The 144,179-nt window shown below is 32.5% G+C and overlaps 2 protein-coding genes and 2 long non-coding RNA genes across 9 annotated transcripts; 1 reads left to right on the forward strand and 3 right to left on the reverse strand.

Moving 5' to 3' along the window:
• Positions 1–4,157: 4,157 nt before the first annotated feature.
• On the reverse strand, positions 4,158–7,578 carry LOC143058054 (uncharacterized). Its single transcript, XR_012972926.1, has 2 exons — positions 7,079–7,578; positions 4,158–4,427 (listed from the first exon to the last, which is right to left on the reverse strand). It is a non-coding gene; the product is annotated as an uncharacterized LOC143058054 (long non-coding RNA).
• A 295-nt stretch (positions 7,579–7,873) lies between these two features.
• LOC143058055 (uncharacterized) lies at positions 7,874–15,753 on the reverse strand. Of its 2 annotated transcripts, none has more exons than XR_012972927.1 (3): positions 15,617–15,753; positions 11,108–11,188; positions 7,874–7,977 (listed from the first exon to the last, which is right to left on the reverse strand). It is a non-coding gene; the product is annotated as an uncharacterized LOC143058055 (long non-coding RNA). The 2 variants fall into 2 exon arrangements; XR_012972928.1 differs by lacking the exon at positions 15,617–15,753 and adding an exon at positions 13,852–13,934.
• Positions 15,754–28,661: 12,908 nt separating this feature from the next.
• LOC143059026 (N(6)-adenine-specific methyltransferase METTL4-like) lies at positions 28,662–32,189 on the reverse strand. Its single transcript, XM_076232493.1, has 2 exons — positions 32,108–32,189; positions 28,662–30,219 (listed from the first exon to the last, which is right to left on the reverse strand). The coding sequence occupies exon 2, from the start codon at positions 30,083–30,085 to the stop codon at positions 28,709–28,711; it is 1,377 nt and encodes a 458-aa protein (XP_076088608.1). The 5' UTR covers positions 30,086–30,219; positions 32,108–32,189; the 3' UTR covers positions 28,662–28,708.
• On the forward strand, positions 32,169–93,406 carry LOC143059025 (uncharacterized). 5 transcript variants are annotated; one of them, XM_076232488.1, is made up of 17 exons: positions 32,169–32,312; positions 37,858–38,009; positions 57,744–57,845; positions 61,137–61,245; positions 65,614–65,729; positions 67,641–67,652; positions 72,245–72,265; positions 75,340–75,433; positions 76,102–76,163; positions 77,827–77,924; positions 79,013–79,165; positions 80,025–80,128; positions 80,887–80,958; positions 82,487–82,576; positions 84,160–84,269; positions 90,388–90,487; positions 92,145–93,406. In XM_076232488.1, exons 2-17 carry the CDS (start codon positions 37,888–37,890, stop codon positions 92,451–92,453), a joined length of 1,674 nt encoding a protein of 557 aa, XP_076088603.1. In that variant the 5' UTR covers positions 32,169–32,312; positions 37,858–37,887; the 3' UTR covers positions 92,454–93,406. The 5 variants fall into 5 exon arrangements, with proteins under 5 accessions (XP_076088603.1, XP_076088605.1, XP_076088606.1 ...); XM_076232490.1 differs by lacking the exon at positions 67,641–67,652; XM_076232491.1 differs by lacking the exons at positions 32,169–32,312; positions 37,858–38,009 and adding an exon at positions 45,479–45,634.
• The last annotated feature ends 50,773 nt before the right edge of the window (positions 93,407–144,179 follow it).

A 144,179-nucleotide genomic window follows, 5' to 3' on the forward strand; every position in this document is an offset into this window, starting at 1 on the left:
TATTTACAAAAAATGTTTTTATATTAGCAATAAAACATTGGGATGAAATATTATTGTTAAAATATCTTTCATGTATAATTTCTGATGTAAAAAAAATGTCTATAAAATATTTTTTGGTAAATACTTTTGACAAACATACATATAACCAGTCAATAATATCATGAAAATTTTATGTGTTAGCTGGGTAGATGTGAACTGGTCCCATACTATTGACGATATGATATCCCATTATTGACCTGACTATTAAAATATATGCGGTTTTCTCGCATTCCGGTTGACAATATCTCAAATTTTAGGGCCTCGATTAGTTTTCTGGTTCCTTTAGATTTTATTACAAAATAGTGCATATTCAACACAGTTTTGATATATAGTATACATTAACTAAGTGACTCATTTAAAATAATTGTTCATTCAGATTGTTTTGCAAAGTACTTTTTAATAGATATAGGAAGATGTGGTATGAGCGCCAATGAGACAACTATCCATCCAAATAACAATTTATAAAAGTTACCCATTATAGGTCAAGATACGGCCTTCAACACGGAGCCTTGGCTCACACCGAGCAACAAGCTATAAAGGGCCCCAAAATTACTAGTGTAAAACCATTCAAACGGGAAAACCAACAGTCTAATCTATAATTAAAAAAACAAGAAACACGTATAAATTACATAAACAAACGACAACTACTGTACATCAGATTCCTGATTTATGTTCATTTATACTCAGGAGCCAAATAAATAAATGCCATTTGTTTCTTGTATTTAAACATATCATTAGATAATTACATTCTTTTCTGAAATTTTAATGTTGAGATTATAATATTAATGAATGATGGTTGTCAAACCATTTCTGCCATTATACATTGAGTCCAAAATTTGCGGGCCTAGGACAATATTAGTATTTTTCCAGCACCGTCTTATATTTCATGTTTTTAGTCTTGTTTTGACCCGGTTAAATATTAAGTAGGAATTTCTTTCCAAGTGACAGTAATATATTTGCGAAGTTGATAAGGAAGCCCGTTACAGCGACACATCTATATACCTTAATAAAGGAAATGACACACCTCATTGCAGGTTTGGTGGCCAGTACAGTAAACAAACATGTTTATATGAGGTTACATCAATATAAAACCGAGTCCCTTTTATACATACCCGTCATATAAAACAAACAATTTATTTATCAATTTGTCATCTTTTATATGTATGCGCTGTACATAATTGATTTAAACTCCTTTGGAATAAATTCCATATGGCGGTGATCCTACTTACAGGAGGTTTATACACAGAAGAAGAAGCCGAGCGCCATCTGTCGTCATAATGATCGTTAGCATAATACAACGATGACATGTAACACTTCGACATTTCACACATCGACAATTCACGAATCGACAAGTCACATGTTACAAGTTACAAAACATCAATATACAAAAAGACAATTAACCATTAAAAAAATTTGAAATCTAAAAGTTACAAATTAACACTTAACAAATGAAGAATGTTGAATTTTGATACAAAGTTACAAGTTACAAATCGACAATTTACGAATGAAGCATTATGAAATTGCACAGTTACAAGTAACAAACTGACAATTTACCGATTAAGAATGTTGAAACTACAAAGGTGCAAATTACAAATTGACAATTTACGATTTAAGCATTATGAATTTCACAGTAACAAGTTACAAATTAACAATTTACGAATTAACAATTTAGAAATTACACAGTTACAAGTTACGAATTAACAAGTTACGAATTAAGAATTTTGACCCCGTTGGCTTTCCATACATAGGTTCCCTTCGGCTGTTGTCTGCGTTATGGTCGGGTTGTTTTCACTTGAACACATTCCCCATTTCCATTCTCAATTTTATTATAATCATAAAAGTAATTCCTCAAAAATTTTGGCAAAAGACAAATACACACATATACAGTAGTTGTTTACCCAGGAGGATAGACTTTCACAGAAGTACATTTAATAAGTCTTCAGAGTTTCTCAATTTCAACACAATTTCGGGTTGAATATACTTGTTCGAATTTTATAACATTTTTATCAGATTTACAATATTGTGGTAAATATTTGTTTCTATCATCTTTGAAATATTTACAAGGTATAATATAATTGTATTCGTCACCGATGTCAACTGAGTCGCAAAGGTGAAACATTTTATCAGATCCTTGTATAATGTGCAACCTTCCAGTCTGGTGTTCTCGGTCAATTGTTTTACAACTGTCATTTCGGATCTCTTTAATGCAGTACTGATTTGTCAATTAATGTACGCTAAATCATGTATAGCGAAACTTAGTTTCGCAATAGGCAGTCAAAAAGAAAAAAACAAAATATATGAGAGGAATTCAAACTGACAAGTCAAAAACAAACTGACAACCCAATGGTTAGAAAGAGAAAGACAAACAGACAAACAATAGTTCACAAAACACAACAAAGAAAACTAAACACTGAGCAGCACAAACCCCATAAAAACAGAGCGATCTCAGATGCTTATCAGATCTTGCTCCAACTGTGGCACCCGTCGTGTTAACATAGATGATGCTAAAACCGCGAGTTGTTTTATTGCTGTGTTTTCAATATTATTAATATTATGTTCTAATTACAACTATTATTATTGTTATCATCAACTATATATATCATAATTCCTTCTACTGTCTTTTATATTTGACAAATAGCTCAGAAAATATTTTATGTAGGACTGTTTTTGTTTGCTTTCCACCGTAACAAAATAACAATGATACTCGGCATATATGTCATTGGTATTAATAGAAATCTAAGTTATGTTAATGGTTTGCCTCTATTCAACATTACTTCTTTTTCCACTGGCATTTTAAATGTGCTGTACTCTATTCCAGTTTGTTTTTAATTAGAGTCGTGGTGTAATGGTTAGCGCATCGGACTACTAACACAATGGTTCCAGGTTCGATCCTAGTTCCGCTAAGAAAATTTCAGGGACCATAATACAGACCACTTAGTGAAGTTGTGCAATGGAAAGGAATGGTTAAAAATGGCTTCTGTTACCATGGAAACTGAGAAAATATATAAACAAATAAAATTCTAAATCTTTTATTATAAGAGCCAACCTAATGAAAGTTTTTACAAATGTTGGAAGTAGTGCCCTGAGGTACTAACATTACTTAGCAATTGAAATATGGCTGCCATTGCCATGGACACTGAAGAAAATATAAACATTGGGAAAAAACATCAAAGCAGCATTGTTTTAAGGAATATAAGATAAAACTCAAAGAAAATTCATGAATATGTGACATGGCATAACTCAATGTTGAAACTGTTGTTGGAATTTTCGAAATTGACACAGTTACCATGGAAACAGCAAAAATATCAAAAATTTTAAAATGCTTAAAACTTATTGAAATTTGATTTAAATTTAAACAGGCAAGTAACGATTGGACTTTTGAACTTGGAATTTCCAAAATGGCCGCCGTTGCCATGAAACTTCAAAAATGTGAAACATTGAAAAATACCCCAAACTTCAGGAAATTTACAGGCAGATGGGTTGAGATGTTTTTTTTGTGTTTTGACTGGTTAAAAATTCTCAAAATAGTTGAAATTTAGTGACAATGTGGTTAGGGTGCCATCTGCTTCTGCTTGCAATGGCAAATCTAGTCATCTTTCTTATTGTTTCACAGTTTTTTGTCCAGAATATTTCTCGGAATTGTATGAACCAATGATGATTGAACTTCACCGTAATGTTAACACCCAAATATAAATGTGTAATCGGGGGTTTGCATTTCCAAGATGGCTGCCATTGTCATTGAAACAGATAGAATGTGAAAAATCGAAAAGTCCTTCAAATTGAGTGAAACTTTGTGTAAATGTTACTTGATATGTGAAGACATGACATCCATCTTTGGAATTTTCAAAATGGCCACAGTTGCCACAGAAGCACTTCAAATTAGAATTTTTTTAAATGATTTAAATTTGTTTTGATGCATATCATATTATTTTCATTCAATATAAACAGATTTCAAAATGGCTGCCGTTAAGTGGCAATTGGCAGACCAGGTGACGTCCGCTATTGCTCACAATGGCAATTCTAATTAAATTTGCTCTCCCCCTAAATATATGTGCAATATTTGCCACTTGACAGTAAACAAAAACAAGATCAACTCATATATGAAATAATTCATTAAACTAAATAAATTATGTTTAATTGATAAAATCTCCCTCAAAACATCTTTACTGAACCGCTTACATCAACACACTACGTTTTATACATTTATCAACTGGCTTTGTTCTGTAATAGTTTTCTTACAATCTTGTCCAGTCCAACATAACTAAGATTATTTATATCCCTACTACTAACACGTGGTTGTAACACGTAAAACAACACGGCTAATACACCTCCCATGAATATTATAAACTCCATCCGGGTGAACATCTCATGACTCGTGGACGATATATCTGAAATTAGAACATTAAATATGTATATTAAAGTTTCTCTTATTCTGCATCAGTTTATCCCTTTCTGAACCCATTGTATATTAAAACAAATATCAAGGTGTTGTTCGTTTGATCTCAGTTCTTCATTGGTCAACATCCGACTATGACGTCGAGTTTTCTTGCTTTCCTCTGAATTTCCTATTGTGACGGCATGAAAAAAGGCGACCATGCCTATTGACGTCACATAACAAGAACAGATCTATCGAAAAGAGGGAATAAGTTTGCTTGCATATTGTTAGAAAATCATTAGAGAAACAGATTCCACCACAAAACCTCGTGGAATCCGATATTTATCCAATCTCGACAGTTAAATTTTAAATATGTAAAACGCTCGGCGAGATTCGTGTTTTAAATTTACAAATATAACTGTCTCGAATGGATAAATATCGTTCACATTCGATGCAGTGGTAGAATCTATGAGTGCATTTCTTTCTAACACTAACGATGCAACTCTTTTTCTTTTAAGCCATGGCGTTGTCAGTTTATTTTGTTCTATGATAAAATTGATTATGGAAATTGGGAATATATATGTCAAAGAAACAACAACCCGACCAAAGAGCACACAAAACTTTGCCAATAAAAACAAAATAATATGACTGCATGTGCTCTCCAAGGACCATGGCAACATTATAAAAGCCAAAGAAAAACAAAATAATATGACTGCATGTGCTCTCCAATGACCATGGCAACATTATAAAAGCCAAAGAAAAACAAAATAATATGACTGCATGTGCTCTCCAAGGACCATGGCAACATTATAAAAGCCAAAGAAAAACAAAATAATATGACTGCATGTGCTCTCCAAGTACCATGGCAACATTATAAAAGCCAAAGAAAAACAAAATAATTTGACTGCATGTGCTCTCCAAGGACCATGGCAACATTATAAAAGCCAAAGAAAAACAAAATAATATGACTGCATGTGCTCTCCAAGGACCATGGCAACATTATTTATAAAAGCCAAAGAAAAACAAAATAATATGACTGCATGTGCTCTCCAAGGACCATGGCAACATTATAAAAGGCAAAGAAAAACAAAATAATATGACTGCATGTGCTCTCCAAGGACCATGGCACCATTATAAAAGCCAAAGAAAAACAAAATAATATGACTGCATGTGCTCTCCAAGGACCATGGCAACATTATAAAAGCCAAAGAAAAACAAAATAATATGACTGCATGTGCTCTCCAAGGACCATGGCAACATTATAAAAGCCAAAGAAAAACAAAATAATATGACTGCATGTGCTCTCCAAGGACCATGACAACATTATAAAAGCCAAAGAAAAACAAAATAATATGACTGCATGTGCTCTCCAAGGACCATGGCAACATTATTTATAAAAGCCAAAGAAAAACAAAATAATATGACTGCATGTGCTCTCCAAGGACCATGGCAACATTATAAAAGCCAAAGAAAAACAAAATAATATGACTGCATGTGCTCTCCAAGGACCATGGCAACATTATAAAAGCCAAAGAAAAACAAAATAATATGACTGCATGTGCTCTCCAAGAACCATGGCAACATTATAAAAGACAAAAAAAAACAAAAATACACAATGTTTGATTTTAGTCACAATTTATTTGGCAACACTCCTAGGATTTTTGGGTTCTCAATGCTCTTCGATTTCGTACTGTATTTAGGCTTTTTCAACTTTTTTTATTCAAGCGTCACTGGTGAGTATTTTGTAAACAAAACGCGCGTCTGGTGCAAATACAGAATTTCAATCCTGGTATCTATAATGAGTTTATTTTCAATGATATAACATAACTTTAATAATAAGAATTGCAAGCTTAATTTTTTTTATGTAATTGTCAATGTAAAAAGTAAAATCACAAAAATACTGAACTCCGAGGAAAATTGAAAACGGAAAGTCCCTAATCAAATGACACAATCAAAAACTCAAACACATCAAACGAATGGATAACAACTGTCATATTCCTGACTTGATATAGATGTAGAAAATGGTGGATTGAACTTGGTTTTATAGCTTCCTAAACCTCTCACTTGTATGACAGTCGTTATTATATATTCACTGATAATATTCTCTAGGGCCGAATGGCGATAATAAGAATGACAAATTAAAAAGCAGCCTGTTCATTTGTATTCCATAAGAATAATGATACAAATGATATATGGGGTTTTTATAAATCATATCAGACTGATATTAAAGGGAAGTAACTCAAAGAAAGTAAATCAAAGTACGGAAAGTACTACATAAGAATAATGTTTCAGTCAAGGAAATGTGTTGATCGTGTTTTCCTATTAACGGTGACAAACCTGAATTGTAGTTCTCTAAATGTTGCGTACTGTGCTTTATAAAGATTTTTTAGTTTTTTTGGGTTGTAGCTGAAAATTAAAAAACCAAAAAATTCAATAAACAAGCATACAAAAACTAGCAAGAATACAACATTTGAATAGTTTTGTTTCTAAATTCTGCAGCATCAATAATTTGTGGGGTTTTTTTTTTGTATATTATAGACGTTAGCAAACGATTTCTTGGAATTTTAATTTACATCGAAATATTTTCGATTTCTTTATCTTGGCAGGACAATCAATTTGAAATTAAAAGTTTTTTATTGTGGCAGGACAAGTGCCGTTTCTTACCTATAAATGGTGCTTTGGAATCGTCGTGTTGCTTCTGCACGTGCCAGATATATGTAGCAATCAAAACACAAGTACCAAATAAAACAGGAAGAATGTTTATAGATTCACTTTCTAGTATTTGATGCAATAGGTATCCCATCATAAGATACGCGGATGTCTCTAAAACTGTTTCTGTACACATCACGTGATTATATAATAAGTATAACACTGTCACAGAAGCTAAACCAGACATAGATGACACTAGCATAAACGTCCCTAAGTTAGATGTGTTCGTAAATTCTAAAACGGGTACAATCACAACAATAGTTCCGGCAAAGAATATACCTATAGCTCTCAGACGTAGTGTGACCTTGATGTTTTGATCTTTAAAATGTTTAAGGCATATCAGCTTCAACACAGTTGCAAAAACAGAGGAAAACGATAAGTAATCTATTCTATTCATGGTGAAATCTTTATTGACACCAAGCGATACAAACAATGCGCCTAAAGACAGCAGACCAGTGGTAACCATGTTGATATGTTGTATTCGAGCTCCTTTACAAATAACAAGACAGATCAGTACAATGATTGGTATAAGAGGTGGATATATGTCCGTCCCTCTGTCTACAAGAGGTACATTGTCGTAATATTTCAACAGACCACTTGATAGTACATGGAGGAAAAAGAAAATTGTAATCGCTTCGGAATTATCAACAATCATTCGGAACTCCTCTGTTTTGAACGCTACTAGAATGAATACCAGTTCAATGGCTGCTGAAGCCAGGAGACTTTTTACGGTCCATTTTTCCTCAAACAGATCCTCTCCTTCTATCAAACATTTAGTACCGTTCCATTGTAAAAATAAACTCCCAAATATTAGTCCGACTATTGCAAGTTGTTTCAATTTCGGTTCCAACTTCCTGAAAAACAATTGTAAAGAATATAGATTCATTAATTTGGAAACTAACCCTTGTAATGCATCGCCAAAACATGTGTTCGAAAAGAAGACTAAAAAACAAACAAGTCACCTAAACCCTATATACATAAGAAACTTAAGAATGTGTAACTACACGAGCCCCACCTCATCCTGACAAGCGGGTTTGGACAATTTATGCACAGGATTAATTAGTGTAGTAAGTTTAACTTAAAATTGACCATGACTTTCAATGTATATAAACATATACCCTGCCTCTAACACATGTAACAGTGACGAATATTCATACCAACATACATCTACTCTTTTGTCGGGTTGTTGTCTCTTCGACAAATTCACTATTTCCATTCTTCATTAATAATTATCAAGTTTCATATTCGAACTCCAAGGTGTTTTAAAGGTAGAAAACACATGTTTTGATGGATTGACTGACAGATGGACGGACGGATTCCTTAACGGAGACATGGGCGGATGAATAGACACGCTGATTAATGTAAACACTGACAGACGGACGGACGGATTCCTTAACGGAGACATGGACGGATGGATAGACACGCTGATTAATGTAAACACTGACAGACGGACGGACGGATTCCTTAACGGACACATGGACGAATGGACAGACACGCTGATTAATGTAAACACTGACAAAGTGACGGACGGATTCCTTAACAGACACATGGACGGATGGATAGAAACGCTGATTAATGTAAACACTGACAGACAGACGGACGGATTCCTTAACAGACACATGGACGGATGGATAGACACTGATTAATGTAAACACTGACAGACGGACGGACGGATTCCTTAACAGACACATGGACGGATACCTTAACAGACACATAGACGGATGGATAGACACGCTGATTAATGTAAACACTGACAGACGGACGGACGGATTCCTTAACAGACACATCGACGGATGGATAGACACTGATTAATGTAAACACTGACAGACGGTCGAGCGGATTCATTAAAAGACACATGGACGGATGGATAGACACGCTGATTAATGTAAACACTGACAGACGGACGGACGGATTCCTTAACGGAGACATGGACGGATGGATAGACACGCTGATTAATGTAAACACTGACAGACGGACGGACGGATTCCTTAACGGACATATGGACGGATGGATACACACGCTGATTTATGTAAGCACTGACAGACGGACGGACGGATTCCTTAACGGACACATGGACGGATGGATAGACACGCTGATTAATGTAAACACTGACAAAGTGACGGACGGATTCCTTAACAGACACATGGACGGATGGATAGACACGCTGATTAATGTAAACACTGACAGACAGACGGACGGATTCCTTAACAGACACATGGACGGATGGATAGACACTGATTAATGTAAACACTGACAGACGGACGGACGGATTCCTTAACAGACACATGGACGGATGGATAGACACGCTGATTAATGTAAACACTGACAGACGGACGGACGGATTCCTTAACAGACACATCGACGGATGGATAGACACTGATTAATGTAAACACTGACAGACGGTCGGGCGGATTCATTAAAAGACACATGGACGGATGGATAGACACGCTGATTAATGTAAACACTGACAGACGGACGGACGGATTTCTTAACGGACACATGGACGGATGGATAGACACGCTGATTAATGTAAACTCTGACATGCGACTACCAAACAAAACCAGATGTACATAAAGTAAAGGACATGTAGTAGTGGGGTTTTGTTTAACATGCAATTTAAGTACAAACATTTCGGGAATTATTAAACGATAAACATTCAATTTTTAAATTTGATAAAATCAGAAAGTATCTCCATTATATACTAGAACATTAATTCTGCCATGTCTAAAACCGGTAATTGGTTTTTTTTTCAAATTCAATTACATGTTTGTTAATTTTAAAAGCATGCTTTATTTCTATTTTTCGAGAAGTAAAAAAATCATCTAAGAAATATATCGCAAATCTAAGTAAAATAAGCCTATTATTGTAAGACGAAGATACAAACAGAACACAGCTCTATCATTAGTGAAACATTGTATACTAAAGAATTTTTTTTTTGAAGATCCTACTTACCATCAAAGTGGATTGTTGTACAGTGAATCTTAGTAATTTCGTACCAAAACCATTTCGTACCGTATGGAAGAATTAAAATGTATACTATTTCGTACCATATGGAAGAATTAAAATGTATACCATTTCGTACCATATGGAAGAATTAAAATGTGAACCATTTCGTACCATATAAAAGAATTAAAATGTATACCATTTCGTACCATATAGAAGAATCAAAATGTATACCATTTCGTACCATATGGAAGAATTAAAATGTAAACCATTTCGTACCATTAAAAGAATTAAAATGTAAACCATTGCGTACCATATAAAAGAATTAAAATGTAAACCATTTCGTACCATATAAAAGAATTCAAATGTAAACCATTTCGTACCATATCAAAGAATTAAAATGTAAACCATTGCGTACTATGCATATGAACATTATACCATTTCGTGCCAAATGGAAGAATTATAATGTTTACCCTTTCGTATCATTTTTGAGAATGTAAGGTATATCATTTCGTTGCATATGTAAGATGATAATGTTGAACATTTCATACCAAATGCATTGTAAGCTATTTTTGAAATTAGTTATACTTGTTGGTACGAAATGCTACAGCCATTTTTTCCATACGGTATGAAATTGGTCATTATGGTACGAAATAGTTTCTTACGCTACGAAATAATCTTTGGTCATGGAAGGAAATGACAAGTTCCTGGTGCGAAATTGTTATTTTCAGGTACGAAATGGCAGTGGTACGAAATGGTTATGGTACCAAATGAATTATTCTCATATCACGAATTTGTAAAAGTGTGCAAAATAGTCAACCTTCAAATCCACTATAATCAATCAATACTTGCACCACTATCATATTGCTGACCAATATCAGCTCTCTGTATACAAATTTAATTCTCGAATGTATACGCTATCGTTTATAGTTTGATACTTGCATAACTCCGGGCATCAAATATAGTTAACTTATAACAGTCCTCCATACATTTATCAAAAGCTGCGAATGAATACGATATCGTTTATAATTTAATACTTACATGATAAACGTTGGTTCTTGTTTCATACCGTTCCCTTATTTTCCACAAAAATGAATGCTTAAACCCATTGATCTCATATATCTACAATAAATAAAATACATACATTGACGTATATATAGCTACATGTATCAACAAAATCGTGGATATTATAATAAAGATCAATGCCTTTGGTAAAACACGGCTTTAAATATTTTATTTTATTTTATTTAAACATTACAACAGATTTACATGTAATGTATTTAATGGATTCACTTTGTAAAATGTTCAAGGATTTAAACTTGATTTATACATAACATCTTTTTATACCATACATTAACCAAATAAAACTCTTATGGTATTTTACAAGTATCAACAAAATTACGGATACAAATCTTTAAAAGTTTCGCTCATTCCCATATTTTGTATCATTCATAGCTTCTGGAGTTTTCTGTATTCTAACATAGTTCGTGATTCCCCATTTCCAAATATTTTGAAGCTTGTCCCCACTATCCCATTACAATTTTATGATACTAGTATGTAGCTGTTTACATAAGAACTATTAATCATATATCATATGCACAAAAAGAAATGTTATAAGATGTTAAAACGTTTCCGTGATTAATTCATCACCATATTTTCAACATATGCTATTACATATATAAGATAGACAGTGTTCAGTGTAAATATCAATCAACCACTCTCGCAGTTACGATTATTATCTTCTCAGTTTCTACTACCGAAATTACGATAATCACTTTTTGGAATTACGATTATCATCCCGAATTTTTCGACGGGAATATTTAGGTGCTTAGACAATTATAGTGCACCGTTACGATTCAAATATGATGTAATGGTATAGAAAAACCTTGCAACTGAGTAACTATTGACCAAAAACATGCTACATTTGAGAAAAATGACTGAAATATAATATCTATTTCTGCTGTCGCCATATTGGGATCGTCGTAATTCCAGTTACGGTTATCAGTTCAACACCAGTGATTATCATGTTGTTCAACTTGTCGTAAAATATTGTTGAACAACAGAAAATGAACGACTCGTTATGTCATTAAATGAAATCAATCGTTTAAATAATGACAAGATGAACAACAGAGCCCAGGTAGAACGTTTAAAAGATTTATTGAACGTTTGTTGCACAACGTCCAGTAGCAAATATTACATTATAATATATATAGTATAGGACAAGAACACATTAACTTAACATCCATTGCATAAGTAAGGTTGCACAGGGACAGAGATAAAGGAAGGTTAGGAAATGTGGACTGCTACTGAAAAATAAAGGTGCATGCATGTTATGGGGGAGGGGGGGGGGGGTGGAATTTGCCTTGACACATGGTATTTAGGAATATCAAATTTGTTGCAAAGGAATCATGTATTTTCAGGTGCATGAAGAGTAGCTTCATGTGACACCGTTTTATTGTGAAAAAAAACATGGATAGTACGGTCCAGACCAAATCCTCGGTCTGAAAGCAGCGCTCTTACAAAAAAAAAGCAAATGAAGAACTTTCGTGTTTCAACAAGTTAGACGATCTCGTCTGAAGCCTCGTACTAAATACAGTATTCTTACGGGATAAGCCAGGGGTTCAACTCGTTTTTAACGTCGATCTCATTCGTCCAGACGCTTAAGATGCACCGACCATTCATTTGTTGTGGGATGGGGAGGGGGAGACGCTTAAGATGCGCCGACCATTCATTTGTTTTGGGATGGGGGGAGACGCTAAAGATGTACCGACCATTCATTTGTTGTGGGATGGGAGACGCTTACGATGCACCGACCATTCATTTGTTGTGGGATGGGGGGGGAGACGCTAAAGATGCACCGACCATTCATTTGTTGTGGGATTGGCAGGGGGAGACGCTTACGATGCACCGACCATTCATTTGTTGTGGGATGGGAGGGGGAGACGCTTAAGATGCGCCGACCATTCATTTGTTTTGGGATGGGGGGAGACGCTAAAGATGTACCGACCATTCATTTGTTGTGGGATGGGGGGGAGACGCTAAAGATGCACCGACCATTCATTTGTTGTGGGATGGGGGGGGGAGACGCTTACGATGCACCGACCATTCATTTGTTGTGGGATTGGCAGGGGGAGACGCTTACGATGCACCGACCATTCATTTGTTGTGGGATTGGCAGTGGGAGACGCTTAAGATGCACCGATCATTCATTTTGTTGTGGGATGGTCAGGGGGAGACGCTTAAGATGCACCGACCGTTCATTTGTTGTGGGATGGGAGGAGGAGACGCTTAAGATGCACCGACCATTCATTTGTTGTGGGATTGGCAGGGGGAGACGCTTAAGATGCACCGACCGTTCATTTGTTGTGGGATGGGAGGAGGAGACGCTTAAGATGCACCGACCATTCATTTGTTGTGGGATGGGAGGAGGAGACGCTTAAGATGCACCGACCATTCATTTGTTGTGGGATGGGAGGGGGAGACGCTTAAGATGCACCGACCATTCATTTGTTGTGGGATTGGCAGGGGGAGACGCTTAAGATGCACCGACCATTCATTTGTTGTGGGATGGGAGGAGGAGACGCTTAAGATGCACCGACCATTCATTTGTTTTGGGATGCAGAGGGGGAAGCATGAAGAATTTTCTCGGAACAAAACAAAAATTTTATCTTTAATAAAAATAATAAAACAAAAAATTTCAATAAAGGACAAGACCAATAAAAAAAAAGATAAATAGCTGGACGGTGCCTAATTACTTAGGAAAATAGTAATTTAAAATTACTCACATGTTATAATCGAATCTTACACGTATTTATCCATGACAAACACAAATGATTGTGAAACATTATTTGATGTCACTGTAACAGATGATGAAGACGTCAATCTATGTCACGTGATTGTCGTGATGATTTATTTATAAAAGATTTGACGATCATCTTTAAAGAAAAAATCAATCGATCGAAAAAACGGAAATCTGTTGTTTAAATCTTTTTTTTTTTATTTATTTTAAATATCTAATATGATATCTATATAAGGGGCAGATCCTATTAATCGAAGTCTGTTCGTTTTTTAGACTCTAAATAAAATATGTTGAGTTGTCTATACGTGTGTGCTGTTACATTTTAAAACCATTGGAATGATAAAACTGTCACTGTAAAAACTAGTATATGATAGGGACAGAAATTAGCCTTGTAAAAGTTCATCTACAAACCCATGAGAGGTGTTACCTGGCCATAGTAGTGTGTATCCGAAATTAAAATAGACTCTCGGTTAATCTAACATGCTTATGAAACAACAAAAAGCATGTCATGTGAATTGACAAAATGTTATATACAGATATTTGTCAATGAAAGAGACAGGAAGGGATGGAAAGACATCAAAAAGGGGGATCGATGACAACAACTTGCAATATTCACGACTTATAGATTTAAACACGGCCTGAAAACACTGACTGGCAAGATTTCGAACAGACTGTAGTAAGTATACGGTCTGAAAATAATGACCAGATTTTGAACAGACTAATACAGACCATATTTCGAACATACTGTGAATACATACGGTTAAAGACTTGTATTAGTACGGTATTAGAATAAAATACTGGTAAGATTTCTAATAGACAGCAAAGGTACGGTTTAAGAGTATTGGTCCGATTATGAACAGACTGGTGAATAACCGTAACGGTACGGTCTGAGAATACGGACAAGATCTTTAACACACTGTTGTATAAGTACGGTCTGAGAATACTGACAAGATCTTTTACAGACTGGTGTATAAGTACGGTTTGAGAATACTGACAAGATCTTTTACAGACTGGTGTATAAGTACGGTTTGAGAATACTGACAAGATCTTTTACAGACTGGTGTATAAGTACGGTTTGAGAATACTGGTCAGATTTCTAACAGAGTGTTTACAAGATCTTAAAAGTACGGTTTAATGATACTGGCCGGATTTCTAAAGTGGTGGGTCCAGGTTTTTTTTTTTTTTTTTTTTTTTTTTTTGGGGGGGGGGGGGTCGGGTACGGTAGTTGGAAACCCCTCTTTCTCCTGGGTTTGGACCCCCTCTTAAGAATGGCTGGATCCGTCCCTGCAGACAGCGTATAAGTACGGGCTAAGAGTAAGAAATTGAATGACTGGATCCGTCCCTGCAGACAGCGTATAAGTACGGTCTAAGAGTAAGAATGACTGGATCCGTCCCTGCAGATAGCGTATAAGTACAGTCTCAGAGTAAGAATGGCTGGATCTGTCCCTACAGATAGCGTATAAGTACGGTCTAAGAGTAAGACTGGCTTGATCCGTCCCTACAGACAGCGTATAAGTACGGTCTAAGAGTATTGACCAGATTATGCTAAGTACGGTCTAAAAAGACTGACGAATATGTCTTAAAATATACTCTGTAAAAGTACGACCTGAAGATGGTGGCCATGCCTATACGCGACACTCGTTTTATTGTAGAGGGAAAGTCATTGTAAAAGTACGACCTGAGAATGGTGGCCATGTCTAGACACGAAACTCGATCTATTGTCAAATCCAAACAAAATAAATCTTACTTACCTTCTTTAGTACGTCACTATTGATCTGTTACGTATGTATTATCTCGATATTTAATGTTATTGAATAGAAGATATCTATGTATTGATTTTAACTATTAGTTTGTAAAGTTACTTGAGCGCAGTCAGTTGTAAAATGATTTAAAATATTACAAAACAAGGATATAAACACAATTATTGATGTTTCCGATATTTATAAAATATCTTATATACTTAGCTTCACATCCTATTTTAAGGTTTTATCTCTCTTCCGATATTTTTTTTTAAGTTGCGACATATTTTTGAGAGTGAATTTTGAGGCTGCATGTGTTAGTAGGTTCAATGTTGTATTAAAATCCATAAATTTACTCTTTAACAAAAATATTTGAGTTCCGCGAAGTCCTGTGTCTCGCTGCGACAACTCGTTGTTAGTGTAAACGTGTAGATTAAGGCCTCATTAAGGTCTAGTGCACACTGTCCGTCGGTCTAAATTACAGAAAAAAAAAATTAAAAAATATGTGTTTCCATTTTTTAACTGCAGCCAAGAAACTAAATCGTCACGGTAAGAATATCGAAAACAAACTAAATGAATATTGCTGCAGTACTACAAGTGGCAGATTCAGTTAGTGTAGAAGGCTTATAGTATCTTACATTTACCAATGAATACGTTCAAGGACAGATGAATCCTGCCAGACACCAAGAAAACATGTGCAATCATTCCACACATCTAACCAGTATTGTATCATATGTCTCTGATCAATTATTATAGATGACATCATAGTTTAAACATATTTATTTATAATAGTGGATTGGGAAACAAGTTTTGCAACTTATATTAATCCCTTTCCACTTTGTGGGTGCGAGTGCTGCCTTGTAGCGGCATTAGCCTGCTCTTTTTCGAAATCTACAAGGGTGTCTTTAACGTGCAAGAGATATGGCTCTCTCTTAACACGGGTCAGCCATTTATCGTCCCCTTCCGATGGACTATCACCGTTTACTCAAGACCATACTCGCAAATGGTGTCAAGGGAGAGCCGAAAATTCAGTTCCTGAAATTTTCATCCCAGACGGGAATCGAACCAGGAACATTTATGTTAGTAGTCCGATGCACTAACCACTACACCACGGGTCTATTGCTGAGAGTATCTGAGAAACATATAAAGTCAAGGACAGATGAATCCTGCCAGACACCATGAACACATGTGCAATCATTCCACACATCTAACCAGTATTGTATCATATGTCTCGGATCAAATATAGATGGCCTATTGCTTATAGTATCTGATAAATAATATAAAGTTACATTCACCAATGAAAAGGGTCAAGGTCAGATGAATCCTGTCGGACACCACCAAAACATGTGCAATCATTTCACACATCTAAACAGAATGGTATCATATGCCTCGGAACAAAAATAGATGACCTATTGCTTATAGTATCTTACATTTACCCATGAATAAGTTCAAGAACAGATGAATCCTGCCAGACACCATGAACATATGTGCAATCATTCCACACATCTAACCAGTATTGTATCATGTCTCGGATCAAATATAGATGGCCTATTGCTTATAGTGTCTATGAAACATATAAAGTTACATTTACTAATGAAAAAGGTCAAGGTCAAATGAATTCTGCCAGACATCATGGAAACATGTGCAATCATTTCACACATCTAACCAGAATGGTATCATATGCCTCGGAACAAAAATAGATGACCTATTGCTTATAGTATCTATAAAACATATAAAGTTACAAATGAAAAAGTGACTAATGAAAAAGGTCCAGGTCCAATGAATTCTGCCAGACATCATGGAAACATGTGCAATCATTACACACATCTAACCAGTATTGTATCATATGCCTCGGATCAAATATAGATGACCTATTGCTTATAGTATCTTACATTTACCAATGAATAAGTTCAAGGACAGATGAATCCTGCCAGACACCACGAAAACCTGTGCAATCATTCCACACATCTAACCAGTATTTTATCATATGTCTCTGGTCAGTTATAGATGACCTATTGCTTATAGTATCTGAGAAACATATAAAGTCAAGGTCAGGTGAATCCTGCCAGACACCACGTGGGCAATCTTTCCGATTACACACATTGAACCAGTGGGTATCATATGTCTCTGATCAAATATTTGACCTATTGCTTATAGCATCTGAGAAACATATAAAGTTACATTTACCAATGAAAAGGGTCAATGTCAGATGAAACCTATCTTACGGACATGTAGACCTTGCAAATGCTCTCATATACAAAATATAGCTATCACTCGTAAAAAGTGAGTATATCAGAAGACAAAGAAAACTAATTTTTTAAAGCAATTCCGAAACATTTCAATGAGGTCAAGGGTAATGGAAATATGACAGACAAGAAAATATATTTGTAAAATTAGGTATATGCATATAAGGTATAAACCAGCCAGGTCTTCTTCAATCTGAAATATTAAGCTTTACACAAACTAGAGGCTCTAAAGAGCCTGTGTCGCTCACCTTGGTCTATGTGCATTTTTATGCGTGACTGAGTTGTGGCTTTTTGAGCCGAAAGTAATAACTTTGTGTATAAATAGATTATATCTCTTTGTTTGATTAGTAAATTGTCAAAAAAATAATTTTATAAATATAACAAGATGTGGTATGAGTGCCAATGAGACAATACTCCGACAATCCAAGTCATAATTTGTAAAAGTAAACCATTATTGGTCAAAGTATTGTTATAACTGGGTTTTTTTAAAGTCATTTGCATTTTGATGATGGTGTCATAGCTGTTATTTTGTAATGTATTTATATTGTGTGTGTTGACATTCATTTTTACTTGATCCTGTTTGTTGGTTCAGATTTGCAAATATCATTTTCATAAGATAATAATCTTGTTTTCCATTTTTATTAAAGGATATATATTTCATAACATTACATTGTGTAGATAAAGTTGTTTACATTGATAGATAAGTTGCAGATCTAAATTAGTTTGTGATAATTGAAAGAAAAATATTGTGAACTGTTAATTTTATTTGATTATAATTTGTAAATATCATAATTATCTAATTTTTAGAGAAGTGGTTTCATCATAACTGGTTCAGGTAAATAAGTTTGAGTTATTTCCCTTTGAACAGAAATAGTTTAATTTAGAAGAAAAAAATTGAGGGTTCTTTGACATGCTGATTCTAACAATGTACTTTTAAGATTTTGAATATTAGACCATAATAGGTAAATGTAAAATTTCAATGTTTTCTGTCCTTTGACCACATTCATTTTGGGTCACAAATCTATGCTGCAAATATTCAATCACAAATCAAATTAAGAGCAAGAGCTGTTTTAGGCTAAAATGTTGTGTCCATCTTTGCTCAACTGTTCAAAGAGTTCGAACAAAAAAATCAATTTTGCTGTCATTTAACAGCCTCTTATCACTTCACATATAATATAGAATATTATTTACAATAAAGTTATTCCTTAATATTTCTTCTGTCAAGTAGGGGTTTAAAAAGCATCAGGACAAAATGTACCTATAGGTAAGTAAGTAAGTAAGTAATGACTTTATTAAAAGAGGGTGACTCAATTAGCTTTCACTAATCTACCTTGAGGCCCTCACAAAGAACAAACAGGACAAATATTACAAAGCTTACAGTTTCTAACATATTATGTAAATGCACTATTCATGCTATAAATTGTCTGTAGAACAAGAGAAAATGAATTCATATATATATATATATATATATATATCAGTCTAAAGATTTGCACAACGGTACTGATATAAGGTGTTATTAAACGAAAATGTTGTTATAAAATCGTGTTGACAAATATTTCGGCTCAACAAATGGCCTTCTTCTTGTGTCACAAGTTTTAACAATACTGATACATGAAACAATGTATTGTTAAAACTTGTGACACAAGAAGAAGGCCATTTGTTGAGCCGAAATATTTGTCAACACGATTTTATAACAACATTTTCGTTTAATAACACCTTATATCAGTACCGTTGTGCAAATCTTTAGACTGATATAATTTTTTCCTTATCTGCATAGTATCGCCTATTCTAGACGATCCGGTACATAGTAAATTTGCTGGTTGGTCCTTTTTATAGACTTTTATATATATATATATATATATTATATAAAGTACAGGTTCCAGCCCCGGCGCCGGGGGAGGAAGTTACGAATCAAATCTACTCTAACATCGTTAGGTTGATTTTCTAGGCACTTTATACATATTCTAACGCCTGGTATTTCTTAATCATAAGAAACCCGATGGACAAGGTATAATTTGCAGTTGTCACTACACATAGACAGAGATTACATATATGAATTTACAGTGATTGTATGCTTCTAAAAATAGATTAGCATCCTGTAATTATACTGAAGAGATGAGTAGATGATCATTTCTGTACACTTAAAAGAATACTTCGTGTATTGTATCAGAGATCCTTGTTTAATTCCTACGACAAGGTAACACCTCCCGAAACGAAAGCTTATTTTCATAAGCTAGAGTTAGAGGAGGGGATAAGGTCTCTGCGCAATGCTAGGCGGTGTTGTCGTAGAAGTTAGAAATAAAAAGTACAGGTTCCAGCCCCGGCACCGGGGAGGAAGTTACGAATCAAATCTACTCTAACATCGTTAGTTTGATTTTCTAGGCACTTTATATATTACTCGTCTAAACATCAACCCAACAATGTTAGATCTGTAAATTTGCTTTCGCAAATTTTTGGTTCTTCCCTCGCCGGGATTCGAACCCATGCTACTGTAATATCGTGACACCAAATCGCCTGCACTGCAGCCGTCCCGCTAGACCACACGACCACCTGGGCTCTCAAAAAAAGAGCTTTCGCTGGCCGTGTGTTACCTTTCCACGTCAGTTTTAATCTAGCGGCGTACTACAGTACATGATATATAAGGCATGAAGATGTTATTGTTACAGATCAGCTAAATTATCTATAGCAAAAGGATCCTACAAATTAATGTAATATACAGTCACAGAAAATAATTATATTTATAAGTACGTCTGAGTCAGTGACAACTCTACAACAGATGTGTCCATCGGATCGCCATCAATGATGGTGATACATGGCTGTGTACATAATGTATATACAACTCGTCTAAACATCAACCCAACAATGTTAGATCTGTAAATTTGCTTTCGCAAATTTTTGGTTCTTCCCTCGCCGGGATTCGAACCCATGCTACTGTAATATCGTGACACCAAATCGCCTGCACTGCAGCCGTCCCGCTAGACCACACGACCACCTGGGCTCTCAAAAAGAGCTTTCGCTGGCCGTGTGTTACCTTTCCACGTCAGTTTTAATCTAGCGGCGTACTACAGTACATGATATATAAGGCATGAAGATGTTATTGTTACAGATCAGCTAAATTATCTATAGTAAAGGATCCTACAAATTAATGTAATATACAGTCACAGAAAATAATTATATTTATAAGTACGTCTGAGTCAGTGACAACTCTACAACAGATGTGTCCATCGGATCGCCATCAATGATGGTGATACATGGCTGTGTACATAATGTATATACAACTCGTCTAAACATCAACCCAACAATGTTAGATCTGTAAATTTGCTTTCGCAAATTTTTGGTTCTTCCCTCGCCGGGATTCGAACCCATGCTACTGTAATATCGTGACACCAAATCGCCTGCACTGCAGCCGTCCCGCTAGACCACACGACCACCTGGGCTATATATATATATATAGATTTGATTTGTAACTTCCTCCCTGGTGCCGGGGCTGGAACCTGTACTTTTTATCGCCTAGCATTGCGCAGAGACCTTATCCCCTCCTCTAACTATACCTTATAAAAATAAGCTTTCGTTTCAGGAGGTGTTACCTTGCCGTAGGAATTAAACAACTTTTTTACAAGGATCTCTGATACAATACACGAAGTATTCTTTTTAGTGTACAGAAATGATCATCTGCTCATCTCTATATATATACATAAAATACAACTGAACTCACAATTTATAGATATAAGAAGATATGATATGAGTGCGAATGAGACAACACTCCATCCAAGTCACAATTTGTAAAAGTAAACCATTATAGGTCAAACTGCAGCCTTTAACACAGAGCCTTAGCTCACAACAGTAAGCTATAAAGAACCCTAACAAGAGGCTCTCAAGAGCCTGAATTGCTCACCTTAAATTTTTTGCTTAAATCTTCCATCAATGATTATTTTGGGTTTTCAATTTATATAAATGGTTCTTTGATTCTGTCATATCTTCTTCAAAAGCAACCAGATGCTCCGCAGGGCGCAGCTTTATACAACCGCAGAGGTTGAACCCTGAACGGTTGGGGCAAGTATGGACACAACATTCAAGCTAGATTCAGCTCTAAATTTGGATTGTGATTAAATAGTTGACACAGCATAGGTTTCTGACACAGAATGAATGTGGTCTAATGAACTTAAAATATTTTTATTGCCTTTGAGCAATTCACTATGCTGTTGAATATTAATCCTCTCAAAAAAATGTTTGAAGAAATTTTCTTTTTATTTATGAAATCTGAAATGAGAAAAATTTAACCCCCCACCCCCATTTGTTTTCACATCCCCCTTTCCCTTTTTCCAAAACTGATCTCAATTCAATTTCTAATGGAGTTTGCAACAATAACTACTCATTTAAATACATCATAAAAAATTAAAATGTAAAATAAAGTGCCTGTTATCACTGAATGGTAAAGATTATTTTAATTTGTCAGTTGGTAGAAAAAGTGAATATACATTTTATATTGTATATAACAATGATTCAACTACTATTCTGGACAAAGACTTTTAGATAACTCCAATTGAAATTGCAATTAGATATTTCTTGCTATTGCACAATACTGTGCAATTGAAGATTTCTTGCTATTGCGCAATACTGTGCAATTGAAAATTTCTTGCTATTGCACAATACTGTGCAATTGAAGATTTCTTGCTATTGGTGAATACTGTGCAATTGAAAATTTCTTGATATTGCACAAAACTTAATATAATAATTTTGGATCCTGATTTGAACCAACTTGAAAACTGGGCCCATAATCAAAAATCTAAGTACATGTTTAGATTCAGCATATTAAAAAAGCCCAAGAATTCAATTTTTGTTAAAATCAAACTTAGTTTAATTTTGGACCCTTTGGACTTTAATGTAGACCAATTTGATAACGGGACCAAAAATTAAGAATCTACATACACAGTTAGATTTGGCATATCAAAGAACCCGAATTATTCAATTTTTGATGAAATCAAACAAAGTTTAATTTTGGCCTCGATTTGGACCAACTTGAAAACTGGGCCAATAATAAAAAATCTGAGTACATTTTTAGATTCAGCATATCAAAGAACCCCAAGGATTCAATTTTTGTTAAAATTAAACTAAGTTTAATTTTGGATCCTTTGGACCTTAATGTAGACCAATTTGAAAACGGGACCAAAAATTAAGAATCTACATACACAGTTAGATTCGGCATATCAAAGAACCCCAATTATTCAATTTTTGATGAAATCAAACAAAGTTCAATTTTGGACCCTTTGGGCCCCTTATTCCTAAACTGTTGGGACCAAAACTGCCAAAATCAAACCCAACCTTCCCTTTATGGTCATAAACATTGTGTTTAAATTTCATAGATTTCTATTAACTTCTACTAAAGTTATTGTGCGAAAACCAAGAATAATGCTTATTTGGGCCCTTTTTTGGCCCCTAATTCTCAAACTGTAGGAACCAAAACTCCCAAAATCAATGCCAACCTTTCTTTTGTGGTCATAAACCTTGTGTCAAAATTTCATAGATTTCTATTCACTTAAACTAAAGTTATAGTGCGAAAACCAAGAAAATGCTTATTTGGGCCCTTTTTGGCCCCTAATTCCTAAAATGTTGGGACCAAAACTCCCAAAATCAAACCCAACCTTCCTTTTGTGTTGAAATTTCATTGATTTAATTCTATTCACTTTTACTAAAGTTAGAGTGCGAAAACTAAAAGTATTCGGACGACGACGACGACGACGACGATGCAAGACGACGCAGGGAGACGACGACGACGCCAACGTGATAGCAATATACGACGAAAAATTAACATTTTTGCGGTCGTATAAAAATAAGAGTGGACACACTGAAATGTCTCGTTTGTCTCGTGGTCATAATATAATTTATGATGAAAGTATAAAAAAACATTGTATACCCCAAGCATTACATTATTGCTGTTTACAGTTTGTCTACATCTATAATAATATTCAAGATAATAACCAAAAACAGCAAAATTTCCTTAAAATTACCAATTCAGGGGCGGCAACCCAACAACAGGTTGTCCGATTCATCTGAAAATTTCAGGGCAGATAGATCTTGACCTGATAAACAATTTTACCCCGGTCAGATTTGCTCTAAATGCTTTGGTTTTTGCGTTATAAGCTAAAAACTGCATTTTACCCCTATGTTCTATTTTTAGCCATGGCGGCCATCTTGGTTGGTAAGCCGGGTCACCAGACACAATTTTTAAACTAAATACCCTAATAGTGATTTTGGCCATGTTTGGTTAAATTTGGCCCAGTAGTTTCAGAGGAGAAGATTTTTGTAAAAGATAACTAAAATTTACAGAAAATGGTTAAAAATTGACTATAAAGGGCCATAACTCCTAAAGGGGTCAACTGACCATTTTGGTCATGTTGACTTATTTGTAAATCTTACTTTGCTGAACATTTTTGCTGTTTACAGCTTATCTCTATCTATAATAATATATATTCATGATAACCAAAAACAGCAAAATTTCCTTAAAATAACCAGTTCAGAGGCAGCAACCTAACAATCGGTTGTCTGATTCATCTGAAAATTTAAGGGCAGATAGATTTTGACCTGATTAACCATTTAACCCCATGTCAGATTTGCTCTAAATGCTTTAAAAAATTGGTTTTTGAGTTATAAGCCAAAAAAACTGATTTTACTCCTATGTTCTATTTTTAGCCATGGTGGCCATCTTGGTTGGTTGACCGGGTCACCTGACACAATTTTTTAACTACTTACCCCAATGATGCTTGTTGCCAAGTTTGGTTCAATTTGGCCCAGTAGTTTCAGAGGAGAAGATTTTTGTAAAAATTAAGATAACTAAGATTTACGGAAAATGGTTTAAAATTGACTATAAAGGGCCATAACTCCTAAAGGGGTCAACTGACCATTTCGGTCATGTTGACTTATTTGTAAATCTTACTTTGCTGAACATTTTTGCTGTTTACAGTTTATCTCTATCTATAATAATATTCATGATAATAACCAAAAACAGCAAAATTTCCTTAAAATTACCAATTCAGGGGCAGCAACCTATAAAACAACAAAGGGTTGTCCGATTCATCTGAAAATTTCAGGGCAGATAGATCTTGACCTGATAAACAATTTTACCCCCATGTCAGATTTGCTCTAAATGCTTTGGTTTTTGAGTTATAAGCTAACCAGATGCTCCGCAGGGCGTAGCTTTATACGACCGCAGAGGTTGAACCCTGAACGGTTGGGGCAAGTATGGACACAACATTCAAGCTGGATTCAGCTCTAAATTTGGATTGTGATTAAATAGTTGACACAGCATAGGTTTCTGACACAGAATGAATGTGTTCTAATGAACTTAAAATTTTTGTTTTCTCTTAGAGCAATTCACTATGCTGTTGAATATTAATCCTCTCAAAACAAGTATGTGTCCTCAGTACACGAATGCCCCACTCGCACTATCATTTTCCATGTTCAGTGGACCGTGAAATTGGGGTAAAAACTCTAATTTGGCATTAAAATTAGAAAGATCATATCATAGGGGACATGTGTACTAAGTTTGAAGTCGATTGGACTTAAACTTCATCAAAAACTACCTTGACCAAAAACTTTAACCTGAAGCGGGACAGACGGACGGACGAACGAACGGACAGATGGACGGACGGACAGACCAGAAAACATAATGCCCCTCTACTATCGTAGGTGGGGCATAAAAATGTTTGAAGAAATTTTCTTTTTTATTTATGAAATTTCAAATGAGAAAAATTGAACCCAATTTTTTTAATCACATCCCCCTTTCCCTTATTCCAAAACTAATCTCAATTAAAATTTCTAATGGAGTTTGCAACAATAACTACTCATTTAAATACATCATAAAATATTAAGATGTAAAAAAAAACTGCTTATTATCACTGAATGTTATTTATTATAATTTATCAGTTGGTAGTAAAAAGTGAATATACATTGTATATTGTATATAACAAAGATTTAAGTTGATTCTGGACAAAGAAAGATAACTCCAATTAAAAAAAAAATCTTGCTATTGCACAATATTTTGCAATTAGATATTTCTTGCTTACTATTCTGGACAAAGAAAGATAACTCTAATTAAAAAAAAATTTGCTATTTCACAATATTGTGCAATTAGATATTTCTTGCCATTGCGCAATACTGTGCAATTGAAAAGACTTGCTATTGCACAACACTTAATATAATAATTTTAGATCCTGATTTGGACCAACTTGAAAACTGGGCCCATAATAAAAAAATCTAAGTACATTTTTGGATTCAGCATATCAAAGAACCCCAAGATTTCAATTTTTGTTGAAATCAGACTAAGTTTAATTTTGGACCCTTTGGACTTTAGTGTAGACCAATTTGAAAACAGGACCAAAAATGAAGAATCTACATACACAGTTAGATTTGATATATCAAAGAACCCCATTTATTCAATTTTTGATGAAATCAAACAAAGTTTAATTTTGGACCCCGATTTGGACCAACTTGAAAACTGGGCCAATAATCAAGAATCTAAGTACATTTTTAGATTCAGCATATCAAAAAACCTAACTGATTCATTTTTTGTCAAAATCAAACTAAGTTTAATTTTGGACCCTTTGGATCTTAATGTAGACCAATTTGAAAACGGGACCAAAAGTTAAGAATCTACATACACAGTCATGACAGTTAGATTCGGCATATCAAAGAACCCCAATTATTCAATTTTGATGAAATCAAACAAAGTTTAATTTTGGACCCTTTGGGCCCCTTATTCTGTTGGGACCAAAACTCCCAAAATCAATACCAACCTTCCTTTTATGGTCATAAACCTTGTGTTTAAATTTCATAGATTTCTATTAACTTATACTAACGTTATGGTGCGAAAACCAAGAAAAATGCTTATTTGGGTCCCTTTTTGGTCCCTAATTCCTAAACTGTTGGGACCTAAACTCCCAAAATCAATATCAACCTTCCTTTTGTAGTCATTAACATTGTGTTTAAATTTCATTGATTTCTATTTACTTAAACTAAAGTTATTGTGCGAAAACCAAGAATAATGCTTATTTGGGCCCTTTTTTGGCCCCTAATTCCTAAACTGTTGAAACCTAAACTCCCAAAATCAATCCCAACCGTTCTTTTGTGGTCATAAACCTTGTGTCAAAATTTCATAGATTTCTATTAACTTAAACTAAAGTTATAGTGCGAAAACCAAGAAAATGCTTATTTGGGCCCTTTTTGGCCCCTAATTCCTAAAATGTTGGGACCAAAACTCCCAAAATCAATACCAACCTTCCTTTTGTGGTCATAAACCTTGTGTTAAAATTTCATAGATTTCCATTCACTTTTACTAAAGTTAGAGTGCGAAAACTAAAAGTATTCGGACGCCGGACGACGACGACGACGACGACGACGACGCCAACGTGATAGCAATATACGACGAAAAATTTTTCAAATTTTGCGGTCGTATAAAAACTGCATTTTACCCCATGTTCTATTTTTAGCCATGGCGGCCATGTTTTTTGATGAAATGGGAATTAAAACACAAACTTTATTCTAGATATCCTAGGAATCAATCAGATGAAGTTTGGTTTGAATTGGTTCAGTAGTTTCAGAGGAAAAGATCTTTGAAATAGTTTACGACGGACGGATGATGACAACGGACGGACGACGACGGACGCCAAGTGATGGCAAAAGCTCACATTTCCTTTTGGAAAGGTGAGCTAAAAATTACTGTTGTTAATCAATTCAAATGAAAAAAAAACTCTATCTATATATTAACACGAAACGAGAAACACTTTTGAACCACATCAACAAACGACAACTACTAAACATTAGATTCCTGAAAAACTACTGAACATCATATATCAAAGTTTCAACTGGTTTCAATGACAGACAAATATTATCAATATTTATCATATATTTAGTACAAAATACAGCTATTTTGTATATGTAATAAAGGTTCGTTTTTCCAGTCTGTATCACCTACCCTGTATCGCATGCCCCGTATCGCATAGCTAAACCCGTATCGCATACCCCGTATCGCATGGTAAAACCCGTATCGCATACCTTTTTTTTTTTTTTTTTTACATGAAGTCAGTTTTTTTGTTGTTTTTTTTTGGCTTAAGAAAAAATTTCCTCAAAATTTTTTTTTTTAATGACGTCATTGTTTTGTATGTAACGTCACGAACGTCAAGTTTTCATATTGTATGTGACGTCATGAACGTCAAGTTTTCATATTGTATGTGACGTCACGAACGTCAAGTTTTCATATTGTATGTGACGTCACGAACATCAAGTTTTCACAACATATTTTTGGGTACACTAAGTGCAACTATAAAAAATACAAAACACTCAAATAAATACAATAATAAACAAAATATTTTTAAAACAACAGATTGTTAGGTAACCCAGGTGCTTCGTATAATATTAACTGAGCAGTTATTTTAAGGCTTTGAAACAAGACAAAAGCAGGACTGATGGTAACCCAGTGCTATGGATCAGAAAACAGTTCATAAAATATAATACTCTTCTGTTGAAATATATGATAAAGCGTATAATACATGGCAAAATCCGTATCACATGCCGTATCACCCTCGACCAATATCATCCCTCGGGCCTAAAGGTCCTTGGGCTGATATTGATGTCTCGGGATGATACGATATATGATACAGATTTTGCCATGTATTATTCTCTATATATTTCTAGTAGTAGTAATATAATATAACAACAATGATGGTTACATAATGTTTAAAAATATTTTTGGAATTGGTACTAAAATGTGTGCACAAACGCATGAACAATGCACATAAAATATTTAAACGAGTCTGGTGCATGCTTAACATTTATTTATTTCACATCACAGTCTAATGGAATTCTAAGTATCTTTGGTAAAAACTTCAAAATAATCCATATGCTGATGTTTAAACACCTCATTACCATAGCAACACCAACCTGGCGTCAAGTTCCTGGCAAATATTTCTAAACAATTGGGAGTTTCTGGAAGATAAGGTTTCATGATATCTTGTAATGGAATTTTCATTGAATGAATACTACTAGGCACGCTCATCATTGTCATCTCTAACGGTAGGTTGTCATTGTTTAACGAAGCAGGTAAGATAGTTCTCTCGTTATAAATGCCATCTAAAGATTTAGAACTTATCTTTTCACTGAAGTTTTCTTTGCATTTCATATTTTTACAAATGTCATTTTTCGTATGTTCTTCTTCTGTGTTAGAGTCTATCTTTTCATCAGATACGTCCTTCATTTCTGTGTGTTTACATTTTCCTAATATAAGAATTTCATATGTTTTTTTATGTTCGGACATTATATCTAACACTGTACTGCCAGTCTTTGTGACTTTAATCCAATACCATGTTGTTATAAAATCTACATTCCAAAAGGGGAATAACTCTTGTATAACAAAATCCTTATGTTTCATTTTGTTTGTAACCCACATACCAATAACACAACCAGGGGCAGATAACTCAGGAACTGGGATTTTAAATAATTCTTCATTATCCAATGTCCAATATTGTTTCTTTCTTTTAACAGACTTATTCTCCCATGGTGGATCAAGTAAAATAAAGTCAAATTCATGTCTGCCTAAAATTGTAGAAAAATATTTTAAATTAACAGTGTCACCCATAATGAAGGAACATTCAGCAGGTAAAAGGTAAAAGTCATCCTTAATTTTAACTTTTATGGAAGAGTTGCTACAATTTTTCACAAGTTTATTACACAAATTATCATAAACACCATGAGATTTTAAAGTCACAGTTTCAATGTCAAGGTCATTGATATCAGAATAACACAATTCCCTAAGTTTGTCTCCTGGTCCAGAGTTGGTAGCAATCTTCCTTGCAGTAACATTATTATCTAATGATTTACCAAGATCTCTAAAAAGCTTCATATCTTTAGAACCATCGAGTAAAGTTTTATAGGCATGTAAAATAACTTCTATAATTTTATCATGATATGTTTTAGCTTTAATTTCACCGTCATTTAAAACAGATTTTCTTTTTCTCTTTCTCTTTTTACGATTGACAATTGTATCTTCAACCCTTTCTTGTACACAGATTTTACTTTCAAACTGGCTATCCATGATAAATTGGCTATTTATTTCAAACATGTCCTTTTTGTATGAGAAATCTGTTGTAGTACTGTCTTCAGAATCAACATCTTTAAAAGAGTCTGCAGTCAGTTGCCAATGATCAAGTATCCAGCCATACATATTCTGGTACATAATGGCCATCTTTTGAACTATTACAACTTGTGAGTCCTAAATTACATTGATTTCTGAAACTTCACTTCCATATCAGGTTTCTTTATCAAATTGTGCACATGAAAGTCATTTCATGTGTTTTAACATCAGAATGACAACCATATCTGGAAATAAATAAAACAAAATAATAAGAGTTAAAATCCAATTAGTTAGCAGCTCTGTCATACATGGGAATTTCTCGCTGCATTGAAGACCTGTTGGTGACCTTCTGATGTTGTCTGTTCTATGGGCGGGTTGTTGTCTCTTTGACACATTCCCCATTTCCATTCTCAATTTTATGTCACAGTGTCTGTCTGATAACATTAGATATAAAGATTATTGTAAATTCAGAATAAAAAAATTAGTGCATTATTTTCTTATTTATGTTTTAATATCTATGTTTGAAAATTATAATTGTAATTATTCTTCTCATTTTGGTTGATTTGATAGACAAATAAAGTACTTGGTTGTAAACATGATAAACACATATTAAGCAAGGGTCCAAAACAGTCACAATCATTTGCCAGTGAAGTCCTAAACTGAAAGCTATTTGTCCTAAACAAAAAATTGGGATTTAGAACAATCCTGAGGGCCCTGCTAATAAGAATACGCTGCCAAGGGCTAATGGTCGCTGATCACTTCACATGTTCATAGTACAAGCTAATTGAAAGAATGTCTATCTATACATTTATTCAAAACTCAGAATATGTATTGTTGGGTTCTCATTGGAAGTTATTTGCCTTTTTCTAGTCTTAAATGAGAAGTAAAATCTGTTTACTAATTAGATATAAGATGAAGTGGTATGCAGAGGCGGATTTAGAGGGGAGCCCCTCTTTTCTGTGAAAAATTTGGTTGCTTATATAGGGAATCACTGAAGCATGACCAGATCGGGCCCTCTCTTAGGCAGTCAGTGGGCCCCCACTTATGAAAAATTCTGATTCCACCACTGGTATGAGTGCCAATTAGACAACTCTCCAGCCAAGACAATTTGTACAAATAAACCATTATAGGTCAAAGTAAGGCCTTCAACACGGAGCCTTGGCTCACACCAAACAGCAAGCTATAATGAACCCCAAAAATGACTAGCTTAAAATTAAACCATTTAAACAGGAAAACCAAGGCTATAATTTATAAAAAAAACAACACAATAAACACTTACGAACCACATCAACAAACGACAACCACTGAATATCAATTAGATAGTCCAAATTGTCTTTTAACATTAACATGTTTAAGACGGTCTGAGTTTTCTTTGGGGTGATTTGTCTAGGAATCCACGTCTGTTTGCAAAAAAACATGTTTGTTGGAATTCTGAAAACATTTTTGTTTGAATCAATAAATCTTTCATGTTTTTCATTTACAGTCTTTACTGTCTTCACCATGTTTACTCACAGCACATGTACATGTACCAAGCCAACTACATGCATGATATACATGATCATCAAACAGGGGCGGATCCAGCCATTTTAAAAAGGGGAGGTCCCAACCCAGCTAAAGAGGGGGTTCCAACTATATGTCCCATTCCAATGCATTGATCGGCCAAAAAAACGGGGGGGGGGGTTCCAACCCCTGGAACCCCCACCTCTGGATCCGGCACTGATCAAATTAGTTATAACATCAATTATGATTTTCAAACACATGCCAATTTATATCATTTAATAGCTAATCATTAAAAATAAAAAAAATAAATCATATAATACTGATTTTTAATCGCCAAATTTTTATTCAGGAATACATAATATATATATATATATCTATACACATAAAAAATATCTATAAATTAATATAAATTGAATTTGGATTAAAATAGGGGCGAACGGACCAATGGGGTGAACGTTCAAGTGCAAAAGTGTTTAAAGGGCGAACGTGTAGCGTGCGAAAGTTTAAGGTGTCTCGCCCCCCAACTCTGAATGACGTACATTTTAGACTTCAGGGAGTTAACTCATTGACAAGAGTCGACAACTTAGAGTAAGACAGTGGTTCTATAAATTATGAGAACTATACGAAACATACAAGCATTTTGAAATTATGAGGGTCAGTATGCCGTGGACAGCTGGTGGAGCTCGTACCTCGTAGGGCACCTGTTAGTCTGAGTCTTTAAAGGTTTTTACCCTTACTATACAGCGGTTTTATTCAAACCCAGTTGTGACCATGATGTTTTGCGTTCATAGAAACAATATGGCGGACTAAGATTTCTCTACGATTAGAAGACCCCACCGTAAGAAAATGAGTTTATGTATTAAACTGGCAATTATTTTGTTCTTAAGTTAATTTGAGATAAGTTCTTTTTCACACACTAAGGAAGGACAAAATGTATTTGTTATAAAATATAATTTATTATTTGTTTTAATATTGCAATCTGAACTGGACAAATATTTCGAGCCACAGGCACTTTTTTCTAACCATGGGAAGCCCCACTATCAAGGTATCAGGTCCGTTTGTCCTACTTGTTCTTCTTTTTCCAGATTCAATGCTGAATATTCCACGCGAGTTTTGGGCAACACAGAAAGATTTATCTTGGCTATTTTCAAATTAGGGTAACACAAATGACTGAATAACATTGTTATTATCCGAATAACACTTTTAATTTTAATATTAACAACTATTGGTGACTTTTAAACATTCATTATTAAATAATAATATATTATCGATGTATTTTATAAGTTAAAATGATTTACAGAATTATTTACAGCTGGTTTTTCCTACTTCCTTTTAGAGCATGCCTTCAAGTTCAGGGCAGCTAGGAATCCCTCAACATTGTTGGTCCCTGTAACTGTTGTTGGTAGGTTGTTACAGTCCCTGATTGTCCTAATAACATGTTCGCCCTGGGTCCGATCGCACTACTTTTAAAAATATATATTAATGTTCATGGCATGGAAGTTGAATAAACTTATTCATGTTATTCAGATATTTATATGGTACATGTACAAATGTATATACATGTATTCTTGAAAATTATGAAAGCATTGAAATGTTTAAAACTTGTTACGGATCATAAATTGTTCTTTGACATAATTGTTGTAATACTTGTCCATTGTTGCCTTTTGATGGTTTAATTAACATGATTAATATAATTAAAAAAAACATTCTGTTATGATCCTTCATATGTGGCATTGTAGAACTTAACACTAGCAAGTTTTCATAGTTTATTAATAAATTATAGTTTAGCAAATTATATCAACAGTATTTGTTAAGATAAAAGTATTCAATTTCAAATGTAAATAAGTTAAAACTCACATAAAAGTGACAAAGTATGGTGAGGTTTGTGCAAGACCAGCAAGACTGAAGATGGACATTTTGTTCTATATGTCATTTTCAGTAAGGGAGCTACCATTTGATTTTTATACAGGGCTAGGATGAAATTTGAAAAAAATAGGCAGGACAGGAGTTTTGAGTAAAAAAAAAGGCAGGATGAGACAATTGCCAAAAAAAAGGTCAGGATAAACTTTAAAAAAAAAGCAGGACCAAACAGAGTGAAAAATAAAAAGGCAGGACAGAGATTACATCTAAAAAAAAATGCAGGACAAATTTTTTTATCCTAGCCCCCCCATAAAAATAAAATGGTAGCTCCCTAAGTTGTGAAGTCTGGTCTACATTAAAAGCTATGTAGTAAACTGTTAAAAAAAAGTATTGGGTATCATTTACAAAAATGCACATACCTTAAATAGTCTCTTTAGGAAGACTGTGGCTCTCTAAATTAAAAGGATTAAGCAATTTAACAAATGGAAGTTTTTAAAAACCTTGACTGGCTTAGTCTTAATTTAACTAATACTAGTCTCAGATCTTATTTAACAATAGCAAGATGAATAGAAAAGCTATATAAGTAAATGATCAGTTGCAAATTTATTGAAGTCTGTGAATATATTCAAATAATTTAATTTTGGATGTAACACGTCTTCTGATTGGCTGACGTTATTTTGTTATCAGCCCATAGACATAATTTAGTCATGTGACCGTGACGTCATCAACGTTTTTTTCAAGATTTTCTACGGTTTAAATAGAATTTAGAATTAAATTATAAGAAATGACTGTAATATTTTTTCTGTCTATTCGAAATAACATAAAAAATGTGGTGCACACTGTTAAATAACCCGCTACACGTGTTATTCAGTGTGCACCAAATTTTTTATGTTATTTCGAATAGACAGAAAAAATATTACAGTCATTCCTTAATGAATTAAAGACTAAAGCACAATAAAGTAAATATATATATCATGTACATGATGTATATTATGACATGTAAAACAATCATTTTTATCAATAATTTATATCAACAGTAACCATGGTAACATTGAAATGTTAATTTCACACAGTCCATTTTCAAGGGAAGTAATGACACATGAATGATGTTTCAAAAATAGACCTTCTGCCTCACTTATAATTATTTCAAATAAATATAAAAAAACATGCATTTAATTTTTTTTTAATATAAGGGCAGAAATAAATTGATTATTTTTTTGTGTTATTGTATTGATAGATGAAGAAATTTGTAAGGAAGATTATGGGATGATGAGGCCACAGGGACTTGTTTAGCAGATTAAAATTTTGTTAATCAATGTTTTTTAATTCTAATTTAGTATTTCCTGTCTATTTGTATTACTTTATTAACGTATTTGACGTTCACATCACTTTTTCTTTGTTTTCTAGCAATGTGCAGTTTACTATCCATATCCGTATACTGAAAAATCCTAATTTTCAGTATAACAACAACAACAACAATACTTTATTTTAAGAGGGTTACACAGTTAGCTATATATAGTATACAGTCAGGGGACTTACTTAAATGAGTGATTTTCTAAATCACTGATTCAAGTAGCATTATTTCCATAAAGGTTGGAATTAAGAGTTGTCTTTCTTTAATAATCACCTATTTAAGTAGTACAAAATAATCACTAGAAAAAGTGATTTAATTTTACTGTAGCTTTAAATATAGAATACTAATGTTCCAGGGACTAATTATGTTTCTAAACTTATCAGAACTAACATCTGTGTTGTCTAGGATGACCAGGTCATTTCAGGTGATGACCTTGTACTGAATCTAGGATAATGACATAAAAATCACTTGTTTAAGTATCATACCTTAATTTTCTTCCCAAAAATCACTTCTTTAAGTATCATTATTTTAATAACCCCAACTAATTTCAACACCCCAGAACAGTGAAATTTTTATCGCGAACAGTAGAATTTTATTACATAATCTGAAAGATGAAACCTTGAACTTTACAGGAAAAATACTCCCACTGCTGGGAAAAATCTGTCAAGAAAGTATCAGTTCATTATGTAAAGCCATTATTACAGCATTTTTTCAACTAAAATAGAATTTACAGCTAAATGATAGCATCAAAGGCATAAACCTTGCTACTTAAAAGAAGCAAAAAATACATTTTTTTCAATTTTAGTAATGAAAAGATATTATTTAAACCTATGTTTGAAATTTTGGTAAAACTACAAAATCACAATTTGAGACAAACTTCAAATTTGCTACTCAAATAAGAGATTTAAAAATCACTTATATCAGTAAGTCCCCTGACTGGTATACAGATATAGATAGTAATTATATAACTGTACATGAAAACAAAGAAATATAGCTATATAGTGATGAAGGAAAGTATCACCTTGTTGTCATATCAGAATGGGAGCAATTAATATTAACAGAACAGAACATATTTTATTTCCAATTAAGGGCCCACAAGGGGCATACAGAGTATACATGAATAAGGCAAAAGAATATTGATTTGCATAGATACATAGATACAAACAAATTTTTTTTTTTACATACAGTTACAATACAATTACTAACTCATATTCACTTTAATAAATTTACCAACAGTATTAAGGACCTGATTGTCTTCACAGTTTAATAAATAAATAAATTTATGCTGATTATTAAGTATAGAAAAATTTGGAATTCTTTGACAAACAAAGTCAAAGAGAGCATCTCTATCAGGGCCCACAAGGGGCATACAGAGTATACATGAATAAGGCAAAAGAATATTGATTTGCATAGATACATAGATACAAACAAATTTTTTTTTTTACATACAGTTACAATACAATTACTAACTCATATTCACTTTAATAAATTTACCAACAGCATTAAGGACCTGATTGTCTTCACAGTTTAATAAATAAATAAATTTATGCTGATTATTAAGTATAGAAAAATTTGGAATTCTTTGACAAACAAAGTCAAAGAGAGCATCTCTATCTGATTTAAAATTTTCACAGTTAGTTAAAAAATGGATTTCATCTTCAACACAGCCAGAGGAGCATTTTTTGCAAATTCTTTCATTTCGTGGAATATTTGAAAAACGACCAACTTCAATTTGAAGCTTATGAGCAGAAATACGTAATTTGCATATAGATCTTCTAAAATCAAAGTTCTTATAAATTAAAGAAAGATAATTTTCATAACCAAAATTCTGCTTAAATTTAATATGATTAAAGGATTAAATTTTAATTAGATTGAATTACTTCATTTTATTTTTTACGGACATCAATTTTCTTGTTGTAATTATTCTGCATTTTCGTGGTAGGGCTTCTTATAGCTGACTATATAATGATAAGGGATTTTCTGTGACCTACAATTGATTATGCAACCACCACTGACATGGTTTTTCATGTTTCATGAATTTTCAGATTGAAAAAAACAATTAATTTTCCCATAGGCGACAATGATAGCCTTTTTTGAGATACAGACTATAGAAAGTCGATTTTTTTAACGAAACCTTGCTAGAATTACAGAATAGTTATTCGGACAGGATTTTTGGGTCCAAAAAATATAGGTTCGCGTTGCTTTTCTTAGCGTATTTTGTACTTATGTCCCATGCCTATCAATTTTGCACTTAAAAATATGTGTCTCGTCCTAGCGTAGAAAATACGTCTCATTTCCGTTAGCGCTAAGGAAAATAATTTGTTTGGCATATGATATCATGCAGAATGCACAAAGTCTCTAATAATAAAAAATTACGGGCGCACTTATCAACCAATCAGGATTAGCCATACTCTTAATTCTGAATACCATGTTATGCTCATAAAATGGCTGTGCCCATACAATCTAATGGTGTATTGTTACCTTCATACTTTATTATAATTACATCTGAATCAGAGTTGTCTCTCTTTATCTGTCTTTCTTACTTTTTAGGTATGTCTTAACTAAAATCCTGAGTAAGAATAGGACAAAATTCTAACATAGATTTGGTTGCTCAAAGTAACTTGTTCTGTTCTCTTGCAAACAATTTATAATAACATGATAATCTAATACATGTATAATTCATGATCAATTGCAATATATTCAAATTGATATTTTCATAATTGTAACAAATTGTCCAACACAATATTATGTGTAAAAGAACGTATAGCTGATAATACAGTATGGGTTTTCTCATTGTTAATGGTGGTACTGTTGCCTATAATTGCTTACATCCAGTTCATTTGATGATGGTGGATAGTTGACTCATTGGCAATCATACAACATGTCCTTTATTTTTTTAATAAACTGTATATAAATCCATAAATGATCCATATTTGTAAATATGACAATAAACTGCAAACTGTAAGTTGTAGTTACTGTATGTGTATGTGAACACCTTTGATGAACTGCAGACAGATCAACTATAATTTCTTTTTTAAAACAAATAAATCGTAAATACATGTATGTAGCTATATTAAACACAGGGGAAATCCATTATTTCAAACGAAAAGGACTTCTCCTTTCAATTTTAGCAGGTAATTTCAAAGACTGATTTATTTTTATGTTTCAGAAATTTTAAGCTGAAGTCTACCATGTGACCATGGCAACAGCTATATTACAACAGAGATCAGTTGTGTGGTCAGATATGAGACCTAAATCTGCTTCTACAGACCAAATGGAGGATAGTAACCATGGTTTTAGACCTTCTAGGCCAAGACCAAAGTAAGCATTATTTTATAAAAAAAACTGAATTTTAACCTTTTTCAGAAAACCTTCATGCCCTTGTGAATAGATTGTTGTTCAGTGGCAAATATTTCATTCATATTTAGGTTGATACATATACAAATGTATATACCGTACACTAAATGAAAGACTGGGGTCATAGTAATATAGATCATGAAGAGGCCTAGACCAAAGTGAGCATTATACTCATTATTATAAGTATAAAAACCTAAATTTCAATCTTTATCAGAAATCTTTATTCACTTGATAGATATATTTTAGATAGGTTGTTGTTCAGTAGCAAATATTTCAATCATATTTAAGATGATACACTATTTTTATTGAAAGACTGGTAACCATAGTTACTGTAATGTTTTAGATATTCCTTATAGTGGCAGGTGTTTTGATGAAGAAGACCAGTCATGCCAGTCCAACTTATTAAAGTTCTGGTATTTTTTATGCTCAATTTTTCCTAGACAATAAAATATTACTAAAATATGACTGAGATATATAACAGAACTGCATCTTCAGACTATACAAAATACAGGTTGACATGGCTGATAACTTTCAGGTCAAATTATATCAGAGAAAATATTATGGAACAGAAACTGTCCACATTTATATTTAGCCATTTTTGACATAAATACTTCCTCATGTCTAAATGATTTGTTGTCAGCTATTATAATGATAGAATTCTAAAAAAAAAAGAGCCATATATTGATAAGCTTATTACTTGTATATATTATACAACAGCTATAGCATAATCAGATTTGATTCTTAAATGAAGAAGATCAATAGATGCTCTCATGTTTCTATCTAATGTCTGGTGTGATCAAAATGATGAGTAAATACAGTTTTACATTTAACTCTGTCAATAGTTGGCTGATCGATACAAAGTAAGAGTTTGTGATTGAGTTGTCCCCCTTTCCTGCAAAGATTTTATGTATAACATAATCCAATATAGTCATTGGCAGTATTATAAGAGAGTATTTGAAGTTTAATCAATTGATGTTTTTTAACCACTAAATGTACATTTTTATCCTTTTTCATTGACTGTGGAGAGTAAATTTGTTTGATTTTTTTTCTGCCATTTTTAGGGAAAATCTTGACAAAGTAAAAGAGAGTAGCAGATGTACATTTGTGTACATGAGAAGGGGAGGTGGTGTCTTTTGATTACTTTTTTAATATGGAATATTGATTATTTATCGTGAAAACTTTAATAGACATATGAACGATGGGTGATAAGGCATTTTAAACATGAAAATGATCAACACCACAAGATCTACAAAAAAGTCATAAAGACTGAACCATTGGATGATTCTTGGTAGTTTACCAGTTTTTGCATATTTTCTCAAAAAAATAAAATAGAAAGGCTAAGAAACTTATACAGCAAAAATGATCAATAATACAAGATCTAAAACAAGTCTTATAAACGGAAATTGAAATAAAAACTTGGACTATGATTTGGTTTTTTTTGTCTATCATTGCAAATGCTTTAATAGATTTATAGGTAGAATTTGTTACACATTTCAAGTTAGAGATTTTTTTTTTTCTCCAACAATTTTCTTGCAACCGTTAATAATTAAGAGATCTGGCAAGAATGCTGAATACATAGATTCCACAACTACATTTCAGTACTGCAACAAGTGTATTACAATATTTCTCCACTCGAGACAGTTAAATTTTAATATTTAATGCGCCATGCTTGCCAAGCTTTTTAAATAATTATAATTTGACTGTTGAGAGTGGAGAATTATCTTAATACAAGAGTTACAGTGGTGGAATCTGTGTCTCTAATGATTTTTATCCTTCCTTTTAAAAGATTTGAGGAAAGTTGTGTACTTTTGATGTGACGTCATCAGACATGGTCGCCTTTTTTCATGACGTCACAATAAGAAAATTCAGAAGAAAACAAGAAAATTTAACGTCACAATTAAAGTTCAACAAATCATTTGCCGAGAACAGATTTTTCTTTAGTGAGGAGAAATATTTTTCTCACACTGGTCAGGAAATGTGAAAATAGCACAAAAATTAGAGAAAGTTTATTATTTGGACAATAAACTGTATAAACAAGTTGGAACAAAATTTCTTTGAACTAATTATGATTTAAAAAAAAAATATATAAAATTTTTATCAGCCATTCAAACCAGTAAAAATCTCATTTCAAGACAGGCAGAAGGTTTACTTATTTTGACCACAGATTTGTTTCCAGTTTGTATTAAACTCGGGTACAGTTTGTATCCAACTGGTACCTTTAAAACACTTTAATATCAAACATGCTTTGCACAGTTATTTAAGTTGAATGCTATGATAAATATTCTTCTGTATGTAATCAATCTTTATCAAATGTTCTAAAGGTTTGGAATAAGATAACCTCCGCCAATATTTACAATGTGTGAAAGTTTCAGTCAATATTTAATCTCCCCTGATATATCTTTTTATAACAGGTAATCTATAAACCTTTCTGTTTTAATGCATTTATTTAAACAGTATTTTCTGCTGGAATTATAAATTGTATGCTTACTCTGCACAAATCAATATTTTTTGACAATTTATTGTAAGTTTTCGTGTAAGCCATATTTGTATACCTTCCCTACTAAAAATAATCAGTGGAATTCCACTGAAATCCCACATAAATCTCACTTGGGAATTCCACTGGTTCCCACTGGAATTCCACTGGACAATTTTGTCGGGATTTTTAGAAGATTCCAGTGGAATCTCAGTGGAATCTCAGTGATATTTTTAAAATCCCACTTGGATTCCAGTGGAATCTCAGTGATATTTTTTCAAAAATCCCACTTGGATTCCAGTGGAATCTCAGTGATATTTTTAAAATCCCAGTGTGATTCTGGGCAATTTCCACTGAAATTTCAATGGGATCCCAATGAAATTTCAATAATTCCAGTGGGATTTTAATGCAAACCCAGAGAAATTTAAATGGATTCTTCAACACTATGTGTAGTGAAATTATTTTAAATTCCAGTGAAAACAGCAGATCAATCACGTTATTTTTTCATGTCTTAAATAGTTTATTGTCTTTTTTTTGGAAATGCAAGTGAAGTGTATAGGTTATTCTTTACTTTGATGTGTATTGGTCTTTTATTTTACTCTAACATCATAGGCCCATATTAACATGTATGTCTTGCCATTTTTAAAATCTCAAATTTGATCCACAATCATGATAATTGAGTACATATGTACTAATTAAGTTTTAAAAGATAATACTTTTTGCTTTTTTGGAAAAGATGTCTCTATATATATTAAATTATTACAGTCATACTACAGATCTCCAATTTTGCGAAAACTAGCTACTATTGAATAATATTTTATTGAAGAGATTGTCTTAAAGATATATTAGTCATGTGTCATACTGTGACAATCCAATAGTAATTATGTATATGCAAAAAATGCATGGTCTTATAGTTATTTTCTTGATCCTGCATGGTCACAATTTATTTGAAGGAAATGATAGTTTCATAATTTTCAAAAAGGTTGAAATACTTATTCATAATTTGTACTTACCAGAAGATTTAATCCAAAAAATATGAAAACATCAATCTTCACAAATCCAATAGTCATGTCATCAAAAAAATACATCTTCACTTTTTAATATCAATAGAATATAACTTTTGCTCTTTTAAATTTTAGTCCACAACCTTACATCCATGGTAAAATTCATATTTTGGTCAAGATAAATAAGACATCTTTTCTTGTAATGGCTGCAAGTTCAAATTTTGAATCTGACCAGTGTTGGGGTTGTATCTATAGGGAGTTGTTTGATTCCTTGCAATGTTTTCCTAATCATACTATTAAATTTCCTAAATCTTAAATATCTGATATATATAATAATAAATAAATGATATTTACCAACTTTTATCTATTATTTTTATATTTTGAACTGTAGGAATTTAAGAGAAATATACAAAGACATGTGGTCTCCTTCATTGGGCCCCATTGAGTGTGTACATATCATTTCCTGTCCATTTCACAGAGGCAAATTGAAAACAGATTGGCACATAACATTTCTATTACTAATTGATAAGAAAGAGACTGCTTGGAAATAATATTTGTGTATAATCATGATATAATACTTAACTAAATATAGAGATAGACTTAATAATTAATTGTACTTGAAAATAAATAAATTTTAATTACCTGCAACTCCTTTGTTGAAAAATTCAAAATTAAATTGTCTTAAATACTGTTAGTGAAATAAGTATATATATTCTAGTCACTTTATACATGTTTAAATGTACATATATAAATAGCAACACATAACATTTTTCAGGTCCATCATCATTTAATTATCAGCTAAATTCATTGAAATTTTTTATAATAAAAATTCTACAAGTCCAACATCCCACTGGAATTATATATTTATAAAAGACACATGTCCAAATTCCAGTGGGATAATTAGGAATGACAAAGTACAAATTTCCACTGGAAAATATAGAAATAATCCAGTGGAAATGCCACTGAGATACCATCGGGATAAACTTCCCATTGGGATTCCACTGACACTCCAAAACATTCCAGTGGGATTCCACTGGATTTTTTTCCCCCACTGGGATTCGAGTGAATCCCAATGGTATCCCACTGGAATCCCAAGTACATTTTCAGTAGGGAATTGATCATTGTTTCTTGGTATTATCTCTTCTTTTAAATTCTTTACCTTTGAAATACATCCAAGAGAATCTTATTTTGTAATATTGAATAAAAAGCTCAGTCATTTAGCAATGGAAACATTTATCATTTCTACAATAAATTTCCTATTTAAAAAAAGGGAATTTCATAATTGTTGGCACTCAAAGTTTTGCTCAGAATTAAGTTGTACAGTAACCTATAGTTGCTTAAAGCCACCTCATTTGGACTTGTGGGTAAGTTGTCTTTTTGGTAGTCGTACTGCATCTCCTTATTAAGTTAGGTCTTTCTGGTAGTCGTAATGCATCTCCTTATTAAGTTAGGTGTGTTACAATTTATACCTTATAACTTATAAACTTAAGGTTGACTATTTTTTTAAGTGATGTATTGAATTTGAAATACCATTCTGGCATACTTATTCATAACAAAACTGGTAGACATTTTTTTCTGCTATAATAGAAAATTAATAATAAAAAAAAAACTTGTTAACTAATACTTTTTATACATCAGATATAATTATCAGCAGCGAAACTTAGTTGGTTTAAATCTGATATTTACTATTATCGCTATTTTACGAGTGATATAGATTTATTGCTAGAAACTAAGGGACACATGGTGTTATTGACAACGCCGTCATAGGTAAAATAAAGCGATAAACAGATTATCGTTGGTCACATAGGTAAAATAAAGCGATAAACAGATTATCGTTGGTCACATAGGTAAAATAAAGCGATAAACAGATTATCGTTGGTCACATAGGTAAAATAAAGCGATAAACAGATTATCGTTGGTCACATAGGTAAAATAAAGCGATAAACAGATTATCATTGGTCACATAGGTAAAATATAGCGATAAACAGATTATCATTGGTCACATAGGTAAAATATAGCGATAAACAGATTATCGTTGGTCACATAGGTAAAATAAAGCGATAAACAGATTATCGTTGGTCACATAGGTAAAATAAAGCGATAAACAGATTATCGTTTGGTCACATAGGTAAAATAAAGCGATAAACAGATTATCGTTGGTCACATAGGTAAAATAAAGCGATAAACAGATTATCGTTGGTCACATAGGTAAAATAAAGCGATAAACAGATTATCGTTGGTCACATAGGTAAAATAAAGCGATAAACAGATTATCGTTGGTCACATAGGTAAAATAAAGCGATAAACAGATTATCGTTGGTCACATAGGTAAAATAAAGCGATAAACAGATTATCATTGGTCACATAGGTAAAATATAGCGATAAACAGATTATCATTGGTCACATAGGTAAAATAATAGCAATAAACAGAAAGCGATAAACAGATTATCGTTGGTCACATAGGTAAAATAAAGCGATAAACAGATTATCGTTGGTCACATAGGTAAAATAAAGCGATAAACAGATTATCATTGGTCACATAGGTAAAATATAGCGATAAACAGATTATCATTGGTCACATAGGTAAAATATAGCGATAAACAGATTATCATTGGTCACATAGGTAAAATATAGCGATAAACAGATTATCATTGGTCACATAGGTAAAATAATAGCAATAAACAGATTATCATTGGTCACATATGTAAAATATAGCGATAAACAGATTATCATTGGTCACATAGGTAAAATATAGCGATAAACAGATTATCATTGGTCACATAGGTAAAATAAAGCGATAAACAGATTATCATCGGTCACATATGTAAAATATAGCGATAAACAGATTTTCATTGGTCACATATGTAAAATATAGCGATAAACAGATTTTCATTGGTCACATAGGTAAAATATAGCGATAAACAGATTATCATTGGTCACATAGGTAAAATATAACGATAAACAGATTATCATTGGTCACATAGGTAAAATATAGCGATAAACAGATTATCATTGGTCACATAGGTAAAATATAGCGATAAACAGATTATCATTGGTCACATAGGTAAAATATAGCGATAAACAGATTAATATTGGTCACATAGGTAAAATATAGTGATAAACAGATTATCATCATGATCATTGGTCATTTCTACTCGATTGCTGTTCTCACTTTCGTTGTAAGGACTCAAGTGAGAAATTTCCAAAATCAATCTCGTTGAGATGATCAACGATAATCTAATAAATCTAAAAAGTATAGACCCTTGTTAGTAATCAGGTGGAAGAGGTTAGCAGGAAATTAAACCTCTCTAACTACACAACTTTATATGGCAAAATCTGTAATTGGAAATTAATTATTTTTCATAAAGAGGTTGAACATATATTAGTCAATAAAATGACTTTTAATGACTCATGTAATCTTTTGACACCTACAATTATACACATTAAATGACATATATTGACATTTATTATTATGTGAGTTTTGTAAGGAAATGAATATCTCAGTTTAATAATTGCTGAAATTTTTTTAGTTTTTATGATTCTGTAAACAAATACAATGAGTGTAAATGCTTTGATGTTTTGTATATTATTTATGCTGATTTAATTCATTGTAAAAAATTATTGAATTTATAACTGGGCATATTTAAGATTCAAATAATTTCACAATTTAAAAGAACAATTTAAGAATTTAAAATGTAATTGACAGCACATTTTGCGGAATATTTTTTTCATTTAAAAAAAATGAATATGTTTCTCTCAAAAAAAGAGCTTGGATCTCACTCAGGCTTTGACAATGAGCTTGGCATTATCACTCGTGCTTTGACAATCTGAGATTAGTTCTCACACAAGCTTTCACTTTCTGACACGATATACAAGTTTGTGGACCCAAGTGTGGAACATTTTTTGTCAGTTTAATCAAAGTATCTCTGCATGTAAACATATCAACAATTAAGTTCACCTGGATTTTACCTGAAGTAAATTGATTAGTATACCTAGATTTCAGATAGAAATATTGATACTTGTTTTAAAATTCTAACCAAGATGAATTCTATATAAAATTCACAATAAAAGAAAGGAATTATTTATATTAATCTTGCCAAAATGAATTATTTGTTAGTATATACTAGTATCATTTATTTTGTGTTTAAGATAAATATGGGGAAAATATTTCTCTACTCAAATTTATATATAAACAACACATCAGAATTTCATGGAACATTTTAATAATAATGATACACTAGTATTTTGATGTGCATAAAAATAGAGACAGGAAATTATGATTCAATTTTCTTTCTAGGAGTTATGCACCTTTGAATTTAGAATAATGGCCTAAATAAAGTATGCAAAATTTTGTTATTGCAACCCCATTGAAACCACAAAACAGAATTTCATGAAACTGTGTAGTTAATGAGGACAAAATTACAATGTAGATGTGCATATTCTTATTATGTAGGAGTATTTTGAATCTGGTGAAAATTTTGAATGGTCTATAAGTAATCAGCTGTCAATGCTGAGGTTTTGAATTCAAAACCAATTTATGACGTCCATTATCACTGAACTAGTATGTATATATATATATATATATATATATTTGTTAAGGGGCCAGCTGCCTCCTTGGACGCCTCAAGGTGCGGAAGTTTCTCACTGCATTGAAGACCTGTTGGTGACCTTCTGCTGTTGTCTCTTTGACACATTCCCCATTTGCATTCTCAATTTTATTTTTATAATTTGTTCAACTTTTTTCTATATTAACTATGATATCCAATTTTCCTCTAGAAAGTATATACATTGTTTTGTATAGATACCCTCCCTGAGACTTCATCAATCAATATAAAAAAATTGCTACAGTACTAGTGGTAAAGAAAAAAGTAAAATCACAAAAATACTGAAATCAGAGGAAAAAATCAAAGTGGAAAGTCCCTTATCAAATGGCAAAATCAAAAGGGCAAACAAATGGATAATAGTTATCAAAAGTACCAGGATTATAATTTTATACGCCAGACGCGCGTTTCGTCTACATAAGACTCATCAGTGACGATCAGATCAAAATAGTGAAAAAGCCAAACAAATACAAAGTTGAAGAGCATTGAGGACCCAAAATTCCAAAAAGTTGTGCCAAATACGGCTAAGGTAATCTACTCCTGGGGTAAGAAAATCCTTAGTTTTTCGAAAAATTCAAAGTTTTGTAAACAGAAAATGTATAAAAACGATAACATTAACTGTCATATTCCTGACTTGGTGCAGGCATTTTCTTATAAAGACATTTTCTTATGTAGAAAATGTTGGATTAAACCTGGTTTATAGCTAGATTAAACTCATTCTTGTATGACAGCCGCATAAATTCATTATATTGACAATGATGTGTGTACAAAAGAAACAGACATTATAGGTCCTGATTTAAATGGCATTAAAGTCCAAGACCAATCAATCAAAAGTCATGTTTTACTTACTTACTCAGGCCCTTGGCTGCTTCGGGAACCACAGGCTATTGACGAACTCCTTCCATCTAACTTGATTTGGCGCCAGTATTAAGGACATATAATTAGTTTCTGTTTTTAACATTCCTTGCCCTAAATAAAATGATTATAATTACATAATATTTTAGGTCAAACTTGTATAAAGTTTTCCCCTTAAACATGACTAATTGATTATTTTTCTGTAAAAGTTGGAAGTTTTTCACAGTTTAATTGACTTGCATTTCAAACAAAGCATTCTTAGTTTTCTTCAGTTTATATAACTGTAGTAAGAACAATATCTGTTTGTTTAGTTTGTTAAAAGATTTTTATCTTGGTAAAGGTATAAATACAGAGAATTGATTATAATCCTTTAAAAATCTGGCAGTGCAGCTGCATGTCTTACATTTAAAACATTCTCTAGGTAAGTGTAATAATTTATTAAATTTGGAGAAAATCTTGGTTATATATTTTTTTCAATAGTATGTGTCATTTTGGTCTCTTGTGGAGAGTTGTCCCATTTGCAATCATACCACATCTTTTTTATAGTCAACAAAAAAGTTGCTCCTGGTTCTTTATAGAATTGAAACCTAAAAGTATATATATATATATATATATATTGATGATTTTTACTTATTCTCATAAATGTTGAAATTTATGTTAAATCTAAGGAAAACATTAGATTGTGTCTAAAATTGAGAAAGGAAATGGGGAATGTGTCAAAGAGACAACAACCCGACCATAGAGCAGACAACAGCCAAAGGCCACCAACAGGTCTTCAATGTAGCGAGAATTCCTGCACCCATAGGTGTCCTTCAGCTGGCCTGTATACTAGTACAGTGATAATGGACGTCATACTAAACTCCGAATTATACATTAGAAACTAAAATTAAAAATCATACAACACTAACAAAGGCCAGAGGCGGGGTTAAACATGTTTATGAAATCTCAACCCTCCCCTATACTTCTAGCCAATGAAGAAAAGTAAACGCAAGAGATTATACATAAAATATATAGAGGTATAGGGGGAGGGTTGAGATCTCATAAACATGTTTAACACCGCCGCATTTTGCGCCTGTCCCAAGTCAGAAGCCAGTAAGTGAGTGTGAGTCTGGCCTTTGTTAGTCTTGTATTATTTTTAATTTTAGTTTCTTGTCTACAATTTGGAGTTTAGTATGGCTTTCATTATCACTGCACTAGTATATATATTTGTTTAGGGGCCAGCTGAAGGACGCCTCCTGGTGCGGGAATTTCTTGCTGCATTGAAGACCTGTTGGTGACCTTCTGCTGTTGTCTGTTATGTGGTCAGGTTGTTGTCTCTTATACACATTCCCCATTTCCATTCTCAATTTTAATATTGATAGTCTAAAGAAATTGAATTCTGAAAATGTCAAAAAAAAAGTATTGATAATGTTTGATGTCTTATTTAAAGAAATTTTGTTTAAGGAAGTTCGCTGCTCAGTTTCAAAATAAATAGCTTTCCATAACACTAGTATATATTGATAGGGGATTAATTGAGGAATCAAAAAAGCAAAAAAAATATAGGGGTCAATGTGCTTGTTTTTGAGATATTAGCCATCAGAATTTTGGCGGGAAAATGTTCTCTCTTGATTTTTTGTAGCTTTATCATTGACAAGTTAAAGTTCTCAAAAACTATTAAAAAATAAATTAGATTTTGTAAGACTGTTACAAATGGCGTATAATTATACATGTAAAAGATTTATAAAAAGAAAAATGGGGGTCCATGGGCAAAATTTTTTAAGGCATTCAGATGGATGAAACCAGAGGATTTCAAAAATCTGACAAAAATTCCAAAACATGACAAGCAAACATCCTTAAGATAATGAAAATTTTAATTTTTATGCCCCCCCCCCCTGTCTGTCTGTCCCACTTTAGGTTAAATTTTTGGTCAAGGTAGTTTCAGTTGAAGTTGAAGCCCAATCAACTTGAACCTTAGTACACATGTTTCCTATGCTATTATCTTTCTAATTTTAAAGCCCAATTATAGTTATGACCCCAATTTGAAGGTAACATAGAAAATGGTTGTACTATGGACACATTCTTGTTATTATATACTATCGAAATTACATGCCAGGGGAGAGATATCTCTGTTTAACAGTTTATTTTATGTAGACAAGCACCCACAGTGCCCATTATACTATTAATTTTATTAATCACCATTTTCAAATTTACCAATTTTATTATTCATTACACAATTGCATGTATAAGACCTCTTTGTAGCAAATATTTAAAATTCTCTATAAGATCATTAAAGATGGTTAAGAAGAATAGCATTGATTTAAACAATTTACTAAACATGCTATAAATAATGAAACTTAAAAGAAAACCTCATTAAAAATCTCTGAGATTGAAAGTGTATTGATTTATATTAAAGTTTTATATCTAAAGACATTGTGAAATATACATGTATCATTTTGTAGCTAAGATTTCAATTTGATGTTCACATGCAGAGCTCTAGTGCACATGGGTACTAAAATTTGTATTCCTTAAAATATTTGAATTTGTGGTTTCCTCTAAACACAAAATCCATGACATTGGAATACCAGATACTTTACAATGTTGAAATGAATCCACAGTACATACTGTATCTTAAACGAAATAAAAATAACAGTTGCATTTTAAAGGTTTTTAAACAGATATATCATATTAAGGAGGGGTATTTGCGAAAAATACAAGCCGAGAGAATGTTAAATTTCGCGAGCCGTTAGGCGAGGGAAATTCATTCTATTAAGACTGGTATTTTTCGCAAATATCCCTCAAGAACATGCTATATTTGTTTAATTACACCGAGTGTTAATGTTCACAAACACATTGATGATGATGACGTTACAAGCGTCCAGTCTGATAGAGTATTTTTTGGCAAATACCATGGCAGAGAGGGTAAAAAAGGCAAATCCTTTTGGCAAATACCCTGGTGGCGTTAAAAAATGAACGATATTCATTTGATAACAGTAAATTGGTGAAAAATACAATGGCTATCAACCAATCAAAATCCAGGATTCTTACATAAGGTGTAATTATTTTATAAATAAATATACCTGCTGCATATATATTATAGGCAAACATGCAGGCTTTGCTCAGTGTTGAAGGCTGTTCAGTGCAGACCTATAGCTGTTTCTGTGTCATTTGGTCTCTTGTGGAGAGTCGTATTATTGGAAATCAGTCCACAGCTTTTAATTAATTTATTTCTAAGAAAAGAGTGATAATAGTCTTTATGTAAAATATGACTAATAAAATAAAGAGAGTTATCTCCCCTATTAAAACAAGAATGTGTCCATAGTACACGGATGCCCCACTCGCACTATCATTTTCTATGTTCAGTGGACCGTGAAATTGGGGTCAAAATTATAATTTGGAATTATAATTAGAAAGATCATATCATAGGGAACAATTTATTGTGTACTAAGTTTCAAGTTGATGTAACTTTAACTTCATCAAAAACTACCTTGACCAAAAACTTTAACCTGAACTTCGCACTATCATTTTCTATGTTCAGTGGACCATGAAATTGGGGTCAAAACTATAATTTGGCATTAAAATTAGAAAGATCATATCATGGGGAACATGTGTACTAAGTTTCAAGTTGATTGGACTTCAACTTCTTCAAAAACTACCTTGACCAAAAACTTTAACCTGAAGCGAACGGACGCACAGATGGACGAACGGATACAGACGGAGGCAGAGACCAGAAAACATAATGCCCCTCTACTATCGTAGGTGGGGCATAAAAAGAAGAGTTATCTCCCCTTATAAAAACAGATGAGTTATCTCCTCTTGATATGTGTCTATAACATGCATTCTGAAAAAGTTAAATCTCTTCAGAGTTGAAGTTTTATTAGTCATAGTTGTCTAACGAAATACTCGTACAAGTATGTGTAACATGTAGACATTGAATCAGAAGAATATTGATTTTAGAAGTTTTTTAAATGATATGATATAAATGATTTATTTAATTAAAGTTATGAAATTATTATTTTGTTAAAAATCATAAACTCTCATGCAATTGACAGTTAGAGATTAAGTTTCAGCTTAGTGACAAGTAGGAACAATACGTCAACCATAACTCACACTTATTCAATGTTATAGACTGTATTATAATGCTTTTAACAAATAATAAAGAACTAGAAACATTTACAAGTACTTTTTAATAAATTAAAAATATTAAAATTTTGATTTAATTTTCAAAATAATAGTCCAAAGAATTAATGTTTTTAAAAAAAAATGAGATTATAATTATGGATATAATATTGATATTATATGAAATATTAGTAATAAAAAAAACTTTCAAAGAAGTAATTGATTGTATTAAAGATGATTATAGTTATTTGAAGTTTAGATTTCAGATTGTTCAAGTTTGAACATTATCAAAATCATTATACATTTTATATTTGTAATTGCTACGTTGTTGATGGAGCGTTTTTAAAGATCATTTTGATTTTAATGAATTTATAATAACAATTCACAAATTGCTTTTCATAAAGAGTTTTAAATGAGACTGTTATAATAGATATAAACTGTTATGCTATTTAACCGGTAACCATAATTTGTTATTTAAGAATCTGATTTCTCAAGTGGAAATTCTTACAGAAATACAGTGAAACCAGGCTAAAACTGAACCTCTTTGGGACTTAAAATTTTGTTTGGTTTTTGCCAATGTTGGGTTTTATCAGGTTCACAATGCATACAATTTAATATGACAGTGCTTAAGTGTTTGGTTTCTACAGGTATTTGGTTTATGCAGTATTTGGTTCAGCCAGGTTTTACTGTAGTTATAGATACCTGTATAGGGGTATCCTAATTTTGGTTCAGATTTGTTTTTTATTGATTGAGGTCATTTTTTAGCTCACTGTTCCGAAGGAACGTTGAGCTTTAGCTATCACTTGGTGTCCGTCGTCGTCGTCCATCTGGTGTAAACTATTTCAAACATCTTCTCCTCTGAAACTACTGAACCAATTCCAACCAAACTTAAGCTGAATGATCCTTAGGGTATCTGGAATAAAGTTTGTGTTTCATTTTCTGTTTTGTCAAAAAACATGACCGCCATGCCTAAAAATAGAACATATAGGGGTAAAATGCAGTTTTTGGCTTATATCACAAAAACCAAAGCAGTAAGAGCAAATCTGACATGGGAATAAATGTTCTTAAGGTAACGATTCTATCAGCCCTGAAATTTTCAGATGAATCTAATAACCCATTGTTGGGTTGCTGCCAATGAATTGGTAATTTTAAGGAAAAATTGCAGTTTTTGGTTATTATCTTGAATATTATAAATGATAAAGATAAACTGTAAACAGCAAATATGTTCAGCAAAGTTAGATCTACAAATAAGTTACTATGACCAAAATTTTCCATTGACCCCTTAAAGAGTTATTGTCCTTTAAGGACAATTTTACACAATTTGTTTAAAAAACAAACTATGTTGTACGAGTAAATTGGACACTTACACAGTTAATTCACTGAGTCTTAAACGAAAGATAAATGCCAAAATATCAAGGTGAGCAACTTCAGGCTCTTGAGAGCCTCGATCGTGTTTTTTAAAGCTTTCTTTTATTGATTTTAACTCTAGTCAGTCTGAGCTTTTACAGAATTTTACAGGATAACTTCTAAAGTTGATTAAATTGTTTCATGAATTATTTAGTTTTATTCTTTTTTTGCCAATTTGACATCACGATGGACACAGGCATGGTTAAAAAATTGCCACTTTAATCTAGTTTGATATAGTCACATGATCTCAGTTTTTTATGAGAATCCGTAACATTACTAACAGTTAAAAAATTTATATTTTCATTGATTATGTGGAATCTTAACAAATTTGAAAAATTGTACTTTTAAGACTCACTCAGATCTCACTGTTTTTACTGTGTTTAAAAAAAAAAATCTGCTTTATTTGATGGAATAGTGACATTCGTGTAATAATTCTTTTGAACGATATATACTGACTCGAACTGTTTACTGTATTTAAAAAAAATTTCTGCTTTATTATTAGATGGAATTATAAGTGACATTCATGTAATGATTCTTTTGAACAATATCAACTCACTCAGAACCTTTCAGTGTATATTAAGGAAGCTGGCTCGTGATTTTTAAAGTAATTAACTTTTTTTCATATACATATTTTTGCAATCCTATGGGTGTCTAATTTCAATAAAATACAAATATGGACTCACTAAGAACTTTCCAGTGTATATTAATCTGTTTGACTATTTACTGGAGTTGTTACATTCACTGGATAATAACATTGAGCATGTGGATGTAGATCATGTAGAATTTTGGTATTCAACACAGATTTCTAATAGGAACTTTAAGTTCACAGATTTCTAACAGGAACTTTAAGTTCACAGATTTCTAATAGGAACTTAAGTTCACAGATTTCTAATAGGAACTTTAAGTTCACAGATTTCTAATAGGAACTTTAAGTTCACAGATTTCTAATAGGAACTTTAAGTTCACAGATTTCTAACAGGAACTTTAAGTTCACAGATTTATAATAGGAACTTTAAATTCACAAATTTCTAAAAGGAACTTAAGTTCACAGATTTCTAATAGGAACTTAAGTTCACAGATTTCTAATAGGAACTTTAAGTTCACATATTTCTAATAGGAACTTTAAGTCCACAGATTTCTAATAGAAACTTTAAGTTCACAGATTTCTAATAGGAACTTTAAGTTCACAGATTTCTAACAGGAACTTTAAGTTCACAAATTTCTAACAGGAACTTTAAGTTCACAGATTTATAATAGGAACTTTAAATTCACAGATTTCTAATAGGAACTTAAGTTCACAGATTTCTAATATGAACTTAAGTTCACAGATTTCTAATAGGAACTTTAAGTTCACAGATTTCTAACAGGAACTTTAAGTTCACAGATTTCTAATAGGAACTTAAGTTCACAGATTTCTAACAGGAACTTTAAGTTCACAGATATCTAATAGGATCTTAAGTTCACAGATTTCTATCAGGAACTTTAAGTTCACAGATTTCTAATAGGAACTTAAGTTCACAGATTTCTAACAGAAACTTTAAGTTCACAGATTTCTAATAGGAACTTTAAGTTCACAGATTTCTAACAGGAACTTTAAGTTCACAGATTTCTAACAGGAACTTTAAGTTCACAGATTTATAATAGGAACTTTAAATTCACAGATTTCTAATAGGAACTTAAGTTCACAGATTTCTAATATGAACTTAAGTTCACAGATTTCTAATAGGAACTTTAAGTTCACAGATTTCTAACAGGAACTTTAAGTTCACAGATTTCTAACAGGAACTTTAAGTTCACAGATTTCTAACAGGAATTTTAAGTTCACAGATTTCTAACAGGAACTTTAAGTTCACAGATTTCTAATAGGAACTTAAGTTCACAGATTTCTAACAGAAACTTTAAGTTCACAGATTTCTAATAGGAACTTTAAGTTCACAGATTTCTAACAGGAACTTTAAGTTCACAGATTTCTAACAGGAATTTTAAGTTCACAGATTTCTAACAGGAACTTTAAGTTCACAGATTTCTAACAGGAACTTAAAGTTCACAGATTTGTAACAGGAACTTTAAGTTCACAGATTTCTAACAGGAACTTTAAGTTCACATATTTCTAACAGGAACTTTAAGTTCACAGATTTCTAATAGGAACTTTAAGTTTTATTTAAGATTATATAAATGAAAACCAATACCGCAATAGCTATTGACTTTTAAAATACAGTTCAAACTACTTGTATATAATTTTTCCGTTTTATTTATTTATGATAAAGTATTCAGTGGATTTTAAATTTAGTGTTTTAGGTCAGAGAGTCGTATTGAAATTAATAAATGAATTTAAAAAGTGACGATTGTGTCAATATAGATTGGAAACAATATTTTAGATTATATCTGTGACATATAGAGACGTCAAATGAGATCAATACATTACATATTTAAATCACAAATATATTGTATTAACTAAAAGTGTTTATATATCATGTAGAAAATGCATGGATGATGTTTACAAGAAACATTGCATTTATATAGTAACATTTAAGTCATCTACTCGGAACTCTACAAGTTTTCATGGATATTTAAGTTTTGGAAACAACATTTTAGATAATATCTGAGACATATAGAGAGACTTAAAACCGTCAACTTTGATCATGATCAATATGTTAAATACTCAAATCAAAAATAATATTGTATCAACTAAAAGTGTTTACGTCATGTATGAAATGCACATGAATGATGTTTACACAAAATACTGCATTTAGTATAATTGAACAAGTTGAATTTAAGTGTTAATACTCTACAAGTCTCGTGGATATAAGTTTTGAGTTCAAATGATACTTGTAATTTGATTGGAATAAATATTTAAAAAAGTGTTTATATCATGTATAAAATGCATGAATGATGTTTACACAAAAAACTGCATTTAGTACATTGAACATGTTGAAGTGTTATACTCTACACGTTTTTTGTGGATATAAGTTTTGAATTCAAATACTACTTGTAGATAAATAGACATAAATATTTATGTTTTGACAGTTGGTTCAAGGATTAAACCAGTAGAAGTCAAATATGTTATGATTTATAGGAAGGAAAAAAAAACAAGTTTAAAATTCTTTTCAAGGATTTGAAGGATGTTAAGTTGATCGTTGTTAAAATTTATAATGGTGTGTTAAAAGGAATTCATAGGATGTGAAACTGTTTTAAATGAGATAACTTATTAATTTATTCATGTTGGGAAGCAAATGATTTTTTTCATGTTGAAAAGCAAATAACTTTTTCTGTATCATAATAGAATTTCATGACTGTTCTTATTCTGAATGAGATTTTGATAGAGCTAGTCCTTTGAGGAAAGACAGATTTTTGTTGTCAGATTTCTGTCTCAAAGCTCAGTGTTACCCCTGCAATATGTTCTGTTGTTAACTCAAATAAACTGTGTAATACGTACCACTTTATAATGAAGTCTGACATCAGATGTTACAAAGTTTAACATTTATAAACTGGAATATAGCAGTATTTCTAAGTTAAAGTGCAATTGTAAAAATGACTTCAGCTGCAGTGCTGCCATCTATTCACCTCCATAATTTAGGGAGGTCCCATACTATGTATGAGAGCAGTAACAGACATACAGTATTACAATACGTTACTGGAGTTCATATGTAAGTATCATGACAGACCCTGAGTGCACCCACCTAGTAGTCACCTCCATAATTTAAGGATGTGCCAATTACTATGTATTACGTAGGTTCAGTCTGTCTTAGCAGTTATCCACACTTTTTTCTTTGTTTTTGAAGATATTGATTTGATATTTAGTACATTGTTCTTAATTGGACTTAGAAAAATCACTGAAACATTCAGTTTTTCACACTTATTTCGTTGTGCTTAATATATTGATTTAATAATTGGTGTATAGTTCTATTACAACAAGTTACAGGTCAAATTTAAAGTTTGTTCCGGTCTGACTTTTGTGCAGAGTTATGGTCCTTGGTCTTCGAAAATTCACTCAAATAATTAGTTTTCCACATTTATTTGTGTGATAATTAAAGATATTGATTTGATAATTGGTATATAGTTTTATTATGATAAGTCACAGAGGAAATTTGAATTTTGTTTCGGTCTGATAATTTTGTGCAGAATTATGGTCCGTGGACTAAGAAAATTCACTAAAATAATCAGTTTTCCGCACTTTTCATCATGCTTAAAGATATTGACTTGATATTTGTTAAATACTTTAGACCAAATGACAAGTTATAGATCAAGTTAGCATTTTGTTTCAGTACAATTATTTTCTAACTAGTAGGGGACTATGTACGGCCATGCAATACTCTCAGAATGCTTGTTAAAGTATAGATTGAAAGTTAAAAATGTAGAGCATTTATAACTTTTAACAGTATAAAATAAAGAGATGTGGTAATTGATTACTAATGTGAGACAACTACAATCATGACAAGATAAATGGTAGAAGCAATTTTGGACCAATGAGAATCACTAGATTATCTCCCCTTTTATCATTTCAAATCCAATTCAAGTGCAACATGTGCAAGAGAAATGGTAATTTGACAAATGAGAATCAGTATAGTAGATTACCTCCACTTTTATCATTTCAAATCAAAGTCAACTGCAACATGTGCAAGAGAAATGATAATTTGACAAATGAGAATCAGTATAGTAGATTACCTCCCCTTTTATCATTTCAAATCAAAGTCAACTGCAACATGTGCAAGAGAAATGATAATTTGACAAATGAGAATCAGTATAGTAGATTACCTCCACTTTTATCATTTCAAATCAAAGTCAACTGCAACATGTGCAAGAGAAATGGTAATTTGACAAATGAGAATCAGTATAGTAGATTACCTCCCCTTTTATCATTTCAAATCAAAGTCAACTGCAACATGTGCAAGAGAAATGATAATTTGACAAATGAGAATCAGTATAGTAGATTACCTCCCCTTTTATCATTTCAAATCCAATTCAACTGCAACATGTGCAAGAGAAATGATAATTTGACAAATGAGAATCAGTATAGTAGATTACCTCCCCTTTTATCATTTCAAATCCAATTCAACTGCAACATGTGCAAGAGAAATAGTAATTTGACAAATGAGAATCAGTATAGTAGATTACCTCCACTTTTATCATTTCAAATCAAATTCAACTGCAAGAGAGTTGGTAATTCAATTTTTGTCTAATGAGAACCAGAAGATTACCTCCCTCTTATCATTTCAGATCCAATAACTGTGAGGTTATCTCTTCTTTTTATTCTTTATTTCAGATCCACGCCATCAAGCTATAACAGATCTTCCCGTAGTAGTTTAGGGGCTTCATCAAGAATTAACAGACCAAGAACAGCTGCTGCAGTTTTAACTAATAATGAGTATGTAGAATAGGTGTTACTAAAAGAGAGGCAAAGGGGCATTCAAAGTGGAAAATAACCTGACAACACAAAAAAACATGGCCCAAAATAATCAAACAAAAACAGCAGTATACACAACACAACACAGAAAATAACCTGACAACACAAAAAAACATGGCCCAAAATAATCAAACAAAAACAGCAGTATACACAACGCAACACAGAAAATAACCTGACAACACAAAAAAACATGGCCCAAAATAATCAAACAGAAACAGCAGTATACACAACACAACACAGAAAATAAACTGACAACACAAAAAAACATGGCCCAAAATAAGCAAACAAAAACAGCAGTATACACAACACAACACAGAAAATAAACTGACAACACCATGACTAAAAAAAGGCAAACAAACAGCAGTACAGACAACACAATTTAAAAACTAAACACTGCATGAGCAACACAAACCAAACCCCAATTAAACCTTGGGGTGATCACAGGTGCTCCGGAAAGTAAAGCAGATCCTGCTCCAAATGTGGCACCTGACGTGTTTCTTATATTATTACAACCCTGGTACATAGTCTAATAATTCGCTTGAATATGTTATTAAGTTACTAAAAGAGAGGTATAAGGATACCATAGGGACAGTCAAAGTGGAAAATAAACTGACAACACCACGGCTTAAAAAAAGGTAAACAAACAGCAGTACGTACAACACTATATAAAAACTAAACACTGAGCAACTTGAAGCCTACCAAAAACTGGGGGTGATATACAATAATATACTCCAACTCTTAAAGTTCAAGGGCTATATTGTAATTCCCTTGTCCGGCCATTTATCAGCCTTTTTTGTCACTTTACTTTTACAATGAATAGAATGAATCCTAAATCATCAATAAAAGATTGCTTATTGGGATTTTAGGAAATTCTGTATACAGTTATATGTATCTAATATCAAAATATGAGTTCACCTAGCATGCCTAGCATATTATACTACTACATGAAAGTTTGTTCCCCGCAAAATTCACACTCATCAGTTTTAAAAAACTCAATGCCTGAAATTCTAAAGTTTAATTCTACTGATTTATATTATGATTATTAACTGTAGAAACTTTTGACCCATTTTTTTTAGCAGTAACGTTATGTCTACAAGATTAAAAGTTAATATGGATTATACGGTTATACCTATTAATTTTTATAACAGAGTTAAATCCGTGAGAGAGTTATTGTAACCAGTTTTATCTGATTAAACGATTAACTATATAGGACAAGAGTAATAGTTTAAACCAGATGACTTAGTCCTTGTTAACTTAATTTGTCTTACATTTCTTTTAGTATGGCATTATGTTACTGTATATCTGAATCTTTACAGTTATTCATATAAATCTTTAGTATACATTTGTACTTAAGTATATTGAATTATTTTTTCGTGTAAGGTGTTTTCATGGTTTGGTTCTTCAGTCAGTGATATATTTATGTTTAGTCGAAATTCAAATTCAAATTAAATGATCGAAAAAATTTAGAGAAAACAAAAAGGGGAAGGAAGCCCCATTTTAGATTATATACTGGTTAACTAGAATCAGTCAATGAATATATCAGATGACAGTTAAAAGGAATAACATACTTATTGTTCACTCAAATGTATGTAATTTTTCAATCGAGCTTATCTCTATATTTACACACATGACAATACATACTATTATTATATCTCTTCCTCATTAAACTCTCCGTTAAACAGTCTTTTAAAGTTTAATCTTCAATATAAATTCAAAAAATGGCAGTTCGTTTTACTACCCAATGAGTTGGAACACTGATTTTGTATAAAAGAAGAGATTTATAAGCTAATATAAAACTTTTATAATTTTACATATTTGATCGGATTGGATTTCATTATTTGATGTATTTTCATGAATAAATATTTTGATTCATAGCAGACTAGAATATTACTGTTTATTGCTATTAAAAAATCTTAGTTAAGAAGTAGATATGTATGTACAAAGGATATTAAAACATAGTTGAAAGAAAATGTTTAAGTTTCAATGCAAATAAATTTAAGATATTAAAAAAAATTAGTTCATTTGAGAATCCACATGTTTACAAGATATGGATGAAATCATAAAATAAAATTTCAAACATTTATTTGAACAGAAGTTTCACTCCCTCACTGTGATCAACAAATGATTATTTGGAGTAAAATTTTAATTATAGTTGAATACTTGACATCTAGGTTTTGGCAGTCGATATTATACTTTTACACTAATCTAGTATCAATTACATGGTAGACATTGGTTTTTCATGGAAACATTACAAAAGTTGTGTTCTGTATATTTGTTATCCGACAACTGCTTATAAATTTTTATCCTCCACCACAGCGGAGGGGCATTCAGTTAAACTTTGTCATTCTGTACATATGTATGTTCCAAAGTTGGTTTTCGTTATCTAACTTAAGTTGTTCTAACCATCTTTTATGAAACTTATACATAATGCGTATTTTAAACCACAAGTTTTAATTTTGGTAGCGTAACTTAAACTGTTGTATAGTTTTATAAATGAAAAAATGCTGAAATTTTGTTTCCATTCTTTTAAGCTAATTGTCTCAATAAAATACAGAAAAAATGCATTCATTATTGCAATTTTGTCATTTACGACTAAAATGTGATTTAAATTTTTGCGATATTGAGAAAAAACTTTTTTAATTCATATAACAAATTTCAAAATGCGAGTTTAAATTATTGCGATTATAACCCTGTCGCATTTTTCACAATAGTTTATTAATTTACAGTATTATAAAACTTATACACAAAGCTTATTACCAGAAAACACAAATCATTTAACCATTTTAGAGATATGCCCCTTTACAATGGAAAAAATTGCTAAATTTTTGTTTCTGTTCTCTAATTATAAATTTAGTTTGTCTCAAACAAATGTTATGAAACTTATACAAAATGCTTATTACCACAAAACACAGATGAAGTTTGAATTTTTATGGTGTCACTTTAAATGTTCTAAAGTTATGCTCTTTTATAAATGGAAAAATTGCTAAACTTTTTCGTTTCTGTTCTCCAAATCAAGTTTGCTTCAACAAAATGTTATAGAATTAATACACAATACGTATTACCACAAAAACAGATCAAGTACAAATTTGGGTAGCATCAGTTTTACTGTTCTTCAGTTACGTCCCTTTATATAACTTTATATGATATGCAAACAGGGGCATCATCTGTGTCTCATGGACACATTCTCTCACATTTATTTTTACAAATGATAAGTATTAACAAACATTGTACAAAGATTTAATTGTGTTTCAGGTGTGACAGAGTTTCCCAGGTAGAACATGAACCAACCAGAAGACACAACCTAGAGAACCACATGCCTCTCAAGAGAGCAAGACCTCCCCCATGGCAGAAAAACTTAGATGTGGGTATAATATTTCACTCTACAACCAAAAAACACAAACATTTCCAGCTAAAAATATCTTTGTATTGAGATTAATAAGTTTGAAATTTGATAAAATGATTATCCGAGACATGACCAATTATCTCAGAAAGAAAACCAGCTTTAAAACTTGAATCTACAAACATGCATTTATTTTAACATTATTAAGACTTATCAGCGAGATAGAAAAAAGTTGTGTTGCATCTGGCTTATAGGCCATCAAAGTCTTTGGGTAGAAAAACTTATGTATTTCGATAGTTCTAAACATTTTATGAATTAACAGAGAATTATACAGTATTAATAAGATAAGATAAATAATAGTTTATTAAAGTGTCACATATTGATGTACATTAAAATACATAACAACATCATAGAAAAAAAAGGATCAATACCCAGCCTTAATGATACATTGTATTTAATGTGTGCTCAAGCAAAAATACCTACCAGTAAAATAACCAAGTTGTTTATAAGACTCATTCAAGACCCAAGGCTTATAATTTTGTATGTCAAATGCATTTAGTATATCATACCTTTTCATCAAACAGACAGACAGAAAAAACAGAGAAGTATAGATGGGCCATTTTTAAAAAAATGAAGCAAAAGTGTGACATGGGGGGTCCAATTTCAAACTCAATATTTTGTATTTCTTTTTGTCTTACCCTATTACCGATACTTTAAATTTTATAATTCCAAAGTTTCAGGCAGAATGAAGCAGACACATTGAATAATCTTAAATTTTAATAACATACATCTCAAAAAGTTTGAACAGAAACCATACTACTTATAAACAAGTTTGATAATAAAACAGTTAAAAAAACATTGCTCAAACCTTTTCCAAATGAAAGTCAATAGAAAAAGAAAAATTTTAAAACCAAAATTTCCATCTTTTCTGCTAAATTATATAATAACACTCAAATTGAATAGCTTAATTTGAAAAAAATAATAATAACTAGTGATTGAAGTTTTTGCCAATAAAAAGAATCTTAATATATTTCAGTTAAAATAGTAAACTTTGAAAGCCATGAGTTTTTGTGATCATTTGCTAAAAAAAAAATGTCATTTCATTGTACCGTTTTTATGTAATTGTATGTAGAAAAAGCCTCCTATTTTCAGTATTTTGTCACACTCCTGACATATGTTACAAAGATTGAAATATGCTTTAAACTTTCACAAAAGATCACTTAACGCATTGCTATATCATTGATTTCAATTACTTATATCTTTTGCCATAGAACAGGACTTTCTTTTTAGGGCCATTTAAAAAAAATACAAAGAGAGGCACCCAAAAATGTCAGGAGTGTGACAACTGTCTTTAAACATCTACCAAAGAATAGATAGGACTTAAATGTTTTCTTCTTCTTTTTTTTTCAGAAGTGGCTTTTCCAAAGAGAAGAAAAAAATTTATTACAACTGTGATATGTTTATATCATAGATGTGGGAGTGCATTATATATGTCAGGAGTGTGACACTTTTTTTAAGACATTTTCTGTCAATTCATAATTTCACAAGGACAAGTCTCACAAGTTTCTTTGTGTTAGAAATGTTGAAACCAAGTTATATTCCTATCATTTACCTCTTAAATGTGTTATTTATCATAATTGTTTTGGCACAATGAGTTTTAATTAGTTATTTTTCTATTTTTTGTGCACAGTAATGCAAATTTATCAAAGGAAATAAGTGTGTACAACTATAATATCATATAGGAAAATGAGGAAATGAATTTTGTACAAAATAGAACAATTATTTTGATTTAAAATGGTATATTTAAAGATGTTTCAAGGATTAACCATTCAGATGTAATTCGTCACACTCCTGACATGAATTTAATAATTAAAGAAAAATATGAAAATTAGATTATTTTTAGGACAGATAGTTGAAAGACAGCTAGTAAAATGAAGAAACTTTTGGTAAAACTTCCATTTCTTAAAACATCCACTAGACTTGGTGACATAAGCCAGGCAAAATTCTCTAGAAGAAATGATTCAAAGAAAGAGACTTGGAAAGGGAGAACCCGCTAATACTGGCTGATTATAAAATTGAAAAATGATCAGAGGAAGTTGGACAATCTTAAACAAAATAAAAAACTACAAAACCAAGCTAATAAAAAAAGGCTTAAAGAAAGAAGAACTTTGAATTCCAAATTTTATAAACAATATAAAGAAAAACAAAGGCAGTGGCAGAGAAACAGTAGAAAAAAAGGAAGAAAGATAAAAAAAAAAAAAGAAGTTGGGTTGAATAAGGACTTAGAATCAAACAAAAACAGCTCAAAAATTCAAATGAGAACAGATCTGTGACTGTGTCAGATTCCAGATCTACAGTGAGAAAACCTGCACAACACACAAGAAAACAACTGCCACAAAACCAAAATGCTTGGACGAATACTTTGAAACACATCATAAAAAATGCTACACCAAGAAGAAAGGGCCTTCTAGATGAGATCATTCATAAGCATTTGGGTTTTGTGGCAGTTGTTTTCTTGTGTGTTGTGGAGGTTTTCTCACTGTAGATTTGGAATCTGACACAGTCACAGATCTGTTCTCATTTGAATTTTTGAGCTGTTTTTGTTCGATTCTAAGTCCTTATTCAACCCAACTTCTTTTTCATCTTTCTTCCTTTTTTCTACTGTTTCTCTGCCACTGCCTTTGTTTTTCTTTATATTGTTTATCAAATTTGGAATTCAAAGTTCTTCTTTCTTTAAGCCTTTTTTTGTTAGCTTGGTTTTATAGGTTTTTATTTTGTTAAAGATGGTCCAACTTCCTCTGATCATCTTTTAATTTCAGATTCAGCCAGTATTTGCGGGTTCTCTCTTTCGAAATCTCTTTCTTTGATTGATTTTTTCTGGAGAATTTTGCCCTGCTTATTTCAGCAAATCTAGTAGATGTTTTAAGGAATGGAAGTTTTACCAAAAGTTTCATTTTACTAGCTGTCTTTCAATTATCTGTCCTAAAAATAAAGCTAATTTTCATATTTTTCTTAAATTGTTAAATTCATGTCAGGAGTGTGACGAATTACATCTGAATGGTTAATCCTTGAAACATCTTTAAATATACCATTTTAAATCAAAATAATTGTTCTATTTTGTACAAAATTCATTTCCTCACTTTCCTTTATGATATTATAGTTGTACACACTTATTTCCTTTGATAAATTTGCATTACTGTGCACAAAAAATAGAAAAATGACTAATTAAAACTTATTGTGCCAAAACAATCATGATAAATAACACATTTAAGAGGTAAATGATAGGAATATAACTTTGTTTTAACATTTCTAACACAAAGAAACTTGTGGAACTTGTCCTTGTGAAATTATGAATTGACAGAAAATGTCTTAAAAAAAGTGTCACACTCCTGACATATATAATGCACTCCCATATCTATGATATAAACATATCACAGTTGTAATAAATTTTTTTCTTCTCTTTGGAATAGCCATTTCTGAAAAATAAAGAAGAAGAAAATATTTAAGTCCTATGTATTCTTTGGTAGATGTTTAAAGACAGTTGTCACACTCCTGACATTTTTGGGTGCCTCTCTTTGGTGTCCATTAAAACAATAAAATATGTGATTTAGAGCACCAACATACCCTTAATTATAGTGCTAATATACCAATACAAACTTATTTCACATACTGACATTATTGGACTTTAAAACATGGTTACAAGGAAGCTTTAATTTTAAAAGTGTCATTTTTTGAAAGACTTTATTTTTTGTACATACCTTCACAATAAAGGTCAGTGTTTACTTATTTTAAAATTTTATTGGACAAAATTACAAAAATATTTAAGACTAATAATGTAGCAACTATCAGAAATATTTCAGTTTAGCATAAAAACGATCCATTTTTTTCAATACTACTTTGAAAATTTCTGATTTTTTAAATGTCACGCTAAAAGCGTCACACTCCTGATAAAAATGGCCTGTTTTTAAAACATTTCTCTGAAGTGGTTTGAGATATCTTCATGAAACTTAGCAGCAAGCTAGCCCTGACTATCCTGCATTTTATAACACCTGTGTTATAATTCTAAACTTTACTAATATAAAAATATACCACAAAAAGTAAAAATCCTCATTGTTTTTGAAATGGCCCAGATACTGTAGATTCATTTATTTTCATTGATTCCTTAATTATTCATGAATTCAGGGGAGGAAAACCACAGAAATCTGTATAAGGGACAGACGTAATAACATCCAACTCTTATAAACTATCATAGGGTTATTTATGATCTTAATACCCTATAGTTCTAAAATTGGCTGATTATATTCCTTATTTTTGTACCATTTGTTTATGGTCCAGGATATATCTTGTCTATAAGTATGTCATATTATATTCCTTATTTTATACTTGTAGCCACCCATGGTACCATTTGTTTGTGGACCTGGTTATATCTTGTCCAGAAGTAAATCTAAATTTGCCATGACAATCAAAGATGAGTTCTTTGAACCTCCGGAAGAAGAAAATGCCAGGTAACCATAACAACAGGTTTAGTGCCATCTTGTATTATTTACCTTTTGTTAAGCTTTAGTATCAAATATTGACTGTCCAATCTATCATATTTTCTATTTTGATAAATTTCATCAATGAGATTAGGAACACTTCAGATCACATTGTATGTGTGGGGATTATAATGGTATGCGTGGGGATTATAGTGGTATGTGTGGGGATTATAGTGGTATGTGTGGGGATTATAATGGTATGTGTGGGGATTATACTGGTATGTGTGGGGATTACAGTGGTATGTGTGGGGATTATAGTTGGATGTGTGGGGATTATAGCTGTATGTGTGGGGATTATAATGATTGAAGTTATCATTATCAGTAGATAAATAGCACACATACTTTACCCAGACTTATATACTCAGCTTTAACACTGACAATTTGTCCTTGTTTAATGTCTAAAGAATTTTGATCAGTTCATAATAAAAAAAAATAAGTGGATGTTGTAATTTTTGGCATATACAAGAGATGATTTAGAGTGGGGCCCAGGGGCCTGGTCTTCCCTTTTCTTGGGATTAATTTGGTTAATTATATGAGGAATCACTGAAGCATGTCTGGAGCAGGCCCCCTCTTAGGCAGTCAGTGGGCCACCACTTTTCTGGATCCACCACTCTATTCTTACCACTACTTCTTGACCACAAACAACATATTTTTTACAAAGTGTATTTTTGCATCCCAGAAAAATAAAAAATATTTTTATTAAGCTATAAAGAATATATCAATAGATAATCAGCTTCAGCCTACCTACTAGACCAGTATTTTATTTTACATAGTAGATACACGTATATTGGTACTAAGCGTAAAACACTTGTTCGGTGAGTTATCATATTGTAATTGTATTGTCCTTGAATTTGACCTTTGATTCTTAGTGTTTCTCCTTTCTTAGCTCACCTGGCCGTGTGAGCAATTCTCAATACTTGGCGTCTGTTGTCTGTCATTGTCTTTAGTTATCTTGTCCAATAACTTATACTCTGAAACTACTGGTCCAAATTTAGCTAAGACCTGGGTGTGTGACACATGCTCTTAAAATTAAAGATTAGATTCCTTAGAAAATAGAAAAAAAACATTTACTTTAGAATTAACAAAAATGATTTGATAAATTATTAGTTTGTATAGTTTTGTAGTTTTACTAAACAATCAAACAAACAAAAATTCCAATAATGTTTCAGTGGAAAAATATGTTCACGGCCAGTCTGATAAGGTGTGTGACTTTTTCATGGGTATTCACAAGCTCCAGCTGTATTTGTCTATATGTATTGTTATATACATGATACAGTACCAGCTCAGAGTTTGTTATTTTTACTCTTTTACTCCAGTTTCTTTAGAAATTATGTTCCTTAAGATGCCACCAAGGCTTGCTAGCACAACATGTTAACATAAATGAACTACACAGTAATTTATAGGTGTTGTTGTTTGTAATGTAATTTTCTCAATTGTCTTATGTAAATCATCGAAGAAACGATTATATTTTTTTGGGTGTCTGTTATGCATATTATATGTTAAATAACTTACAAACTTATTTATCATCTTTATTACTTTAGAAAATCACTGCTAGGATATTTTTTAAATTAGTGACAGTTTACATGTATTTAGTGGGGCAAAGCTTAAGGTACAAGGCAATACAACTTTAGTTAAAATCCTTTGGTTTTTACCCTAAAATGAAATTTAGGGCATTGAAAAATGCTTTTTAAAATATTACCCAGAATGCTTAAGATTTTTCAAACTCTGAATTACCCTGCCTGTTTTAGATCTCATATACTTACCAGATAATATTTGTCAAAAGCAGTCACTAACAACATCATAGACATTATTTATGAGGAAGAGTTATCTACCCTTTGATATGTTTAATTATTTTTAATGAATAATTTTCCTTTAATGCAGTTCAGGGCCCAGGTAAGTTATAGAAATGTTGATGTTTTCTTTTACTCTAACAAATTCTTCACAAACAATGATAACACTTGCCCTCGCACCAGTGTATACTTTATGACATATAGATATATAAAGTATACTATTCTCTATTACTTTAAATTATTTATGCATTGTTTAAGAAAACATTTATATGAGTTACAAGGATGAATGTCTGTTTAGTTCTTAATGTTCTTCAACTTCATACTTTGTTTCGTCTTTTTAACTCTTTTGATTCGAGTGTCAAGGATGCGTCTTTTTTAAACAATATGTGCATCAGCGTACAAAATTTTATCCTGGTATCTATAATGATATATAAAAAAGAAGATGTGGTATGATTACCAATGAGACAACTGTCCACAAGAGACCAGAATAACACAGACATTAACAACTATAGGTCACTGTACAGCCTTCAATTTAATGAGTTTATTTTCAAATAAATACAATTAAAGAGCAAAGAAAAGAAACATGAAAATAATCGTAAAGCCTAAAGCATAAATGGTAAAGAACATCATAGTAACCTATTTTAGTAGATCAGTGAAAAGTAAAACAACAAAAAAACTCCAAGGAAAATTCAAAACAGAAGGTCCTTTATTAAATGGCAAAATTAAAAGCTCAAACTATCGAACAAATGGTTAACAAACGTCATGGTACTTGGTACTTGATTTAAATTAAAGTGTTCATTATATATTTTTACATTTCTTAGTATCTTTCTTGGAAAATTCGCCACGCATACTCTATTAGTCCCAGTTTAGTCTGGCATATACTATAAAAAAAAGATGTGGTATTGTCATTATAATGATTGCCAACAAGACAACTATCCACCAAAGTACAAACGAAGTGGATGTAAACAATAATAGACAGCCATCAAACCTTCAACAATAAGACAAACCCAAATGTGTGGTTATGACTTTATAGACTGATTAAAATGTAGTGCTGTTAAATATATTTCTATTTATATATATAAATCTATATATACTTTTGAAATGGAAACTTTCTTTATTATGAATCTTATTTAATCAGAGACAATTTTGCTTATAGCCTGCTGTTGTTAATCTGAAAGGTGATTTAGTTAGTGTGTATAATAAATACATAATATATGAAATATCTAAGGCCAAGTGTAAAATAATATTTGTTTGCTGTATTTCACTAATCAGTTCGTTTATTATTGTATAGATGTCTTGGATTATTAAAATGTTATTATGATTTTAAATCATCAAATTTTTTTAGAAGATTAGAAAAAGAAACAATCAAAGAACCATATTTATAGGAAAACAGCTCACAAAACACATCACAGAAAAGTAATGTTTGAGTAGTTACCACATCAAAAGGAAAACGTAGCTCTCAAAACACATCACAGAAAAGTAATGTTTGAGTAGTTACCACATCAAAAGGAAAACGTAGCTCTCAAAACACATCACAGAAAAGTAATGTTTGAATAGTTACCACATCAAAAGGAAAACGTAGCTCTCAAAACACATCACAGAAAAGTAATGTTTGAGTAGTTACCACACCAAAAGGAAAAAGTAGCTCATAAAACACATCACAGAAAAGTAATGTTTGAGTAGTTACCACACCAAAAGGAAAACGTAGCTCTCAAAACACATCACAGAAAAGTAATGTTTGAGTAGTTACCACATCAAAAGGAAAACGTAGCTCTCAAAACACATCACAGAAAAGTAATGTTTGAATAGTTACCACATCAAAAGGAAAACGTAGCTCTCAAAACACATCACAGAAAAGTAATGTTTGAGTAGTTACCACACCAAAAGGAAAACGTAGCTCTCAAAACACATCACAGAAAAGTAATGTTTGAGTAGTTACCACATCAAAAAGAAAACGTAGCTCTCAAAACACATCACAGAAAAGTAATGTTTGAGTAGTTACCACATCAAAAGGAAAACGTAGCTCTAAAAACACATCACAGAAAAGTAATGTTTGAATAGTTACCACATCAAAAGGAAAACGTAGCTCTCAAAACACATCACAGAAAAGTAATGTTTGAGTAGTTACCACACCAAAAGGAAAACGTAGCTCTCAAAACACATCACAGAAAAGTAATGTTTGAGTAGTTACCACATCAAAAGGAAAACGTAGCTCTCAAAACACATCACAGAAAAGTAATGTTTGAGTAGTAACCACATCAAAAGGAAAACGTAGCTCTCAAAACACATCACAGAAAAGTAATGTTTGAGTAGTAACCACATCAAAAGGAAAACGTAGCTCTCAAAACACATCACAGAAAAGTAATGTTTGAGTAGTTACCACATCAAAAGGAAAACGTAGCTCTAAAAACACATCACAGAAAAGTAATGTTTGAGTAGTTACCACATCAAAAGGAAAACGTAGCTCTCAAAACACATCACAGAAAAGTAGTGTTTGAGTAGTAACCACATCAAAAGGAAAACGTAGCTCTCAAAACACATCACAGAAAAGTAATGTTTGAGTAGTAACCACATCAAAAGGAAAACACAACTCTCAAAACCCATCACAGAAAAGTAATGTTTGAATAGTTACCACATCAAAAGGAAAACGTAGCTCTCAAAACACATCACAGAAAAGTAATGTTTGAGTAGTTACCACATCAAAAGGAAAACGTAGCTCTCAAAACATTATACAGAAAAGTAATGTTTGAGTAGTTACCATATCAAAAGGAAAACGTAGCTCTCAAAACACATCACAGAAAAGTAATGTTTGAGTAGTTACCACATCAAAAGGAAAACGTAGCTCTCAAAACACATCACAGAAAAGTAGTGTTTGAGTAGTTACCACATCAAAAGGAAAACAGCTCACAAAACACATCACAGAAAAGTAATGTTTGAGTAGTTACCACACCAAAAGGAAAACGTAGCTCTCAAAACACATCACAGAAAAGTAATGTTTGAGTAGTTACCACATCAAAAGGAAAACAGCTCACAAAACACATCACAGAAAAGTAATGTTTGAGTAGTTACCACATCAAAAGGAAAACAGCTCACAAAACACATCACAGAAAAGTAATGTTTGAGTAGTTACCACATCAAAAGGAAAACGTAGCTCTCAAAACATTATACAGAAAAGTAATGTTTGAGTAGTTACCATATCAAAAGGAAAACGTAGCTCTCAAAACACATCACAGAAAAGTAATGTTTGAGTAGTTACCACATCAAAAGGAAAACAGCTCACAAAACACATCACAGAAAAGTAATGTTTGAGTAGTTACCACACCAAAAAGTAGTAACAATATCAAAAGGAAAACGTAGCTCTCAAAACACATCACAGAAAAGTAAAATTTGGGTTGTACGTTAAGCATATCAAAATGAAAACACAACTCACAAAACACTACTCAGAAAACTAAAATTTGGGTTAAGTGGTTACAAAACAGGTAGAGAGCTTTGAAAGATTTAGACGTTTTAGCTTCCCTAGTTCTATCTAGTGAAATTGTTTTCTGCAATTACAAACAAGCACATAGCATTAAGTGTAAGAAACAGAATCTAAAAATAAATATTGCACAGTACAAGGGACTACATCATTCATCAACACCCAACTCCTAAAAAACCAACAATGAATAGCACATGGTCTTATATAACCTTGGTATTGTAAAGCCACATTATAAGTTTATAAACATAAATGAAAGAAAATGGATTTATGATTATCTGCCAAATCGGAAGAAAATATTGTCCAGTAACTTTGTAGTATACAGCAAACAAATTTTATTGTTCGAAAGGCCTGATCAGTTTCTTATTAAAATTGTGATTTTTAATTTGTCAGCTTTTTATGAAAGCTAAATCTTAAAACTGCTTTGCTTTGTTTTATTTTCACAGACAATTTTAACCAAGTTAATTCACATGAGCTTTTTTTTCATATTCTCTCTCTTTGCATGCCGATCTTTATGAAATCTTTTTTTTTTAAGATTGTTCTCAAACATCATTTCTAAAAATTGAACCATGAATTGCCTTTGGTATCATATTAATACACATAAACAATTTTGCATGAACACTGTTATACAGAAATGAAGATATAAGTGTTATGTTTAAGAATAATTCAATGAGACAGCAGCTCTGTAACAAAAACATTCAAAAGTCATCCAGAGGTCAACACTAGACCAATTAATGTGTATAATCCAATCGAGCTCTATTTATTTTTCTGCTTACCAATTTTCACATTTCGTACATAAATGTTGACAATATAAAAGATTTTAAAATAATATATGTTTAATACCCTAAGAACTGATAAAACATGTATTTTATTTTCCAATTCATGTTGAAACGTCCTGAACATGCATGAAATATTTGCCACTGGACGTTAAACATCATTTAATCAATCAACCAGATATTGGAATACTGGTACCTTTTAATGTAAACATAGCCAAAGGAAGTTAGATGGGATTTTATCTTCAATTAAATATGAATGAATATAAGGGGTGGGGAAGAAATATTTGTTATATATGTCATAGCAACTGCAATCTACTGATACAAGTTATCAAAACACATTTAGAGTCAACTTAAGATTTTCAACAATAGAAATGACTTATTTAGGACTTTACCATTCAACACATTACTTATACTGGTTACTAAACATGACTCTTTCTCTTTTTTCAGAAAGAAGCTTGACAATGAAAGGTAATTATATATTACAATAAAATTAAAAATGTAAATGGAGAATGTGTCAAAGCGGCAACAACCTGACCAAAGAGCAGACTATAGCCGAAGGCCACCAATAGGTCTTCAATGCAGGGAGAAACTCCCTCACCTGGAGGCATGCTTCAGCTGGCTCCTAAACAAAAATTTATACTAGTTCAGTGATAATGGAGCTCATACTAAAGTCTAAACTCTGTCTGTCAAAGGTTTTCTTATAAAATTATAAAACAATTATTATGAAACTAATACACCTTATCCAGAATGACTTTTATGAATATATCTTTTCTCATCACTTTGCGTCTGTCGTCGTTAACTTTTACAAAAATCTTCTCCTCTGAAACTCCTGGGCCAAATTAAACCAAACTTGGCCACAATCATCATTAGGGTAATTGTGTCCAAAATGTGTCCAGTGACCCAGCCAACCAACCAAGATGGCTGCCATGGCTAAAAATAGAACATAGGGGTAAAATGTAGATTTTGGCTTATATCTCTGAAACCAAAGCATTTAGAGCAAATCTAACATGGGGGTAAAATTGTTTATGAGGTCAAGATCTATCTGCTCTGAAATTTTCAGATGAATCAGGGAACCCGTTGTTGGGTTGCTGCCCCTAAATTGGTAATTTTAAGGAAATTTTGCCATTTTTGGTTATTATCTTGAATATTATTATAGATAGAGCAATAATGTTCAGTAAAGTAAGATCTACAAATAAGTCAAATGCCCAAAATGTTCAGTTGATCCCTTGAGGAGTTATTGCCCTTTATAGTCAATTTTAGCAATTTTTTTTTTAATTTTTGTAATTTTTTACAAAAATCTTCTCCTTTGGAACTACTAAGACAAAATGTATCCAAAATGGTTAGTTGACTCCTTAAGGAGTTATTGTCCTTTATAGTCAGTTTTTATACGCCCGTCGTCTTTTAGACGGGACGTATTATGGTATACCGTTGTCCGTCCGTCCGTCCGTCTGTCCGTCGTCCACACTTCGGACAATAACTCAAAAACGCTTTCACCAATTTCCATGAAACTTAAGTGAATTGTTTATATCTATTGACGTAAGCTCCCTTTCGTTTTTTTTTAATTTCAGATTTTAAGTTTTGGATTTATGGGGCTTTATTCATAAAAAAGGGGGGATTTTCAACACTTCGGACAATAACTCAAAAAGGCTTTCACCAATGTCCATGAAACTTTGGTGAATTGTTTATATCTATTGATGTAAGCTCCCTTTCAATTTTTATAAATTTCAGATTTTAAGTTTTGGATTTATGGGGCTTTATTCATAAAAAATAGGGGGATTTTCAACACTTCGGACAATAACTCAAAAAGGCTTTCACCAATGTCCATGAAACTTTGGTGAATTGTTTATATCTATTAATGTAAGCTCCCTTTCAATTTTTATAAATTTCAGATTTTAAGTTTTGGATTTATGGGGCTTTATTCATAAATAAGGGGGATTTTCAACACTTCGGACAATAACTCAAAAAGGCTTTCACCAATGTCCATGAAACTTTGGTGAATTGTTTATATCTATTGATGTAAGCTCCCTTTCAATTTTTATAAATTTCAGATTTTAAGTTTTGGATTTATGGGGCTTTATTCATAAAAAAAAGGGGGATTTTCAACACTTCGGACAATAACTCAAAAAGGCTTTCACCAATGTCCATGAAACTTTGGTGAATTGTTTATATCTATTGATGTAAGCTCCCTTTCAATTTTTATAAATTTCAGATTTTACATTTCCGTGTTATGAATTTTTATGCTTAAAAAAGGGGGGATTTTCCAATTTTGGGACAATAACTAACACTTTCACAAAATTTTATGCAACTTTAATAAATTGTTTATATCTATTGACATAAGCTCCCTTTCCATTTTTATAAATTTTAGATTTTACGTTTTCTTAAGTAATGAATTTTTATACTTTAAAAAGGGGGATTTTATGAAACTTTGGTGAATATATTAATGTAACATCCCTTTTGATTTGTATATATATTTCTAGTTGATCATATAAATTCATTTAAAGCATAAAAGACAAGTTAAAAGAGCAACGGGCGTATCATGCGCTAAAGCGCAGCCCTTTATTAAAATTTTTCATGAATTTGGTTAATTTTTGTAAATTTTTACAAAATATTTTCCTCTAACTAAAGTGCCAAGTTTATTTTAGATACAGAAAATTTTAAGTATCAAGAATGTTCAGTAAAGTAAGATCTACAAACACATCACCAAAACACAATTTTCTCATAAATCTATCTGTGTCATTTGTTTAATATGCACATAGACCAAGGTGAGCGACACAGGCTCTTAAGAGCCTCTAATTTGTTATATAAGGTGGTACCCAACACCTTGACTAAATTTAATTTGGCTTGTTTAATTTTCATAAAATTTTGACAAAATATTTACTTTGACCCTTTGAAAAAAATATCAAAATATCAAAAAAAATTTAACCAATCACTTTCTTGGAAAAAAAATGGTTGGATACGCAGCAGTTTGACAAACACTCATTTTGGTCATTGAGAAGCTTAATATATCCTTAACAATAGACATCATTAAAACATTTAGCTGATTTTACAGAGTTATCACCCTGTAGTGTTAGGTACCACCTTAAAAGAAATCTCAACCTAAAAACAATCATATTTATAGGAAACATTAAAAATGAAAAAAAAACTGTTTCCCTCACAGCTTAAAATCCAGTATTTCTCAATTAATCTAAAATTTTCTGTAATATAAGACCACTGGACTTTGTTTATATGTTGGTGCTATCAGATCTGGAGAAGATCTACTAGATTATACGTTCTTCCTTAATTTAAGAAACTTCTAACTTAATGTCATGTTTACATGTTTTTGGAATGAAAGAAATGTAGAGTATGTATAAATGGGACAGCAACAAAACAATTACAAAATAACCTAAATTCTTTTGGTCCTTTCTAACTGTGGCATTTTATATGGTCTAGACCTTGATAAAACAGAGTGACACAATTACAACATAAGGTCAATACAATTTCACCATCATTGACAGATGTTTGCAAGATGAATTTTATTAATTTTACTGTTCTATTATTTTCAGAGATTCTTTAATATCACAGTTACAGCAACAGATTTCGGATCTGACATTGTACTTAGAAGAGGAACGACTCAACCATAAACAAACAAAACAAAGGGTATGGTTAGCTCTCTTTCACCTAGGAAATCATTTCAAAAAGGGGGGGAGTATAAACACAGTAGCCAAGACTACTTTATTTTTTACTGGGCATTTGATATTTAGCTAAAATATTCCAAAGCGCTTATATTAATCTTCCATATTGTGACAGGTTGGTCACTTAGATGGAAAATGGGTTATTCCCACGCAGTTATTTTACAATAACAAATCTTGGATCTTTTATTGAAAAAAAAAAAATCAGTAAATATGTTTGTGGGGTTCTTATTTTACAATTTCAATGCCTTAAATTTTTGTGAGGCATAAGTTTTGTTCGCCCTCCACTTCAAAAGTATATAATTACTCTACACATTTAACTGATCGACTGCCAAAGGTACAAAAACATACTGAATGAAACACAGATTCAGCAACAAATATTAAACCTTACAGTTACATAGTACTGAAAATGAAGTTATTATTTAAACTTAAGCCTTGACTTGAACATACTATATTTAAATTAGATATGTTTGTTTACTAACTGGTAACTTAAAGTCTTTGACATTAATTTTCTTAGGCTTAGTAAGCTCAAGTCTATCGCAATATATGTAAATGCAGATGCAATAAAAATGTGCTTTCATTTCTTACATTAAAGGTGTAATTTTATTTTATCCATTATTCTAACTGATTTTGTAGGCAGAAGAATTTTTGAGGGACCAGATTGATGAATTACACAAGAGACAAAGAGAACAGACAAGGTGGGAACCAGCTTACGTCCAGGTTCTACAAAATATACATCAAAAACATTTTTATAGAGTCAATATATATAGCAAAATGAAGCATTAGTTCATTAAAACAGATGGTGGTCTTGTAGGTTTATTGGTTGCCTTTACTCTTTAGTAGATATAGGAAGATGTGGTTTGAGTGCCAATGAGAAAACTCTCCATCCAAGTAACAATTTATAAAAGTAAACCATTATAGGTCAAGGTACAGCCTTCAACACGGAGCCTTGGCTCATGCCTAATAGCAAGCTATAAAAGGCCCCAAAAATTACTTGTGTAAAACCATTCAAACGGGAAAACTAACAATCTAATCTATATAAAAAACAAGAAACAACAAATACTTATGAACCAGATAAACAGACAACAACCACTGAACATCAGGTTCCTGTAAGAGACACCCACTGAACATCAGGTTCCTGTAAGAGACACCCACTGAACATCAGGTTCCTGTAAGAGACAACCACTGAACATCAGGTTCCTGTAAGAGACAACCACTGAACATCAGGTTCCTGTAAGAGACACCCACGGAACATCAGGTTCCTGTAAGAGACACCCACGGAACATCAGGTTCCTGTAAGAGACACCCACTGAACATCAGGTTCCTGTAAGAGACACCCACTGAACATCAGGTTCCTGTAAGAGACACCCACTGAACATCAGGTTCCTGTAAGAGACACCCACGGAACATCAGGTTCCTGTAAGAGACACCCACTGAACATCAGGTTCCTGTAAGAGACACCCACGGAACATCAGGTTCCTGTAAGAGACACCCACGGAACATCAGGTTCCTGTAAGAGACACCCACGGAACATCAGGTTCCTGTAAGAGACACCCACGGAACATCAGGTTCCTGTAAGAGACACCCACTGAACATCAGGTTCCTGTAAGAGACACCCACTGAACATCAGGTTCCTGTAAGAGACACCCACGGAACATCAGGTTCCTGTAAGAGACACCCACGGAACATCAGGTTCCTGTAAGAGCTGTTGGTAGTTTGAACCACAGAGTTTGAAATTGATATTTGCTGTGTCTGCTCTAAGCACTTAGACATTAAAGAGAGAGCACTAGTTGGCCTTGTGTCAGAATGTCAGTCTGGCAGCGTTCATATTAATAATCATAATACATCTAAATAACAAAATAACGTAGAAGTTAGATATTATTGGTAAGGGTACTTCTTCTTCTTCTTATGTTGTCTGTAAAACCTTCCATTTAAGAAAAACCAAGACATTTCTTGTATCAATAAAAGTATATACACCATTTATAGGTTCTCCATTCGTCTTCTCAGGAAAATATGTGCATGTATACATGATCCAAGAGACACACACACACATTTCCAAATTTGATCAATACTGTTCTTTCAAATCTTAAACTGGTCTCAAAGTTTATAGAATAAAAAAGGGAGACTACTTCCATCACTCTCTTAATACATAGCTTCTGACATAATTTACTAGATATTTTTCTAATGATTGTTATTTGTTCGGTACTGAAAGTTTTCACTGAAATATGAGCATCCAAAATCAGAAGCAAGATAGATTTTTGGTTTCCAAAGAAGCCTTCAACAATGGAAAAGAAAAAATATACAGTATATTATTTGGGTTTTTTTCCTGAAATAATTTGTAAACTATTTTTCTCCTTTCAGAGATTTAGAGGAAGATCATGAAGACGAGATGGACAAACTAAGAAATCAGCTAGAAGCTGACAAAACTCAAATGCAAACTGCTAAAGATAAAGATATAGGTAAAGTTTTAGTAATAGGGGAAGATAATTGTTAAATTAAAAACCAGTAAACTGAACCTTTGTTGTAGGAAAACAGAAAAAATTGGGATCTGCATAATCATAAAGAAAATAAATTTTATTGTAAAAGGGGAGATAACAAAAAATGTGATCTGCATAAAGGTATTAAAGGTGGCAGAAACCTGTTATTTACAATAAATCTTTAGAATTTCATGGATTTATGGTTTTATTTTCTCCAAAATTCATTCAAGCTTATATACAAATAATATGTATGATTTCAAGTTACTAAGATGTGTGCAAGCTAGCTTATGTAAATATATAGAAAACCTTTAAATTTGGGTGTCTGTCCAGCATGGAGATTTTAAAATTTAAAAATGCATTGCAAATAAAATTTTAAGTAATAGGGAAAATCATTGCAATAAGGAATTGACTTTTAGAAATGCAAAATATAAAGATAAGAAAATTGGTAGACTTGATTTTATTTTTGAACAGTCAATGGTCAATTTTTCCCATAAATTTCCCTATTGGTTCATTGTCATCTTTACTCCTGAAGTTTGTAAAACATGAAAGGGAAGATACCAATTTAAACTCTTAAACTCATTAGTCAAAATAACTGACAATTTCAGGAAAGAGAGACAAAATAAAAAGACAATCAAGTACATATACAAATAAAAACATTTACTGCTCTATATTTGGCATTCCATATTCCAATCCGTGATTGTTGAGTTTAAATAGAAATCAATAAGGATGATAACCCATAAAGGAATACTTACATATTTCCCTGTTTGAATTGTTTTACACTAGTAATTTTTGGGCCTTTATAGCTTGCTGTTGTTTGGTGTGAGCAAACAGCACCTTGTTGAAGGCTGTACTTTGATCTATAATGGTTTATTTTTACATATTATGACTTAGAGTTGTCTCATTGGCACTCATACCACATCTTCCTATATCTTAAAGTTTAACATACTAATAAATCTTCTAATATCTATATATGATATATTGCTGTTTTTATTTTTATTTTACTTGAATCAGGCAGCACTATTTTATTATCTGGATAAAACTTTTTATTTTAAGTTTGTTTTTATTTTCAGAAAAAATGAGAAAAGAAATAGAATTTTTGCAAGGTTCATTTGCCTCATATAAAACCACCGTCCATCTTGACCAGGATGAGAAATGGAATAAACGGGAACATGACATGACCATGTTGATGGAGGAGAATAAACAGACAGCAATGCATGAACTGAGTAAGGATATTATAATACTCCAACTCTTGTAGAACTCATGACTTCCAAAATGGTCATAATATTCAGGACATTTATGAATTAACTGGACATTGTCTGTTTTGGAAAAGCATGAAACAGAAATCTATTTTTAGTTTTCAAGGATCTTTTATGGGACTTGTCATTTTTACATAATTAAAAAAAACTGGAATCTTTTATTAGCTAAGACTGAGGGCTATTTTTCAATTCATGTGTCTGGCCATTTGTCCATCTGTCTTTCAAACACATATTTTCATCATATTTTTCTCAGACACAACTGAACCCTATTCAGTCAGCAGATTAACAGAGATAAGTTGTGATATATATATGTGATCACTTTTCAAATCTGTTAGACACCTATTTCCTGTTATAACATATTGTTATAAGCCAGTTTGAAGGACATTTTATAGTATACTGTTGTACATCCGTTCATTGTCGACACTTTGGACAATATTTCGGAATATGCTTCTTAATTTTCATAAAACTTGGATCACAAGTTCAAATCTGTTGACGTAAGCTATTTTGAATTTTATAAATTTGGGATTTGATGTTTTCCAGAAATTGAGATTTTATTCAAGTGATTTTCCTGTTTTCTGACTATGATAACTCAATAGAACAATTTGAACAATTTACCTTAAACTCTGGAGTCTGGTGAATTGTTTATATATATACTGACTTTATGTCCCTTTATGACATGCAAGCAGGGGAATCATCTGTGTCCCATGGACACATTCTCCCCTTTATTTTTGAAGATTCTTTGATATTTTAGTAAATCATAAACCTAACTTACAAAATATTATCATATTTGTTTTCAATAACTATTTATGTAATTGTATTTTTTCAGGAACTAAGTTTATACAAGAGAAAAATTCTGAGAGGATAAATGTCCAGAAAGACCATCAGAAAAATATAGACAATCTACGCAAAGATCATAAAAAAGAACTTGATGTATGTAACATAATTTATTATAATTAGATAAAAACAGTTGTCACAAAATCTATAATTATAATTATAATTATAATAATGAATATAGACAATCTAGGCTGTGATTCTACATAATTTATTTTTGTCTTATTTTTATACAAAAATTATCAATCTGTCATAAAATCAATGGGTGTTTACGCATGCAAGAAAAATCAGAAGTATGATTAGATAATAAAATATAGGATTTTCACTTAGATTAAAGTATGAAAAGTGTCAAACAAATAGACATAACCACCAAAGGATGACTCCAATCAGATTATAAGTACAATGATTAAATCCTTGTCATAATCTTTTTTTCTCCTCTTCACTAAACCCTCAACATCCTCCTCCATTCCCCCAAATGATGTATGGTTTATCTGTCATGTAATTAACAATTTCCATGTTTTCTTTAAGGACTGTGCTTACTTGTCCCTAGAATCCTACAAATCTCCAACAAGGCTGTCAGTCCTCTCCCAATTTCGATAACCAAGGGGGAACAGTACTGTGTTATTAACTTTTATATCAGAACTTACTGCTGAAATTTACTGAGATTATATACTATAATTGTCCCATTATATCAGTTTGTTTTTGACTTATGAATTTAACCCCCACCCCCACCCCCCCCCCCCCCCCACCCTTTTTGATATCTTTCCCCTCTCTTTTTAAATAAGACAGGCTCTGTGAATGTTATACTAAGAAACACATGTGTAGAGAATATTGATGTAAGATTGATATCTTTACAGGCACTAGTCAGAAGATTTTCTAATGTTGCTGCTGATCTAGAAAGGTTAAAAAGGACAACAGCAGAGTTAAAGGTAAGTTTTTCTCCTAATCTTGAAGATTATAGGTTAAAGAAAAATGGCTTAACTGAAAGTATTTTTCAGTCGAGGTTAAGAAAAATGGGTCAGAAAAATGAAGCCATATTAGATAAAAAAATAAAAGTAGATAAAGGATAAAGGTCAATCCAATAAAAAGACCAGAAAAGTGAACAGTTATCAGACTATCAACACCAAATACATAAATATAAAAAGTCAAGCAATAAACAGGTTTAAAAAAAAAAAGTAAAAACACAAAAATACTGAACTCCGAGGAAAATTCAAAAAGGAAAGTCCAAAATCAAAAGTCCAAACACATCAAACGAATGGATAACAATTGCCATATTCCTGACTTGGTTCAGGCATTTTCTAATGTAGAAAATGGTGGATTGAACCTGATTTTATAGCTAGCTAAACCTCTCACTTATATGACAGTCGCATAAAATTCCATTACATTGTCAACGTTGCGTGAACAAAACAAACATACTCAAAGAGTAAAAATGTCAAAAATAGGGGTACAGCAGTCAACATTGTGTTGTCATCTTTAATCACTATAAAAACAACAAATGTAACAAAGAAGCACAAAAGGCATACATCAAATTAACATCCTCATTTTGCTTATCTTATACGATTTTATTTATCTATGTAAAGTCTACCATTAAAGGATGGAAGGTTTTCATTACCAGTGTATAATTGCACGTTTGAAATTCGCACAGGTAGACATAAAATAATTTTGTCGTTTAAAGTATGACAACATACATAAATGCAGAGTCACGTGAAGTAGATATAACAAAAAACAGACTTAACAGCAAAAGTAATAATAATAAATTAAATAATTGTGTGGTTCAAAGTATGACGGGATACCTAAGTACAGAGTCACGTCAAATGTATATCATAAAAAACAGACTTAACAGAAAAAGTATTATTAAATGAAGTCTTTGTAGGTAATTATAGGCAACCTAACAGCCTTCAACAATGTGGGAAAAAAATACCAAAAGTCAGCTTTAAAAGGCCATGATATATGAAGATGTTGAAACAATTCAAACAGAAAAACACATTTTATGGTTCAATACATTTTTTTATGCCACATTTATGGGCATTATGTTTTCTTGTCTGTGCGTCCGTCTGTTCGTTCGTCCGTCTGTCCCGCTTTAGGTTAAAGTTTTTGGTTGAGGAAGTTTTTGATGAAGTTTAAGTTCAATCAACTTGAAACTTAGTATACATATTCCCTATTATATGATCTTTCTAATTTTAATACCAAATTATATGATTAGAGAGATTACCACATTTTCATGGTCCACTGAACATAGAAAATGATAGTGCAGATGGAGCATCAGTGTACTGGGGACACATTCTCTTTTTACAATTTTACCTCAATTATGTTTAGAACATTTTATTTATTCACATTCATCTTATTTTATGACATGGTATATGTAGCCTGAACCTTGTGAAAACATATAAATACATAAAATCACAATTTTAAAACTGTTGATTCTAAAATTAATAATTCACCTTTCATTTTATTCAGGAAGTAAAAAGCGAATTGGAAGAAGTTAAGAACAGTTATAATGAGACCTGTAAACTATTAGCAACAACAACTAGAGATTTAGCAGATACAGTAAGTTGTTATGTAACTGTAAATTCAAAAATTATTGTCAGGTTTTTATGTACACCAATAATGCAACTGGATGAAAGTTGCAATAATGAGAACTCACATTTAAATTTAGTCCTGGTATCTATAATGAGTTTATTTGACATCTGATACATTTTTTTGTGTGCAGATTCTCCTAAAATTGCATTTATTGTCCAGCCTTAGACTTTAGTCGAAAAAGCGAGACTAAGCGATCCTACATTCCGTCGGCGGCAGCGGCGTCCACAAATATTCACTCTGTGGTTAAAGTTTTTGAAATTTTAATAACTTTCTTAAACTATACTGGATTTCTACCAAGCTTGGAAAGAAGCTTGTTTATGATCATAGGATAGTATCCAGAAGTAAATTTTGTAAAAATAAAATTCCATTTTTTCCGTATTTTACTTTTAAATGGACTTAGTTTTTCTGCGGGGAAACATTACATTCACTCTGTGGTTAAAGTTTTTAAAATTTTAACAACTTTCTTAAACTATCCTGGGTTTGTACCAAACTTAGACAGAAGCTTGTTTATGATCATAAGATAGTATCCAGAAGTAAATTTTGTTAAAAAATAAATCCATTTTCTCCGTATTTTACTTTTAAATGGACTTAGTTTTTCTGCGGGGAAACATTACATTCACTCTGTGGTTAAAGTTTTTAAAATCTTAATAACTTTCTTAAACTATCCTTGGTTTGTACCAAACTTGGACAGAAGCTTGTTTATGATCATAAGATAGTATCCAGAAGTAAATTTTGTAAAAAAATAAATTCACTTTTTCCGTATTTTACTTATAAATGGACTTAGTTTTTCTTCCAGTTAACATTACTTACAGTCTGCAGTTAAAGTTTTTAAAACGTTTATTAGATTCAAAAAATATCCTGGATTTTTACCAAACTTGGACAGAAGCTTCTTACAATCAAAAGATAGTATAAAGAGGAATATTTTTATTGATTTTTTTCCTCACTTTTGTTGAGCCTGCGATTTACAGCAAAAGTAGGCGAGACACTGGGTTCCGTGGAACCCTTACAAATTTTTAATCTCACATTTTGCACAGTTTTAAAAATTCACAATTATAATAAATGAGCGAAATAATTAATGATATTATAATTATAAACAAAAAGGTGGAAGGTCCCAACGAATTGGGCATTAAAATCATAAGTCAAAGGAAAGCAATCAATAACTTGGTAGAAAAATAATTAAAAAAAAACATTCTAAAAAATGCTGATTAGAAAACTAAAGAACAAGTAAGATGAGGAAGGGTAAGCATTTTATGTTGTACATGTGGCCATAAAAAATATATATAGAGTTTGGTATGGAAGATTTGGCTCCCTCAGGGGATTGTTAAATTCCCTCAGTTTTGTTTGTTATCTTGAATTGTACCTTCTTAATCTATAAAATCTTGTTGCTTTACTTTATAAATAAATATCTCCTTATTAAACAAAGGAAATGCACAAATGTTAAAGTTAGAAAATAAGATAAGAATCAGAATGTTGTATCATTTAAAGGTTCAATATATTTGTTTTTCTTCACAATAATGCAAACTTAACCTTTTGGGTTTTTTTTATTTCAGAAAGTTAAACTAATGTCTTTTGAAGAACAGTTTGAAGAAAAAGTTCAACAGGTTGACGACAAATATAAAGATCAAATCAACAGTCTAATGACTAAAAATGTGGAATTACGGTAGGTAATATTTAAGGCTGTACCAATCAATAAAATAATCTGCAATTTTTATCATTGACAGGCCCTGTTAAAAAAATATTAGGAAATGGAATCACATATAAGTGCACCAATGTCACATATTCATGTCTGTATTATATTTAAGAATTGAATGCTTTTTTTTTGTACCTTATTGGGGTGTAAAAGCGTTGACCGAAGTACATTTTGTATAAAGCGCGAAATCACTTCATTCTAAAAATATGCGCACAGTCAATGCTTTTACAACCCTATGAAGTTACAAAAAGAAGCATTCAATACTTATAATTACATTTTTTAGCTAGGATCATGAAAACATGATTTTTATCTAGTTTTTATTTAATTTACTTGTGCACTTATTTGTGGGACCTCATGTCATCATGAATGATAATTTTTATTGTGTAATGAAGATGATTAACCCTTTCGCCGATGAATCCCGTTTTACCGGGATCAGAATACATCTTTTATATTTCCCGCTCAAAACAGTGCAAACATGAGTTATCTTTCTTTGATGAATACCCGGATGAAAGTGTAAATATGGCGCTTCTGTTTGTTGAAAACCGTGTCAAAATCAGAGGAAATTTACGGATTTTACGAGAATTTGAAATGAAAGAATTGAAGCCAAACTAGTATACTTTTTTGACATAAAATGTCGTTTTATGTACAAAACACTTGAAATGGACATCGTTCAGTGTGAGGAATTTGTACAGCCTCATAAAATTTTTCAAAATTTTGCCGTTTTGGGTTAAAAAATTACGATTTGGGGTCAAAGAGCCGAATTTTGAGAATTTCACCTACATAATGCCGAAAATTTGAAAATTTGAATATTTTATGAAGAAAAAATTATCAAAACATAAACAAAACTGTGAACATGGTGTTACTGAATGAAATAAATACACAAATAACTGCAAACAAGTTTTTATTGACATTTATTATGAAGATCTTCCACTTGAGTAAAAGTAGCCAGGGAAGCCATCGTCTCAGAGTAGCGTCTGTCTGGGCAGCAATCGGTGAAAGGGTTAAGGAATAATGTGATATTGCAGTGTAGCCAATCAGAATTACATATTATAATGAAACCTACATCTAATGTTATTGTTAATGACTGAAAATGGCTTACAATTTATAGATTCTGATAGGTGATCTTATACCTAATCTTAACTATTAATGTTGAAACTACTGACGTTAATCAGAATAATAACCAAATAACTTAAAAGATATCACAGACCAATAACTATTAGACATTTTTATAGAATGGCATTTAAAGGCACCTGGGGCCCTGTTGGCTGAGTGGTCTAAGTAGTTGACCTACTATATTTGTAGCCTGTCTACAGTCAGGTTGCGAGTTCAAACTCCGCACATGGCAGGTGTGTTTGAGTCTGATCTTAATTTAATATGATTGTCAGTTTGTTCGAAGAAGGTCTTTGGCACTACAGTATCATCTACTTATAAAAACTGACTGCCACCAGATAGCCAATAGGCCTGAAAATAGTGTTAAACATTCAATCAAGACACCTGGTAATCACTTTCTGGACGAGTCCTAACAGCATGTTGCCAGGTTAAAGTTTAATCATACATGGATTAGATAGATTGGATGATTACATATATAAAATGAGTGTATTGTCATTTGAAAAAAACATTTTTTAGGTTTACAGATGTAAAGGGGATTGTGTGTTCTGGTCTGCGTTTATTCGTTTGTTTGTTCGTCCATTTGTTCGTCTATCCCGCTTCAGGGTAAAGTTTTTAGTCAAGTTATTTTTTTATGAAGTTGAAATTCAATCAACTTGAAACTTAATACAAATGTTCCCTATGATATGATATTTCTAATTTTAATGGCAAATTAGATTTTTGACCTAAACTTCACGGTCCACTGAACATAGAAAATGATAGTGTGAGTACACGGTGGGTATGGTTGTCCTGCGAGAGAATGTTCTGTGCTGGTGATTCGGTCCTGACGGGTGCTGGTGATCAATGAAAAAAAGTAAACAAAGACGAAAATGATGATTTTTGACGTTTTCACTCATAAAAAATGGAAGAAAACAGTTGAGATTTTTCAATTTTGTTTCTTATGGGTTCATATGTAAACCATTAAAAAGTTGACCCTCTAAACTGTTTCAGTAAGCGTAACACAAAAATGCTCATTTTCAGAAAATCTAGAAATGAAAAAATAAAAAAAAAATGCTCATAGAGTCCGCTTTCTATACCGCAATCAACACGACAAAACTATTTTGTGAAAAAACATTGCAATTTATTAAAATTTAGCATTTTCTCAATTTATTCATGTCCTGATACTGTGCTGGTGGATCCTGTCATTTGCTGGTGGGTCCTGATACGGTGCTGGTGATTTTGGATAAAAAGTTGGTTATATTTGAAACAAATGTTACAAAATCAATAAAACTGGGCAGATAATTGTTTTCAATAGGATCTATGACTTCTATTTTAGCTCTTGTGCATCCATTTGGCTGTTTAATATGTGTTTTCAAATGATCGTAACTTGTATTACATAATTACATAAAAGGGCAACATCTTTCGTCCAATATCAGATAACAATATATAGTATCTAAAATAAGAATAGTTTTATTAAGATATTAAATGCCCCTTACATTGATGCTTCAACAATGATCAAAGCCCATGCCGCATAGACATGTTTGTTAGCGCTCCGCATACCCCTCCCCACTTCCACCCAACCAACCCTCCTCATTTCCTCCTTCATTATTACAGTGGTGTACCAACACAACAATTTATCACATAAAATAATAACACAAAGACACACATTATTGAACAACGAATGCTCGCAGGTACTGAAAGCTAGTTCAAAGTCACATTTTCAACTAATAGATAAACTATGTTCTCATCTACAAAAATTCCAATCGTGTCGATTAAAAAAGTCTCAAAACTTAAGTTCACATTTTAATGTTTGATGAAGCAGAACGTTAAAAGTGTGCAGTGAAGCTTCAATGTGCTAACAACATGCAGTTATTGTCATAATTATGTTTACATAAGACTTACAAAGGAATTAAGAAGGTACCAAGAAATATTTTACAGTTCAATTTAATGATCATGAATGGAAGGAAATGGTACGGAAGTTTACATAGGACAAAAAGAAATTGATAGTATTTTTTTGGCGAAAGACTTCTTTGCATTATATAGTAAAGCTCTTCTATAAAAGCATACAAAAAAAACTTTGATTGACTTGCTTGCTATGTTTGCTTGGATGTTTTCAAACAATAGGTAGGTGGAGTTTCAATACATACTGGGATTGATTGGACAAATGCAAACTGACAGGAATTGAAGTTAATGTTTATTGTCAAACAAATTCTAGTAATTTGATCAATGGTTTGCTTTGCATATATTTATAGAAAAGCTGTAAATTCTAAAAAATAATTCTTGTTGTCGTAGATGGTTAAATCCTCAACAAAATCTCAATAACTTTGTTGGAACGAATAAAGGCTTTAAATCAAATTTTCGTGGACTTTTTAGCTTCCACCCTGACAAGGCATGTTAGCTGTTCGTATGCTGTTGCACCTGACGCACGGAAACTTTCACATTTCCATCTTCTTTTCTGAAATATTTTTCCCAGCTCATACTTGACAGGATTGTCATCCTAGTAAAAGGTGTAACCAATGAATTGAATACAAGTTAAAAATTCCACAACACTATATAATTCATTTTATGTGTCAATTTGTTCGAAAAAAATCGAAAAGAAGAGAGTTTTTTTAATGTCATGATTATCTGTCGCTTTCTAGATCTATGCTTAGCATTTATTTCAGATGACATGGACTCCTCACCCTGGTGACCCTGCTGCCTTTCATAGCTTTATCCGTATACATATATTAATAGATAAACAAAAGGCTGCAACTGGTATTTTTGTATTTAAAATGATTCGTTGTAACGAGAATATTTGTGGTGAATGGAAACTGTGAGGTTCAAAATCTTAAATTGCTTATAAATGTTGCTGGACCCAGTTTCGTTATCTGATCTGAATTTTCTGAAAGGTGCAAGGTAGATAGACATTGGCCTTTTGATTTTTTTTACTCGGTAGGTTTTGCCCTAATTGCTTGAACTTTTGCAATATTAAAGCCGATTTCAATGAGTGTAAAGACAAAGGGAATATCTTTGGTTATCTTGCTTGCTGAACAGAAAAGTCATTGTTAGGTTATGTAAACTTTACGAGTAGACTAGTCCGACAAATGACACATCTTTCTGTATGTAGGACCAGGCTACTTCAAAAGGAGGGTAGTATACCTTACCTAACAATGGCTTCACGGTTTAGCTAACAAGCAAGCTAACCAAAGATATTACCTTTGCCTACATACTCAATGGAATCGGCTGTAACTAAAAACTTGAATACATTTTAACAGACAGTGGTCATGTTTGTTGATGAATATTGTTTTTCCTAGATTCACTCTAGAAAAATCATTTGGTAACATTTGGTCAAGTAATTTCAGAAAAGATCTTTTTGTAATTGCGGACGCCAAGACAATACATGAACCTCACACAACCCCTCGACACAGGTGAGCTTATATATGATCTTAAAGCGATCAGGGTTGATAACCAGTTGAAAGTAAGCCAGTTTTTTGTGTGTGTAGATTTGTATTGTTTTAAACTGTTATGACCTTTTAAAGTTAAATGTAGGTGTTTAATCTAAGAATTTCTTTTTTAAACTTATATACTTGTTTTATACTCAATTGGTAGTATGAAGCTACGAGATATTTGAAATATTTGAAATTGAAGGCACAATTAACAAAGCAAACAGTAGTTTCAAATACTTTTAAATAGATCTTTAAGGATAATGTACCCTTGTGTTGATCCCATGCTAAACATAACAAAAATCTCTGTACAAAGGTTATCTCGTCTTCATTCTCTGACATATTCTAGTCTGCCCTTTCATAAAATAGTGAATTTTTTTTGTGTTCTATCGAACTTTCGAAAAAACAATACCTGATAACCGTTCAGACAAAAAAATTATGTTGAAAAAATCTTACAGATACAGCAAGTGATTCTTAATAGCTATAAGATACATTTTTCTTTTAAAAAACGACTTTTAAATCTTACGAGAAACTATTCCAAGCTTAAAACTTTCACTGTAACCTCGCTCTAACATACCCCCCATCCCCCCCCCCCCCAAAAAAAAACCAAACAAACAAACCCGCAATACTATTGTCATTCTTATAGTCAGCACTAAATTGTTCTCAAACAAATGTGTTTTAAGCTGCTAAAGACATATGATTCAAACGCTCAAAAAGTCCTTTGTTCTATATTTTTGCTCTCCATTTTTATGCAAAACCTTTTACATTTTTTTTTATGGGTTATTGTTGAAGGTCGTACGATGACGTATGGTTGTTAACACATACTTCCTTTGGTTTCTTATGGAAATTTGTCCATTGACAACAAACATACCACATCATCTACTTTATATAAGTATTGTATAAATTACAACGTATTTTGGTGATCTTGCAAAATGATCGCAATCCCGAAAATCGTAAACATATTTTCTTATCTTAAAAGGGGACAAGAAGGGTTCCATTAACAGGCCAATAAATAAGATTACAGTTAATTTAAAAAAAAATTTAAAAAATAGGGCTATTTTTTCTCTCATAATAACAGTAAACAGATTCACAGCAATGTCAATTTCAAGAAAGCAGACAACAGTTAATTAGTCAATAACAGTATCAATGATCTTGAATATATGCCACTTTTAACTAAAATATAAAGGCACAGAACCAGGACATAGGAGCACAGAACCAGGACCGTTTTTCTTATCACCAGCACAGCGTCAGGACAATTCCGTTTAAGGAACTTGCATGACTTTTGCAATATAATATTGTTGTAATATACTTTGCATGGTACTTATGACGCATCAGAGAAAAATTAAGCAACAAAACAGTCATTTTATTGCCATCCTGATACAATGTAAACAAACCCACCAGCACAGAATCAGGACCCACCAGCACCTGACAGGACCAAATCACCAGCACAGAACGTTCTCTCGCAGGACAACCATACCCACTGTGGAGTAAGGCATCCGTGTACTATGGACACATTCTTTTTTGCAGATAAAAATGTTTCATTAGCCATATATGTATAATTGATTTACAATGTTTTACAGGAGATTATATGTTAAGAAATGTGGAGAATTATACGACGAGAAAGTATCAGCTGATGAGGAGAGAGTTGTTAGAGTGTCGTCTGCTAAAGAAGTCATGCATGTAAGTAAAGTCTAGAGAGTTGTCAGAGTGTCGTCTGCTAAAGAAGTCATGCATGTAAGTAAAGTCTAGAGAGTTGTTGGAGTGTCGTCTGCTAAAGAAGTCATGCATGTAAGTAAAGTCTAGAGAGTTGTCAGAGTGTTGTCTGCTAAAGATGTCATGCATGTAAGTAAAGTCTAGAGAGTTGTCAGAGTGTCGTCTGCTAAAGAAGTCATGCATGTAAGTAAAGTCTAGAGAGTTGTCAGGGTCTCGTCTGCTAAAGAAGTCATGCATGTAAGTAATGTCTAGAGAATTGTCAGAGTGTCGACTGCTAAAGAAGTCATGCATGTAAGTAAAGTCTAGAGAGTTGTCAGGATGTCGTCTGCTAAAGCAGTCATGCATGTAAGTAAAGTCTATGGATTACATTGGATTCATTTATTTTCGTGGGTACTAAATTTCATGTGTAGAGGAAAAATTGTATTTTCCTTGAAATTTGATCTTGTGGTTTTACAGTGATTTGTAAACAAGCCTTTTAAAATTTACCCATGAAATCAACCAACATTATTATGAATCAAGAGTAAATGTTTTATTATATAAAAATAAGAAGATGTGGAATGATTGCCAATGAACCAACTCTTCACAAGAGAATAATAATATATTATAAATGCAATGTTTTGTTTTATGAAAGAAGATGCTGAGTATACATGGATAAAACAGGAAAGTAAATACACAAAACAAGTCCACAAGACATCTGAAGGTCAAAAACAGGAAAGTAAATACACAAAACAAGTCCACAAGACATCTGAAGGTCAAAAACAGGAAACTAAATACACAAAACAAGTCCACAAGACATCTGAAGGTCAAAAACAGGAAAGTAAATACACAAAACAAGTCCACAAGACATCTGAAGGTCAAAAACAGGAAACTAAATACACAAAACAAGTCCACAAGACATCTGAAGGTCAAAAACAGGAAAGTAAATACACAAAACAAGTCCACAAGACATCTGAAGGTCAAAAACAGGAAACTAAATACACAAAACAAGTCCACAAGACATCTGAAGGTCAAAAACAGGAAACTATATGCACTAAACAAGTCCACAAGACATCTGAAGGTCAAAAACAGGAAACTGAATACACAAAACTAGTCCACAAGACATCTGAAGGTCAAAAACAGGAAACTAAATACACAAAACAAGTCCACAAGACATCTGAAGGTCAAAAACAGGAAACTAAATACACAAAACAAGTCCACAAGACATCTGAAGGTCAAAAACAGGAAACTATATGCACTAAACAAGTCCACAAGACATCTGAAGGTCAAAAACAGGAAACTAAATACACAAAACAAGTCCACAAGACATCTGAAGGTCAATGTCTAGTTATGTCACTACCTTGACAATATTACTGAACCCAATGTTAAACCTACCATTAGCCAATGTATTGGTGCCACATGTGGAGGTAGATCTGTTTACCATAGATCACTCATTAATAGTGTTCATGTTGCTCAGTCTTCAGTATTCTATGTAGTGTTTTCTAACAATTATTTAGTTTTATTCCATGCTATTTCTTTTTTTACCATGGTGTGTTTGGTTTGTCTTTGGCTTATGTTCTACCTCTTCTGATTTAAAAAACTCTGAATATAACATTATGTCTATATCTTACTTTTAAACATTTTACAGAGCATGTTAAAATCTAAGCATAAAGCTGACGTCAGTTTTACACCTGGAGAAATTCTGACACCTGAAGAAAAATCAATCAAGACATTAAAATATAGACGTTCTAGTGCACCAATCACTCAAGAAGAAGCAGAACTGGCATATCAAGGGTCGGGGAAACTAGATAATCATGTTGACGATGAGGACGATTTTATTCTAGCTGATCCCATAATTCCAGAGTCAAGACAGGAAATAGAAGAAATGAGAAAAGAACTGTTAGGAGAAATAGAACAGACAGTGTTAGATGAAAACGACGGAGACGAATTGTTTTAGTAAAGTTTTTAAAGTTTGTTTATTGAATACAATGCGGTTTAGCTGTCTTGTTTATTGAATACAATGTGGATTAGATGTAATGTTTATAAGTGTCTCTGAAGGGGCTCTTATAGCTGACTATGTTGTATGGGCTTTGCTCATTGTTGAAGGCTGTAAGGTGACCTATACTTGTTAATTTCTTTGTCATTTGGTAACTTGTGGAGAGTTGTCTAATTTGCAATCATATATACCACATCTTAACAAAGTGATACAGAAATTTGTCTGTTTTATGGCATTTGGATGAAGTCTTTGAAGAGTATCTATGAAATACTAGTCTTTCTAAATTGGCGTAGTTTTCCTTATTGTGGATTCATTTATTTTCGTGGGTACCAATTTTAGTGGTTTGAGGAAAACTTAGTTATTTGTGGATATTTAATTTTGTGGTTTTGGCAAAGTCTACACTCATTCCTTTAGAAAATTTGTAATTCGTAGAACATTTGAATTCGTAGTTCTCCTGTACCCACAAAATCCATGAAAAATTGGTTTCCAACGGCAATGAATATTAATGAATCCACGGTATTTGAAATAATGATAAATGTATTGAATAATATTTTTTGTGCCTAATGGTTTTATCATTTAGACATTCTAATTCACTTACTGTTCTAATTAATGTTGTTATTAAAAAAATATTACAACAAGAGTGATCTGTGTTGCCTTAGTAACAGTTATTACAGTTGCCTTAGTAATAGTAAAACATATACTGGTTACCTTAGAAACTGTCATGGCAATTAACTTTGAAAACCTTCTGATTTAACATTAATATTCCATTTTTTAATAGATTCTATTTAAGGAATCAGTTTTACATAGATTTTTTTGCATTATAGATTTATTGTTATTCAACTGTGATAATAATTTTAGACAATTTTATTTTTATATGTCATTTTATGTCTTAATATAAAAGAATATGAAACTTATATTTGTTCATTTTTAATTATAAAAAATGTTTACAAAAGAACAGAACTCCAAGGTATATAAAAGAAAATAAAAGTACATAAAAACTATCAAAATTAATTGTTGGACTTTAAATAATCGACCGTCAGAACAAATTATTCCTGGCTTTGTACAGGATTATATGGTAGAAAATAGCAGGTTAATTCTGGTTTTATATCTAACGAAACCTCCCACTTGTATGACATTAGTTTGTAGTTCTGTTATATTAAGGAAGCTGGCATGTCATGTTTAAGATTTTTTGTCAGATTTTCGGAATCCTCTGGTTTTATCCATTTGAATGCCTTGAAAAAATTTGCCCGGTTACCCCCATTTTTCTTTTTGTAAATCTTTTACATGTATAATGATAAGGCATCTGTAAAAGTCTTATGAAATTTTAATTACTTTTTAACAGTTTTTTGAGAACTTCAACTTGTCAATGATAAAGCTATGAAAAGTCAAGAGAGAATATTTTCCCGTCAAAATTTCAATGGCTGATATCTCGAAAACAAGCACGGTGACTTATATATTTTTTTTGCTCTTTGAATTTTTTTATCAATTCCCTATCTATATAAACTAGTGTTTTGAAAAGTTAATTACTTTGAAACTGAGAAGCGAGCTTCCTTAACAAGATTGGGTGAGTAACCCAAACAGACATAAGTAATTATTGCGACAGTAGTTTAGATCCAGCAGCCAAATACATGTAATATACATCGCAGACATAAAACTTCAAAATTTAAAAAATCATACAAAAAAATCCGACAAAGATGCAAAAAAAAATTGTTGTATTTGATAGTAGATACAGTGTACAGTATATATTTTCTGTAAAGTACAAGTAAAATACATATAAATAAAAGGGTAAAGGAAATGAAAACAACACTGTAAAAACCTGATGTGTTTGAATTTGTACCTGAGGAAGACCCAAAGCCAAAAACATGATGTGTGTAAATACTGAGTTATGTCAAGAGTCGTACAATCAAAAGGAACATCATAGCACAAACACTAATAAAAGCAAAACTAAAAAAATACAAATGTTCATCACTTAGAAGCTATAACTTAATATAAAAAAGAAGATGTGGTATGATTATCAATGAGACAACTCTCAACAAGAGCCCAAATGACACAGAAATTAAGAACTATAGGTCACCATATGTCCTTCAACAATGAGCAAAGCCCATACAACATAGTTAGCCCATCTTGCATTGTTTAAGAAGAAGACACAATATTTATATTAATTAGATCTTGTTACTTTCCAAATAAATTGCAAAGAAGAAGAACAGGACTTTCTTTTACTCACTAATTGTGTGCTCCAACTTCAATAATGTTTTACAAAGTCTAGTTGCAGCTGAAAGTTCTTGAATATTGTATGAGTTAAGACATGTATACTTCATATGTAACGAAATTGGTATTATGCTGCTATGGTGAGAAAAATATATGACAGTTGTTATCTACTTGTTTGATTTGTTTTGGTCTTTTGATTTGCTCTTTGATAAGGAACTTGGTATTTTATTATGTTTTTTTTTATTTTTCAAAATTGTCTTTTCTGTCATCAATTCTGTGACTGAGTTGACCACTGTCAAGTTTGGTTTACATGTCTAGAAATGTGGATCTAAGTTGAGTGTATATGTCTAGGAATGTGGATCTAAGTTTGGTGTATATGTCTAGGAAGGTGGATCTAAGTTTGGTGTATATGTCTAGGAATGTGGATCTAAGTTTGGTGTATATGTCTAGGAAGGTGGATCTAAGTTTGGTGTATATGTCTAGGAATGTGGATCTAAGTTTGGTGTATATGTCTAGGAATGTGGATATAAGTTTGGTGTATATGTCTAGGAATGTGGATCTAAGTTTAGTGTATATGTCTAGAAATGTGGATCTAAGTTCAGTGTATTATATGTCTAGCAATTTGGATCTAAGTTTGGTGTATATGTCTTGGAATGTTGAATTAAGTTTGGTGTATATGTCTAGGAATGTGGATCTAAGTTTGGTGTGTGTATGTCTAGGAAGGTGGATCTAAGTTTGGTGTGTATGTCTAGGAATGTGGATCTAAGATTGGTGTGTATGTCTAGGAAGGTGGATCTAAGTTTGGTGAATTTGTATAGGAATGTGGATCTAAGTTTGGTGTATATGTCTAGAAATGTCGAACTAAGTTTGGTGTGTATGTCTAGGAAGGTGGATCTAAGTTTGGTGTATATGTCTAGGAATGTGGATCTAAGTTTGGTGTATATGTCTAGGAATGTGGATCTAAGTTTGGTGTATATGTCTAGGAATGTGGATCTAAGTTTGGTGTATATGTCTAGAAATATGGATCTAAGTTTGGTGTATATGTCTAGGAATGTGGATCTAAGTTTGGTGCATATGTCTAGAAATGTTGATCTAAGTTTGGTGTGTATGTCAAGGAAGGTGGATCTAAAATTGGTGTATATGTCTAGGAATGTGGATCTAAATTTGGTGTATATGTCTAGGAATGTGGATCTTAGATTGGTGTATATGTCTAGAAATGTCGATCTAAGTTTGGTGTGTATGTCTAGGAAGGTGGATCTAAGTTTGGTGTTTATGTCTAGGAATGTGGATCTAAGTTTGGTGTATATGTCTAGAAATATGGATCTAAGTTTGGTGTATATGTCTAGGAATGTGGATCTAAGTTTGGTGTATATGTCTAGAAATGTTGATCTAAGTTTGGTGTGTATGTCAAGGAAGGTGGATCTAAGTTTGGTGTATATGTCTAGAAATGTGGATCTAAATTTGGTGTATATGTCTAGGAATGTGGATCTTAGATTGGTGTATATGTCTAGAAATGTCGATCTAAGTTTGGTGTGTATGTCTAGGAAAGTCGATCTAAGTTTGGTGTATATGTCTAGGAATGTGGATCTAAGTTTGGTGTATATGTCTAGGAATGTGGATCTTAGTTTAGTGTATATGTCTAGGAATGTGGATCCAAGTTTGGTGTATATGTCTAGGAAGGTGGATCTAAGTTTGGTGTGTATGTCTAGAAATGTCGACCTAAGTTTGGTGTATATGTCTAGAAATGTTGACTTAAGTTTGGTGTATATGTCTAGAAATGTGGATCCAAGTTTGGTGTATATGTCTAGGAAGGTGGATCCAAGTTTGGTGTGTATGTCTAGGAAGGTGGATCTAAGTTTGGTGTATATGTCTAGGAATGTGGATCTAAGTTTGGTGTATATGTCTAGAAAGGTGGATCTAAGTTTGGTGTGTATGTCTAGGAAGGTGGATCTAAGTTTGGTGTATATGTCTAGGAATGTGAATCTACGTTTGGTGTATATGTCTAGAAATGTCGACCTAAGTTTGGTGTATATGTCTAGGAATGTGGATCTAAGTTTGGTGTATATGTCTAGGAATGTGGATCTAAGTTTGGTGTGTATGTCTTGGAATGTGGATCTAAGTTTGGTGTATATGTCTAGGTATGTGGATCTAAGTTTGGTGTGTATGTCTAGGAATGTGGATCTAAGTTTGGTGTATATGTCTAGAAATGTGGATCTCAGTTTGGTGTATTTGTCTAGAAATGTTGATCTAAGTTTGGTGTATATGTCTAGGAATGTGGATCTAAGTTTGGTAAATTTGTATAGGAATGTGGATCTAAGTTTGGTGTATATGTCTAGGAATGTGGATCTAAGTTTGGTGTATATGTCTAGAAATGTGGATCTAAGTTTGGTGTGTATGTCTAGGAAAGTGGATCTAAGTTTGGTGTATTTGTCTAGGAATTTGGATCCAAGTTTTGTGTATATGTCTAGGAAGGTGGATCTAAGTTTGGTGTATATGTCTAGGAAAGTGGATCTTACTTTGGTGTATATGTCTAGGAAGGTGGATCTAAGTTTGGTGTATATGTCTAGGAAAGTGGATCTTACTTTGGTGTATATGTCTAGGAATGTGGATCTAAGTTTGGTGTATATGTCTAGGAATGTGGATCTAAGGTTGGTGTATATGTCTAGGAAAGTGGATCTTAGTTTGGTGTATATGTCTAGGAATGTGGATCTAAGTTTGGTGTATATGTCTAAATATGTGGATCTAAGTTTGGTGTGTATGTCTAGGAATGTGGATCCAAGTTTGGTGTATATGTCTAGGAATGTGGATCTAAGTTTGGTGTATATGTCTAGCAATGTGGATCTAAGTTTGGTGTATATGTCTAGGAATGTGGATCTAAGTTTGGTGTATATGTCTAGAAATATGGATCTTAATTTGGTGTATATGTCTAGGAATGTGGATCTAAGTTTGGTGTATATGTCTAGAAATGTTGATCTAAGTTTGGTGTATATGTCAAGGAAGGTGGATCTAAGTTTGGTGTATATGTCTAGGAATGTGGATCTAAGTTTGGTGTATATGTCTAGGAATGTGGATCTAAGTTTGGTGTATAAGTCTAGGAATTTGGATCTAAGTTTGGTGTATAAGTCTAGGAATTTGGATCTAAGTTTGGTGTATATGTCTAGGAATGTGGATCTAAATTTGGTGTATATGTCTAGAAATGTGGATCTCAGTTTGGTGTATTTGTCTAGAAATGTTGATCTAAGTTTGGTGTATATGTCTAGGAATGTGAATCTAAGTTTGGTGAATTTGTATAGGAATGTGGATCTAAGCTTGGTGTATATGTCTAGGAATGTGGATCTAAGTTTGGTGAATTTGTATAGGAATGTGGATCTAAGCTTGGTGTATTTGTCTAGGAATGTGGAGCTAAGTTTGGTGTATATGTCTAGGAATGTGGATATAAGTTTGGTGTATATGTCTAGAAATGTCGACTTAAGTTTGGTGTATATATCTAGGAATGTTGACCTAAGTTTGGTGTGTATGTCTAGAAATGTCGACTTAATTTTGGTGTATATGTCTAGAAATCTGGATCTCAGTTTGGTGTATTTGTCTAGAAATGTTGATCTACGTTTGGTGTATATGTCTAGGAATGTGGATATAAGTTTGGTGAATTTGTATAGGAATGTGGATCTAAGCTTGGTGTATTTGTATAGGAATGTGGATCTTAGTTTGATGTATATGTCTAGGAAGGTGGATCTAAGTTTGGTGTGTATGTCTAGAAATGTGGATCTACGTTTGGTGTATATGTCTAGAAATGTCGACTTAATTTTGGTGTATATGTCTAGAAATCTGGATCTAAGTTTGGTGTATGTGTCTAGGAATGTGGATCTAAGTTTGGTGTATATGTCTAGGAATGTGGATCTAAGTTTGGTGTATATGTCTAGGAATGTGGACCTAAATTTGGTGTATATGTCTAGGAATGTGGATCTAAATTTGGTGTATATGTCTAGGAATGTGGATCTTAGTTTGATGTATATGTCTTGGAAGGTGGATCTAAGTTTGGTGTGTATGTCTAGAAATGTGGATCTACGTTTGGTGTATATGTCTAGAAATGTCGACCTAAGTTTGGTGTGTATGTCTAGAAGTGGCGACCTCAGTTTGGTGTATATGTCTAGAAATGTGGGTCTAAGTTTGGTGTATATGTCTTGGAAGGTGGATCTAAGCTTGGTGTATATGTCTAGGAATGTGGATTTTAGTTTGGTGTATATGTCTAGAAATGTGGATCTAAATTTGGTGCATATGTCTAGAAATGTGGATCTAAATTTGGTGTATTTGTCTAGAAATGTTGATCTAAGTTTGGTGTATATGTCTTGGAATGTGGATCTAAGTTTGGTGAATTTGTATAGGAATGTGGATCTAAGCTTGGTGTATTTGTCTAGGAATGTGGAGCTAAGTTTGGTGTATATGTCTAGGAATATGGATATAAGTTTGGTGTATATGTCTAGAAATGTCGACCTAAGTTTGGTGTATATTTCTAGGAATGTTGACCTAAGTTTGGTGTATATGTCTAAAAATGTGGATCTAAGTTTGGTGTATATGTCTAGGAATGTGGACCTAAGTTTGGTGTATATGTCTAGAAATGTGGATCTAAATTTGGTGTATATGTCTAGGAACGTGGATCTTAGTTTGCTGTATATGTCTAGGAATGTGGATCTACGTTTGGTGTATATGTCTAGAAATGTTGACCTAAGTTTGGTGTATATGTCTACGAAGGTGGATCTAAGTTTGGTGTATATGTCTAGAAATCTGGATCTAAGTTTGGTGTATGTGTCTAGGAATGTGGATCTAAGTTTGGTGTATATGTCTAAAAATGTTGATCTAAGTTTGGTGTATATGTCTAGGAAGGTGGATCTAAGTTTGGTGTATTTGTATAGGAATGTGGACCTAAGTTTGGTGTATATGTCTAGGAATGTGGATCTTAGTTTGATGTATATTTCTAGGAAGGTGGATCTAAGTTTGGTGTGTATGTCTAGAAATGTGGATCTACGTTTGGTGTATATGTCTAGAAATGTCGACCTAAGTTTGGTGTGTATGTCTAGAAGTGGCGACCTCAGTTTGGTGTATATGTCTAGAAATGTGGATCTTAGTTTGGTGTATATGTCTTGGAAGGTGGATCTAAGTTTGGTGTATATGTCTAGAAATGTTGACCTAAGTTTGGTGTATATGCCTAGAAATGTCGGTCTAAGTTTGGTGTACATGTCTAGAAATGTCGGTCTAAGTTTGGTGTATATGCCTAGAAATGTGGACCTAAGTTTGGTGTATATGTCTTGGAAGGTGGATCTAAGTTTGGTGTATATGTCTAGGAATGTGGATCTAAGTTTGGTGTATTTGTCTAGAAATGTTGACCTTGGTTTGGTGTATATGTCTAGAAATGTAGACCTTGGTTTGGTGTATATGTCTAGAAATGTTGACCTCAGTTTGGTGTATATGTCTAGAAATGTCGGTCTAAGTTTGGTATATATGTCTAGAAATGTCGGTCTAAGTTTGGTGTATATGTCTAGAAATGTTGACCTACGTTTGGTGTACATGTCTAGAAATGTTGACCTAAGTTTGGTGTATATGTCTTGGAAGGTGGATCTAAGTTTGGTGTATATGTCTAGGAATGTGGATCTTAGTTTGGTGTATATGTCTAGAAATGTGGACCTAATTTTGGTGAATATGTCTAGAAATGTTGACCTAAGTTTGGTGTATATGCCTAGAAATGTCGGTCTAAGTTTGGTGTATATGTCTAGGAATGTGGACCTAAGTTTGGTGTATATGTCTAGGAATGTGGATCTAAATTTGGTGTATATGTCTAGGAAGGTGGATCTTAGTTTGATGTATATGTCTAGGAAGGTGGATCTAAGTTTGGTGTGTATGTCTAGAAATGTGGATCTACGTTTGGTGTATATGTCTAGAAATGTCGACTTAATTTTGGTGTATATGTCTAGAAATCTGGATCTAAGTTTGGTGTATTTGTCTAGGAATGTGGATCTTAGTTTGGTGTATATGTCTAGAAATGTGGACCTAAGCTTGGTGTATTTGTCTAGGAATGTGGAGCTAAGTTTGGTGTATATGTCTAGGAATGTGGATCTAAGTTTGGTGTATATGTCTTGGAATGTGGATCTAAGTTTGGTGAATTTGTATAGGAATGTGGATCTAAGCTTGGTGTATTTGTCTTGGAATGTGGAGCTAAGTTTGGTGCATATGTCTAGGAATATGGATATAAGTTTGGTGTATATCTCTAGAAATGTCGACCTAAGTTTGGTGTATATTTCTAGGAATGTTGACCTAAGTTTGGTGTATATGTCTAAAAATGTGGATCTAAGTTTGGTGTATATGTCTAGGAATGTGGACCTAAGTTTGGTGTATATGTCTAGAAATGTGGATCTAAATTTGGTGTATATGTCTAGGAATGTGGATCTTAGTTTGCTATATATGTCTAGGAATGTGGATCTACGTTTGGTGTATATGTCTAGAAATGTTGACCTAAGTTTGGTGTATATGTCTAGGAAGGTGGATCTAAGTTTGGTGTATATGTCTAGAAATCTGGATCTAAGTTTGGTGTATGTGTCTAGGAATGTGGATCTAAGTTTGGTGTATATGTCTAAAAATGTTGATCTAAGTTTGGTGTATATGTCTAGGAAGGTGGATCTAAGTTTGGTGTATTTGTATAGGAATGTGGACCTAAGTTTGGTGTATATGTCTAGGAATGTGGATCTTAGTTTGATGTATATTTCTAGGAAGGTGGATCTAAGTTTGGTGTGTATGTCTAGAAATGTGGATCTACGTTTGGTGTATATGTCTAGAAATGTCGACCTAAGTTTGGTGTGTATGTCTAGAAGTGGCGACCTCAGTTTGGTGTATATGTCTAGAAATGTGGATCTTAGTTTGGTGTATATGTCTTGGAAGGTGGATCTAAGTTTGGTGTATATGTCTAGAAATGTTGACCTAAGTTTGGTGTATATGCCTAGAAATGTCGGTCTAAGTTTGGTGTACATGTCTAGAAATGTCGGTCTAAGTTTGGTGTATATGCCTAGAAATGTGGACCTAAGTTTGGTGTATATGTCTTGGAAGGTGGATCTAAGTTTGGTGTATATGTCTAGGAATGTGGATCTAAGTTTGGTGTATTTGTCTAGAAATGTTGACCTTGGTTTGGTGTATATGTCTAGAAATGTAGACCTTGGTTTGGTGTATATGTCTAGAAATGTTGACCTCAGTTTGGTGTATATGTCTAGAAATGTCGGTCTAAGTTTGGTATATATGTCTAGAAATGTCGGTCTAAGTTTGGTGTATATGTCTAGAAATGTTGACCTACGTTTGGTGTACATGTCTAGAAATGTTGACCTAAGTTTGGTGTATATGTCTTGGAAGGTGGATCTAAGTTTGGTGTATATGTCTAGGAATGTGGATCTTAGTTTGGTGTATATGTCTAGAAATGTGGACCTAATTTTGGTGAATATGTCTAGAAATGTTGACCTAAGTTTGGTGTATATGCCTAGAAATGTCGGTCTAAGTTTGGTGTATATGTCTAGGAATGTGGACCTAAGTTTGGTGTATATGTCTAGGAATGTGGATCTAAATTTGGTGTATATGTCTAGGAAGGTGGATCTTAGTTTGATGTATATGTCAAGGAAGGTGGATCTAAGTTTGGTGTGTATGTCTAGAAATGTGGATCTACGTTTGGTGTATATGTCTAGAAATGTCGACTTAATTTTGGTGTATATGTCTAGAAATCTGGATCTAAGTTTGGTGTATTTGTCTAGGAATGTGGATCTTAGTTTGGTGTATATGTCTAGAAATGTGGACCTAATTTTGGTGAATATGTCTAGAAATGTTGACCTAAGTTTGGTGTATATGCCTAGAAATGTCGGTCTAAGTTTGGTGTATATGTCTAGGAATGTGGATCTTAGTTTGGTGTATATGTCTAGAAATGTGGACCTAATTTTGGTGAATATGTCTAGAAATGTTGACCTAAGTTTGGTGTATATGCCTAGAAATGTCGGTCTAAGTTTGGTGTATATGTCTAGGAATGTGGACCTAAGTTTGGTGTATATGTCTAGGAATGTGGATCTAAATTTGGTGTATATGTCTAGGAAGGTGGATCTTAGTTTGATGTATATGTCTAGGAAGGTGGATCTAAGTTTGGTGTGTATGTCTAGAAATGTGGATCTACGTTTGGTGTATATGTCTAGAAATGTCGACTTAATTTTGGTGTATATGTCTAGAAATCTGGATCTAAGTTTGGTGTATTTGTCTAGGAATGTTGACCTAAGTTTGGTGTATATGTCTTGGAAGGTGGATCTAAGTTTGGTGTATATGTCTAGGAAGGTGGATCTAAGTTTGGTATATATGTCTAGGAATGTGGATCTAAGTTTGGTGTATATGTCTTGGAAGGTGGATCTAAGTTTGGTGTATATGTCTAGGAATATCGGTCTAAGTTTGGTGTATATGTCTAGAACTGTCGACCTAAGTTTGGTGTATATGTCTAGGAATGTCGACCTAAGTTTGGTGTATATGTCTAGGAAGGTTGATCTAAGTTTGGTGTATATGACTAGAAATGTCGACCTAAGTTTGGTGTATGTGACTAGAACTGTCGACTTAAGTTTGGTGTATATGTCTAGGAATGTCGACCTAAGTTTGGTGTATATGTCTAGGAATGTCGACCTAAGTTTGGTGTATGTGTCTAGAAATGTCGACCTAAGTTTGGTGTATATGTCTAAAAATGTGGATCTAAGTTTGGTGTATATGTCTAGGAATGTGGATCTAAGTTTGGTGAATTTGTATAGGAATGTGGATCTACGTTTGGTGTATATGTCGAGAAATGTCGACATAAGTTTGGTGTGTATGTCTAGAAGTGGCGACCTCAGTTTGGTGTATATGTCTAGAAATGTGGGTCTAAGTTTGGTGTATATGTCTTGGAAGGTGGATCTAAGCTTGGTGTATATGTCTAGGAATGTGGATTTTAGTTTGGTGTATATGTCTAGAAATGTGGATCTAAATTTGGTGCATATGTCTAGAAATGTGGATCTAAATTTGGTGTATTTGTCTAGAAATGTTGATCTAAGTTTGGTGTATATGTCTTGGAATGTGGATCTAAGTTTGGTGAATTTGTATAGGAATGTGGATCTAAGCTTGGTGTATTTGTCTAGGAATGTGGAGCTAAGTTTGGTGTATATGTCTAGGAATATGGATATAAGTTTGGTGTATATGTCTAGAAATGTCGACCTAAGTTTGGTGTATATTTCTAGGAATGTTGACCTAAGTTTGGTGTATATGTCTAAAAATGTGGATCTAAGTTTGGTGTATATGTCTAGGAATGTGGACCTAAGTTTGGTGTATATGTCTAGAAATGTGGATCTAAATTTGGTGTATATGTCTAGGAATGTGGATCTTAGTTTGCTGTATATGTCTAGGAATGTGGATCTACGTTTGGTGTATATGTCTAGAAATGTTGACCTAAGTTTGGTGTATATGTCTAGGAAGGTGGATCTAAGTTTGGTGTATATGTCTAGAAATCTGGATCTAAGTTTGGTGTATGTGTCTAGGAATGTGGATCTAAGTTTGGTGTATATGTCTAAAAATGTTGATCTAAGTTTGGTGTATATGTCTAGGAAGGTGGATCTAAGTTTGGTGTATTTGTATAGGAATGTGGACCTATGTTTGGTGTATATGTCTAGGAATGTGGATCTTAGTTTGATGTATATTTCTAGGAAGGTGGATCTAAGTTTGGTGTGTATGTCTAGAAATGTGGATCTACGTTTGGTGTATATGTCTAGAAATGTCGACCTAAGTTTGGTGTGTATGTCTAGAAGTGGCGACCTCAGTTTGGTGTATATGTCTAGAAATGTGGATCTTAGTTTGGTGTATATGTCTTGGAAGGTGGATCTAAGTTTGGTGTATATGTCTAGAAATGTTGACCTAAGTTTGGTGTATATGCCTAGAAATGTCGGTCTAAGTTTGGTGTACATGTCTAGAAATGTCGGTCTAAGTTTGGTGTATATGCCTAGAAATGTGGACCTAAGTTTGGTGTATATGTCTTGGAAGGTGGATCTAAGTTTGGTGTATATGTCTAGGAATGTGGATCTAAGTTTGGTGTATTTGTCTAGAAATGTTGACCTTGGTTTGGTGTATATGTCTAGAAATGTAGACCTTGGTTTGGTGTATATGTCTAGAAATGTTGACCTCAGTTTGGTGTATATGTCTAGAAATGTCGGTCTAAGTTTGGTATATATGTCTAGAAATGTCGGTCTAAGTTTGGTGTATATGTCTAGAAATGTTGACCTACGTTTGGTGTACATGTCTAGAAATGTTGACCTAAGTTTGGTGTATATGTCTTGGAAGGTGGATCTAAGTTTGGTATATATGTCTAGGAATGTGGATCTTAGTTTGGTGTATATGTCTAGAAATGTGGACCTAATTTTGGTGAATATGTCTAGAAATGTTGACCTAAGTTTGGTGTATATGCCTAGAAATGTCGGTCTAAGTTTGGTGTATATGTCTAGGAATGTGGACCTAAGTTTGGTGTATATGTCTAGGAATGTGGATCTAAATTTGGTGTATATGTCTAGGAAGGTGGATCTTAGTTTGATGTATATGTCTAGGAAGGTGGATCTAAGTTTGGTGTGTATGTCTAGAAATGTGGATCTACGTTTGGTGTATATGTCTAGAAATGTCGACTTAATTTTGGTGTATATGTCTAGAAATCTGGATCTAAGTTTGGTGTATTTGTCTAGGAATGTTGACCTAAGTTTGGTGTATATGTCTTGGAAGGTGGATCTAAGTTTGGTGTATATGTCTAGGAAGGTGGATCTAAGTTTGGTATATATGTCTAGGAATGTGGATCTAAGTTTGGTGTATATGTCTTGGAAGGTGGATCTAAGTTTGGTGTATATGTCTAGGAATATCGGTCTAAGTTTGGTGTATATGTCTAGGAATGTGGATCTAAGTTTGGTGTATATGTCTAGGAATGTGGATCTAAGTTTGGTGTATATGTCTAGGAATGTCGGTCTAAGTTTGGTGTATATGTCTAGGAATGTGGATCTAAGTTTGGTGTATATGTCTTGGAAGGTGGATCTAAGTTTGGTGTATATGTCTAGGAATGTCGGTCTAAGTTTGGTGTATATGTCTAGGAATGTTGACCTAAGTTTGGTGTATATGTCTAGGAATGTGGATCTAAGTTTGGTGTATATGTCTAGGAATGTCGGTCTAAGTTTGGTGTATATGTCTAGGAATGTGGATCTAAGTTTGGTGTATATGTCTTGGAATGTGGATCTAAGTTTGGTGTATATGTCTAGGAATGTGGATCTAACTTTGGTGTGTATGTCTAAAAATGTGGATCTAAGTTTGATGTATATGTCTAGAAATGTCGACCTAAGTTTGGTGTATATGTCTAGGAATGTGGATCTAACATTGGTGTATATGTCTAGGAATGTGGATCTAACTTTGATGTATATGTCTAGGAATGTGGATCTAACTTTGGTATATGTGTCTAGAAATGTGGATCTAAGTTTGGTGTATATGTCTAGGAATGTGGATCTAACTTTGGTATATGTGTCTAGAAATGTGGATCTAAGTTTGGTGTATATGTCTAGGAATGTGGATCTAAGTTTGGTGTATATGTCTAGAAGTGTCGACCTAAGTTTGGTGTATATGTCTGGGAAGGTTGATCTAAGTTTGGTGTATATGACTAGAAATGTCGACCTAAGTTTGGTGTATGTGACTAGAACTGTCGACTTAAGTTTGGTGTGTATGTCTAGAAATGTCGACCTAAGTTTGGTGTATATGTCTAAAAATGTGGATCTAAGTTTGGTGTATATGTCTAAGAATGTGGATCTAAGTTTGGTGTATATGACTAGAACTGTCGACTTAAGTTTGGTGTATATGTCTAGAACTGTCGACCTAAGTTTGGTGTATATGTCTAGGAATGTCGACCTAAGTTTGGTGTATGTGTCTAGAAATGTCGACCTAAGTTTGGTGTATATGTCTAGAAATGTCGACCTAAGTTTGGTGTATATGTCTAGAAATGTCGGTCTAAGTTTGGTGTATATGTCTAGAACTGTCGACCTAAGTTTGGTGTATATGTCTAGGAATATCGACCTAAGTTTGGTGTATGTGTCTCGAAATGTCGACCTAAGTTTGGTGTATATGACTAGAAATGTCGACCTAAGTTTGGTGTATATGTCTAGAAATGTGGACCTAAGTTTGGTGTATATGTCTAGAAATGTCAACATAAGTTTGGTGTATATGTCTAGAAATGTCGACCTAAGTTTGGTGTATATGACTAGAAATGTCGATCTAAGTTTGGTGTATATGTATAGAAATGTCGATCTAAGTTTGGTGTATATGACTAGAAATGTCAACCTTAGTTTGGTGTATATGACTAGAAATGTCGACCTACGTTTGGTGTATATGTATAGAAATGTCAACCTAAGTTTGGTGTATATGTCTAGAAATGTCAACCTAAGTTTGGTGTATATGTCTAGAAATGTCGAATTAAGTTTGGTGTATATGACTAGAAATGTCGATCTAAGTTTGGTGTATATGTATAGAAATGTGGATCTAAGTTTGGTGTATATGACTAGAAATGTCAACCTTAGTTTGGTGTATATATCTAGAAATGTCGACCTAAGTTTGGTGTGTATGTCTAGAAATGTGGAACTAAGTTTGGTGTATATGTCTAGAAATGTGGATCTAAGTTTGGTGTATATGACTAGAAATGTCGACCTAAGTTTGGTGAATATGACTAGAAATGTCGATCTAAGTTTGGTGTATATGACTAGAAATGTCGACCTAAGTTTGGTGTATGTGACTAGAAATGTGGATCTAAGTTTGGTGTATATGACTAGAAATGTTGATCTAACTTTGGTGTGTATGTCTAGAAATGTCGACCTAAGTTTGTATATGTCTAGAAATGTCAACCTAAGTTTGGTGTATATGACTAGAACTGTCGACCTAAGTTTGGTGTATATGACTAGAAATGTCGACCTAAGTTTGGTGTATATGACTAGAAATGTCGACCTAAGTTTGGTGTATATGACTAGAAATGTCGACCTAAGTTTGGTGTATATGTCTAGAAATGTTGATCTAAGTTTGGTGTATATGTCTTGGAATGTGGACCTAAATTTGGTGTATATGTCTAGGAAGGTGGATTTAAGTTTGGTGTATATGTCTTGGAAGGTGGATCTAAGTTTGGTGTATATGTCTAGGAATGTGGATCTTAGTTTGGTGTATATGTCTAGTAATGTGGATCTAAGTTTGGTGTATATGTCTAGGAATGTGGATCTTAGTTTAGTGTACATGTCTAGGAATGTGGACCTAAATTTGGTGTATATGTCTAGGAAGGTGGATCTAAGTTTGGTGTATATGTCTTGGAAGGTGGATCTAAGTTTGGTGTATATGTCTAGGAATGTGGATCTTAGTTTGGTGTATATGTCTAGTAATGTGGATCTAAGTTTGGTGTATATGTCTAGGAATGTGGATCTTAGTTTAGTGTACATGTCTAGGAATGTGAATCTTAGTTTGGTGTACATGTCTAGGAATGTGGATCTAAGTTTGGTGTGTATGACTAGAAATGTCGACCTAAGTTTGGTGTATATGTCTAGGAATGTGGATCTAAGTTTGGTGTATATGTCTAGGAATGTGGATCTAAGTTTGGTGTGTATGTCTAGGAATGTCGACCTAAGTTTGGTGTATATGTCTAGGAATGTGGATCTAAGTTTGGTGTATATGTCTAGAAATGTCGGTCTAAGTTTGGTGTATATGTCTAGAAATGTTGACCTAAGTTTGGTGTATATGTCTAGAAATGTTGACCTAAGTTTGGTGTTTATGTCTAGAAATGTGGACCTAAGTTTGGTGTATATGCCTAGAAATGTCGGTCTAAGTTTGGTGTATATGTCTAGACATGTTGACCTAATTTTGGTATATATGTCTAGAAGTGGCGACCTAAGTTTGGTGTATATGTCTAAAATTGTCGATATAAGACAATCAATCATGCTATAAACAAGGAGCAGAAAGCAGCAGGTTTCTAGGGAAGAAGGGTAAATTTCTTCTTCTTCTTCTTCCCGTTACGATTCGAACTCTATAGTAAAATGTAATTGACTCGGGCGCATCTTAAACACAAAGGAGGCCACTCCTCTGGCCAAAAGTAAAAGTCCAGGGAAAACTGGATGGTATTTACAATAAAATATGATCTTAACTACATCTATGTGCGCTGGTTATCCTACTGTCTTTTTCAGATGTGGCTGGATCCAGGGGATGGTATTCACTCTGGCCCTGAAGTTTTCTAGTTATCCGGACACCACTTCAGATTCGGGGTGTTTGTTCCATTCTCTAGTTGTTATTGGGAAGAATGAGTGATAGTACACATACCTCTTCACTTTAGTTTGTCTGAGTTTGTGGTTGCCTCTGGTCCTACTGTCCCCTGTGTAGTATTTTGGCTGGATCAATGGCAATCAACTGTGTTGGGTCTTGTAACACGTACAGCACCAGACTCTGTGAATCACAGACTGAGTTCTGTTGGACAGACACTGTTTTATCCATTCAACCTGGAAACCTCTTACTCCATAGTAATCCATTTTACGAAGACGTCTGGCATGTGATACCTTATCAATATTAATGGCACAATTGGTCAATGGCATCATGTAATGTTGTCATTTTAATTATATTTAACATTGCTATAAAAGCGGGAGGTTTGGCTAGCCACAAAACCATTTGAAATTCAAATTATTTGAAACATAACAGGAAACATATATTGTGTGTCTGATGTTGCAATACCAATAACACATAGTATGTCTGATTAGGTGAAATGATTTGTTTTCTGAAATGCAACAGAAGTGATTGTCGGATTGTTAAATGAATTCAGATACTCAGAAAGGTCATTAGTCTTTGCTGTCACTAACGTCACTGTCTCAAATTAACAAAGAGTTTAGTTTATTAAGTGTAAAAAAAACCTCAACAACAAATACTATAATATCATCAACCACATCTATATACTCCTTTAAATATTGTCCCAGTCATTCTTAAGTGTAAACATATACTAGGTAATTGTTCTTTTTCAATGACGGAAACTGCCATCTTTAAATCTCTGTCACTGACATATCATTTATTAATGTGGTTTTTTTTAATAATAAAAATAAAGTTGTGTCTCACTTACACAAACGTTTGCCCTGTTGATATTTCAAACCAGTTACTTCATCATCTGAAGTGATATACAGAATGTAAAAAAGGAATGTTTCAAAGAGACAACCCGACCAGAAGAGCACAACACAGCACAAGACCACTAATAAAACGCAGCGGGAAAACTCCACACTCGGAAACAATATTCAGCTGTTCCCTAAAACAATTATATATACTAATTCAGTGCAGATGGACACAGCAATAAACTCCTAAACATCAACACCAAGTAAAATTTAAAAACACATATGACTTACAAAAACTAGGGGTACCTAACTTAGGACAGGTGATTGGACTTGTGGCGGGGTAACATATCTTTTGTGAGATCTCACCCCCCTCTTAAAACTGCCGTTATACAATAAGGAACAAACACCCACAAACAAAACGCAGAGTTCAAGTATATGAGCAGCATGGACAACATTTGCAAGTGAGTTATATATATTTTAAATGACCTTTACTATTTGTTTCATCTTTATTCATGTTAGATAATTAATGTTAGCTAAAAATTCCAACAGATATAATGTCAATGGCACAAACCACTTTATACTGATTTCGTAATAACGATGCATTGCGTAATTATCTAACAATAAATTAGTGCCTAGAAAACATGTTTGTTACAGTAACTTTACATTTGCAAGGCGATGGACATCAGAAGAAATATTTTAAAAGATTAAAAGTCATACTATAACCTAGAATATGATCGGAGTGGCAACTTTTGTAGAAGATGAAAGCACCTGTCACTAGCGGGATCAGAACTCAAAACCTCTGAGATTTTTTATATAAGACCACTAGACTACTGAGGCACCTATGTTGACTTAGGTTATCATCTTAATTGAAAAACAAACTCAAAGACACAAATATCAAATCAAGTGGTTCTGAAACTGAATAAGCTGAGATAAAACCTGATGACACCGGAAAACATATTCAGAGTCAGCAAAGAGTATTGTACAAAACGTTTGAATATAAAACATTTCTCTTTATGGATTCTGTAACACTGTAATTTTTTATCTGCAATATTCCTCCTACTATTTGATTTATACAAGCAGTAATTGTGTGCTCTTTGTGTTACTAATATTGTGTGATCTGACACTGAACTTCTCATACCATCGATCATATGTCTTTATTGACGTCTTGTAAATGTGATAAAATGGCTGTCCGACACGATGGCGTGATTGATGATCGTAGTTGTGTAGGGTTGATGATTAACTTTGTTCTGAACTTTGACGTATTTTGTCCGTTCCATTTCCTAATACAAACATCTCACTTAAGTCGATACTTTCGTTAATGGAATAGCAAAATACTTAAAGTTTGTATATAACAGAGATAGAGAGAGAGGGAAAGAGAGATATCACATATTTACATCATTTTACTTTGAATGTACAGCTTCTTCTGATTGGGTGACGTTGTTATGTCTATCAGCTCATAGACATAATTTTGTCTCGTGACCTTCACGTCCTTAACGTTTTTCATGGTTTACTCCGGTTTAAAATCGAATTTACAATGTGTCATAATTGTCTATAAAGATTAATAAAATTATGTTGGGTAAGAGGAATAGCGGTGACATACTGTTGCAGTTATGTATAAAGACCAAAATTCAAAGTCCAAATCGCATAATTTCAAGATAACAAAATTGTATCATGATTTTCTGACGATATACACGTCTTTTTAATATGATTTCATTGTCTACAAAGTTTCATGAAAGTCGGTTGTGTTTACTCAGATTATAGGAGGGGTAAAAAATGTTGTCTATACAATAGTAGAGTGTTTGTTATTCTTTTGAGAAAATTATGCATCAACTCTTTATGTTCAAGAACAAAATAAACGTTAGTCCTGTTGAACAGCGAAACTGACTAAACTGTTCACCTACAACCTTTTTGAACTTGGTGAACATAATGATGAACTAAGTCTTGATGCTGAATGGTGAGGCTTAAAGAAAAGATATATAACTTCCGAAATAACAGGCATATATGCGTTTAAGTTTTTGCAGCTTTCTTATTGATCTTGATTGGTAAACATTGAGAACAAAACAAACTGAAACTAAGGGAAACGCATGAAATATAAGAGGAAAACAACGGCACAACATAAACACAAAATTAAAATGTAACACACACAGAAACGAACTAAAATTTAGCAATGGCCGTTTTCCTGACTTCGTACAGGACAGTTTAAGAAAAAAATGTTTATATTGTAGCATAAATAATCAGTTCAAATTAAACGTTTTGTTTTTCATTTTTACCTTTTATTTAATTTATAATGAATGTCATTATTTGTTTTTCTTTAAAAAAAATTATACTAACTGTATAGTCGCAACATATGTTGATGACATCCATTTATCTAGTTATTGCTTTAATGTTTCTTTCTAAATCCCTTGTACTTTCACATTTTTACAACAAATGTAGGAAATGCTTTAAAAGAGGGACGAAAGATAACAAAGGGACAGTCAAACTCATAAATCTAAAACAAACTGACAACGCCATGGCTAAAAATGAAGAAGACAAACAGAAAAACAATAGTACACATGACACAACATAGAAAACTAAAGAACTTTAACTTTTACAGTTGTTTGAATCAAACACCAAATCCCAAATGACAAAAAGACAAAAGGAATCACGGATATCAAAATGATGGCTTTCCTTATTTAAGGACTGGTAGAAAACGGAATCTTGAATATAAATTTGTATCTTTTTACTTGGTTAGCGTCTGGTATACAAACTCTAAAGTCTGGATCCATTTCAAGCATTACTCCATTGTATAAAACATCTATAAATGTGTTAATCTGCATGGACAATTGTAAAGGTGTTAATCTATTGTTATGCTGTATACAATCGTTTTTTTTTAATTGGGTGCTGTAAGTACATAGGAGAAAATTATTCTTATATTAAAGAAGATTGAGTTGGGTTTCTTCAACCCTGGACAACTTAATATTTTAAGAGTATATGCATAGGTTATCCAAAGGGAAGTCATCCTTACAATATAAACTGATTTATTTTCCTCTCGAATGCACTGACTATTTGTGTTCTATTGTCTTGTATTTAGTTGTTGTGTCTGTGCCTTCAAAGCAAATCATTGCAATCATTGTCTGTAATGTAAACTCACATGGGTCGTTGATTGGTCAAATAAGGTGTTGTATTTCTATTTCTTTGAAGATTTTAATTAGATACAATTTGAAATAAAATTCTTTCTGTACAAGCGACCCAGATTGTATGGGTCTAATATATATGATAATCAAACATTTCTGAAGCATGTAGCAGTTTAGTTGTTTTGGTTATACCGTGTACAGTCATCATATGTATGTTATCTAATTAGTATCGTGACGTTCTAATTGATTGGCTGTGTCTACAATAGAATCATCAAACATTGTTATATTAAATATTGCGGCTGTGTCATCTCCCCAGTTTTGTAAGCGAGCTCCCCAGTAATGGTTCATTCTTAGTTCACTCACATCAGCATCCTTACTTCTCCCCTTCTTCAGTTTATTATGATGAATGGCAACATATTTTACACTTTTTGTACGACAAATTGGTTTATCTAATTTATTTGCAGGTTTTGGAGTACGACGCAAATATCTCTTTAAGATATGTTTTTCGTCTTTAGGTTTTCCTAAGAAGAGAAAGTTTTTAACAGACCATTCGTTTACATCCGGATGTTTTTGCGAATTCATATGAAGAAAACGAATCAGAAATCTTTGTTTTTTGTCATTTGGCATGAATGGATATTCGTCCATATCAAATTGTATTTGCCATGTTGAGATATTGCGATAAGTCTCCACTGCATGTCGATAGGCAGTCATCTGTGTGTCTTTAACTGAATAAGGAAAGTGAGCATGCCAGTCGTGATAACTTACAGTCTCCACTGCATGTCGATAGGCAGTCATCTGTGTGTCTTTAACTGAATAAGGAAAGTGAGCATGCCAGTCGTGATAACTTACAGCAAAAGGAAAATTTTCAAAACACCAATTAAGGCCTTAAAGATTCATTCTTAACTTTAAAATGATCATATAGATATATTCGCTCAACTCCCGCGTAAAGCATATAATCAATCCATTGTCTTAATTCTACTTTGGTCCATTTTGCTTTGTCATTGTCATATATTCTTACGAGAATCACTGCAGTTAAATAAAATGGAGGTTTACCTCTGTTCAAATGTCGAAGGCTGCCACTTTCTTTGTGGTTTTGTATTATGTCTGTTAACCTCACGTGAAAATAGTCCTGTTTATTATAAAACAGAAATCCTGATATTGATGAATATGCAAACACGAGAATACTCATGCACCCAATTAAGGTTAATAAAAGTTTAAAACACTTACACCATCTAATCATAATTTCCTCTTTTTAAACACTGTAAAGGAAAATACACACACAAAATATCATCTGTTGAATGCACGTATACCTGTTCTAATTTTCACAGACTTATCAAAACTCAGCATATAATTTTAAATCAAATTCTCACCAGTTATGGCAGATAAAATATACAACACATACAATCAAAGGTTACACACAAGTACCTCTATATATAGGGTTATTTATGACTTTAAAACATTATTATTCACAGATACAAGTCGCTTTCATTTGTATAAACATTTTATGTTACCAATAAGGACCTATAATATTCAAGATTTATGTTGATATAAACACATCTTTGCACCAATTTAACAATTCATTAAAGAAATGACATATAAAATAAAATATTTTGACCAGGCCAGTAGTGATAATTGACAACAGTGGAAGTACTTTTGAAGCTTTGTTCGTGGGGTACCAATTTTCGTGGGTTTCGTGGTTGTTTCCATTCACGAACTCAAGTGTCTAACGAACTTCAGCAAAGTCAAAACACGAAATGCAAACTGTAACGAACTTAGATATCAATAAAAAAAAACTTGGAGTGCCAGTACTTGTATTTTTCATATATAAATGCAGAGACAAAAATATATTTTTTTGAAAATATATAAAAGTTATATACAGTATCATGTTCATATTCCATGCCAATATAGTCCAGCTGGAGACCAATATATTTTTTTGAAAATATATAAAAGTTATATACAGTATCATGTTCATATTCCATGCCAATATAGTCCAGCTGGAGACCATTGCATTGTAAACAATAAACAACTGAGATAATGCTAGAAAAAGATCACAAATATCTAAGTTGTGAGCAGAAACTCTCTTTTAAAGAAATCATGATATGAAATACAAGCCCGGAAATATCGTATCAATTGGAGGATATATACACCGTAAGCAGACGCGTATGGTATGTTGCTACATAGAAATGGAAATATCTTAATTTGGAAGCTGAAATCATCTCTTCTGTCGTATAGTTTTGTTTTCAACCGACCCTCATTGCCAATTTCCAGATGTAGGTTTAGATATGAGGTAGACTTAACTGTATCTGTTATTTCATGTATCTCTAGTTCCATAGAATAGATGCGTTTAACATAGTCACCAAATTGTGAAAAATTAAGTTAAAGAACATCATCTATGTAACGGAAAGTAACGTTAATGAATATTGTAAATTTCTTATCTGTCTTTTTACAAAGTTCCTGTCTAACGTCAGCCTCACAATAATAAAGAAACAAGTCAGCAAGAAGAGGGACACAATTGATTCCTATTGGAATGCCGACAGTTTGTTGAAAAAATCGTCCTCCAAACGTAACAAGCATGTTGTCAATCAAGACATTAAGCTAGCATCTTGATAATGTAAGTTTCAGAGAATTTTTGTGGTTTGAATCAGAGTGATTTAGTCTTTTGGGATAAAGATAACAATCAAAACTCTATGGGACTGACTTGATACCAAAATATTCCAAGATGTATCGCTACCTTTATAATACACAAAATAAAGTGCATTGTTCGTAACATTTCATACATTCTATCTATGAAAATTTGCCAGAAAGTGGGAAATTTAGAAAGATAAAACAAAAACAGGTTTGATCAACAATTTCTACATAAGAAAATGCCTGTACCTAGTCAGGAATATGTAAGTTGTTATCTATTCGTTAGACTGTGTGTCGTTTGCCTACGGACTTTACGTTTTGAATGTTCCTTGGAGTTCAGTATTTTTGTTATTTTACTTTTTATCAATGAACGATATGCCCTATATTCAAACACAAAATGTTAGTTTAAACATATTTATTTATAGTGGATTGGGAAATAAGTTTTGCAACTTATATTAATCCCTTTCCACTTTGCGGGTGCGAGTGCTGCCTTGTAGCGGCATTAGCCTACTCTTTTTCGAAATCTACAAGGGTGTCTTTAACGTGCAAGAGATAAGGCTCTCTCTTAACACGGGTCAGCCATTTATCGTCCCCTTCCGACGGACTATCATCGTTTCCTCAAGACCATACTCGCAAATGGTGTCAAGGGAGAACCGAAAATTGAGTTCCTGAAATTTTCATCCCAGACGGGAATCGAAACAGGAACCTTTGTGCTACTAGTCCGATGCACTAACCACTACACCACGGTTATATTTGTTAAGAAATTTACATAACTTTTGCAAAGTGCTGGAAACTTATATATATTTTTAAAATCTACAATGCAAGAGATGTTATTCTGGTCGAACCATGAGATATCGCTCCGTTTATATCTTCCACGCCGTTATGTGTCGGGTTTTTATTTTGGTTTTTTGTGTACAAATGTTTATTCTAAGAATATTGGTAAACTACAGTTACTTCGAATTGCAACTCTTTCGGTTAGTTTGACACAATGTTGTTTTGGTTATTCATTTTATAATATGCTGATGAATTAGTATAGAATATTGAAGTGTGACGGTATTTACGGGGTGTCCTTTTATTGATATAGGGTAATTTTTTGTATGATCGGGGTAAATGTACTACATTTTGGCGAAATTTCTTATTGCTCAGTGGTAAATGATGAGAGAAGCCAGGAAAGACTTTTAGAAATATCAAATCACGATTCCAAAGCCCGCCTCTGGGTGCGGGAGTTTCAAGCTGTGTTGAATACCCGTTGGTGACCTTCAGCTGTGTTCTATCCTTTGGCCGGCTTCATTTCTCTTTGACACATTCCCAATATTTATTCTGAATTTCAAGTTCTGGTATATCTTAGCAACTGGGAGCTATAAACCACATATGCAGGAGCTGCTAGATATGTTGTTACATAGAAATAGTAATTTCACAATCGGGAATCATCACTTTTGACGGAAAGTTTTGTTCTCAATCGATCCTCATTTTAAATTTCTATATATAGTCAAGATATGAGACCACCTTCAATGTATCTTTTCCAATTCTGAAGGGTATATTGCGTTCAACACAATCACCAGTTATTTTATTTATTTTGTGAGAGGACATCATTTTTATAGCGGAAAGTGAAGTTTAAGAGTAATGCTACCCTATTTTCATTCTCCACAAGAAGCTCCTGTATAAAGTCAGTTTATTATGATGAATGCTAACAGCTTGTACAGTTGTAGTTCATTGGTTTATCTAATTAGGAAATATTTTTCTTTTTAAGTTTTGAGGGGTTCTTAAAAGGGAAAGATTTTCACAGACCATTCATTTATCACATTTTATTTTATATAATGATTCTATTGATCAATGTTCCTCTGCTTATACATATCTTATGAACTATATATGCTGCAGAAAAGAGAAAACATTTTAACATTAAAAAATACAAAATAGAGAGGGCAATTTAGTGTCGAAAATAGAAAAATATACAGAACAACGGAAATGTGTATAAAAGATAATGTAACGTGTAACCGGGCAATCAATGAACATGTTCTTGGATTAATTTGCACTTCTCATAAGTGCAAATTGGAACCACACTTTTTTTTGTCGTAGAATCATCAAATTTGGCAATAATGTACCTCTGGGGATAAATAACACAATACAAAAAAAAAATTGGTGTGGCTCGCCCGGTTCGGCAACTGGAGTGAAAATAGTGACAAAATCCTGTAGGATATTTTTTTCTCCCATAGGATTTTTAAAAATCCTACAGGATTTTGAGAAATCCTATAGGATAAAGTCATAATCCCATAGGATATTTTTTATATCCTACAGGATATTTAAATCCTAAGGGATTTATAATCCCTTAGGAGAATAAAAATATCCTATAGGATATAGTTTCGCCCTTAGGATTAAAAAAATCCCTTAGGAAAAATAAAAGCATTTCCTATAGGATATTTTTTATCCTACAGGATATTAGTCTAATAAAATAATCCCATGGGATTAAAAATATCCGATAGGATTAATAAATATCCTAAGGGATTTCATAACAGAAAAAATATCCTGTGGGATAAAAAAGAATCCTAAGGGTAATAAATAAATCCTAAGGGTAATAAATAAATCCTAAGGGAGATTAAAAATCCTAAGGGAGATTAAAAATCCTATGGGAGATCAAAGCAACTCATAAGAGAGAAAAAAATCCTATGGGAGAAAGAAATATCCTATAGGAGAAATAAATATCCTATAGGAGAAACAAATATCCTATGGGAGAATGAAATATCTTAGAGAAAAATCTATTTGTGAACTCAACCAAAGAACAGAGAATAGTTTTTGTAGTAGGTAAGGATATTATTTTATTGGAGCAGACCAAATATTCCCAGATATTATTGTTTAAGAATTGTTAATTTTTCTACCAATGACACAAATTACCGATAAGTGTACTTCAAACATGGAGCTTGCATTGAGTTACTGCTACTGGTCCGTTTGTTATTTTATGTTTATTATTGCCATTTGCGTAGTTTCTTCTGTTACCTATTTCTACATTTGACTCTGGCTTCTTTTAAATCGAGTTTTCTCTTGTTTAATGCATTGTGGTTGTTTATTCCTCATTTGCTAAAGGAATAGGGGCCGGTTGAGATATCAAAAGTCATGAGTATACATCCATCGCCTGTTTCAAAGCAGAAACCTTTATCCTTTGGTAATCTCATGTGCTTTTTTTCAATTTAAGTTCAAAAGTGCATTTTAGTGTTTAGTGTAGCAACCATTTCTCTGAACTATTATTCATTATTGTTTAGTGACCAAAAGAGGCCCGCCTCTATGTGCGGAATTTTCTTTCTGCATAGAGGACTCATCATTTTGAACTCATCAGGGTTCCTGTACTCAACCGACTTGTTGGGTACTGAGACATGACTGTGACACCATCTGAACAAAAACTGTGAATAAAATCAGAAGCAATTTTAAAACAACACATGGTGTTGGGGCTAAGAATACCACCAGCTTTTCATTGAAAGTAATGACAAGACAGAAACATGCGTCCAACGGGTATATCCAATACACTACAATTACTTAAACAACTTTGAAAATCGTACATAAGTGTTTTTTATTTTTTATTTAGTATAGCTTGCTTTCCGTGAAGATATTTTTATTGTGGAGATGCCTGGATAGATTTGCCAGTAACCATACTTCTTCTATTGTGTCCTCAATATGCATATAGTATTTGCAACTGAACATTTACATTAACTTTCACCAATAAATTCTTCAACAAAATTTGATAATAACTGAAATTTTATGGAACTAAACACTAGATGTAACTAAAGACAGTATTGTTCACCTAGGTCTATGTGCATCTCTGACAACAGACACATCAACACGTTACGCTAGAATATCACGGTACGTCTAAACACTGCTAAGGACTCCTTAGTGCACTAAGGACTATACAATGCCACTAAGGACTAGAAGGAGTGCTGTTGTGTGTATTATTTTTACATATTATGTTAGAGATTGATATTTCATGCATAAATTTCAAATTTTATAGAAAAATAATCATAAATAAACAAGATATTCAACATTATTTAGGCACGTGCCCGTTTTTCTTTGATATGCCGAAAATCAATGAACCGTTTGACACGTGCCAAATGACAAAACAATTCATTAAACAATCATAATCTTTTTATTTTAGGTAATAAACAATTGTATCTAAAAATATGTATGCTTAATATTTATAATTAAATGTATTGTTCTTATGAAAAATGATTACAGAACAAATAATTTTGTTTTTGTTTTACTTCTTTCCCGACAAAGTTATTTGCCACAGGTGCACGACTTTGATGTGCGCCTACTAAATGACTAATAAGTTAGAGTGTGGTCAGCTTGTTATGTAAGAGATATGAAGACAAAATAAATATATATATTGATAAGTGTTTTGTTTTTATTTTAATTTCGACAAAGATGCGTGTATATATACAAATGGTTTCACTAAAACAATACGATGGAATTGAGAGAGAGAAAATTATGTGTCGTTCTTGGGGTTTATCCAAACCACTAGTTTTCAACCAGCTTGATATTTGTTTACAAAGGCTCCATACGGCACTTATTTGTTTGTATATTTCGACATTTTATTATTCTTCTAAAAGTAAAAGAAGTTAAATAAATCATTTCCCGATTTTAAGTCAGATTAAGTTTCATTTTCAAATATATAAAAGAGACAAATGTTTTAAAAATGTTCCACAGTTTTTAGTACAGTATTCACGAATTTTTTTTCAGTATGTGTAAATTTAGAGCTAAAGATATAATTCTGACAGAGAAAGAGAATGCTTCGTATGAATGCCTTGAAAATATGCCTTTACCACATGATGTGTAAATAATTATTTTTTGTAATGCAATATAATCAGAATATTTAAACCTAAATATATCACGCGAAAAAAAGAAAAAGCCGACAGAAATATTTTCAACTATAATTTCTTTAAATCTACTTTTCTTAAAGAAGAACAAGTATCACAGGCACTTGTCTCAGAAAAGGATAAAGGAATTTTTTTTCTGAGACAAATGTCTGTGGCAAGTATGTCAGGAGGAAATCCGATTTGTATTGTTTTTAACAAATTCTCTGCTTAACATATCGTACGAAATAATTTATGAAATAATGACTATGTGCTATGCGCTTTACTCACTGTTGAAGGCCCGAAATATATTACTCAAACGGGTCATATATGAACTTAGTGTGTTGCATGTAGTAAAAATGCATTATCTTATTGGTTTCGTTTTGTCCAGTTATACATTTCTTAAAATGTCTTCATATATGAAAATAAATTTTGAACAGTGCACCATAAGAAACAAACTAAAGTGTTCCAGCTCCAAACCAGTCTATTGTTTAAACGCATGTTCGTCGTCGCCTGTCACCACATTAAAGCACGTTTGCAAGAAAAAATAAACAGAATAGAGATACGGGTACAAAACACATTATAGATAATGTGTCCGACCACCTGAAAAATAAAATTGGTTCAAGAGACAAAGAACGCTACGAAATATTAGATTAATTTTTCGGTACTACCGGGCTTATCACAGCCCAATAACAAGATGAATTTAATGAAAACGCAACAAGCATCTGCCGGTTATCCAAACTTCAACACGTACTTTAAAAAAAATATATATAAATGTGAATTAAATATCTATAAAAATTTGTATTTCAGTCACTTATTAATATGAACATCAAATAAAAATCCGACTTTAGATATATTTCTCTGGTGACAAATTTATTATCTACAAGAAATATACACTTGAGAAAATACTTCTTCATTCAGATTTTTTTGTTAATAAAATTTCAACAACAATTCATTTATTAGTATCCAACTTTACCAAAAGGATTCCCGTGTAATCAATTAATATGTAATTTGACACGTGTCAAACGGTTCATGGATTTTCGGCATATCAAAGAAAAACAGGCACGTGTCTAAATAATGTTGAATATCTCCTTAATTTATTATTATTTTTCTATAAAATTTGAAATTTATGCATTAAATATCAATTTCTACCGTAATATGAAAAGAAATTGCATGTAACAGCTCTCCATCTAGTTCTTAGTGGCATGTTATCAGTCCTTAGCGCTAAGGACTCCTTAGCAGTGTTTCGACACACCCAGAATATCATTCGTAACTAAAACTAATATTTTCGTGTGCATGGCTTTGATGGGCGCCAACTCTTAAATTAGAATATGGTGAGCTTGTTAAAATGTTTATACATGTATTAAAAAGTTTTATCAAGAAAATGTAATAGAAATGTCGACAATAACAAACTGAGATATTCTATGCTGAAAATATAGATATAAATATAATAAGTGGTATGAGTGCTAATATTACAGTTGATTTGGCAATGGAGAAAAATGTTCGTATCCATCAAAAATTTTAAAACTTTACACACTCTGTGTTCTCTTTGATTTTTTTTTTTTTATAAAAACCTATCTCCATTTCCAAGTTGTGGTCCCTTACGCGGAATTTTGTTGAAATTTGAAGACTATTAAAAATTTAATAGGTCAAAGAATAGCCTTCAACATTTGAGGCTTTTTATAGCCAAGGCTGCGTTTAGTTTAAACATATTTTATTTAAAAATTGAATAGGTCAAAGAACAGCCTTCAACATCGATCTTTGGAAATTAGAAAATTTGCAATTAGAGGCCGCAAGAATAGTAACAGGTCTACTAATATTTACAAAACCTGAAACTTTATATTCTGAGGTTGCCTGGGAATCTCTTTTTGAAAGAATAAGGATGTAGTCGTAATTGCGTGTCGATATCTTGTCAATCGTACTGTTGTTTTATTCGACTAACTAACTTTATACGGAAAATTTTTGCATTTTTTTTAAATTACCATGGTCTGTTGTTTTTAAACTGTTAATATTGGAATTAAGTAAAGAGTCAAAGTTGAAATCATGAATAAGTGTTCCGTGAAAATTGTTTTCGAAAATATAATTTGTTCATAATTCTTTAAAGTAATAAACTTTTTTCAAATAAATTCTGATCTTCCCTCATCTGATCACCAGCATGGCTTAAGGTATTACTTCCAAAGGTATTGTAAGGGGTGTGAGGTGACACTTCCAGGTATTCAAGCGATTTCCTGTCGGACTTGCAAGTTCATGCATCGTTTCACTTCTGCAGGTAATATTCAGTGTACACGGCCGATAACTATAACTTTCCATTTTGAACTATCAGATGTATAATATACAACTCTGTCTTACTTGTCATAACTAAACTCATACGCTTGTTTATAAATAACATTTCTGGTGTAAAATAAAAATATAAATAATACCCAAAAAATAGGTTTGAAGAAATTACAATCTATTTAAATATTTTTTCCAAGGTTGACTTTGGGAAAATGTAATATATACTCGATGTCAATAGTGAAGGACAGATTGGAACATACCAGAAATATTGATTTAAAAAAATGTACGCACTTGTCGATGATTCGTCTATACGACTGGGTAGAAAGTTACGGAACTATAGCGCAATTTAAAATATATACATGTATACATTAAACATAAGAAAAAAACATATATTTTTAATAAATTGGGGTAAAAGTTTTGTAAATAGACTAGTCCACGTATGCCAACAGTATGTAATCATCGAATGTCGATAGACTATTGTATACCAAAAGAAGAAGACGAAGAAGAAGAAGAAGAGAACCAATTTGATTTAGATACAGGTCGATGTTTAACTTGCTTTGGTTCATCGAAGTTGTGGACATAGTAAAATCACAGATTTATATTGACGTTACGCACGGTATTGGTGCCACTTAGCGTTACACGACGTTCCTAATAAAACAACGATTTTGACGTTGTTCCAAAAAATGTACGCACTTGTCGACGATTCGTTTATACGACTGGGTAGAAAGTTACGGAACAAGACTGAAAAATACGGAACAAGACGGAACAAGACTGAAAGTTATGGAACAAGACGGAACAAGACTGAAAAAGTTTCAAACGTTGACCTTATATTTTACTCATGTGAAAATGCCGCTTAAAGTACAGAGAATTTCGATGTTGCTTCTTTATATGTTTTTATTTTTTTCAAGCGGGTGCAAATGCAAAATTCCATTTAATTAAAATAATTTTTAATATTTGAAAAGAATTGTCTGCCCCGTCTGCAACAGTAACACAAAATAACAATTTGATGTCTTGTAAAATGATTTAAATATATAAAAAAGATGTGGTATGATTGCCAATGAGACCACATTTCACAAGAGACCAAATTGTCACAAAAATAAACAACTATAGGTCACTGTACGGCCTTCAACAATGAGCAAAGTCCATACCGCATAGTCTGTTTTACAAGGCCCCGAAATGACAATGTAAAACAATTCAGTCGAGAAAACTAACTGCCTCATTCATGTTACAAAATGAACGAAAAAGTCTGTTTTGTATATTTTTTTACTTCGAAATGTTTTAAAACTTTCAAATGTGAGGCTCTTATTTTATCAACACTTTAATTCTTGGACTATTATACTAACGTTAATATAATAGTCCCAGAATTTTATTTTTTATTTTTCTTAAACAGTGACTTATATATTGTAGGCAAAAAATTAAGAAAATTCAGGGTACCGTTTCACAAAGCCTTCGTAAGTCTACGTGTCATCGTAAATAAATCGTAGGATTTACAGCCGTTTCACAAAGCCGTCGTAAGTTAAGATGATCGTAAATAAAGCGTAAATCCTGTCGTAACTTACTACAGCTATACCCAGTCGTAACTCCATCGTAGTTTTTCTACGAAAATAAATTAATCCATCTAACATATATGGCTGCAGCGTTCTTTATTCTTTGTCAAGATGCCTCAAATGTTAGAAGACGAAGAAGAATCTTCAATATTATAGAACTACACTTGAAGTCTTTCGATCTTCGTTTGATTATTTGTATATTCAAGCAACTAACTTAATGCAAATCTAAGGTATTAATCATTGTTTACTAATCTTATTTCCTACCGGCGTACGTCTTCAAAATTTAATAAATAGGCTTTCTATCACGTCCGCGTTCTGAAATCTATTTATAATTATATCACTACAGGCACAGTGGTAATCGATAAAACGTTTAAAGAAGGATGTTTTATTCCCGTTTTTAAAGTTATGTGTACAATATAAATCTGAAATCAGTGTTTCACAGTCAAACCAGATAATAATTATTTTTTTTGTAATTTCGGCCAAAAAAGAAATGTATTTTAATAAGAATATCGAAATAAATATCTGACTGTAATTAGTTTCGTGGTTAATGGAACTTATTGCAACTATTTAGATATATATGCCTTTCGAGTGACTATTTTTGAATCGAATTTAATGTAGATCACATATACCAAAACTAATAGGGGTAAGCTGCAGATCAATAAGACTTTGTGTAGATGCGACATGTCTTCAAAAATTAATACAGTAGAAACAAATTTGGAAGCGGGAGGGGAAGTTAAAGATTGAAAAGTGAAGCATTTTTTTCTGTTTACTTTAAAAAATTTTTAGGGACATCGCCACATGCACCTGTTTCTATCAATGGGAAGGTCGACTATCAATATGTAATATATATATGGATTGTCGACCTTCCTATTGATAGATCGAAACAAGTGCCTGTGCACATCTCTCCTCGGTCCTTCTTCTTTTAGGCATATTATTTAGGGAAAGAAAGACAATTATTCTATACATTAGCCGTTTTAGCTATACAAAACTGTTGGAAATGTAGGTTACACGTTAATAAGACAGCAACCAAATGACAAAGACAAACTAAGGACATCCAGAAGGCAACATAGTATAGTATAGTTTTCAACAATATATATGTTCCAGACCATATGAGTATTTGTACCGTACGCGTACTTTTTCAAAATACGCGGCATACGTCGGACTGTTCGCGTACGGTCCGTCAGATTTTAAAATGTTGGTCAAGTTTTAATACAAATAAATATATAATTACAGATCAACATGACATAAATCTCGAATTGATATATAAAGAGTTCAATTGTAATTGGAATAAAAACTTATTGTTTTGACTATTTTAATAGGTCGCGTTAATTTAATCTGGTAAGCTTCTGTATTTAGCATGAAATTCAATATTACTCACTGAATTGAAGCCGACAAAATGTGGGTGAAAAGTTTTTAAAATATTTAGGATTTTTTTTTCTAGATAAAACGTCAAAACAGCTGTTTCCTTTTGAGACAACAGATCAATTTCTAGTTTTAATATAAAAATAAAATTTGATAGAACGATACAAAAAAAAATAACATTCAATCGCAATTCTCCAAATAATGTAACAATTTTGGAAAAAAAGGAAGAAGCCTAAATGTAAAAAAAGTTATCAATTTAAAATTACCAATTTTAACTACATAAACGCGTATTTCCCGCTTTACGTTACACTACAAGAAACTTTCCTAGGAGCCGTGGATTGCGAAATATCGTCTGTATATTTCCAAAATATTTACGTTAATTGATGGCGTCGTGTGTTAAAACATTTATTGGCCAATCAAATCGGTATATATTATTTAATATTCACGGTTGGGAACCCCTTTAACCCGAACTCCTGCGTCGTAAAAATTACATGCTTTGCATATTCTTTAGCTTTTATATACTTAGTAGGCAACCCTTTTTTGGTTGGTTGTAGCATAATATTCTCATGCACCGACTTTTATAAGAGACCATTAAAACTCTACTTGTGGATACTCTTATAGTATTAAGCATCCTATCTCATTAATAGGCGCTTGAATACCAGATATTTATTTGAAATAACTCAAGATATATGAGGTTGTGAATGAGGTTTACAGAATAGAGAATAATGCTCTCCCCCCCCCCCCCCCCCCCCCCCCCCCAAAAAAAAAAGAGAAAAAAGAGAGAGAATATAAAGTAAAGTTGACAAAATAACTAAACTCTGCGTTTTCTGCTTACCAAATTAAATATTGATATACGTATATCATTTGGAATGAAATGTTGAACTGGTCCTTTTCAGAACTGGTTCAATGATTTTAGCCATGCACATTATGTTCATTAATAAGCATCGGTATTTTCGTCCACTATTGCAGACTTAAGTTAACCTAACATCCTTCTCCTACATTGTGTCATTAATAGTTACAACAAGTTATATATATATATAGCACGCCTTTTACGAATTACCTTATGATTAAATATGTTAATGAGTAAGGCGTGTCTATATATGATTTGTAACATTAATGGGCTACAGGGTTAGGGTCCATGCCCGTAGCCAGGAATTTTTAAGGGGGGGGGGGGGGGGGGTTCGTTGGACTCACAAACTCGACTTTAACAGTCACAATTCGAACAGAACATTGACTTTAACAGTGCTTATTTGTTTTCAAGGGGGGTCGTCCGATCCCCCCGAACCCCCTCCCCCTGGCTACGGGTATGGGGTTTAACCTTTAACACATGTTAAAGGTTAAACCCTAACCAATTAAACATTTCTGCATTTTTAGATACGTCAATCAAATAGTGGCTTGATACTTTAACTGATTTCAGAAAATTAATGTTAGTTGGATTTGTTTGTACGATTCTAAAAGGTACGTTTAAAATTCAAAGAATTGTTGCCGTTTGATTCTTACTCGATAGTCATTTATTTTTTCCTCCCAAAAATTCTTGAAAAAGGGTGTGTGGAGAGAAAAAAAAGGAGGGGAAAAAGGGGGGGGGGGTAATGCAAAAATTTATTCTATGATTATTTGCCATCAAAACATAAAAAAAGACTTGTAGTTTAAAAGGACGTTGTGATAAAAAGGAAACATATCCCTAATACCAATTATAAAGGTAAATCAAAATGTTCTTTCGTTCCCCAAAACTGGGGAAGATCGGTTAATTGATTGCGTGTCGAATTCATGTAACGTAGGTCCAGGGACAAATGTTTGAAGCTTGTCCAATACACGAAAATAGAACTTTATGTGGGGCCCGGGGAGGGGGGGGGGTATGTTTCCTATTCTTCTAAAAAGATATTCTTATCCCAGATTTTATACAGTTTTTTTTATTCTGGTCAAGCAGATTACAAAAAATAAATTCTGAATCCAGATTTTCCCCATACCTTATAGTGTTAAATATTGGGAACACATTTTTGAAAGCGTTGAAAAACTAAATAAGATTGATCGCGCTTTTTGCGAAAACAAATTTCCGACTGAGACAAAAAAAAACATAGCCCCCATGAAGTTCAAATGGTTGCTCCCTAATTACTACCCCAAGGAGGCGGAGCTAGACTGTGCATTAACAAATTTTGAGATGGTAGTTAATGCACTGGTTTAAGCTCCTCCCATTCTTTGCTTTTCAAACGAGAAGTTCTCTACGGCGGGATTGGAGAGTGAAATAACTAAAAAAATCATTCAGTTAATGCACTCTGCTAAAAATAACCGAGTTAAGTCACCAGAAGATGAAAGGAAAATTTACCATCCATGTTACAATGAAATTTCGTGAAAGAGTTCCGACAACAATAACCATTGACAACAAAAAGCTCTGTACAGCTGGGAAAAAAAACATACAACTAGTCATACAATCAAAGAGCAAAAAACAGAAACAGTTGAAGAGCTATCAGACCAAATAGAACCGAATAAATAGCCAAATCATGCAGACGAAGATCAACTTTGTCTAATGGAGTTGAAACCTTAGTTTCTTTATAATTTCAAAATTTATGGATAATTTTAAGGGAGTTGCAGAATACAAACGTCTCTTTCGCCGGAATGATTCCTACGTCCTCAGTTTCATATTTGAGAGATCCATAATTCATTCCAATTTAACAAAAACAACAAATAAAAAACAATATATTTTTTATATAGGTCTGGAAGACGAATGCTCGAAGACGGATGACATTGTTTTTGATTTTTTGGGGGTTGGGGAAAACCTATTTTTCTCTCACCACGAATAAAAGTTAAAAAAAATTAAAATCCTCCAAAACGATTATATTGATAAGCATTTTTTTTCTATATTGGGCTATCAATAATAAATCTAACCTGTTCTGGTGATAAAATTTTTACTTTGTCAGATTCCAGATAACTCTTAATGTCGGATAACTAATAATGCTGTATATGTTATAAAACTTTATGCTCAGCGCTAGCTTCTCATTACTATTTCCTCATATATTACAAACTAGATAAGATCAAATATAACTAATTTCATCTAATCTACTGCTTAAATTGTTATCCCATATATCCCAAAATTATTACAAATAAGCTAAGTTACAATATTTATATTTTTCTGTGTTTCGTTTCAATCAGACATTTAACAAAATTGATAAATGGTTTCATTTGTGTAGTGCAAATTCTAAAGAGGCACATAATTTAAAGTATAAGCATATTTTAATGCTGAAAAGATAAGAATGGCTAAAAGAATTACAGAACAAAGAAAGAAATGCAACCCCCCCCCCCCCCTCGTTGCCCCTAATCTAGACCCTCACTGTGTCGGATAGTTTCGTTGAATATATTTGACTGTTTTTGTCTCCAAAAAGAATATTGGTACAAAGTGTTGTTAATATATGTATTTTAAATTACTGACGAGGTGAACACAAAGAAAAATATTGCTTGACTCACGGCAAAGTTTGCTATGTATTCTAACCAAATTAAAATCGTAAAAAAAATTCATTTGTGTTTAACCCATTCAATAATGAAAAAGAACCTCACTAAAAATATAGCCAAATAAACAATTAAACTTCAGACATTTCTGCATCTTATGGTATCTATTTTATAAAAATCCCTCATAGACTTACTTTGTAATATTTTTTTGAAAAATACCGATTTTAGTTGAAATGATCGGACAATTTTTGAGTGGGAACTCACTTTTGTCCTATGACTGTAAGCGTCATATATCTTGAATTAATATTGAAAACGGACTAAAATTCTTTAGTTGTATTAATTTTGATATAAAACTATCTCCATAATTCGCCTTCCATAATAATTATTTTTAAAAATGTTCATTTGGCATGCCATACTCGATAAAAGTGCGGACGTGAAAGAAAGCACTCTTCTCGGTTTACGATACACTTACGATGATACACACGACGTAACTTGCGATCAACTTAGTAGTTCTTTACGATGCCTTTGTGAAACACATGTAACGGGAACGTAGAACCACACGTAAACCGATCGAAAACTGATACGATCATCGTAAGTTAAGAAGGCTTTGTGAAACGGTGGCCAGGTTATCAAGGAATTTTCACATTTTGTACATAAATCAGGCCGTTAGTTTTCTCGTTTGAATTGTTTTTACATTTATCATTTCGGGTCTTTTATAAATGACTACAAGGTTAGGGTTTTGCTCATTGTTGATTGCATATAGAAATAAGATTGTTATGTATGCCACTGGACGAACACTAATTGTGAATATTTTGATGGGAAACTATTGAGTATCAAAGTTCCAAATTAATTTCGGGATTTATTTTCTTTCTCGATATTCAATAACAGAAAAAAAAAATTGCTTGTCCGCTAAATAGGGATTTTCTTGTTAAACATCGTTAAAAAGATGTGTGTCTAAGGTGAACGCCACAAGAACCCTGTAATACTAGTACGAGAGTATAGCATGTTAACATTCCTTCTTAATGATATGGTTGTTTTGGAAATCTTTTCTTACAACTCATGTCGGCGCTAACATGTCCTTTAGTAGTTATTTTTTTTTCCAAAAGTCCAATTTCACGTTTCCGCATTTTCGTGCATTACTTTTCCGAAATAAGTAGCGGCGTTTTTACGTTTCCGCAAATTGATATTACTTTTCCAGAAAAAAAAATTACTATTCCGGAAAAAAATTAATTAAGGTATACCTGTTGATTGAATAATAAAAAATAAATATTTATTAAGTTAAAGGTCATCATAACAAAGTCTTCAGTAGTACATATACATTCACCGTTTACTAGTTTTGTATTTTGGTCAAGAAAGAAGTCCATCTTTTCCTTTTCATATTTCTGAACGTTGTTTTTTTAAAGTTAGAGTTATCATCTTTATGCAAAATTGAATGATTTCGTATACTAGTAGTATTACGTTTTCTGTGTCTCTTAGATTTATTAAGAATACATTTTCGCATGCTTAAACATGATAAAGAAAGCACGTCAACTGTTGGACTCGTGAAAATATTTTTCAACTTTTTAAAGCTTCATCTGAGTGATCGAAATTGTCGAAAGATTCTTATGACAATTTTAATAAAAAGTGATGCAAGTACAAGGGACCAGACGATATGATATAATTGGTACTAGGGAATGAATTATAGAAGTAAACTATTTCAAAATAAATAATTCAATATTTTATATTAATAACATCTTTAAGAATTACAAAATTTAATGTTTTATCGACACATGCCACGTTCAATATTGATTGCAATCTGTGTAATCGATTGAAATTCATGATCATTCAACCATGGACTGCTAATCACGCACGTGTGTACAAACAGTTTGACTATGAATATGTTTTTTCGGCGACTGTTTTTTCGTCATGTGTTTGGTATTTCAATTGGTTTATAAAACAAATTATGGATATCAATAGGTCAATCGGGAAAAAAAATATTCCATTTATCATAAAAAGCTTCACAAGTTCCAAGAAATGGTTTGACACGAAATAAAGATATGTATCTGCTTTTAAGCTATTCTATAAAATATATATATTATAACGTTACTTAAAACTGCGAAAAAAACCTGAACCATTTGTCGATAAAAAACAAACGAACGAAATTGTAAAAAATATATATTATCTTTAATTTTTTTTAGTATATTTATTCTAGTTTATAAATCAAAGGTTGATCACCAGCAGTATGTGTGCCTTACTAGTTTATAATGTCGTGGACTGTGATGTATGCTGCCACCTTCGAGACGTATTTGCTAACGGTTCATTAAAAAAGAGGGCCAGGATGGGGTCGATGAATAGTGAATAATGGGTTAAAAGTGCCGAATAAAGGAAAATAAATAATGACTACAGAAATATAGAGAAAAAGATAAGGAATAGAGAATGACGAAGTGCTTATATATTTAAAGAACACAGAAAAAGACTAAACAATTATAGAATTAAGGACCCCCGTACAGGTCCTCATACAATTGACACATCTTATTTTCACACCTAGCAGTTTCTTGGTATATACACATAGTGGTCAGCGTACATCTGCAATGTTCAATTAGGTGTGAAATTTTAATCTGGTAATTGAGATTAAATATAAAAGATGAATATAATGATTATTTCATTATAGTGTCGCACATTGGTCTTACAGTTAAAACAAAGATCGATAGCCAGCCTTCATAAAATTACGAGACACTAAATTTACAATAAAATTAATTAAAATATATACAATTATGAATTAGTTACAACAAGGATTTGTATAGTTACACACACATCTTTATCAATGAAATCCAGGATTTGTTTAGTAAATCTTTGATGAAATTAAAATAATATCTACATTTGATATAAGCAGAGACATATAATACATATGTATTATATGTCCCTGATATAAGTAACAAAATAAACGAATAAAATCTTTATTAAAATGCTAATATTCTGATGATGGATAATTATTATAATAAAATTGTCAATTGAAATTATCTTTGCAAAAGAAAATAAAGGTAAATAAACTTGGGATTTTATTTGAAACACATCACAGTAACCTTTATGTAAGAAACAAATATGCACAAAGAAAGACAAAAATAATACTGAAGATATATTGTTTGTAAATCATAATTTCATAAAAACTTTTTTCTTCTAATAAAAAACTATTTATTGTACGAGCTAAAAACTTTTGTTTGTATTTACAGTTCATATGAGCAATACATCTTTTCTCTGTGTTCATTCTGTCAAAGTTAATATGTTCACGTGATGTTTTAAAAAGTTCATATCGGAAGTCTGTTTATAAAAGACAGACCATTAAAACATGTATTTCGTTTTCCACACAGTTCGAACTACAAAATTTACAACGTCTATCATTAAATGGTATCTGCGGTATGGAATATCGTTCCGTCTTAACGGCTAGCAAAGTTATGATTTCGCAGAAAAAAATATGAAGATGTTAAATAAAATTATTTAAACCTTTCTCACAGACTTTTTCCCAACGTGTACACTTTGATTACATTTTTGTGACTTTCGTCCTACTTATAAAAACATGTGCGACTTTTCCCTCAGCATACATGTAAATCATGGGATTCGTAGAAATACTACAAAGGACCTCCTTAGTGCACTAAGAACAAAATTGTACACTTATGACCTGATGGAAAGATACTATCACAACGGATATGGCATCTAGAAAAAGACTTTGTAAAAAATCATAAAATCAAATTTTATAATTATGTCATTTTTAATTAGAAAGTTATCTAATATTTTCTCGACACGTGCTTCAATCGGTTGATTGCCACCTTTAGTGTAATCAGTAGAAATTCATGTTCGCTCAACCCTGTCCCGTTTATATTCCGCTTGTATATACCGATTTTAACATGTATATGGTATTTCAAATTGTTCTCTTGGTTTTTTTCGTTTGTTTGTTTCTGCCATGTTTATTCTGTCTGGTAATTTTTTTACTTCTAAGGTAATAGCGTCTTCTCAAATATTTTCAGTTTTTGGAAATGTTTATCCTTTTTTTTATTTTATTTTAAAAATACAAATAATTGTAAACACTTCACGGAAAGGTGAGGTTTAATACTTGGTTGCTTAACGTCCAGTGGCCTATACTTCACTTTTTTTTCTGATGTCAGAAACGATGCCTCACCGCAAGGTTTTTAAAAGGATAGAACACAGGCAAATGCAAAAAGATTCTAATGACTATCTTTGCTGCCTAGGTCTCTATATAATGATTTATGTTTTATGGGATACTAAACTCCTGTTCTACAAAAACAAATATATTCAGTTTAAGTGAGGTTTTAGTCTGATCTAAGTTCTGATGTGATTTACTGAGAATGTTTCACTTATTTATAAGAGGCAGAACCAAACATGTTTATCTTTAACATGTGGTCAGGTTAAATACATATAGGGTTAAACACTTTCCTCGACATGTTTAGGAGAGGAACATATTTAGGGTACGAACTTGTTTACAAATGCATTACGAGTATAGATATATGTAATTTGATGTTCAGGCCCCGGCTAAACACATTTTTAGACTGTAAATATGACTTATTTATTTCTTACAGCTACTTCAATTTCAACGTTTGTGGATAGGTGTTTCATTGACAGCCATACCACATCTCCTTTTGCTTATTTTTGTTGTATATATTTTTTTTTCATTTTCCTTGTCTTTTAAAAAATATTCCATTATAAATTTTATTTGATGCCGAAAATAAGAATACGAAGAGTTATTTGTTAAATGCTATAACTAAGCGAAGTAAAACAACCATTAATAATTGTGTATAAGAGCATCATATATATTTATAAAAAAAAATCAAATACAAGCAGACATACCATTTGTGACACCAATTTCATTTATTTCCAAATCTTAAAGTCTTATATTTCCACAGTTGTCCAGTTCTTTAGCGTCTCTTAATAATGACAGAACGGGCTTTAGAGTCATATGATTAAGTTAACTAAATTACTTAGTTCTCCCATGCACATTGTGAATTATATTTCTTACATCACTGCTTATTACATTATACAATAAAATGGTATTCATCTTCAATTGTTGAATAAAGATGAATTGTTAAAAAGCATTGACATCAGTTTTAAAGTTATCGTTCATAGAAGACAGTTATGATTTATATTCTCTTTTAAAAACGTAATATAGTATTTACCCCTTGGAGTTTTTCTATATTACTTCTGTAATCGAATTTGAAGAACCCCACGGACGCCACATACTCTCATATGTCTCTCAAGGTATAATGATAGTCTGTAAACTCTAGTGTTGTAAATAAGGAAATGAAATCGCAAAAGCTTTGTTTCTCACTTTGTATCTCAAAATTGGCTTCTTTAAATAAACAAAGAAGCTTACATAGCAATTTCCTTAGAAACAAAATAAAACAAAGGCAAAGTAAACACAAAAATTTTGAATTGTGGTTCCATTTTGCAGTCTTTCCCTGAATCGTTTATTCCTTCTATAGTTCATGAGTGGAATAAACCTGATACAAAACATTGCAGTGTCAACTCTATATCTAAATTTGAGAAAGAATTGAAAACAAAAAACAATATCTTTTGGTAGGAAATTAAATATTAATTTTTAACGCAATTGCGATGCTCCGCTTTATTCTAAAACTATGAAATTTTTCCAGCTTATATTACAAATGACCTGTTTTGCAAATGTGTGTCAGATATTGTGGATCGGTACGTCTAAATAACAACACAGGACTTCCTGTACGAATAGGGACATAAAAAGTATACCCAAGGCAAGTTATAGATATAGGAATATGTGGTGTGAGTGTGAGATATAGGAAGATGTGGTATAGATATGCATTCGGCACTTTATTTATTTCAAAAAATATTCGTGTATTGAAAAATTTGTGTAAATTAATTAGAAATATCAATATAGACGTATGTTCTCCAGGTTGATCCCCAATCTCTCATTCTTGTTGCTCGTTTTGTGCAAACTTGTCATGCGCAAAATCTGTATGTTATTATATGTAAAAATATCGTTCCTTGTACCATTAAACTTGGTTTTATAAGAAATAAAGAATCTTGATAGAAAATTTAATTTTTGATCTTATACTTTTTGTTTCAAGTGATAAAATCAATTCAATATTTGAGAAGCTATTTACAAAAAACGTTAAATACACTTTTCGTTTTGATTCAACTTTATAATGAAACTCGTCCTCAATTTCACCTAATTTTACATAAAGTATATATAATAAATAAAATGTTCTCTTTAACTATTTTGCCATCTACCAATTTCAATAGACATTTTTTTAATTGTGTTCAAAGTTCTAAATCTACAAAAGAATAACTATTTTTGAAACATTGAATACCAAAGAAAGCTTCGCAAGTTAAACTGTTTTTTGGCATAATTGTTTTTATTCCCCCTTTTCTGAAACTCCTGATAGAATAGAACATCACAAAACAGCTTACACATGCACATTTGTTTAAAAAAATATTTTTCGCCATTAAAATACTAGTAAACAAAAGAAACGACACAAGGCAATACATTAATCATATAAAATAAAATTAGATACAAAAGCTTTGCTCATTGTGGGAAGCCGTAAGGTGAACTACATGTATAGTTGTTAATTTCTATGTCATTCGTCTCTTTGGCAATCATACCACATCTTCTTTTTTTATATAAATTTGCGTTCATCAGCTTCATGTGGACCTTGGTGGAAAGCAGTCGTTTGAAGTTGTCTCATTCACAATCGAACCACATCTACTTTTTATTCTGTCCAAAACCGGGAATGATAGCTGCAATAGGCAGCGATTAAAAAACAACAGCATAAAGCATCGTAGTGGCCATCTTAGTCTGTTAACTAATTTTCACGTTGGTAGGAATAGGGGGGGGGGGGGGGCTTTACTTTTTCAGCAAGGTTAAGTCGAAAGTCGAGCTGATGAAGTCAAGAGTGGACAATATTTCTGTGCTCAAGTCTACCCTTTGGGTTCGAAAAAAGGGATTAAGAGTAAATATTGATGAGACAACAACCCAACAACACAGACAATCAAGATATTGAAAGTTTTTTTTACAGTCTTTTGGTGTTTTTTTTTTTATTATAGAGAGATCCCTATACACCTTATCAAGCCAAACAAAAACGTTCCATGTATAAATAAAGTAAGGAGCTAATTTCATATTACCTGCCATTAAAAATATCACAAAAGGCACATACATATTTTGTGAAAAGTTTAACCATACCATTTTTATAATATCAATTCGTGGAAATCAAACCAAGTACATGAAATAAAAATCAGTACAAGAAAAATACTTCTCTATTTATTAACGATTTAGTAGATATATAATGAACGTTGAATATGCCTTATATCCAGACCTGTCCAGAGACAAATTCAAGTTCCAAATGTTATACTGAATATGAACCCTGTTCTAGACTGATAGTGTCGAGAAAGATTTGTAACGTGCTAGTTCACAAGGTAACACTCCGCATTTGGACATCATTTAGCCACTCGAGCATACCAGTCTTTTTTTTACAGATATATCATGTAACGGAGGAGAGGTGTAATTAAATTATTAATTCCACTTGCTTAGCGGAGGAACAGCAATTTTAAATGCTGACGTATTTGGATTGACCAGGCCGGGATTTGAACCCACGATTTCCCGCACTAAGTGCAAAAACATAACCAAGAGAAATCTGAAATATAGTATCATACCAAAAAAACTAAAGTGCTATAAATAATCCAATCTAAAAGAACTCTTTCTTTTATTTAAGCCATCAAAATGCATTTAACCAGTTGATATTATTAAAAACTGTACTTGAAAAACGATGGTCGATTTAAGCATAGATTTCGTGCACGGAAGACTTCTGCACATTTGGTACTCTTGCACAATTAGTTGAGGCAGCTCTGTTTTTTATTCAATATATCCTCATTTTGCATTACCATTCCAAGTTCCATGTCCATTCTCTCAGTCGACCTTTTATATTTGCTATGAAAAGCCTACCTATTGTGTTCTCGTTATGAACAAACATGTAATATTTGCCACAGGACGTAAAACAAACAACATTTATTAAACAGACTCATTAATAATTAATATCATGAGAACCATATACGAAGGCAAGATTTGCACAATCCTATAAAGTAATATTTCCATGTATCCGTTTCGATAATTATTGAAACTATAACGACCCTTTTCAGGGTTGCGTTCAATATCGTAGCAGCTACGTAGTGCGACGTAAATTTATGACTATTGAACGAGAAGCTAGCTTAGCTGCTATTAATATCTATGTAGCAGCTAGGCTAGCCACCCGTTCAAAAGTCATAAATCTACATAGCCCTATATAGCCGATAAGATATTGAACACAACCCAAGGTCGTGTTCAATATCGTAGCGGTTACGTAGATGGGTCGAGTTCAATATCGTAGCAGCTACGAAGTGCTACGTAGATTTTGACTATTGAATGTGTAGCTATAGACTAGTTGTTACATAAATATTGATAGCAGCTACGTAGCCGCTACGTAGCTGCTACGATATTGAACCCGACCCTGGGACGCGTTCAATATCATAGCAGCTACGTAGGGCTACGTAGATATTGACTATTGAACGTGTAGCTATAGACTAGTTATTACTTAGATTTTGATAGCAGCTACATAGTCGCTACGTAGCTGCTACGATATTGAACTGATCCCTGGTATCAATATCTATATAACTATATATCTATGTAACAGCTAGGCTAAATACAAAGGTTGAGTTCAATATCGTAGTAGCTACCTAGTGATCAATATCTATGTAGCAACAATTGTTAACGTTTGTAAGATACCAACAAAACTGACGAATCCATCTTAGATGACAAAACGTATCAAAATTTAATCCTATGGGAGAAAAAATAATCCTATAGGACAAAGTTAATCCTAAGGGAAAACAAAATATCTTACAGGACAAAATTTATCCTAAGGGAGAGAAAAAAATCCGGTAGGAGAAAAAAATATCCCATGGGAGAAAAAACATCCCACAGGACAAAATAAATCCCTTAGGAGAAAAAAATATCCTAAGGGACATTAGTTGCTGTCAAAAAGTCTTTCATGATAATCCTATAGGATAAAAAAAATCCTATCGGATTTAACACTTTTTTTGAAAATCCTACAGGATTTTAAATCCCATAGGATATTAATTTAATCCCATAGGAGATAAATTTTCCTATAGGATAAATAAATCCGATAGGATTTATATATCCCATAGGATATTTAAAATATCCTACGGGATTATGACTTTATCCTATAGGATTTCTCAAAATCCTGTAGGATTTTTAAAAATCCTATGGGAGAAAAAAATATCCTACAGGATTTTGTCACTGTTTTCGCTCCAGTTGCCGAACCGGGCGAGCCATATCAAAATTATTTTTGTATTGTGTTATTTATCCCCAGAGGTACATTATTGCCAAATGTGATGATTCTACGACAAAAAAAAGTGTGGTTCCAATTTGCACTTATGAGAAGTGCAAATTAATCCAAGAACATGTTAATGGATCCGTATCTGAATAAATCAGGATATCAAGTGTTCAACTTAATGTTTCATCACAACCAGATGTCCGATTCCAAACAATTAACACATCCTCAAATTGATTCACAACAAAAACTCTATACCGAAAATGCCGCATGACCCTATGTTTTCATGGTTGCAAAAAATGGGGCTATATTTGTACTTTAATGAATGAAATATGAACGCTTCTAATTTGTAAAGGTAAAAAAGTTATGAATTTAATTGAACATGTAGGTTTACATTGAAGTTAATGGGAGATTTTTTACTGAATTTACCTCTAAAGGTACACGTGTTTATGAAAACATTTCGATCTTCTCTGCGTTTATCACGTTGTCATATTTTTTCGAATTGCTCGGGATTTATCATAACATACAAAGTATTAAAATAAAAGTAAATGTCCGGTAAAAATATTGAATAGAAGGATGTTTTCAGCTTATTTTCGGTAGCTGAGGGAAAGTTATGATGATAACAAGACTCAGCTAGTGTTTAGGAAGCGTCAATTGAACGCACGGTCGTGTTTGCGTACCTTAACGAGAACATTGCTATCTAGAACGATAAACATGGGGTTTCGTCAAGAACGAAATCAGTTGGAAAAAGTGAAAAGCCAAATCAATTATGACATATCCTATGTTGTTGGAAAGCATCGGAAACCAAAAGTTCTAATAAGGGAGAACTTATTAAACCCAGATTTATGCTGATTAAATTAAACAAAAACATTCAAGTATAATTTTAGTTTATATTATTTTTTCATTTTAGTTGATGAATGAATACACATATCCGCTTTTTACGTCAATGCAGCTTGAAACTTTCTTTGTTTTGGTCTGATTGTTCGGTATGCTTAAGATTGTTGTCTTATTGGCAAGTGCAGTATAACGCTGTCATTTATTTATTTGATGTTGCAAAATTATTTGTAAATTTATGCAAGTTTAATGTGGTCTCCGTCATTTAACCACCCTATAAACCTGGTCATATGGGATCTAGAAAATTTATAGTTACTGTCCAAATAGTGATACCTAAGCTGCAGTTTATATAAGTTGTGAGAAAATACAAAACTGACAGAACGTTTAAAACGGGACACAAACTTAACGTACACTTTCTCGTCAGTGAATAAACCAAATAAAACAGCTTGCACATATACATAGAACATGTAGAAAGAAACGTATTTAAGGTGAAAAGACATCTGGGGTTGATATAATGTGATTATAACATGCCTAAATATTCAATATTGTGTTGATAAAAAACCCAATACTTTAAGAAGCTTGGTGGTGAAAAACCCAATTCGATATTTGCTTGAGGGGTGAACTGGAATTGATAATGCAATTTAAAAACTTTATCACCCAATTACAGAAAAAAATGGTGGGTAAAAACCCCAATTTGTGAATTCTTATCTGGAGCTCTGCTATACACAGCACAATGCACATAAATCAAAATGCAAGGTGAAGTGCCTCATTCACAATGCAGAAACACACTGTATCATAACAGAATATATATACACAATGTCACTTTGCAATCACTATGCAACATGTATCAGACCGATTTATTCACAATGTCACTTACATATTACCATGCAACATGCATACGGCCCTTTATAACACAATGTCACCAACATATTACTTTGCAACATGCATCAAGCACGTATCACACAAAACGTATGAACACAAAATTACATTTATACAACTCCTATTAACAACGTCCACCAATATATAGTATCATCTTGTTAGTCTGCAACTAACCACAATAACACAATGACACAATTACACTTGCACAATGTTTCAATTCACAAGGAATATACATATAAACACAGCTGAACTCACGAACTAACTATCCTTTTGAGTTCCCTCACAATGAATATTATCCGACTGGTAAGGTTTAACACAGTGCATTTTCACTAATACACTTCCACAATATAACAACTTGCAACACCAGCAAGTAAACACCTTGTATTCTGACTAATACAAATCTATGAAGTATTCACACTTCCACATAGTACAACTTGCAACACCAGCAAGTATACACCTTGTATTCTCATTTATACAATAAGCACTTATATATATCAGATTCACTTTATACATTGTATCACAATCACTATTGCAATATTCACATATAAATCCGAACACTATTTATATATCCTTTGGAATCACTTAATTCACTCTACTTACCAGTTGGGAAATAATCCCTGATGTTATCGCTTCAAGGGTCCACATATAACTAAAAAAGTTTCTCTGTCTTCAGCTGCCTTATATACTACGATATGGAACGGTCCATTATACTTGAAGGGGTGAAAATCAAGACTATACCAAAATTAGGGGTGTTTTAAGTAATAGATGGTGCTCCAACTATGGAGAAACTTATAAACATATAGAAACACAATAAACAGGGAAAGACAACTGGTGTTTCACATCAAAATAAATAAACTATGACCGATTTTCGTTACAATAAAAACAAAATACAGAAAAGTATCATATACCAAGGTCTATTCCTAGGTATAATACCGTGAAATTGTACCCCATTAATATAGATTTGAATTTCACATTCCAAAAAGGTGACATATACCAGCGACTATCTGTGAACTAGTAAAATTTAGAATGGAAATAATGAATATGTCTATTAAGAAACAACAACCCGAACAAATGGCAGAAACAGGCGACGGCCACCAATGGGTTGCCAACGCAGCAATAAAATCATCAGATTGTCTGCAGTTGGCTAATAAATAAAAATAGATACCAGGCTTACCAGTTGTGTTCGCCAGACTCACGTTTTTTTTTTCAAGAAGTCAACGATCAGTGACGCTCGAATAAAAAAAAGGCCAAATATTGACGGTATCATTTTGAAATGCCAAATATTAGAAAAGGTACGTTTTTTATTTAACCTGCTAAAATACGTGGTCTCCAGTTGAAAAAAAAAATCTAAAGCTCAAGTAATGTAACAATTATAAACGTTTAATTTCATTCCTCATTTGACGCCCATAATCTGATAATAATAAAACCCAAAAATAAGGTGGGCTAAAAAGGATAGGATCCTTCAATATGAGCCCCACAACGAATTTAATATTAGACCGTGAAAAAATCGACAGAAAAACATTTCTGCAACTTCATTCATCAAACTTATACTTAACGTAAATTTTGAGTTTTTAAAACACCCGCGTTTTTTACTTTGCTAGTTGGAATACCTCTGATTTTAACATCAGAAGATACCAAATAACCCGAAATTATTATCAGCCAATTGTAGACGCTGTTACAAACGACTTTGGTAGGATAAATGTCACAAATATTTCACAGGTGAAAACCGCGTCATTTTACTTAATATTTCTTGCTATTGGGTAAAACTGTGCACTGGAAAATTTCTTGCTTTTGCGCAATATTGTGCAATTAGATATTTCTTGCTATTGTGCAATACTGTGCAGTTGAAGATTTCTTGCTATTGCACAATACTGTGCAACTGAAGATTTCTTGCTATTTCCCAATACTGTGCAATAGAATATTTCTTGCTATTGCACAAGACTGTGCAATTGAAGATTTTTTGCTATTGCCCAATACTGTGGAATTTTAAATTATAATAAAAAATCTATAAGTTTATGTTCAGATTCAGCATATCAAAGAACCCCATGAATTCAATTTTTGTTAAAATCAAGCTAAGTTTAATTTTGAACCCTTTGGACTTTAATGTGTACCAATTGGAAAATAGGACCAAAAATTAAGAATCTGGATACATGGTTAGATGTGGCATATCAAAGAACCCCAATCATTCATTTTTTTATGAAATCAAACAAAGTTTAATTTTGGCCCCTTTTGGCCCCTTATTCCTGAACTGTTTAGACCACAACTCCCAAAATAAATCCAAACCTGTCTTTTGTGGTCATAAACCTTGTGTTAAAATTTTATAGATTTCTATTTACTTAAACTGAAGTGAGAGTGCAAAATCAAATGTCTTTGGACAACGACCCCAACATGATACCAATATACGACCAAAAAAAACTTTACGATTGTAAACAAATAATGAAGCCTTTATGATATACATTATATATTTTTTATCTTTTGAATAAATTCCAACATTAACTGTTTTCCCTTCCATTCTGTTTAATCTACAGATACAAGTTAAGAAAAAACACATACCATTTTCTTCCTCTGCAGCCTTGCTTGTTGATGGTACTTCTTGGTCTGTACATTTCTTTCCAACACTGGTACTTGCTGATTTAGCTATTGAAATAAGTTTTATTTTTTATTTTTTTTTAACTATAGGACTTCAGTTTGAAAAGAATGATATTGTTTCTTGTTATATATATATATATATATATATATTTGTTGTTGTAATATATATTGTTTCCTTGTTATATTTACATTTTTATTGTATGTACTGTACATATTGTTTCCTTGTTATATATGCATTTGTTGCTCAATATTCATCATTTTTCAATGAATGAAGAAGGACTGTGATAAAACCTCTTTTATTAATTCTACAATGATAATAAATTTCAAAAGGTATTTAGTAGTTTTATTTTAAAAGAGTTATATATTTGCTGAATATTCATAAATTTTCAATGAATGAAGAAGGACTGTGATAAAACTTGTTTTAAAGCATTTTTAATTTTACAAGGATAATAAATTACACAAGGTATATAGTATATAAATGTACAAGTGTATATATATATGTGAAAATGGATAGCAAACAACATGCAGGCATCAAACCAGCTACTTTTATTTTACCATTATATTGTAATGTTATTATTGTCAGTTTAAACAAAATGTACATGTATTGTGAGCATATTTTTATGTATAAATAGATTACAAATATATCAATATGTTTCTGAGTGATGGAATAGTTTATTACAGTGTTTACAGCTGTTTTGATATATCAGACGTAATGGACAAGTATGCCACTACCAATACCATGAATTAAATAAACAAATTAATAAAAAATACTATATATTAATATGTTTTAATAGGAATAAAAAGAACATGCTTGTGATACTTATGGTATATTTGGGTCATTACCAGTCCAATCATAGTAATACGAATTGCATGTGTATTAAGATGAATGTATGCCAATGTGTTAAAGCTCAGCTCATATATCATTGTATATAGTATTTAAAAGTGCTTTTGAATATAATTTATATTATATTATAATGATTAAAGATAAGCACATATTCATAGATCTTATTTGTCATTTACAAGGTTTTGTTTTAAGTTTCAGGGGAGTTGCTATGAATGAATATGATATACTGTTGTAATATTATATTTAAAAAAAAATAAAGGGTACAAGGGGTGCTACTCCTATAAATTTAAGTTGATCATTGTTGATATGCACATCTGCTTAGTATTTTCTTATTATATATTCATGAAATTTTGTTTTGGGTTTGACAGAAATTGCAACAACAAGAACAAGAATACAGATAAATAGAATTAAGAATCTCAAATAAGTCTCTCCATCAATGCTATACATACGTCTTGGTTCAATAACCAAAATTTTTTCTTGTTCTACAGAACTTTCTTGTTCTGTCAATATGTTGACTCCATCTTTATCCAAAAGATGCCCCTGCTCATTAATTAATTTTTGTAGATGCTCTGGATCTACAATGTAAGGATACATATTTTTAAATGTGAGGTGTTTTAGGTGAAACACATTAAAAATCAAAGAG

The sequence above is a fragment of the Mytilus galloprovincialis genome, chromosome 14 (assembly GCF_965363235.1).
Source record: "Mytilus galloprovincialis chromosome 14, xbMytGall1.hap1.1, whole genome shotgun sequence".
Taxonomy (NCBI): Eukaryota; Metazoa; Mollusca; class Bivalvia; order Mytilida; family Mytilidae; genus Mytilus; species Mytilus galloprovincialis.

Excerpts from the sequence above, each read along its gene's own strand:
- LOC143059025 (XM_076232488.1), top strand. The coding sequence starts at position 37,888 with ATGGCAACAGCTATATTACAACAGAGATCAGTTGTGTGGTCAGATATG. Across the intron at positions 77,925-79,012 it reads TGCTAAAGATAAAGATATAG|AAAAAATGAGAAAAGAAATA; the intron begins GTAAAGTTTTAG and ends TTTTATTTTCAG. Across the intron at positions 82,577-84,159 it reads CTAGAGATTTAGCAGATACA|AAAGTTAAACTAATGTCTTT; the intron begins GTAAGTTGTTAT and ends TTTTTATTTCAG.
- LOC143059026 (XM_076232493.1), bottom strand. The coding sequence starts at position 30,085 with ATGGCCATTATGTACCAGAATATGTATGGCTGGATACTTGATCATTGG.